Source organism: Tympanuchus pallidicinctus, unplaced genomic scaffold (assembly GCF_026119805.1).
Source record: "Tympanuchus pallidicinctus isolate F22 unplaced genomic scaffold, pur_lepc_1.0 scaffold32, whole genome shotgun sequence".
NCBI lineage: Eukaryota > Metazoa > Chordata > Aves > Galliformes > Phasianidae > Tympanuchus > Tympanuchus pallidicinctus.
The window spans coordinates 1,836,636-1,952,541 of NW_026294750.1; the positions used below are offsets into that span (position 1 = coordinate 1,836,636).

At 51.5% G+C, this 115,906-nt stretch overlaps 7 protein-coding genes across 10 annotated transcripts; 3 read left to right on the plus strand and 4 right to left on the minus strand.

Moving 5' to 3' along the window:
* Positions 1–21,555: 21,555 nt before the first annotated feature.
* TAFA3 (TAFA chemokine like family member 3) lies at positions 21,556–33,313 on the minus strand. Of its 2 annotated transcripts, none has more exons than XM_052698117.1 (6): positions 33,170–33,313; positions 29,911–29,987; positions 29,604–29,719; positions 25,565–25,714; positions 24,863–24,987; positions 21,556–24,290 (listed from the first exon to the last, which is right to left on the minus strand). In XM_052698117.1, the coding sequence occupies exons 3-6, from the start codon at positions 29,716–29,718 to the stop codon at positions 24,279–24,281; spliced, it is 402 nt and encodes a 133-aa protein (XP_052554077.1). In that variant the 5' UTR covers position 29,719; positions 29,911–29,987; positions 33,170–33,313; the 3' UTR covers positions 21,556–24,278. The 2 variants fall into 2 exon arrangements, with proteins under 2 accessions (XP_052554077.1, XP_052554075.1); XM_052698115.1 differs by having other exon boundaries at positions 29,904–29,987; positions 33,170–33,312.
* A 3,801-nt stretch (positions 33,314–37,114) lies between these two features.
* PPM1J (protein phosphatase, Mg2+/Mn2+ dependent 1J) lies at positions 37,115–44,916 on the plus strand. Its single transcript, XM_052698101.1, has 10 exons — positions 37,115–37,411; positions 38,704–38,830; positions 38,922–39,221; positions 39,602–39,714; positions 40,897–40,981; positions 42,201–42,319; positions 42,435–42,498; positions 42,744–42,851; positions 42,982–43,133; positions 43,367–44,916. Exons 1-10 carry the CDS (start codon positions 37,140–37,142, stop codon positions 43,512–43,514), a joined length of 1,488 nt encoding a protein of 495 aa, XP_052554061.1. The 5' UTR covers positions 37,115–37,139; the 3' UTR covers positions 43,515–44,916.
* A 409-nt stretch (positions 44,917–45,325) lies between these two features.
* Positions 45,326–50,817, plus strand: RHOC (ras homolog family member C). Of its 2 annotated transcripts, none has more exons than XM_052698112.1 (5): positions 45,326–45,455; positions 49,057–49,214; positions 49,414–49,534; positions 49,881–50,011; positions 50,199–50,817. In XM_052698112.1, the coding sequence occupies exons 2-5, from the start codon at positions 49,059–49,061 to the stop codon at positions 50,370–50,372; spliced, it is 582 nt and encodes a 193-aa protein (XP_052554072.1). In that variant the 5' UTR covers positions 45,326–45,455; positions 49,057–49,058; the 3' UTR covers positions 50,373–50,817. The 2 variants fall into 2 exon arrangements, with proteins under 2 accessions (XP_052554072.1, XP_052554073.1); XM_052698113.1 differs by lacking the exon at positions 45,326–45,455 and adding an exon at positions 45,824–45,974.
* An 82-nt stretch (positions 50,818–50,899) lies between these two features.
* Positions 50,900–56,869, minus strand: MOV10 (Mov10 RISC complex RNA helicase). Of its 2 annotated transcripts, none has more exons than XM_052698093.1 (22): positions 56,660–56,869; positions 55,802–55,898; positions 55,535–55,662; positions 55,220–55,455; positions 54,908–55,148; positions 54,611–54,733; positions 54,347–54,500; positions 54,121–54,275; positions 53,873–54,049; positions 53,646–53,793; positions 53,410–53,571; positions 53,229–53,332; positions 52,976–53,073; positions 52,776–52,895; positions 52,598–52,700; positions 52,313–52,436; positions 52,046–52,237; positions 51,885–51,959; positions 51,683–51,808; positions 51,495–51,583; positions 51,310–51,425; positions 50,900–51,185 (listed from the first exon to the last, which is right to left on the minus strand). In XM_052698093.1, the coding sequence occupies exons 1-21, from the start codon at positions 56,791–56,793 to the stop codon at positions 51,317–51,319; spliced, it is 2,895 nt and encodes a 964-aa protein (XP_052554053.1). In that variant the 5' UTR covers positions 56,794–56,869; the 3' UTR covers positions 50,900–51,185; positions 51,310–51,316. The 2 variants fall into 2 exon arrangements, with proteins under 2 accessions (XP_052554053.1, XP_052554052.1); XM_052698092.1 differs by having other exon boundaries at positions 50,900–51,241; positions 56,660–56,868.
* ST7L (suppression of tumorigenicity 7 like) lies at positions 56,792–89,168 on the plus strand. The gene is made up of 17 exons (XM_052698019.1): positions 56,792–56,963; positions 57,212–57,244; positions 69,347–69,429; positions 70,141–70,300; positions 71,054–71,108; positions 71,706–71,821; positions 73,427–73,505; positions 73,795–73,949; positions 74,346–74,443; positions 74,894–75,008; positions 76,614–76,686; positions 77,331–77,433; positions 80,123–80,273; positions 80,424–80,516; positions 82,580–82,719; positions 88,284–88,351; positions 88,634–89,168. The coding sequence occupies exons 1-16, from the start codon at positions 56,792–56,794 to the stop codon at positions 88,335–88,337; spliced, it is 1,680 nt and encodes a 559-aa protein (XP_052553979.1). The 3' UTR covers positions 88,338–88,351; positions 88,634–89,168.
* Positions 58,985–68,400, minus strand: CAPZA1 (capping actin protein of muscle Z-line subunit alpha 1). Its single transcript, XM_052698110.1, has 10 exons — positions 68,279–68,400; positions 64,448–64,511; positions 64,167–64,218; positions 63,326–63,389; positions 62,687–62,893; positions 62,209–62,288; positions 61,709–61,787; positions 61,145–61,216; positions 60,485–60,547; positions 58,985–59,977 (listed from the first exon to the last, which is right to left on the minus strand). The coding sequence occupies exons 1-10, from the start codon at positions 68,315–68,317 to the stop codon at positions 59,837–59,839; spliced, it is 861 nt and encodes a 286-aa protein (XP_052554070.1). The 5' UTR covers positions 68,318–68,400; the 3' UTR covers positions 58,985–59,836.
* Positions 89,169–95,759: 6,591 nt separating the features above from the next.
* WNT2B (Wnt family member 2B) lies at positions 95,760–107,123 on the minus strand. Its single transcript, XM_052698102.1, has 5 exons — positions 106,834–107,123; positions 99,488–99,708; positions 97,842–98,119; positions 97,279–97,543; positions 95,760–96,851 (listed from the first exon to the last, which is right to left on the minus strand). The coding sequence occupies exons 1-5, from the start codon at positions 106,995–106,997 to the stop codon at positions 96,622–96,624; spliced, it is 1,158 nt and encodes a 385-aa protein (XP_052554062.1). The 5' UTR covers positions 106,998–107,123; the 3' UTR covers positions 95,760–96,621.
* Between the last annotated feature and the right edge of the window lie 8,783 nt (positions 107,124–115,906).

Here is a 115,906-nt window from a genome sequence, read left to right on the forward strand (position 1 = left end):
ACGAGGAATGGCTCTGCAGCCTGGCTCCCTTGGGTGCCGTAGATAAGAAAACAGCCATCCTACACAGCATGGCCAGGACACTCTGAGCCCCCATGGGCAGCCCCTGCCTGGGAATGCTGCTCAGTGCCCTGGGCTGCACCGTGCCCTGCAGTTATGCACGTGGCTTTTACAGGGAGCTGGGTTTGGATCAGATGTGCTATAAATGCTGAGCACCCAGAGTCAATTTGTTTTAATCTGCTAATACTGCGGAGGCTGAAATGTGTGATTATTTTTGCATATTTTACTTTGAAATGCAAATTCTGACAACAGCTTCAATATCTGCACAATCTCCTGGGGTCAGAGGACAGAGGGCAGCTAATCTCTTGAAATAAATCTATTTCCCAGTAATTCTTTGTGCTATCAGGCCCCATCTAGCTCTCATTTCCCCACCTGGCTGGTCTCAGGAAGTCTCCTGTCTTTCGGTGCATTGCTCTACTGTCACCCCAAACCAGCACCAACGTGGGATGAAACACTGATGGTAACAAACAGCCACCCAACAATGATACACATGAAGTTGGGAAGTATGAAGCTGAGATCAAAACTATTTTCTTTCTATAATTACACGGAGCATACTTTTATTTTGCTTGGGAAGCAACAGTCCTGCAGGGAAGGAGGTGACCCTTCAGGGCAGGGTCTCACTGCATTCTTTGCTCCCAGCCCTGAGCCCATTGCCACCCCACTGCTGGACAGGAGCAGTGCTGCCACGGCTCTGGAATGAGCTTTGTTAAGCTGTAATAAGGTTTGTAACTCTGCTAATGTGCCATATAAAAAAGAGATGAAAATTGACAGCGAGGTGCAACGACCTGCACTTCCATCCCAGCCCTCCTCCTTTCTGTAGCACGGAGCAGGAGCTGTGAGCACTGATTGCTCTCCAAGCAACACCAGGGAGCTTTGCAGGGAGCAGGGATGGCCCAGGACTCAGCATTATCACAGCCCCCAGCAGTGCCCTGAAGCTGCTCCATCGCTGGCACTGGGGGGCTCTCCCACAGCCCCAGCCCCAGGTTTGGCTGCAGGACTTCCCATCACACCGGGAGAGGATTTTCACTCCTTCAAATCAGCTTTGGTGAATTTTCTTCTTCTTTTGAATCAGAGCTTCCCACCAATTAATCGCTGCCCAGCTCCTGCCGTCGCATTTAAAGGCTCAGCTGGAGACCGAGATCAGTGGCAGAAATTAATCTTTGTGTAACGAGGGTTGCACAGCAGTGACCACTGCCTGCATGGAGGGACCGTCCTGCTTCAGCGCCCAGAGCTGCTGCTCAGCCCCTACCCTGCATGTCCTCGCCCAGAGGGATGCTGCCCAGGGCAGGGCACGCTCCCAGCTCCCATCAGTAGCACAAGGATGCCTGTAATGAGTGCTGGTATCATTTCTGATTTAAATCCAGGGGTAAGCACTTACGGTGAGAGAGTGCTTTTATGACCTTGTCTTTCCATCATCTTTCAAAAAGACAATTTGGCCCCTACAGTATTTTCTGTTTATCGAGATGTGTGCATTTGTTACTTCAGTGCTATCACCTTCCATTCGGTGAGATTTATTTTTTTCCTATTAGCCTCCGAAATTGCTTCCATCCCTCCGGCTGCTGTGGTGGGCGACTGGGTGGTGTGCATTTATGGCCTGATGCTAAGTGCCCCTAAAGCCCATTACAATCTGCAGGGGCAGGGGGAGGGATGCCCAGAGCAGGAACCCCCAGCGCTCCCATTTGGGGCCTTTGTGGTGCCCACGTGCCGGGTTCAGCTCCTCCAGCCAGGATGCAATTAGCCGAGATGCAGCAGCAGACTGCATAAATGAAATATATATAACATCTGCAATTGCCGAGCTATTTTCAGCAGGGAGTGCTCCTATTTCCTGATTCTATTTCCTACTTCTGTCCTTAATTCTGTCACTGCTGCTCAGAGCAGGAGCTGGCAGGAGCTGCCCCTGCTCCACGCTGCCCCTGGGGACCCCCAGAGATGGAGGCCCATGTGGTCCCCTGGGATGTGACACCCCCACGAGATGAGAGCTGCTCTGCTCTGCCATCAGGACTGCAGGTAGAGATCAAAGCTCCATCCCAAGAGGGCTTTTTATTTCTTTCCCCCCCCCCGTCATCTTTTTTAGAACACGTTAATTGGCTCTTATTCTGGGAAATACAAAGGAGGACAGAGCCATCCGTGTCGGACCTATTTCCGACTCTCCCAGCAGTGTCAGCACTGAGGCAGGCAAGGAGGAGGAGTGCAGTGGCCCTGCACACAGCGATGCCATTCTATAGAGCATGGAGACAAGAGGTTTATATAAGGCCCACAGAACCTCTCCATTCTGTTCCTGCCACCCTGGACACCCTCCCTGTTCTGTCGTAGAATCACAGAATGTCCTGGGTTGGGAGGGACCTCAAGGATCACGAAGCTCCAACCCCCTGCCACACGCAGGGCCACCAACCTCCACATTTCGTAGCAGCCCAGGCTGCCCAGGGCCCCATCCAACCTGGCCTTGAACACCTCCAGGGATGGACGGGGCATCACAGCCTCTCTGGGCAGCTGTTCCAGCACCTCACTGCTCTCATAGCAAAGAACTTCCCTCTGACATCCAACCTCAATCTTCCCTCCCTCAACTTCAAACCATTTCCCCTTGTCCTGCTGTTATCTCCCCTTTCCAAGAGTTGATTCCCCTCCTGTTTGTAGGCTCCCTTTAGGTACTGCAGGCTGCAATGAGGTCACCCCGCAGCCTTCTTTTCTCCAGGCTGAACAAACCCAGCTCCCTCAGCCTGTCTTTGTAGGGAGGTGCTGCAGCCCCCTGATCATCTTTGTGGCTCCTCTGGACCCTCTCCAACAGCTCCCTGTCTTTCTTGTACTGGGGGCTCCAGACCTGGACACAGCACTGCAGGTGGGGCCTCACAAGAGCAGAGCAGAGGGGGACGATCACCTCCCTGTCCCTGCTGGCCACCCCTCTGCTGATGGAGCCCAGGATCCCATTTGCTTTACAAGCTGTAATCACACACTGCTGGCTCATGTTCAGTTTTTCATCCATCAGGACCCCCAGGTCCTTTTCAAGGACTCAAGGACTGCCCCTCCCAGTCTGTATAAATGCCTGGGATTCCTCCAGCCCGCTCACAAAGGAGAAACACAACTGACCATCACATCCCCCAACTTCCTCCACTGGCTTCCACTGCCAGACAGCAACACGGACATGGGGAGCACAAGGGAACTGCAGAGCTGGCATAATGATATCTTCAAAACGAAATAATTTGGAAGCAGCTTTTCCATTTCCACTTTATTGTTATTTTTAGTCGAGCAGCTGTTCTTCCTGGTTGATATAAAACCCGCTCCTTTCATTGCTAAAGAGAAAAGTTCTTTATCCTCGCGGCCGTGGAATCCAACTTTAGAGGTCACCGCTTGTTTCCAAGTTCAATGTACTCTGGAAGGAATCTATATTCTTCTCATATGGTTCCTGGGCATGAAAGCAATCTCTAAATACTCGGAGGATAAAATGAGGTCAAACCCGCAATTCCGTGAGGCCGCTGCCTAGCAAGGCAGCCCTCCAACCGCCCGCTTTGTTTCTGTCAGAGCAGTTTAGAAAACAGCAGTGGGAAATTATTTCACAATAAATAGGAGCCTACAAGCACAGATGGCTCTGCAGCCTTGAGTTCTCTTTCAAGATATTCCCCTAAGCAGGAGCTGGGAATTTCAATCGGCCGGGCCAGGCTCGGAGCTGAGCAAAGGGCCGTTTCACATGGAGAACTCTCAAAAGATGACTTCTACAAACATCTCCTGTGGAGCAAACGCTGCCCGCTTACTTCACAGCAGTGCAGGGCTAATGCTGCACATCCCCTTTGTGTAGGGATGCAGCACAGCCCATCGTGGCTGGAGCCGAGCAGAAACATTCATCACACCGCGCTCATCTCCAAGGAGGATATTACAGCTCCTTTCCCGCTGCAGCTGGAGCCGGGGGAATTTACAAACACATTAATCCTCCATTTGGGAGGAAATAAAGCACTGTAAACGTCCCTCAAAATGCTCTTCAAATTTTCACACCATTCAGCATTTGCCGGAGTCGCAATTAGCTGAGGCAGCGCCGCGCCTCCCCAAATATCCGCCTCTTTCACTTCGGAGGCTGTCAGACATCAGACATCACCTCACTGCAGGATGGGTCGGATTCGGGTTTGTGTACCGAAGAATTTAAAGACAGGTTCTTGTTCATCCTCGTCCTACAGAACTGCTCTGCTCCTCCGTGGCTCAGAGCAGCCGCTGCTCAGCGCTGCAGCTCCACTTTGTATGCCTGCAAGTGCAAGAAGTCCACGGGAAGTCCTCAGTTATGGATGTGTCTGTATGCACGCTCTATCTCGCATCCTATATTTTCTATTTCATACGTTGGCAACTTTATACGGGAAAATATTGCACGTATAAAGAATCATTACTCCGAGTGTAAAAATGCAGGTTTCCCCGGGTGAAAAACATTATCTGCTTAACTGTGCATAGCAGCACTACAAATCCGTGCAGAACGTGAGGAGATTTGGATGCATTGCCATTTCCAGGGCAGCACTCTGCATGGCAGCAGATCTGGATCCATCCCCCACCTGCAGTGCACTGCACAGCAGCGTCATCAGCTGCCAAGGGAGAGTGGCAGCACTCTGTGCACGGAGCAAAAAAATGGCACCCTGCAACTTTAAGGTCTTTGTAATTAATAGACACGGGTGATTGATTGGCCTCAAAACTCGGTGGCAGGAAATCTATCCCCTTGTCAATCAATCCCAAAGAGCTGCCATTTACGGAGGACTAAGACAGATGGCACCAATGAATGGCGCTGCAGTAAAACGAAGCCAGGGACATGTCAATTTTTCACTTTAATCTGCACCAAAACATCGCTGTGTTCATTATGGTGCTCGTATGCATCACCACGTACCGTACGCACGGCGGCTGCCTGTGGCAGAGGGCTGTGTGAGAGGTGGGGAACACATTGCAGCAGGGGGTGTGAAGGCAGCGTGCGGCTGCCAAACCCTGTGCAGTGCAGAGCTGCTGGGGTGCACAGAGCTGCACCAGTGTGCCAGGCCCAGGTTGGGTTTTCTGGTGCCACGTGGATGGGTGGTGTGAGCCTGAGCTGGATTTCCTGCTTGCCATCAACCTGCTGCCGTCCAGCAGCCACCCGGCCTCAAGGACCAAAAGTGAGACTGCACAACGCTGCCTTCTCTTGCAGTTTCTACCCCCACTGAAGTCCTTTTGCCCATCTGTGACATTTGCTACCACCTGCACGGCGGTTTGGAAGCAGCTGTGCAGCTCTGTGGTGCTGTGCTAAATGACCTCACACCCCTGCACCAGAGCAGGCAGTGCTGCTTCGGGTCCTCAGCACTTCCAGCAAGCAAAGTCCCACTGTGCGACTCCATCCTCACCCAACATCTGTGATATACATGGATGCTTTTTGACTAACAATACTTTATCCCATGGAAGCAAGACGTGCTTTGGACACACAGACAACATAACAGGAGAGGTATGGATCAGCAATGAGCTTTGATGTGTTTCAAAGGTTCACACTGCTGGGCATGGCTGCTTTGTGAAGCAATCTCTTCCTTCTCGTTGAAGACCTTTCTTTCGAAATGAAAGTGAGCTGCTTTAATTTATCTTGATTCAGTGGAACCTCTGCTCTGTTTACACTGACTCAACATTTCCTCATTTAAACCCAAGGCACTTGTAATTTCAGGTTTATCTGCCGCTGTTAAGATCTTAATATGTTGGCCTGAATACTTTTGCAGAATTATGCTGAGCGTTATCCTCATTATAATTAACGCTGCAAAACAGTTTTTGTTCCCGTCGGCTTCACCTTGAATATTTTATAACCAGCAGCAACGTAAAGCTGCAGGGCTCTGCTCTGCCATCTCAGTGCTTGATGTGGATAATGGGTGCTGAGCAGTGTGGGCATCCTGAGCCCTGCCCAGTTTTAAGCATTAAGCAGGCAGGATGTTAACACGACATGTTAAGAAAGCAGAGGAGCACGGTTCAGAAAGCAAAACGGGCTTCTTCCAGTAGTGGGTACCTGGGATGCACTGTGCTCAGCAGCAGCCATGAGGCTTTCCAGGCTCCCTCAGCATTAGGTTCATGTTTCAGTAGAGGAATGTCAATATTTACTGCCAAAGAGAAAGCTTCATTTACAAACAGACTTCTGTTTAGCAAAACGGGACCAAACCAACCCCTCAAACACTGACAAGTGCTCCATAAAGCAGCATGTGCTCGGGGAGGCTGGGTGCTGCCAGTGGCCTGAATTCCTGGTTCTGTGGAAAGGATGCTAAGGAGCTGTAGGAAGGATGCCCCACACCTATGGGAAGTATGCCCCACATCTATGGGAGGGATGTCCCACACCTATGGGAAGGATGCTCCAGCTCTACAGGCAGCCATAGCACTCCTCAGGGCAGCAGAGCTGTGTGCCCCAGCAAAGCCTGTTGCTTTGCCCTGTCCCTTTGTGGGGAGCCTTCTGCAGGGCAGCTTCTCTTCTCCCGGAGCCAGTGTTTATTAAAGCAGATGCAAACTTTTTAGGGAGAGAGGTTCTGGGTGATGGATGGGATAAACAGGAGATGGAGAGAGGCAGCAGCATGCAGTGGGCACTGAATTCAGTGGAGCTGCTGCAATTTACAGCAGCTGAGGTCCCCCGTTGAGTCATAAACCATGACTCTGCAACAGCACGTATAATTAAAATACTCATCTCTACAGAAAGAGAGTGTGTTTAGGAAGTCCATAATTGTGGCTGAACAGAAATTCAGCAGTTCCCAGGGACATCAGCTTCCTGCAGGTCACGGCTGCTGTGCAGTGATGCTCTCCTCCTCCCACTCCCCATAGCCCGGGCTGCCCCTGGGTGGTTGGAATTAAGCAGACAGCTGCACGTGGAGATAAATGCATTCATTAGCAGTGGGATCTGATACATCTTCATTCATTCATGGCATTTAAAACCCAAATGTAGAGTTATTGTCTATTCCTGGTAGGATCTGACTCCCATTGCTGTGATTCAAACCCTTTGGAAGTTGTGTTCACAGTACAAGTGCCCCACAGTCCCCAGTCAGCACCGTAGCTCAGATGTCTGTGTGTGTCCCACAGCCACAGCGATCTCTGAGACTTTTTCACCATTAAGGAAGTTGGTGTATGAAAATCCATGAGAATTGGCTGGGCTCTGTCCTCACGGCACCAACTCCAATAATTCAGCGTCAGAAATGGAAGAAGCAACTCTGCTCATGGAGCAGCACCCAGGAAGGAAATCCTCAGCACCTCAAGGATGCAAAGCTGTGCACCAAGAGCTGAGCCCCACGGACACAACATTCACAACACAACTGCACTGTGGGTTGCTGTACTCCAGAATAAAGCGTGGCTGTTTGTGCTCTTCATCAGATGCCCTCGAGAAGCAGAGGGATAAAACCAAAGGGAGCTGAAAGGGGAAAAAAGTAAGTGAAAAATGAGAGAGGTAATGGAAGAAAAGCAGAGATAAAGTGCTGTCTGGAGAAAAGCGTGCGGAAATGTGTCCCACAAAATAAATTGAGAAACATGAGGAGACGATGAGATCTCATTTATCTCCCCTGTGCTGCTCCTTCAGTGATTGAGTAATAACTGAGGAATAAAAGGGCTCTCTGCAACCCGCTCTTGTTTGGGATCCGCGGGAAGAACATCCAGAGAGCTTTCAGCACAGCTGTGAATATTTTTAAAGATTTTCCTCAATAAGAAAGAAAGATAATGGGTGCCATTCGCTCTGCATTCTCTCTCATGGCTGTGCAGGGAAATGTGCTGCAGAGGGGAAGCCCTGCTGCCCTGGCACACAGGTACCACATTGCCCTGGCACATGGGTGCTTTTCTGCCCTGGCACGTGGGTGCCATGCAGGTTTAGTTGGAGGATTAACCTCTGAAGCAAATAGAACGGACCCAGCTGGCTGCAGACTCAACGCACAGCTTAACTGTGCTGTATGGACTGGCTGCCTCTGCAGCCTGAGGTCTGAGGGCACAGTGAAGCTTGTTGGCCCCTGGCGCTGCGCCCTGTGAGGCTCTGGATGTGCGTGGGCTCAGGGGTGGCTGTTGCCAGCTGCACTGTGAACGTCTGCACAGCAAGACGGGGGGCTGAGGGAGCACAGAGGTGAAGGTGAGGTCAGCAGCGCCTTTAAGGGGCTGACGTTGAGATCCGAGAAGCAATTTGCTGCGTGGCTGCAGGGCAAAATGTAACAGACAGTGCCAACAGAGCACAGCCTCTGCAGGTGGGGGTGAATCCCCTGCACGGGCTCTTTAGAGGCCACTGGTGTGCACTGCTGAGGCACCTTGCTACCTGCTGCTCAGGAATTCCATGCCCATCCACGTCGTAGTGCAGCTCCCACACTTTGCAGTTTTGCTACATTTACATGTTGTTCCCCAGGGCTGTTTTCTGAGTTCAGCAGGAAAAATCCCAGCCAAACGGCCTCACCTCCTGCTCCTCGTTAGCAGTCAGGGATGCGTCTGCAGGGTGATGTCTTCAAGGTTAAAAAATTCTGATGGCAAGGAAGATTTTGGTCTGAAGTTTTCCTTTGAAGCCTCTTTACACTCCGCCCGGGGGGGTTTAGGAGTCACTGAGCTGAATACTGACACTGAGCTCAGCTCCTGAACCCGAGCCCAGAGACGGAGTGTGGGGAGTCCTGCTGGGGGTGGGCAGGGCTGCCATGCTCATGGGGAGCAAAAGCAGAACCGTGGAGCAATAGGAAAATGAATCATTCAGACTCGTGTTTTCAAAACTGTCGTGGCTCGTCCCGTTAATATTCATGGAAGGTGACTTAATTCATCAAGTACAATAAATTAAAGCCATTATTTTCAGCATCCTTCTGCTCTTCCAGCAGAGTGCACGACACACACTGTGAAACCGTATGAACTGTTAGAATTCAGGTCTGGGAAGGAAAGCCAGGTCACCAGCCTTAACAAACCCTCCTCCCATTCCCTATCAAGCAAGCAATTCAGGAGGGGTACCACCAACAAACAGCCACATCCCTTAGTAACAGCGATGGGAAATCAGCGTGAGGCACATGAAGGACTCAAGGCTGTGCCCATCTCTCTTCGGTGGGCTGGGATGACGGCGTGGTGCTGCTCCCACCAGCACAGCCGAAAGAATGAGGAGAAGAAAGCATCGCTGCACCTCCTGCTGCTGTTTGTGACCATCCTGGGCTGGGGAGGTTGGTGCCTGGCCAGGATTCTGATCAATTCTTTTCTCAACCGTTATTTGCTGAAATGAAGTGAGTTTTGATTGGAAAATGAGCCTAACCAACTGCTTTATTAGTCAGCGGAAATTGCTTTGGCTAATTGACAGGAAACGTCAGGAGGGAAATCATGGCCTGGAAAATGTTACTTAATAGAGAGGTTCAGCTCCTCTAAATCACGGTGGGGATGGAGAACGCTGGACGATGCGAGCTGTTCTTCAAGGAGAAGAAGTTGGGGAGTTTCACAGAATCATGGAATCACTCAGGTCGGAAAAGACCTTACAGATCATCGGGTCCAACCACAAAGCAGTGGTTTGATTTCCAAGCAGCGGCTGCTAATTGCGATTTATTGAAACGAAGGTGATGTAACCAACTCTGTGATTGGGAATGAGCTCTGGAGGGGAAAGCCAGCCCTGCCCAGCAGTGCTCAGTGCAGTGCCTGCAGATGCTGGGAAGGGAGCTGCACTCACGCTCCAGATTATTTATCCAGTAGGAGAAATGAAGCATTAGAAGTCCGTGTTTGCGCCCAATCTTGAGTTTAATCGTATTTTTCCCCTCGGAACTAATGAAGATGTTCTCCATCACGATGCAAGCTGCTACCTTCTTACAACGTGCACCCATCTGTGCAGGCACGGTGTTACATCCCTGCAGCTCAGGCACTGAACCCCTGGGTGGTGGGAAGCAGAACTCAGCCCTGAGCTCCTGTTTCTATTCAGCAGCCACCTGTAACTCAGAGGGAGGTCTCTGGAGCCCTGGTTTAACATCAGCACAACTCACAGAGCTCCGAGAGGCTGATGGCCAATGTCTGTTCCTAACGAGAGAGGCATTACCAGTGAGGAGCTTTGTCTAATTAGCACATTGCCTAATGCCACGAAGCTCTGTGAGTCGTGTTGAGCATCATTTCAATTCACATTGCATGGCTTGGCCTTAAGATTCCTCTGCAGTGAGTTATTAGCTTGGTGATAAACACCTTTTGTCATTCCTTACATCATAAACATTTATTTCTAGTGCTAATTAGCACAGATTCATTGTTGCAGAAGTGATCCAGATCTCCAAGACTTGCCACTGCTGCAGAACACACTTTGTGTGCAGCTGCGCCCCCACAGATCTGGAATCCCACAGCAGATGGAAGGTGTTACTGTGCCATTAGGTGGGCTTACCTGCATCATGCCTGGGCTTGGAGAGACGCGTTCACCCAGGGAAGAAGTGCTGGTGTTGTACTGTGCTGCTCTGCTGTCTCACTGTGGGGCAACCAGGGTTCTGCTGCTGGAATGAGGGAATGTCCTGAGCTGGAAGGGCTGTGATATTCCAGGTGGAGTGATGAACTCAGAACAGTAATGGGGCCATTTCTTCTTGGGATCTCATTTGAGCTCAACATGACAAATGCCACTGCTAATTTAATTGTCTATTGAATTGCCTTTCTCAGAGCTGGCCTAAAGATCAATGCATGGGAATGTGTCAGCTGCACGTCCCTGGCACTATATATAACCCAAAATAAACCCAGGTCTGCTTTTAGTCAATCACAAAACAGCATAAGACGACAATAAAGGCTGAACACAGCGGGCTGAGAGAGCTGCAATTCAAACTGTGAACATTCCTGCTCTGCCAGAGCTGCGATGAAAGGTTGCACCTCAACTGCTGTAGTGTCCACCCCAACAACAACAATAGGGGTGGGGGGGTGAGGAATCCCCTCCAGGCTGTGGTGCTGGGAGTGGGAATGCCCCAACCTCATCCCAGCTCAGCAGCAGAGAGGTGGGGACTGAGGGCAGCGTTGGACTTCAGGTGTCATTTCCCATCACCTGTGGTTTGCTTCTTGGGCTATTTAAATCGCTTAATTTTTTCTGGACTAATTACTACTTTGTTATGGTGATATGCCTACTGAGAGCACGATTTCAGAGAGTTTTCAAGAGTCCCCAAGCATTGGGCCAGATTCTTGCTTAGTTTTGCTTTGGAATTCATGCAAACTGCCTCAGAATCGCTGCCCCCTCTGGAAGCACAACTGCATTTCTCCCTGAGCACCACTGGCTTCCCTTCAGCACTCAGCACAACACGCTGCAACATCAGAATCATTCCTACTTCTGTAAGGTGCTCAGCTAAACGCTGGGTCACACTGGGTGCCCCATCACAGCCAGAGCATTTTGGATCCCATTGCACACAAGCACAGGGAAGAACCCTGAGTTTGTATTGCTTTCCTATTAGGATGAATTCCCCAGGACTGAGCAGGGGTGCATCCAGCCCCGGAGAAGTGGTGCCCAGGGATCCCTGTGGGCTCTGTGCCTCAGCCTGCCCCTATGAGCACCGGGTGGCACTCATTGCCTCCCTTATGCACTGTGTTCCACTGAATTAGGCTTTAAGATTAAAGCAATAAGAAAATAAAATTGAGTCACGCTGATAAGAAGGCAAATAATGTCATTTGTAATTAGATCTTTTGTCTTCCCATTTCATTCTCTGCTCTTTTATTGTCTCTCCCAGCTTTTATGTCATCCCTCCTCTGAATTCTCCCAGCCCTGCTGAGCTCTGGGTTGCATGGCTGCTCTCATCCCCCCTTTCCAGCCCTGCAGACCCAGCAGTGGTAAGCACCGATTTCCCAGTTATTCTCCATAAAGAAACAAAACCTTCTTAAAACTCCTAATAGCTTTCCTAAAGCCGTAACCCGCTTTGTCTGTTTTTTAATAGGAAATCAATACCGTTGTAATACAATGAAATTAGCATTGATTTATCTCATCTCACTGGCAGCTGAACCAGTGCAGTATCAGACTGTGGGATGGAGGGAGTGCTGCCCTGGGATGGGAATGCCCAAAGCTGTGGCTTACATGGGATCTACAGCAATTCTGTTGTATTTGTATCAGTACCAGGCAATCAATGTCAGTAACACGCTCACAACACACATTTCACTCCTCAATTGCTGTTCTGGTTGGAACAGTTTCTGAGCCACAACCTCCTCACAAACCCAACACTGAGGTGGTTTGGAGAAGAGGACAATGCAATGATGACTCCCAACACATCAAGCCAGTCACAGAATCACAGAACGGCCCAGGTTGGAAGGGACCTCAAGGATCACGAAGCTCCAACCCCCTGCCACACACAGGACCACCAACCTCCACATTTCATAGCAGCCCAGGCTGCCCAGGCTCCCATCCAACCTGGCCTTGAACACCTCCAGGGATGGACGGGGCATCACAGCCTCTCTGGGCAGCTGTTCCAGCACCTCACCACTCTCATAGTGAAGAACTTCCCCCTGACATCCAACCTCAATCTTCCCTCTTTAAATTAGCCCTATGGAAATGAATCACATTTCTTATTGGGGCATAGCAGCAGCAGAAAATGTTCCAGCAGCACGAGTCCCTCTGAAGAGACCTTTAAAACCCTCCAAAGAGTGACTTGCAGAGGGAAGCCCTTCTCAGCACCTGAACTACAGCTGGAGTCGACTGTTCACTGCACGGCAGAAGTTCCAAACGCTGTGTATTGCACACAGTCATGTTATACACTTCAGTTTTGCTCCGCGCTCCTTTGAGGCTGTAGTGAATAAAATCCTGACAGCGTTCTCTCCTGCATTAATCATTTGAAGCTGATCTTACAGGATACAAGGGCAAATTAAATTCTATTTGCAATTTCATGCATGGCGCGCGGCGCGAGCGAGCCCTGAGCCAGCAGTTTTTCAGTAAGACAAGCGTGTAAGTTGCAATTATGCAGCTACTTTCCCCCATGAGCCAACACTTTTATTACTGACAAATTTATAAATGAAAATGTATGAATGGTATTAAATTCACCTTCAAGGATGTCTCGAATTAAAATGAATAACCCGTAAGACCGTATTCGAAGAAAAGCACTACTTTAAGTGTTCCAGGTGATAAATGGGAGCCCTGTGCCATTCTGGGGCTGCTGCACGGACTGAGCAGCCTCAGCCCCAGCCTGAAGGCACCTCTGTGTTCCTCATAGCAAGAGAACACTGATGCACAGCCCCTGCCCACCTTCCCTCACCGAGTGTAACCATGTTCTGAGCACAGCTGGCTGCAGAGGGGGCCTTCTGAAAGCTCCATCCCCCTCTGTTATGCAGTGCACGCTGATTGTGCTCCATGCAGAAGTTCAAAGCCCTTTGCAGATGCGTTTGCAAGGAGTCCTGTGCTAATCAGGTTATCACATCACGTGCTGCTCAGTCCTCTGGAGGGAAGCTCAGGCTGATCTTCAAAGCAGAGCTCTGTGCTAACTCACAGCCCTCTGCCCCCTCAGCCATTCTCTCTCAGCCCTATTTCTCCACTGGGAGGAAGCAACTTTTGTGAAGTTATCACATGTAGTACCACCCACCTGACACTGTGCTTGGGTTTCTCCCAGTGCGTGTGCTGCAGAAGAGCCCTCAGAGCAACAGGGAACAGAGCAGTGCAGCCACTCTGCTCAGGTCCCATACTTCCTTCCTAGTCCCACTCAGACACCACCTGCCTGCACCCACAGGCCCTGGCAGATGTCACCAAGCTCTCACAGCCTGCACAGTGAGGCCCAGCACCACTGGGAATGGCATTGCAGGAGCACAGCACCGTGCAGGGGCTGCCAGAGACCAGCATCACCACCTGCATCTCATCCCTCTGGGTACTCACTGCATCTCCTGCCCATTGACCTGCCTGGGAGTTGGAGCACAACACCCCAAAATGCAGACACAACAGTGCAGCCCTTGCTTAGCTCTGAGCCCTTGAACACCTTTCCCAGGTGTGCACACAGCTGTATGTCCCTTGTGGCCACAGCTGCTCCTACAGAGTCCTGAGTGCTGTGGCTCACCTGGCTCAGAAGCACAGCCTTAATGCTAATACTGGCATGAGGATTGAAAGCAGTAAGCTGGCACATCAGGGCACTCTCTGAGCTAAGTAGCACACAGCAGACCTGCTGCCAGCAGTGAACTCCTTGGCCAGCACAGCAGCACAACTGTGGCACACAGCGGTGCCATGGGGAGCTCACCGGTGCCACCTCCCCATCACTGCACCAGAGCTGCAGCTGTGTGAGTGATGCTCCAGGAAACATCAAAGCACAGTGAACTCACAGCAGAGATGGAGGCCTGGGCAGGCAGCCTGGCAGGGGTAACGCAAATCACTTCAGGGAGATCAAAAGGAAAGAAATAAGGAGATGTGCAGTACGGCTCTGCCAGCCTGAGAGATAGCAGCTAACGGAGCTTCAAAGGCAGCGCCTTTTCGGATAAATAAGTAAAGGAGGCAGCAGCTCGGAGCCTGGCAGCTGGGGGGGCAGGGAATGAGCGGCCCCAGCAGGCAGAAGGGGCACCCAGAGCTCTGGGCATCCCCACCACCAAAATGTGAAACTCCTTGTCTGCATGCAGCCTCTGTCTTCCTCCCGAAGCGTGTCTGTAAGCCAGCACGACGAGCAATTTCTTCCATCCCACGAGCTGTGCTGCATCGGCTGTGCATTTTGGCTGAGCACCACTGATTTGATTCCTTGGGGGATGCTTTGTTTGCCCTTAGCAGGTGCAGGGGGCTCAACCACGGGGTGCTTGCTCCCTTTGCTCCTGGTTGTGCAGCAGCAGTGCCATGGGCACGCAGCACGGTGGTGGCTGCAGTGCTGGCAGCTCGGCGTGCCAGCTGGTGCTGCTGCAGTTCACCTTGGTTGAAGGGCCCCATTTTGGATCATTTTCTGTTTTTTTGGTCTCCCTGTCAAGAGCTGAGGCAGGCAGGAAGCCCGCAGTCACTGCTGAACAAAGCAGGCAGCTCTTGAATCCGAGTGGCAGATTCAGGTAATAAGCAGGGAAACAGCTTGGCTTAAAAACTCCAAAGAAACTGCAAATTATTCTGTTTGAAAGGAATGAGCTCGTTCTGAAGCTTCAGTTGGACTGGAACAGACAGTGGCTGCTTCAACTCCCTCCATCTGCTTAACCATGCACCGTGCAAAGGCCATCACATCCTGACCACAGAGCTGGAGCTGAGGGTGAGGGGGAATGCCAAGGGTGAATTTCCATTTCCACTGCTGGGTGGAAGCACTCAGCCTGGTGTGAGAGCCAGCTGGTTTGCCAGGCGTGCACTCACACAACAAAGGATGAGATCCAGGTGTAAACTGCACACCTTGTTTCAATCTCACCTCCAAAAACGAGGGGAAATTGCCTCTTGAAGAAGGGATCTCTGTGATGGAGGGCTGCAGAGGGAGCAGGGCTGTGGGGCAGAGCTGAGCAGCACAGGCAGGGAGCTCCACCTGAGCTGTGCCCACCGTGCCCGGCTCCAGCTGCAGGAGCAGAGCCATTCTTTGCCAGCACTGCGTTCCTAAAGGCAGCTTTTCTCTCTCTGCGAGCCTGGGAAGATGAAGAGGTGGTTTGCATCCCGGGAAGCCATAATCCGCAGTGTGACTTACAGATTTTTGTTGTCTTCTCCAAATGTATTTAGAGGATTAGGGAAAGCTCGCGTCGTACAAGGGATACAGATGTTATTAAGGGAGAAATGTGTTTTTCAGCACAGGCTCCTGAAAAGCATGCAGCCAATAGTGCTCTGAATGCCCCAGTGCTGTTATTCATAGAAAACAGTTCTCTTCTTTTTTTTTCCTCCCAAATATAACCGTAGTCATTATTCAGCTTTATATCTCTAATGGATGGTTGTTAGACGCCTTCCAAACAAGCCAGTACAATAAGATACAGACGGTTAACCCACATCAGCTCTCCAAGGAAATCTCATGTTGGGCACTTTAATACATTCCTTTTGAAATTATTCAGATAAATTAGTGCATGGGGCACTGCTGCAGGGGAAAGACTGAGCCTGGAACAAAGTGGAATGAGATGTGAAATAATAAAAATAAAGAAAAAAACACAGGCACCAGCTTCAGGTACACCTCCAAAATTCAAATGAGCTCATTTGCAGAAGTAAAAATTTCCCAGGGACTTGAGTTGATTCAAAGAGAAATGTATTTAATTTAAAACAACTCACTTCAGGGAGCTCTGAGCTGGGATGAAACACGTTAAATAATTGATCAGCCGGGGAGAGAGGAAGAGAGAAAGGGGAAGGGAGAGGGGAAGGGAAAAGGGAAAAGGGAAAGGAGAAAGGGAAGAGGAAGGAGGAGGGGAAAGGGGGAGGAAGGGGCAAGGGGGGGAAAAGGGAAAGGGGGAGGAAGGGGAAAGGGACGGGTAACAGGAAGGAAAAGGGAAGTGGAAGAGGAAGGGAAGGGGAAGGAATAATGGAAAGGGAAGGGGAAGTGGAAAGAGAAGGAAAATAGGAAGAAAAAGGAAAAAGAAGGGGAAGAGGAAAGGAAAGGGAAGGGAATAGGAAGGGAAAGTGGAAAGGGAAGGAGTGTAAGAAGGAAAAGAAAAAGGGAAGGGAAAAAGGAAGGGAAAGGAAAAGGGAAAGGAAAAGGAAAAGGAAAAGGGAGAGGAAGGGGAAAGCGAAGGGGAGGGGGAAAAGGAAATGGAAAAGGAAGGGAAAGTGGAAAGAGGAGAAGAATGGGAAGGAAAAGGAAAAGGGAAAGGGAGAGGAAGGGAAAGGGAAGGGGAAGGGGAAGAGGAAAGAGAAGGAGAAGGAGAAGGAGAAGGAGAAGGAGAAGGAGAAGGAGAAGGAGAAGGAGAAGGAGAAGGAGAAGGAGAAGGAGAAGGAGAAGAGAAAGAAGATGGGGAAAGGAAAGGGAAGGGGAAGGGGAAGAGGGAGGGGAAAGGGAAGGGGAAGAAAGGCAGTGAGGCACCTCAGATATGTGCAGTCCTCTCCCCTCAGCCACTCTAAGGGCAGATCAAAATGGAGCTGGAACCAAACCACACATCCTGACTGTTTTTCTGCTGTGGTTCAGATTAGGATGCAATACAGAAATACATTTTTAGTCCCTGGATGTGACAGTGCGTGTGCGTAAACGACAATTAAAATGTGCAGCCCAACTGCATAAGTCCACCAGCAACAGAATGACTGCAGCTGGAGGGGAAAACGAAAAGGAACTGCAGCTCATTTGCATTCTCTCAGTGTAATTTTGCTCAGGCTACACTTGTTCTGAATGCAATGTAACTCCCAAGCAGTGCTGTGCCATCCCAGGGCTGTGCTGCTCGGGATGGAGATGGGCACAGCGCAGTGCTGGCAGTGCTCGTGGCAGCGGTGCTCCTATGGCTTCCAATAAATGAATTTAATTACCAGCATTAACATAATTGCTAACCAGCTCATGCAGCCCTGCCTGCAGCGTTCTCCTGCCTGTGACCCTGTGATGTCAATCCTGGAAATTCCCAGCAACATTCGTGGTGGTTTTATTCTGACACAAACTCTGGAACACAAGCTGTGCTCCCCAAGAACATAAAGGCATTTTAGATTAAAGTCACAAGCACTTTGTTCTGCTTGTTTTGCTTTCCTGACCTCAAATCACCAGAAGCATCCTTCCCTCTCCCTGCTGCCCCCCAGCTCTGCTCCCCACAGCCACTGGGCAGAGCACAGTGCTGGAGATCAGCCTGACAGAGCCCCCTCTGCCCCAGGGACCCAGCAAATCCCTTTTAATCCTTTTCTTAAACTCTTTCTTACAAGTGCTTACAGCAGAGTTTATCTTTCTGCTTCGGGTCTAATTTTGGTTTCCAGATGAGTTTTTGTTTCACAATGACACCACAGCTGTGCTTATTATTTCCAAGCAGGGGAGGGGAGCTCAGAGCCCACACCTGCAGCAGCCTCTCCTGAGTGCTTTGCTCAGAGCCCACAGCCTGGGGCGTGGGGATGGGAGCAGAGATGGCAGCGGGGATGGGAACAGGGCTGGGAGCTGGGATGGTAATGGGGATGGCAGCTGGGATGGCAGCAGAGATGGCAGTGGGGATGGGGATGGGGCTGGGAGTGGGAATGGCATCAGGGATGGTCTGGTAAGGGAGCTGGGAGCTGGGATGGCAGCAGGGCTGGCAGCTCAATGGCACTGCCAGGGCATTGATACAGAAACCAACAGACATAAATAAATCACTCCTTTCTTTTAAGGCAGGGGCTCAATTGCTGCTACAAGTGATTAGATTGTTCTGCTGCCAACGTCTCCTTACATCCATACAAGAGGTGGCTTTGGGGCTGCTGCAGGTTACATAAAGGCACAGCCTGACTCACACCAATTAATCCCCACATCAGCAGCACCGTTCGGTTCTTTTCCTGCCTCTTCCACACGAGGTTCTCTCATCAGCTCAGCCTGTTCCCATAGAAACTGAGCATCACCACCGAGTCTCAGCACCTCTGTTTTTAGGAGTTATCACTCGGGCTCATTTCTGCCTAGGTGAGCATCCTTAGCTGAAGCCCTGCTGCTACCAGTGCTTGGGGTTCATGGAGCAGTGCTCAGAGCAGCAGCAGCATGGAGATGTGCATTCTGTTGAGCACCAGATCCTCATGTCCCCACGGCAGCCCTGGCACACAGCTGGGTTCAGGTGGCAGCATCATTTCCCCCTCTGCTGAACCTTCACGGCTGCAAAGAGCTCCAGCAGCAGCAGATCATCAACCCAAAGCCTTTTTCCCCCTATTTCCCCCCTTGTTTTTCCATCAGGCCTCTAATGTCAGTGTTTGCTGGCACCTCTCCCACTCTGCTGGTGGTGCAGCTCTGTGCAGGCTGTGCTCTCGGAGAAGTTCTTTAAAAGTCTCCTTGATGCATTCAAATCATCTCCCATGTATTCATTGGATTTGCTGGGTTTTGCAGGAGTGAAACTCCTGCCCATATGGCTCTGCTGATGCAACCAGTTGATTAGATTTTACATTTCCATGTGTGATTTATGGTAAATTGCCCACAGACTCATTAAAACTCCGCATCTTTAAAAATGCCCCCAATACTCCTCCATGCATTTCATACAGGACAAAAACAGGGCGGTTCTGTATTCCAGAGGGAGTCCTGCTGATAAGAACACACCGCAGTTACAGCAGTTTCCATGTGAGATACAGAAAACGTTTCCCTCACCGTGACTTTAAAATCCCCCTAAAATGCATTGCAAGGAATCCACCAGCGCCAGCTCAACGCACGAGAACTGCTTTAATAAATCTGAACAGATGTGTCAGGCCCTAAGTGAACTGCACATCAAATAAAACCCAATTCTCCACTGGATGCATTGATTGTTATCAGGAAGGTGTACCTGTTGCAGTTTCAGAGCAGGGACCGATCAGCCCAGCATGCTCAGCACTGCCCCTCACCCACCTCATGTTTTCTTTAGCCCCACTAAGCAGCTTGAGACAGACATCCCATAAGTATATCTTCTGTATCTTCTCCCCAAAAGCTGTTTTCTAAGCACGGGTTTGATGTGCAATGAGCTGTTCAGATATCTGATTTATAGGGCATATGAAGTTTCTGACCGAAAGAAATATGATGGATCTCTCAGGTGTCTCTCTGATTTATTGGCCGTAGGGCAATTTATAAGTCATGTCAGTAACTTCATCAGTAACACAATTAATCCTGAAGTTACCCCTGAGTTATCCCAGCTCGGTGTCACTGACAAAGACGTGATGTGTTGAGTTATGGGTTGGCTCTGAACTATGACTGACTTTGGAATAAGTCACAGAGCTGAGCCATCAGTCAGGTGATGGATGGATGTGGGCGCACAGCCACACGTTGCCACATCAGATGCCCCGTGCTGTGCTCTGACTGCTGGGATGTCCACCTGGTGTGCTCTTTTGGGAGAGCAGGCACTGAATCACCCAGCTGGACACACAGATCACAGCCTCAGTGCTGATTTAAGGCTGCACTGGGGAGCAGCATGCAGCCAGCAGCGCTGCGGGGCTGCTGGGCGCTGGCATGTATCAGGGCCATTAATTAAGATGTCATTTACAGCCCCGCTGAGTGACCCTGATTAAACTGTGTGATGGCAAACACTAATAAGAGAGATGATATCCCTGCAGGTGGGGAGTGCAGTGCATTGAGCTCCTGGTGAGGAGCTTCCCTGGGTCACAGGGGCAGCAGCATCCCTACCTGCTGCCTGCAGCCCTGCTGTCGCTGCTGCTGTCACTGCCATTACAGAGGGGCATGGAGCAGTGCTGTGTGTTTTCTCACTGTGCACAACTCACAGCTCTTGCTGTGTATTCCTGGGAGGTGAGGAAGACATCATGGGAGATGCGTTTACATCTGTAAACTGCAATCTGAACTCCCCAAACACAAATACAGATGAACAGAGGAGGAAAGCTGACTCCAAGTCCCACGGCTCCTCCCCACATCACAGCAGGAAGGTTTCTGCTCCCCTTTCTCTCCTGCACTCCTGCTGCTGCCAGGACACGGTAGGCCTGGGTGAGCTCCAGAGAATCCTGCTCTGGAATCGACCACTGCTTTCAGTTTGTTTCCTTGCTGTGAATCCATTACCAGCCTCACCAAAGCTCTCCTTACCTGCACACGGCCAACAGCTACGTGCTGCAGACAGGGGCTCCAGTGCTCAACCCAGAGCTCTTTAGAAGAAAATGTAGAACTACTGAACGAATCCCAGGCCGATCCCAAGCAAATGCCATCAGTTCCTCTCAGCACCACTGCTGCTCACAGCTCAGCACCTCGCAGCCCCTCCTGACAGCAGCCTCGGGGCACTGCTCCAACTGCACACCCGTCACAGAAATTGAGCAGCGATTCATCAAAGCCAGGGCTGTGCTCAATAACCACCAGGAGATGAGTAAGTAATTACTCCATAATGCATCCCCGCCTTCCCACTTCTCAGGCTGCCTGACCTCGGCTGCACAGCCCCAATGCTGTGGGTCACTGTGGGGCACAGTGTGAGCTCAGCCTCCCCCTGGGTCAGAACTGTGCTGCGATGTCAGCACTCACAGGATGGCCCGGGTTGGAAGAGACCTGAAGGATCATGAATCTCCAACCCCATACCACAGGCAGGGCCACCAACCTCCACGTTTCATAGCAGCCCAGGCTGCCCAGGCTGCACACCCCGTCCCCTCAGAACTCATCACTCACACTGCCAATGTGCTCCAACTTCTGCCTTCATGTTCTTGACACAATGCTCCCTCCTGCAATCTGACAATAACCATCCGTGCAAGGAAAAAAGTCCCCCTGCAAGACTGCGCTGCTACTCCTCGAAAGGCCTGAAAGTGATAATTTGATTAATTAAATGGTCGGATCTACAGCCCCAAGGGGCCTTTCAACTCAGAATCAATCACTTTATATCTATTACTCAACGCCAAATTCACTGAACTGTTGAAGTCACTGCAAACTGTGTTAGCGATATTAAATAATTAGTAAGATTAATGCTATATAGCCTGGGCAGAATCCAGATTGATTAGTGCTAATTATCTTCTGCCCATTTAAATAATTCATTCCTGCTTTCCCATTTTGGAAGAGCGGGCAGCGCCCCATCCCTGCGCTCAGGGCTGGAGGGGACAGTGCCTATTTGACCCATTAACTAACTACAGAATTTCTCAGTAATCCCCAACAGATGAGCATCAAAGAGGAGACCTATGGTCCAGGATAATCCCTTTATCATGAAGTAATGCTACAGAAATCAAATACCGGCAGTAAGTCGGGAGATTAACGACAAGCTGGGAAAGGCACAAATTAAATTGCAATCTCCCTCATTGCTTTGCACAATGCCAACAGTGCCAGCAGGAAAACAAGGTTAGAAATCACTTTATAAAAATGAAAATCTCTTTTAATCCCTGATTTGGTCGGTAAATAGCGCGTGCAGAGTGGGCTGTGCCCCATCCCCACCGCCTTCAACTGCGAGATGGGCAGAGAGGAAAGCAAAGGAAAGGGTCGGTAGGGCTGGAGCGGTGGGTGGCACCCCGCTTCTGCTTTTATAGCTCAGAAACACCCAAGTGAATAATTGATTCCCTTCCTTAGAACATCCCTACAAATGCATGCTTCATAAAACACCAGGCTGCGTGATCCTGCAGCGCTGCTTTGCTGCCTGGAGCAAACATGGGGCAGCAGCTTTGGCCGCGACCCCCAGCTCAGCTCCTCACGCACGGCCCAGCCGTCCCGCTGCTCCTGCCCCAGTGATGCTCCGTGTTCCTAAATGGGGCACTGCAGCTGCACGGTGCACCTTCCCCTTGTGGCTTCTGGAAGAGACAAACCTTTTCCTTGCTCATCGTCAAAGCAGCGCTAAACCAAACGGGCTGACAGGAGCAAACCGAGTGACAGCAGCAGGGCGAAGGTGGCAGGGGTTACTTCTCTTATCCTGCTGCAGGGGAAAGAAATCCAATTAAGCCTGAAAGGCAGAAATTTCAAGCCACCAAACCAAAAATGTCCCTCCTGCTCTAACCCGGGCTGCGGCACTCATCACCGTGAGGGATCACAGCAGGAGGGCACGCAGCAGTGGGAGGAGCAAAACTCAGGGATCGGAGCCAGGCTGGGGCAGAGCAGCGCCCACCGGGATGGGTTTCCCCCATCCGAGCTGCAGGCGATGCCCGGTAGGGGCAGCCCACCCTGCAGTGCCACCCGGCTGCGCTCTGCGCCGGCAGCATCGCCCCGAGCAGCTCAGCCCTGCTGACAGGTAATGCTGATTTATACCACGGAAATAAATGAGTCTGCTCTGCAATTTCACCTAATTTTGTCTCCCATTTCAATTTTCCATCTCTCAGCGTAACGCCGGATGGTTAATTATGTTTCCATCTTACTTCTCAGATAATACACCCCCTCGTACCGCACGTCGTCGCTTCTCAAAGGGTCTCATTTTACCTTTCATTTCACCACCTAGCACAGCTCTAAATTTAATCAGCTCGTAATTTTTGGATATTTTATCCATTAGGCCTTTGTTATTGTGAAGTAAAATGAAATCCTTGTCTTTTAATTCGCTCTCTAATAATTCTCCACCAAACCTTAACACAAAGGGTTTTTTTTTTCTCTCTTCCCTCCTCCCCCAAAGACTAATTGAACGAGGTGTAATTACAATACCCAGGAGATGATATGGAAGCATCTGAACTGTGACAGCCCCCAGGGGCTGAGCCTTTTGAAGGGACCATGCCCAGTGGGGATGGGGCCACCTTGCAGCTCCTGGACCCCCCCTGAGAGCAGGAGGTGCAGCATCACTGCCAGGAGGAGCCAATGGCCCCCCTGTGGATCCTCCCATGGAGGAGGCAAGCAATGCAGGGAATCAGTGCTCAGCACACAGGCACACAGAGGGGATATTTGCTCCCCCAAACCATGGTGTGTCCTGTATGCAAACCTCTGCTGGACAACGGGATGCAGACCACAACCTGAGGGATCCTCCGCTCGCCCTTGAAGTGTAAATCAGCCTTCCCTGAATTAAAACCCCCGCTCTCCTTCAGAACACCTCCCATTAAAGGAACTGATGGAAAGCCCAAATCCTGCGTGCTTCAAACCACAAAGGACTCAACAAATCAGCAAAGCAATTTCATGTGTAGGGGAACCGATGCAGAAATGTCTCTCTCTGTGGTCCGATGGCACTAAAAATCAGTTGTGAGCATCGGAGCCTGTGAGGGTCCCTCAGCCCCATCACCAGCACTGCCCCTCAGCTTCGCAATGAAGAGATCTTCAGCAGAGATTAAATTGGATTTAATATTTCACAGTCTGCTATGTACATCAGTCTGCAGCAGCATTGCATACCCCAGAACGGGAGCACCTCCACGCCGGGTCCTTGGGCCCCCACCTCCCCTCCAGCTGCAGAGAGGGGACAGAGCACATTCGGGGGCACGGTGCCTGTTTCCTTAATGCCACATTCAGCCCAGGGCTGCAGAACCTGCACGTGTCCAGCACTGGAATCCTCCTCTTTATTCTGAAATTCGATGCAAACACGAGCTGCAATGTGGTGCCTGGGACTGGCTCTGTAGGAACAGGCATTAAACTCGCCGCCTCGTTAATGCAATTACACAGGAAGGAAGAACCAACAGTGTGCTCTGTGGAAATGTTTTGCCATCTCCGGAGCCCGAGGAGGTGTTGGACCGCCCCGGTACCGCCACTGCGGGCAGTGCTGAGCAGGGTCTGCTTCCAGGTCAGGGAGAGAGAGGCAGCAAGGCTATCTGTGCAACTCCCACAGCACTGACCTTCGCTGCTTTAGCAGGGAATAAAGCTCTGCTGTCTGTCTGTCTCCATAACTGTCAACAATCGGAGCATTTTATTTCAGAGGATGGGAAAACGAGCCCGTTTCTTGGCTGCAGGGTGCATCACGGGGCTGTGGAGCTGTGAGGCATTGCAGCAGTGCTGGCACCCTCCCATCCCATCCAGCACTGCGATGTCATCAGGGCTGACTCCAGGCTGCAGGAGCTACCGGGTGACCTGCAGGAGAGGAGATGATGAGCACCCAGCAGATGCAGACATAACAGACATAACCTGCTCCTTGCATCCCACGGTTGTTCCAGGGTTATTTGTGACCTCCCTCTGGGTTCTGTCTGCACTGGGAGACTGAGGGCTCAGTTGGGGGTAGGGAACCAAGTAATGCACACCAAGAGCCCAAGGCAGGGACGGGTGCCCAGAGCAAAGAGACCTTCTCAGACATCCACACACACACTTGAGCAGGAAAGTCCTTTTGGTGATCCAAAATGATGGCAATAATGAAAAAAAATAAATCCCCCCCCAGCATTTTTTTAATACGATAATTTTATAGCAGGGGATGCGGGGTGAGAAGAGCTCCAGCACAAGGAACAATTACCCTCGACTGCATGAACAATGATTACAAAATTATGCAACTGATTAACCGTGACATATATGTAATTACTAATGTGTTTGATAAAATTTTAATTACACCTTGTTCTTCGGGGCGTTCAGCAAGCCATGAAAATAACAATCATGCAGTGCTCTGCCACTGGTGGCCCCGGGTGGGGGGTGGAGGGGGCTGGGGGCTGACGTACCTTGGTGGTCTTCACTTTGTTGCCACTGCTGCAACTCCAGCCTGAGAGGTCGGGCAGCACTTTGCACTCCTCCCCAGCGAGGCAGGGCTCCATCTGGCACCACCACTTCTGCAGCACGATGGAGGCTGGGGGAGAGCAGCCGTTCAGTGAGAGGAAGGGACCCGCTGCTCCCAGTGCCCCCAAAGCATCCCATCGCCTATCATTGCCCCCATCATCAGCCCCATCCCTGTAGGGCAGGGGAGGCATCTCTGCTCTGGGCCCCATTGCTGATGGAGAGCAACTGTTCTGTGCTGCCCAGCTTTGTGAGTAACCAACGCCAACGGTGTGGATAATTAGAGGGGGCTTCCTTATCCTTGGGAAGGGCGGCACAAAAGCTGTGTGAGACAGCTTGAGAATTAACCTGGGTATTTCCTGGCACTGTGCACAAATGCACTGCAGGATCAGAATCAATAATGCACCGGCAGAGGCTCCCAGCTGATCCTGGTGGCCCTATGGTAATGGCATGTGACGTCAATCGATGAAATATATATAGGCTGAGCTGTGCTTTGTGCTCCTAAGTGCACCGGTGATGGCACTGCGTGGCCGGAGTCACGTCCCTGCCCCGGCTGCAGGCACACAGGGACCAATGCTGGGAAGCTCTGGGGTGGGGGCAGTGACCACAGGGCATCCCCAGCACAGCTCCCCTGCCCCGCAGATACTCACCATCCACACAGGAGGGGGCTGCCCGTGTGGTGCCTGCCACCTGCCCTGGGAAGCAGGAGCACTTCACGGTCTGGGAGCGCTCCTCTATCTTGTTCTTATTGCAGCACCTGTGTGCTGCGATGACCTCGCAGGTGCCGGGCTCCACGTGTGCTGCAGGAGAGAAGGAGCTGTGTGATGTGGGGACAGAAGGAAGCTCAGCATGGGCCCCATCCAACCTGGCCTTGAACACCTCCAGGGATGGACGGGGCATCACAGCCTCTCTGGGCAGCTGTTCCAGCACCTCACTGCTCTCATAGTAAAGAATTTCCTCCTGACATCCAACCTCAATCTTCCCTCCCTCAACTTCAAACCATTTCCCCTTGTCCTGCTGTCATCTCCCCTTCCCAAGAGTTGATTCCCCTCCTGTTTGTAGGCTCCCTTTAGGTACTGCAGGCTGCAATGAGGTCACCCCACAGCCTTCTTTTCTCCAGGCTGAACAAGCCCAGCTTCCTCAGCCTGTCTCCATAGGGGAGGTGCTGCAGCCCCCTGATCATCTCTGTGGCTCCTCTGGACCCTCTCCAACAGCCCTCTGTCTTTCTTGTCCTGGGGGCTCCAGACCTGGACACAGCACTGCAGGTGGGGCCTCACAAGAGCAGAGGGGGACGATCACCTCCCTGTCCCTGCTGGCCACCCCTCTGCTGATGGGAAGCGCTGGTCCTGCTCCAGACCCCCCGGCGTCCAGCCCTGAAAGCTCTCACATCCATCACTGAGCACAATGAACAGCTTTTGCCACAGCAAAGCCAAGAGCCTTGCAGAAACAAATGAGCACAATGGCTAACCAGAGCTGATAATGAGAGGTGTGCTTTGCTGCAGGAGGGCATGTTGCATCGTTCTGCCTTCAGCTCCCAGCACAGCAGCACCATCCCGGCCCCCAGCCCTGCAGTGCAATGCAGTGCTCCCACTGCACCGTCCTCGGGATGGAGGAGGCAGAGCCAGGAGAGTGCTCCCAGCCTGCAGAAACATCACAGTGAGCAGCAAGAACCCCAGCTGCTCTGCTGCTCCCTCTCCCAGTGCCATTAAAATATTAAGGCAGAAAGAAAACTGATGTGCTGGCTTATCACCTCTGGGATCTGGGTTCAGAAGCTGGTTAGCATCGCAAATCAATGCATTTCTCTGGGTAACGGCCCACGCAGGCACAATACAAATTAGCCAAACATGGCTGGATAGACTTGATTCCCATGACCTGAGCACCACTGATCCCTGCAGGTCCCGTTTAATGAGCACCAGAGGAGCGGGCACGGAGCTGTGTGTTGGCATCACTGCCTCGCTGGGTATGGGCTGCAGTCATGCAGCTGCTGGGCAGAGAGGGGAGAGGGGAAGAAAGGAGCTCCGTTCCTGCGACGTGCACACAGATCCGTGCACGGGAAAGGCAGCTTGTGCCATTTCTTGCTGTTATTTATTGTTATTTCACGGTCATTTTCTTTTAATGAACCATCGCTTTCATTTCTGCCCATAATAATTACACAATTACCTATCCTGGAAGTATTTTGTAATAGCATCTCTGGCCATAAATTTAATCCTTCCTTTTAAACGCCATCATAATTCAGTTTTAATGACAGCCTCCACTGTTTCTGTATGCAGAAATTAAACACTTTGGTGAAAGGGAAAAGGAAAGCATCATTACAGGACAAACGTGACCACGACTCGCTTTGCTTTTATGGGATTTTCACAGGACAAGCAAGGATCCCGGGGTTTGGTTGGCTGTAAGAGGGCACCTGGGGGGCACACAGAGCCCCAGGGTAGCTGCAGCAAGCTGGAGGAGAGCAGAGAGTGAGCACAGCAAACCCTGCAAGCCTGGGATAGCTGCAGCACTGCTGGCACACAGCTGCCTCCAGCAGAGCCCTTTTAAGAAACTCCTATCTGACAGAACCATAAAGGCGCCATGAAAGCACGAGGCTTTTGAATCCCGTGGGTAAAAAAATAAAGCAAAAATACCATCCTACTCTGGCTGACCTTTAAGTGAGTGGCACAACGGGGCCGCTGATGGCACAACCTGAAACGACAGCTTTGTCCTGAGGAGGAGCAGGCAATGCCCTGTGTGCTCAGCCTGAGATCTCCGTGCACTGAAGTGCAGTGTAACCACAGGCAATGCCAACACCTGCAGCACCAAGTGGGGCAGGAGGGCAGGGGGGACCACGCTGCCCACCCAGCAACAGCCCCACTGCTACCACGGCTTGAATAATTCACGCCTTAAAATCACTACTGCCTCGGGTGCATGCATAATTTAAAAGGGGTTTGGAGAGAAGTGCTTCTGTTTTTATTGCTCGTTATCACTGCGCGCCGGCTGGAGCTTTTTAGTAGCTTGTCATATCAGAACTCAGCTCATCCCGTCCCCCTCTGCAGCACAGAGGGAAGCACGTCTGTACAAGTGCACGCACACAACTGCTCACCCAGCTCCCAGCACCTGATGCTCACGAGCAAGAAAAACAAATCCAGGGATTGCATTGAGAAGTGCTGATAATGTGCCGCTGTGGAAACCCCCACTGCTGGCAGGATGTCCTGCTCAGCTGGCCAGGTCTCCCTCCTGTGCCCACTCAGCTGAGCGATGGCTGTGGGTGATGGCAGAGATGGCACTGGTGGCTCTCACGTTTATCAGAAGGTGCTGGGGCTCCATCCAGAGCTGCTCACATAGCAAGGTGCACGTGGGTCATTCTGCTCTGAGGAGTCTCTTTCTCCATCCCCAGATGACTCCATCCCTGCACGGGGTCCATGTGGCTGCTTAAATCCAATTGCACACACCAGGATGCACTGCTCTGCTTTGACATCAGCGTTCTCCAGGTGTGAAGTGAACACGAGCAATTGGACTGTACTCCAAAGCCAGATGTTAAAATGCATTGTGTTCCTGGAAGGCCAACAGAGGATCTGCACGTTCCTTCCTTTCATTCCTGAGTTCACAGGTCATGAAATCCTGTGCTGTGTTGTCACAATTGCACCCTTCCTCCTGCAGTTTTTCATTGGTAGGTGACTGCAAGCAGTGCACAGGCAAAAGCACTGCTTGTGTCTGTCCCTCTGTGTATGCCATCTGTCAGCAGCAGAGGTGCAGCAATCCCAGCCCACACCTCCCTCTCATTTCTGTGTGCAGCAGCATAACTGCAGGCTTTCCAGGGGAAAATGTCATCGCCACAGAGAACACAACCTTATAAAAGGGCATTCCCAGCATAACCTTTACTAAAAGATGCCCTCAATGAAGCAAAAGCACGGGGCAGACAAGTGGAAAATGAATGCTACGAACCGCCACAAAACAGGGAAAGCAAGAAACAGTGTAAGCAGCAAAACTCCTACAGCAACCATAAAGGATGTGCTGCAAGAAACCTCGACAACACAGAGACACAGAGCAGGGTTGGACTTCTCAACGTGTGCTCCCATTATGCCCTCTTTGCTGTGGATCAGCATTTGCCTGAATAAGAAGCACAGCTCTGGTCCTCTATGGGTAAATCTTTGCAAGTGAGAACCTCCAGCTCTGCCTGTGAGCATAGGAACGTATCAGTGCTTCTTGCATACAGAGTCAGAGTTGTGCATGTAACTCCCAACCCCACACACATGCGTGGGGCACCTTCCACAACTCACTGAGTCACAGCTGTGTCACCTCAGGGTCTGGCCATGCCTCGGGGCAGTGGTTTTGGCTTTGCTTGGAGCCAGAGCAGATCCCAGCAGCCAGGGCCATCCTTGAGGTGGTAGAAGAGGAGTTCTTTCCCCTGCACCCTCCAGGTTGGAAGGGGAAGCAGGTAGCCCTGAGTAGCTGGCTGATAGAGCCCCTCGGGAAGATACGCTTCAGTTTTAAGCAATGAGGATTGGGATTACAGGATTAGAGGTGCTTTAACTGCCAGGGAAAAACAGAAATAGGACGGGGTTAGGTGTGGGGTCAGGCTGTCGCATGGTATTTTCAGATTAACCCTTGCCTGCCTGCTGTCCTAGAGAGCCCCAAGGCACTGAGTGCATCCAGGTCACACCGTGCCATGAGCCCCTGGTGGCGTAGGGACATGAAGCATCACTTCCCTACCTGAATGGCTTCTGTGGTGGGTGGAGGCCAGCGTCAGTCTTCCCCATAGTGTGGTAAGGCAGAGAGTGAGCACTAAAACCCATCTGCTCAAGCTTTGTACGTCCCTTTCACTCATTCTGCCAAGAACGAGAAGAGAGAAGCACAGATGGAGAGGGGCTGAGGGCGTCCCAAGCACACAGCCATGGGGTCAAGCCTTCCCCCAGGGCAGTGGGGGCACGGTGGGGATGCACCCGCCTCCCCTGGGCTTCATCTGCAGCAGGACAGCAAGAAACCACAGCAGCAAAGAGGAGCACAGTTTACCTCTTACCGGGGCTTCCCGCTAACAGCCGTGCATCCGCCAAGCACAGGTGTTGGGAGCTTCACACACAGCAGACATCAGAGCATCTGAAAGGGGAGACACAGACAGCCCCGTGGGCACGCTGCTGGCAGAGCAAACCAGGAGAAATCCATTGCCAGGTGTTTCCAAGTGCAGTTAAGTGCTCTCCCATCACCTCCTCGGGGGTGAGGCCAGCCCCGTGCCCACTGGGGTCTGGTGAGCAAAGCCACACAGCGCTTCAGTACCAGCCTGTAAGTTACTGATGGAGGTCAGGGATGAGCAGGAACGACACCAGGGCTCTCACCTGCACCCCACAGTGCTGCCCAGCACAGTGCTGGGAGGAGAGAGCTCCAATGTCCAACAGTCCTCTAAATGAGGATCCTGCTCTGGGCCAGGCTGGGGCAGCGAAAGGCGCTCATCTCACGGTGTGCCAGCACAGAAAACACTGACATTTTTAACAAAAAACAAGGTGATGTGAGGAGGTAAAGGGCACTACTTGCTCTGAAACATTCCAAAATGAATCGGGCTGCTTCAAACTGACATTTCAGAACAGAAAGCGTTGCGTTCCAAAATGCTGATGTAAAGCGATGCTTTCCGTTTTGATTTTCTGAGCTGGGGGGAAAAAAAACCAACAGAAAATGTCACCAAAAACGTTGATATTCTCCCAGAGGAAAACGATCTCAACACGAACGTGTTTTATGCTAGAAAACAATTCAGAGGCACAAAGATATTCCCTATGGGTACGGCAGGACAGCAATGCATGCAATGGGACTGAGTGGATGTGCAGGTGATGCGGCCCCATTGCTGGATCTGTCCCTGCAGATCCTGTGCCCACAGCCTGGTGCCTGGAACTGCTCTGCAAAGGGACTGCACAGGCTGGCAGACGTGCACGATGCTCACACACAAAGTCCCCCCAGGATAGAAAAACACAGCTTAGCAGAAATTGCTGTTTTGACAGTTGCCAGCCTCCAACACCGTGAGACACCAACTGCAGATGTTCAGTCTGACAAAGTTTCTCATCCTGGGATGTCACTGTGAAATGAAGAGTGAGTGATGTGGCGGCACATCAAAGCACTTCATTTTGATGGAAAATATCGGTGTTTTCTGTTCTGTTCTGTTTGGGATTTGGTTATATTTTCTGTTAAAGTTCTGTTAGCTGCTTTCTGCCCACCCAGGACCTGCAGGGCTCAACCTTCTCTGCAGGCAGCTCTCAGCACAGCCACGGTGCCAGAAGTGAGCGTGGCTCTCCTGCACACCACGTTGCTGCTCTCCCAGCCCTCTGCACAACAATTTTAATTCTTTAGCACATTTGTTAACCCCAGAATGGAGCTGTGCAGGACAAAGCATGGGTGGACTTTGCAGCAGTCCCTCACATGCAGCCTCAGGGACCTCAACGCTGATGCAGAGGGTAAGAAGTCCCAGATGTGAACCTGGAGGTTCCTCCTGCACTTGCAGAGGTGGTCCTGCAGCCAGGGATGCTGGAGCACAGCCCGGTGCTCACAGTGCTAATGAGGAGTTCTGTTGTGCCAAATGATGCACCGAGCTCTGGAAGTCGGGAGTGCTCCTTGCAAAGGTCCTCATGAGCTGAATAATTACAGGCAGCAAAATTCTACCCAAAAAAAGAAACAAAGAGACAGGGGAGGCTGGATGTGAACTGGCTGTCTGTGCTAATGAACGCTCCAATGCAGCTCCAGCATCACCAACCTTTGTGCACACCTGGCCCAAGAGATTTGCCATTTGTTTGAAAGCTATTTTAGCACTCCTGCTATTTTAGCACAGCCTGGAACTGCGCCGTTTTTGCTGAACGTAAGAAGAGAGTGTCCTGGTTCCCCAGGGCTCTGCAGTGGTGGGCAGCCCCATGCCCAGCCCCAGAGTGGGGAGGAGACCCCAGAAGAGCCCAGCAGGCACAGAAACCTCTCTGTGATCACTGCAGATGTTACACTGCCTATTGGAGGAGCAATTTGATATTAAAGCTTCCCTGAAGCACCAAGTCAGGCATCTCAGCATGGAGCACAACAGCAACACTCTTTGTACACACAATTTTGGGTTCATGCTGGCCAGCAGCTGGCTACACCCCGGCTCCCTGAGCAGCACTGATGGTGCTTAATTAAAGGCAAGGCTGGGGAGTCATAGCTATGAGGTTGCAGCTGCAGAGCTAGGGATGCACACAGGGAGTTGCTGTGCACACCTGGATGGACACCATCAGGAGCTCTGTGCAGCAACTCCCACCCTGCATGTCCTGAGCTGCACCACTGCTCTCCAGAGCCAAACTGCAGAGCTCTGGGCTGAGCTGAGCCCTCTCATACCCTTCAGTTTAGCTCCAGCTCTGAGTGCACTTGCAGCACTGCAGCTCATTACGTCCCACAGCCCCAGCACGGAGGGCAGCATAAGGCATGAGCTCGGCAACCTGGCAGGGGGCACAGGAACACAGAGTGCTGCTTCCCATGGAAGTGTTCTCTCCTGTGTGCTGGTTGGTTTTCAGCTCCTTCCTCACTCCTTCTGTGTGTGCAGCTTTCTTTTCCCAGCTCAATTGAGCAGGAGTTTTTAACTTAAATTCAGCCCAAGCACGGCCCTGACTGCTGCCCCCTCATCTCGGTGAATCCCACCTTCCTGCTGCTGCTGGCACGCTGAAGGTCAGCATCGACCTCACCCTCCCCATGTGCCAGGAAAACAGTCACATACCAGGGGTGTGAGACCCAACCACGCTCAGCAGAAGCCAAGGGAGCCTCGGCACCACCGTGGAGGCAGCTCGAGGTCTCCAGGAGATGCCACATTCCCCCGCGTGGGCTCTTCCCCTAGTGCAGAGAGCATCTCGCAGAGCACGGGCACCCTGCGTGCCCACGGGCTTCCCCAGCCCCGGCGGCCCCAAGCCCCGCACCGCACGGACGGGAAGGGACTAACAGCAGCAGGGCACTGCCGCTGCCTTCGGGGCCGCTTGGCTCGAGCGGATGGCAGCGCATCACCCTGCACGCTGCGCACCGGGCCCCGTGCGGGTCACCGGCACCGACCCGGGACACCGCGCACAGAGACCCGCTGCCCGCAAAGGAAGCGCTTCTCGCGCCCCGCCGGAATTCCCCGGTTCCCCCGCAGCGCTCCCCGCACGGACAAGCCGGGCACAGCGGCTCCGCCACCGGCCCCCGCGACGGCCCCGACCCCGACGGCACCGCAACTCCGCCGCGCTCGGCTTCGTCCCGAGGTCCGCTCCCGTCCCGCCCCAACTTCGCAGCCGGCCGGGCCGGACCGCAGGTACCTGCCGGTGCCGTCCGTGCGGGCCGGGGCAGCCTCTGCCCATGGCCGCCGTCCGTGCGCTCCGCAGGATCAGCGCCTGCTCCGCGGCCCCCTGCGGCCGTGGGCCGGCTGGCATCGCCGGGCGGCGGCGCCGGCAGCGCTGGGCTCGGTCCGCTCCGCTCGGCGGGGCTGGGCGGCGGCGGGGGCGGCGGGGCGCGGAGCCGGGCGGCCCCGGTGCCCGCGCCGGCGCGAAGGGGCGCAGCGCCGCCTGCCGCCGCCTCCCCGGTACCGGTGGAGCGCTCCCGGCCGCCCCCCGGGCTCAGCCCCGGCTGCGCGCCCCGATGGCCCCGCACGGCTCTGCGGGAACGGCGCGGCCCCGTCCCAGTTATCCCCGCTGCTCATCACCGGGCTGTTAGGAGTGGTCAGTCAGAGAGCGAATTGATCTCCCCGACGTATCCCCCTTCCTCCCCCCACAAAAGAAGAACAAAGCCAAACCCGTGGGACGGCCCCGGGGTTGCCCTACAGAGCGCTGGGCTGCGCCGTGCAGCCGCTCGGAACAAATCGCAGCCCCTGAGCGCCTCCGCAGCACCGCATCTGGTCCAACACCGCAAGCTTTTTTTCCTAGGAAAGGCTGCAGGACAGCATCCTCACCGGGGAGCGTTTCTTTCTTCCGCATGGACCCATCGCACGAGCTCAGGCGCACCCTTCTATAATCTCGGCTTGATTTATAGCATCTCCAGTTCGGATCAGTGACAGCACAGCACAGAGGCGCTGCCCGGCCCCACTGCGTCCCATCAGCTCCAGGGGCAGTGGGGATCCGGGCATCTTCCCTGAGCCGAGAGGAGCCCTGCAACCAGGGGACGACTCCTGGCCTTAAACCCTTCATAAGAATACATTCCCTCTGCTATTTCACTAAGCTGAACTTTCTTGTCCTCTTTTTGAAAGGGAAAAATCACATCGCCACGTTAAATTGGTTAGATGTGGCTGCTCAAAAGAAAGGGGGAAAAAAAGCTCTACAAGATTAACCCACACTCCAGTAATAAGATATTAAGAAATATGAGCATCGTGCTCTTCAGATCAGAGAGTAATGGGGAAATTACTGGGAAAAGAAATTAATACAACATGAAATTAAGTCTGCTCTTTGTATTCATTAGATAGTTTGTCAGAGAGTCACAAATGGCTGTGATAAGTAAATACAAACATATTACTTTCCAGATCGCAAAGTTTTAATGGAAATCATCAAGCACAAAGGCAAACAAAACCACCTTTCACATCAGCCAAACTCCAATTAAATTAGGCCAGATTATTCAATAAGGAAGCCTACAAAATCAAGCTCTTTATTGATGCAATGGCATAGAAATACAAACTGCTTTTCCAGATCACAGCATTTCAATACAGGGGAAGAATTAACATTTCAGCAGAACTGATTTCATTGGAATTCCGGTGAAGAGAGCAGCAATTTCCCTTCTCTCCACTCCTCGATATACTCAGACTCTCTGCATTGTCCTCATTCCTGGCTCTGACTCTTCCAGGAGTCCTTTGCATTGCTGTAGAGGAAGAGAAGGGGAGGAACAAAGCTGAGTGCTCATAACAAGGCTGGCAGGGAAAGGAACTGCATAAGAAAACCTTGCAGACTTTACATGGAAAAAATCGTTTCCCTTCAGCTGCGTTCATGTGGGGAAGGTCCCCAGGGCAGTGCAAGGAGGGGAGGTGGGTTTGCAGCAGCAGAGCCCAGCAGCAGACCTCCATCCACCCGCAGCAGAGGCGATGGGGGCAGCCCACAGCACCGCACACTGCCAGGCTGTGCACAGAGCTGAGCTCCGGGTGCAGCGCCCTGCAGAAGAGCAGAGCAGCCACACAGCGAAGATCAAATCACCCCTTAAAAGAAATAACAGTAAATTCTGAACTCCCCAATTACGGGGGACAGGCAAAGCTTGGAAACCATTAAGAGCTGCTTCTTCTGTTGATGAATTATCCGGAGCGCGCAGAGCTATTTGTGGGGCTTCACTGTATTACACTAATTATAAATTAATATATTGCTCATTACACGGTAAAGCTGTGCAGCCAACTAATGCACTGCTGCAAAGGGCTTATTTTAAAACATCCTTCACTACTTTTATGATCTAGATGTTTAATTTGCTTACATACTGCCTTAAATGCCACCAACATATTCTTTCACATTTTCTCACCAGAAAGTGCATTACAGTTCATGGCAATTTCCCTGCTGTGCCCTAAGCAATCACCCTCTTGGGGGGAGCAGCAGCAATTTTGTTGTGCTGAAAGGAGCTCATTACAGCTGGGGGTTGGAGAGGCCTCCAAGAACAGGGAGAAGGGAGCTGAGGTCACGGCAGGGATCACACAGACAGCGTTCCCAAAGGGACACCCAAACTGGTTCCATGCAGGGTGAGCACCCAGTGCAGCACCCAGGCAGGGCAGCCCCGGCAGGATCATGAAGGGTGGGAAGGAAACATGAGGATGGAGTAGGTGACGTCCAGAGTGGACTCAGGGGACACAGCTGGGCCTCCCTGCGTCACTCAGCCGTGTGCCTGGCACCAGCAGTGCCCGGAAAGGAGCGCAGGGGCAGCACGCAGGGAGGAAGCTTGCATTGAGCTTGCAGGGAGGATGAATGGGAGGAAATGTCGCTCTCTTTCTTGGAAAACAGCTATTAGCATTGCATTGTTTCGGGGAACGTTTTGCTGCGTGTTTTTATGTTTTCTTTCTGCGCGGCGCGTAGCAGAACGGAAACACAAAGAGCACGAAACGAGGTGGGATTTGCACAGCAGTCAATCCGGACGCTGCAGTTTCCCCCTTTCCAAGGTGACTCAGCCGTGCTGGGCAGTGGGGGATGCCGCTAAGGACCCCCCGAGGAAACTGCGCTGGTGGGGAGGGGTCGGGGATGGGGTCGAGCGGAGGGAAGGGGTCGCGTTCTCCAGCGCTGCGCGCAGTCTGTGCCGCCCCCTGGTGCCCGCTCCGCCTCGCTGAGAAGATAGAGGTGAGCTCTGAGCAGGGAACGAAGGAGTGGGAGCCGAGCAGCGGCAGGCAAAGGGCAGGAGGAGGCAGCAGCGGCCGGCAGGGACGTGAAGGCAGCTCCAAAAAGCAGCCTGGAAAGGGTGCGTGCGTTCTGACCTCACCGAGACGCGCTGCTGAGCGGCTTGCAGCTCGGGAGAAAAAAAGAGTAATACAATACCCGTAGGATGGCCTCAATAGTTTGCTTAGGGGACAAGGTTTAGCCAAGGACGTGATGAATGCACTCGGAGCTGTGCAGGGCGAGCAGTGAGGGTTGTGTTTCTGCACAGACCTGAAAGTACAGATCTGTGCGGGAAGGATGAAAGCAGCTCCCTGGGGAGCGCAGTGCACCGGGACACGGAGAGCCCAGCAGATGGACTCAGTTCTACTTTACACAGACAAATATTGTATTTTTTTCAGCAGAATGCTTGTTGCCATAGGAATACCGAGGCAGGAGGTGCTGAGGTCAGTCCCTGTGAGCTGTGCTCTCCGAACTGTCAGTTCTCCCAGCCGGCAGAGGCGCATCGCCTTGGGGCGGCTGAGTCTGCATCCCGAGCAGCGCTGCCGCAGCTCCGGTGGAAGAAGGAGGTTCTGCTCTCAGTCCCGTCAGCTCCCCGTTCCTCTGCAGCACAGCTGCTTATTAATAGCTCGGCGTGACCGCGGGGGGCTGGGTCTCACCGCTGAGCGTGACGAAGCACTGCCAAGAGCGGCAGATGCCGGGTCGGAGCAGGAGGCTCTGCGGGAGCTGGGGAGCATCCAGCAGCCGGAGAGGATCAGGGCCTGCTGAGCTTCAGGTGACCGCTGCCAGGACCACGGCTGCCATCCCTCACAACCCAGAGGCTCAGAGTTCCATCACCGTAGCGGTCCCATCTCGTACCCGGGGACCGCAGCCGCTTTCCGTCCCGGTGCGCGTCTCCCCCGGGGGGGCGGCCCTGGGGCGGAGCCGGAGGCGGGGCTCGGCGCGGCTCGGCCCGGCTCGGCCCGGCATGCTGCTGCGGGTGCGTTCAGCGGTCTCGCACCTGGTGGCGGGGCTGGGCCCCGGGCCGGGCACGCAAACCCCGGCCGAGCCCCGGCACGGCGGTGGCGGCGGTAGCGGGGCCGGGGGCGAGGAGGGGTCGCGGGTGACGGCGTTCTGCCGGCCGGCCTTCCTGCAGCTGACGTCCGAGGAACTGCGCCGTGCCGACGACCACACGGGGCGGGCGGTGCAAAGCCCCCGCGACGGCCGCCGCCGCCTGCCCTGGAGCACGGGCTACGCTGAGTGAGCGGGGCCGGGCCGGGCGGGGGGAAGCGCCGTGCCCGTTGGGGGCTGCGGGGCGGGCGTTCGGGACACGCAGCTCCGTTCTGCCGCTCCCGAAGGCGGCCGCGTCCCTCCGCGCTGCTCCGCGGCTGTCACCGCTCGGCGGCATCGGCGCGGCGCTGCGGTGCGGGGCGGTGAGCGCTGCGGGGGCTCCCGGCGCTGCCCGGCCACGGAGAACGCGCTGCGGCCTCACCGAGCCGGGAGAAGCGGGCGGAGCGGGGCCACGAGAAACGAAAGTGGGTCGAGGCGGTGCTGAGCTGTGCGTTCCTACACGGGAGGATTGCCTGCCGGCTCTCTGCCCGTCTGCCGGCGGCTCAGCTGTTTACGCTGTTCCCCATCCCCTCAGAGCTCGAAGCTCTTCCATTTTCTGAGCTTATCTGCCCGATGCCCGGTGCTACGCAGGGAACTGATACTGAGAGCTGAAGGAACCGCTCCGGTTCTCGCAGGACATGGGAGAAGGGAATTGAAGCTGCGATGGGAACAGGACCTGACCCTGATTTCCCCTTTGGGAGCTCACTCTCTTCTTCTTTTGCTGGTTTTGAATTCCACCCGTAGCTGAATGCAGGTTGGGAAGGTCAGGAGCTGAAGGCCACCTCTGTGCTCTGCTCCTGCAACTTTGCACGAGTTGAGCTTCCCTGGAACCTCCTGAGATGTGTTTCCTTCGGGAAGTGCTGGGGTAGGGGCAGCCTGCACTCATTCTTGCAGGAGCAGAAACCCTGCAGATGCTGTGGGGAAAGGAAGGAAAACCGCCCTGTGCTCAGCAGTGGGACTTCTCCTCTCTGTCCCAGGACTTCTTTCTGCAAACCACTTGGGAAGTCCTTGCCCAAATAGCTCACTCACTTGTGCACATTTACAGCTTCCCCTCGTGAGCAGGTTTTGCAGTCCAGACCTGACATCTGCTTTGTCAGCACAAGCTGCAAAAAGTTCATGTGAATCTTTTTGCAAAAGTCCTGTTGGTTCCATTTTTCATCTCCTTCTGTGAGCTGCCTGCTCCCTCTGCAAGGTGCTGGATTGGGATGGAGGCTGTGCATCCAGTGCAGTGTCCATGTGCCCAGGCTGGGTGCCCTGAGGCTGGGGTGGGTTTGGGGCAGCGGTGGGGATGGAGGAATTTGGTGCTGCCGGGGTCACCTCTGCCACATTGCTTCCAACCCATCCCTATGAGCTGAGGCTGGTGTTCTGCAGTGTCTCCGGACAAAGCCTGATATTTCAAATGCAAAATGGAGACCCCTAATGTTTTTTTTTCCTCCCGACAGGGTGATAAATGCAGGAAAGAGTCAGCACAACGAGGACCAGGCATGCTGTGAGGTGGTGTTTGTGGAGAGGAGGCCCAGCCCCAGGGGCCACCAGCCCTGCAGGGATGGCAGCGGGGAGCCTGACAGGGTGAGGGCACGGTGGGAGGCTGCTCCCTTAACAGCTCTAAGCCCACCTGCTCCCTTGCAGGCGTCGCTGAGTCTCCCATCTCTCCCCACAGGGCAGGAGGGGGTTTTATTTCCACTACTGGGCCCTGTTTGATGGACACGCGGGCAGCGGTGCTGCTGTCATGGCATCCAAGAGGCTGCACCTGCACATCTGCGAGCAGCTGCGGGACCTGGTGGACATCCTGCAGGACCCCTCCCCACCTCCCATCTGCCTGCAGCACAATGCTGAGCTGAGCCAGGCAGAGGACAGCCGGGAGGTCCCCAGTGATGCTCTGCCACGCTTTCACCTGGAGAAGGCAGTTTCCCACGAGAGCCTGGTGATCGGCGCCATTGAGAACGCCTTCAAACACATGGTGAGCTGCAGCTGCTGACTGCCAGTGTTTGTTTTGCTCCTGTCTCCTCTGGCAGCACGGAGGTCTGCAGGGACAGCTGCTGGGCAGCTCCTGCCCTATTGCTCTGCTTCATTTTGGGGGCACCAAACACACAGGCTTTGGGTTCTGTGGGTGAAGAGGGTTTCACTGGGCGTTGTTCCAGCTGCTGCCTGCTCCGCAGCGCTGAGGAGGCTGTGTCCTGGGCTGCACACAGGACCTTGGGGTGAGCAGGGCGATGTGCCCAGCCTCAGCTGGCAGCCAGGGTGCTGACGGGGCAGCTCAGAGCTATTTCGGACTGCTTGGAGCTCTGCTTGCTGGCAAGGGCTGCTTCCTGCTCTGCCCACAGCTCTCCATCTCTCCAGGACGAGCAGATCGAGCAGGAGCGGGCGTCCCAGCACATCTCTGGGGGCTGCTGTGCCCTGGCCGCTGTGTACCTTATGGGCAAGTTCTATGTAGCCAACGCTGGTGACAGCAGGTATGTATGATCCCAGCCAGGCTGAGGTGCACCCCGATTTCCTCCCTGTGCTGTGTGTGCCTGCAGCACTGAGGTAGCTGCAGAATTCCTTCTCCACCTCTGGCACGTGATCCTTGCCTTCCCAGCTGTGTCTGTGCTTTGCAGGTGGTCCTGAACTGCACCTTAGTGCTGGCTTGGGCTACATGTTGGGGAATGAAAATTGGCTTCAACAAAGCTGCTGAAAATGTGCAAGCATCAATCTGGGGGCACGTTTTGTACCAGCAAACATTTGCAGCAGAAGGATGTGCAAATCTTTGTGCAGACAGGGCCTGAGGGAGCTCAGAATCCAAGGACTTTGCCTGACATGCATTTCCTTGGTTGTATTACTGCAGTTATGCATAGGTGTGCTGATAGCCCACAGTGTTTGATGCTGAGCGTGAATGTGCTCTGAATGTGCTTCCATACCTGGTGTGGAAGAAGTCCTGGCCCCTTTCTGCTGAGGATTTGCAGAGTGGCATGGCAGGGACCATGAACAGAGGTTGGGGTGATGGGCAGAGACTGCTGGGTGTTACGGATCTGCTGGAGTGTCACAGGGCTGCAGGTGCCATGGAACTGAGTGCTGTGACACGGTGAGAGCAGCAGGCGGTGGCCTGGGGTGAGAGGGACAGACTGGGGCAAAGGGTGCTGCTCATCCAGGCAGTTCCTGGCTGGAACCAAATGAGACTCTGCACTCCCTCCCTGCCATCGGTCCCCACCAGAATTGGGCACACCTGGGCCCTGCATCACTGCAGGGGATTTGCAGCCCTCTGCCGGACAGCAAGTGGGACAGGGGGGTCAGAAGTGTCAGAGATCCCTGATCCCCTGGGACTTCCAGGAACATCTCATAAGCAGCCGTTGTTTAAGCCATCAAAAAACTCAGCCCTCCTGCAGGGAGCTCACCCCCAGTGCTGGGCACTTGCACCTCTGTCCTGCTGCTGGCGACTTCTGCCTGCGCTGCGTGAGATGGAGGCTTAATAACCTTTGTGCTGCTTCTCTTCTCATCGTAGTTTGCTCTCCATCTGTCCCACGCTTCTCTTCCATTTCCCTGTCCTCCCTCCCCTGCCCTGTGCGCTGGGCTGCAGGGCTTGGCTGATGTCCCTGCAGCTGATGGGCAGCGGAGAGAGGACCTCTCCTCTAACCTCATCCTTCCATGTTTCATTGCAGGGCCATTATCATCCGTAACGGGGAAATCATTCCAATGTCCAGGGAGTTTACTCCAGAGACAGAGAGGCAGAGGCTGCAATTCTTAGTAAGGAAGACCTTTCTTCTAACCCCATTCCTGCTCACCCACCTCCTGAGCCTTGCCTGGGGCTGCCCCTCTTGCTGCCTTCACCCTCAGCGTCCCATCGTGCATTCAGGGGTCCCTGTGCTCAGTGCTGGTTTCTTGCCTGGTGCTCCCAGGGGGAGCTGCAGAGTGCTGGCAGATTTCTGGCTTTCTTCCTGAGAGCTCCCTGTCCTGGGCAGACCTTCTGTGCTGTGCAATGAAACTTGTTAAGGTTATAAAGACCTCTCTGATGGCAGCACGGAGGAGGAGGTGTTTGTGTTAAGGGAGGTCTTGCTGGATGGGATTTTCTGCCTCGCAGAATATCTGAGAGAGCACTGTGGTACTTTTTCTCATGTTTGTGTTTGAATGACTGAGGGGAAGAAGTTGCTGTAAGCAAGATCCTCCCCAGCTGTGATGCGTGTATGGGCAGAGGGCCAGGCGTGTGCTTGCTCCAGTGCGCAGCGGCTGGGCTGTGGCCAGGGCTCTCCGTGCCTCGGCACCAACTCTGCCATAATCAAAGGCTCCTCTCCTTCCTCTCAGCTTCTCTCCCTCTCCACCTGCACTTTGAAGCACTGTCTCAATCTTGGCTGCAGTTGGGGAAGCACTGGGGCTGCTGGGGGGGATGTGGGGCATCGGTCCCTGGGGTTCCAGCTCCAGGCCAGGCTCCAGCAGCGTGCTGGCAGCTCTGCATGAGGTGGTGATGCCTGTGGGGATGCTGGCAACCACCCAGCAATGTCCTGGAGCCCTGTGCTCTGTGCTGCTGCTTGCCCCTGGTCACAGACAGGATGCATGCTTGGGAAGGAGACAGCAACTGGTGTCCCTGTGTGAGCATCGTGCTCTGTGCTGAGCTGCAGCCCTGGAGCTCTGTGGCTCTGGCTGCTCCTGGGCCAGGAGCAATTTGTTCTTCTGCAATTTGCCTTTTTTGTTATCCCTTTTGGGCTTCTTATGTGCCCAAACTCCTTCTGGCTCTGTGTCCTGAACTGCTTCTCCCTCTGAGCACTGTGCTGGAGGGCAGCTTTGAAGCTGCATTGTTATCACTCCCACCTGAGCTTCAGCTGATGCTGTCCTCACCCTGAGGCCCCACAACTGATGTCCCACGGGTGCACCTGGCTGTCCTGAGCCGTGCTGGGGTGCTCTATGGGTGGTGCTGGGCAGGACCCTGCTCTCATGGCACTGCAGCTGAATGCTCTGCCCCTTCCTGCAGGCCTTCTTGAGACCTGAGCTGCTGGGAAAGGAGTTCACACACCTCGAGTTCCCCCGCAGGATCCAGCCCAAGGAGCTGGGGAAGAAGATGCTGTACAGAGACCAGAGCATGAACGGCTGGTACTGCGCTGTCTGGGGCTGCTGCTGCATGTGGCCACAGCTCCAGCCCCATCCCCATGTACCAAAGGGGCCTCATCCCATGGCACTGGCCAACAGGTTGCCTTGTTTCAATCAGGGCTTACAAAAAGATTGAAGAGGATGATCTGAAGTTTCCACTAATCTACGGGGAAGGCAAAAAGGTAATATGCTGGGATGTGAGGGGAGGGGGTCCCTGCTGCCCTGGGAGGTGGGGGTCTGGTGGCATCACAGCTAGGGCTCTGGCGCCATGCAGGGGTTGTTCCCTATCTGCCCTTGCTGAACTGGGGGTCCCAGCCCATTTTTTCCAATGCTGTCACGGTGCCAATGCCATGTGTATCATTTCTCCTAGGAGAAGAGGTGAAGGTGAGGCAGCTTAAAGCTTGCTTTTGTTTTTGCCTTTCTCCAGGCTCGGGTGATGGCCACTATTGGGGTGACACGGGGCCTGGGAGACCACGACCTCAAGGTGTTCAGCTCCAACATCCACATTAAACCTTTCTTGTCCTGCTTCCCAGAGGTGAGCCCGAGGGCTCTTTCAGTAGGTGGAGCTGATTGGGGTGATCTCAGAGAGTGCTCAGAGCACCTGGTGGTGTTGGGGTGTCCATGAGCCCTCTATCACCCTTGCATCCTGCCCCACTGTTTCCCAGGTCAGGGTGTATGACCTCACACAGTATGAGCACTGCCCCGATGACGTCCTGGTCCTGGGCACCGATGGGCTCTGGGATGTCACCAATGACAAGGAGGTGGCCAGCGTGGTGATGGAGGTGCTGACAAGCTATGAGCCCAATGACCCTTGCAGGTGAGGGGGAGACACAGACAGGTGTGTCCTGCGCCATAACATCTTGCTTGGAGCAGCGTTGTGGCCACGTATCCCTCTGTGCACAGTGCCCCTCTGTATGCATGTATCTGAGCTTTCCTAGAGCCCCTTCCCTGCCCCTTTGGCTGCATCAGCTTCCCCCCTCCTCCTGGGGACAGCAGTGTGGTGTAGCACGATTCCTGCTGGGCTTGGGCTGACCGCTGTGCTCTGCCCAGGTACACCATGGTGGCCCAGGAGCTGGTGGTGCGCTCCAGGGGTGTCCTGAAGGAACGAGGCTGGCGGCTGCCCAACGACAAGCTGGGCTCTGGCGATGACATCTCCGTGTTTGTGATCCCCTTGGGTGGCCCTGGCAACTACATGTGATAATCTGAGAGCACTGGGCAGAGGAGTCGCGCTGCCTGGATGGCCAGAAGCAGGATGCTGGCACTGCCCAGGGCACCCCTCACTCCAGCACTCATTTCCTGAGCTGACCACAAGAAGAATGAGGATCTCGGAGCCTCCTGCCCGAAGCACCCCCTCACCTACTGCATCGCTGCCCTCTGGAGAGATGGAAGGACAGAGCAGAGACTGGGCTCAAGGGCTGGTTTTCTTGGTTGCTGTGAAAAGCCTCAGTGCTCTCTGGCTTCTTGGTGCACACTCAGCACCTCGCCCTGGCCCAGGTGTGCTGGCTACAGCCCTGTGACTGGGCTCTGAGTGCCTGTACCCGGTGAAGCCTGTGCTTGCTGCTGCAATCACCTCCTTTTCCTGCCCTGTGACATTTGCACCACGGACGCTGAAGCTTCTGCACTGGGATGGGTGTGGAGTGGGGTCCTGCTGGCAGCGGGGCAGCGCCCATCCCAGCTGCAGGTGCTGTGAGCCCTAAGGATGTCCCAGTCTTGTGCTGGCCTTCTTTGGCTCCTGGGCCCCATCCCCAGCCGGGCACACTGCCTTGGTCTCAGGTTTCGGTGGACGTGACAGGGCTCAGTCACAGAGCACCTGGGAGGAAATGAGCTGCTGCACTCTCATGGTGTTTGCCAGCCCCAGGCTGTGCCATGGGCTCTGCCCACCACCTCTCTTCATGCCTTGGATCACCGCTGTGTTTCTAGAGCCAATTATTTATTATTAACTGGAGAGCTGAGCTGGAAAGTGTCTAAATTCCTTCTTGGTGTGAGGTGGCAGTCAGTATGAATATAGGTCTGTTATTTCTGAGCCGTTCTAATTTGGCAACTGCTGAGCAGCAGTTACAGAGGAGCCCCGTTCAGCCAAGCTTAACAGCTTAAAGTGCTGCATGGATCTGCTTAGCTGGGGGCTAAAAGCCCACAATAGAAGCAGCTTGGTCGTGGCTGGGAAATGGAGTGGGCTGGCTTTTCCCCAGACTCCGAGCTGGTCCTGAGCAGGTCTGTAGCTGCAGTTGTTTTCTCTGCAGTATTGCATTCTGCATCTGGCATACCTCTGACCTGGGGGATGATGAGTTTCCTGCACCTCGGCAGCGTTGCACCCTGCCAAAGCACAGAGGCAGGGTGGCCGTGGGGACAGCTGAGCCCTGTGCTGTGCTTTGGTGATGCACGGTAGCGTCTGCCCCTCGTCACTGAGTGTCACCTTCGGGGCGTGTTCCTCTCTGTAATCAGCGAGATGTAAATAAACTGGGTGCACTTAGTGGGGAGTGAAAGTTACCCAGTGAGATTTGCACCTGTGTGCATCTCTGTGCCGCAGGGAGCAGGGGATGATGATGCTGGGCTTGGAGGAGCTGCCCTTGCGTGGTTAAATAAAGGTCGTGCCACCCGCAGTCCCACCTCGGCGCCTTTCTTGCTGAGCTCCTGCAAAGACGACTAACTTAAAAGCTAATTAGGGCTGATTAATTCGTGCAGGCAGGTTGGGGGCCACGTGAGCCGCTGTCCTTCCTCCCTTACGTTGCTCCCTGAGCCGCCCGATGCCTCCGCTGCTGCCGGCCGAGGCGGGGCAGCGCGGGCAGAGGCTGCATTTAGAGCTTCCTCTGCGCTTCCCTTCTTCACTAAAGAAACGTTTCCTTTGGAGCCGGCTGCTGGCCGGGGGAGGGACAAATTAAGGAGAAATTGTCTCCGAAATCTGAAAATAGAAACGACTCATAGGGCACGGCCTGGGTTCCGATAGAGCCCGGTGCCAGGGCGGGGCAGCAGCAGCGGGGCTGGGAGCGGAGCCCCCGTCGGGAATCGGCCCGGTTCGGCACAGCTCCGCCCTTCCGAGGGCGGCCCCACAACGGGGCGGTGCCGTCCGATCCGCGCTCCGGAGTTGGGGTTGGAGCCGGCACCGGGACCGGGGAAGGGAGTCGTGCCGTGCCGGAGAGAGGTACGGGCCGTGCTCGGGATGCGGGCGCTGCGGGGAGCTCAGCGGTGCGGGGATCGCTGCTGGGGGCGGGCGGGGCCGGGGCTGCGGTGGGACCGAGCGCATAGCGGTGCGCCGTGGGGCGGTGCTGAGTGCGGTACCGCGTGCGGTATCGGCCGGGCCGGGTCCTGGGGGCGAAGATGGGTTGGAGCCATCCGGAACGGAGCCGCCCCCGGCACAGCAGCGTTGTATTTTCTTCGGGGGAAAAAGATGAAAAAAAGAAAAAAAAGGACAAAAGTTTGCTTTGCTTAGCGCTGAGCTCATTTGTAAACATTTATACAAGGGGGGCAGGCGGCGGAGCAGAAACAATTGTGCAATGTCTCAGAGCAGAGAAGCATTCCAGAACCATGACCAACAGCGGCGCTCCAGCACCAAATCGGGCAGCGGCCGCCCGATCCCCCCCGGCACCACGAGGCCGTCTGCGCTCCGTTTTCCTCCTTCCCGGTGCCGTTCCGTGAATCTTTGCTCCTCTCTTCCTTCCAGGTAGCATAGTTACGGCTGCGTGTGATTTTATGTGCCTTAAATTGACTCCTGACAGCTTCAGCTTTTCCAGGGAAGCGTTTTATAGGTGGATATAGGGATATATCTGTGGATATTGGGAGTGCTTAACCCGGCTTGCTTGGTAACTTGATGTGTGTGCCGGGATGGGGATGTGTATGGGCATGGGGAATGTGGAATGTGTGTGCAAACAGCAATCAGCTGCGAGGCACTGCACAAATACAGCCACCTGCCCGGGCTGGGAGTGTCATCTGAGGCATTCAGCAGATACTGGTGCTGTTGGGGAAGGTGCTTCTGTGGGATGTAAGGTAAGAACATGATGGATGTCCTATGGGGGAGGAGATGAGGGCAGCACGGGGCTCCTGAGGGGCAGTAGTTGCTGCAGCAGGCTGAGTTTTCAATGTGTCCAACTGAAATACAGCACTTGAGGAGCCTTGCAGGTTTGGTGACTGTGTACAAAATGTTGGCTTCTCTTCTTTGGCCCCGTGATGTATGAAAGGGGGAGGCTGTGGCTGTAGTCCCAAAGCCAGAGCTGGGAGTTTCAGTTTAAGAGGTTTTGTGCACATGTGATGTTTTTGCTTCCTTGGATGTCATCCTGAAACAGAAGACATTTAAATGGGTTGCAGTCAGACTCCAAGCGCAGGTCAGGGTTGGTATCATGTGTTGGTTTCATAGTATCTGCCCAGAGAGCACCGACCCTGCAGGGTGTGCAGCGCCGGGTTTGCTGGGCAGCAATCCCACATGTTTTCCCACAAAGTGCTCACAGCTCAAGCCCAGTTTGGGTTTTAACATTCTTCTGCTCCAAATCCCTTTCTTTGCTTTGCTTGTGGATGTTTTTGTGGGATTTGGCAATGAAAACTGCCTGCTCTGCCCCTTGTCTGCAGAGCAGCCCTGCTCTGCTGCTGTGCTGGAGCCCAGTGTAACACAGTGTGTCTGGTCAGACCTTAGGAACAGCTCCAAACTTTCGCAACCAGGACCCCAGAGCCCGAGCTTTGTTGCTGCTGTGCTGTGAGTTGGTGTCACTCCTCCCTCCCAGCTGGTTTTGGAATCTTGTTCTGCTTCTGTATAAGACTCCATTCCTGAGCCTTGCCAGGAAGTCATCCCGCGCCGTGGGACTTTCTGCTGGAGTCGTGACCATTTCAGTGTACCGCTGTCACTGTCCCCAAATCCTTTCCCCTGAACTCTGGGCTCAGCTGCAGCCCCGAAGCTCTCCAGGGATGCTCTGTGCCCACCCTGGCCTTGTGCTTGCCGTGCTGCACCTCCCCCAGGGCCTGTCCTGATGTGCTCCTGCCTGGCGTGCGTCGGGGTGCGGCTGCAGCCCTTTGAACACACAAAGCCATGTTTAGAAGCAGAGACTGCTGTCCTTGGCTGCACTGGTTGGGAAGTGATGTTTGTGTTCCCCGCTGGGGTTTCGTGCTCTTTGGGTGCTGCAGGCTTCCTTAGGTGTCCTCTGTGTCACAGGCTGTGCTGCCTGAGCACCTGGGGGAGTGAAACCCAGCGAACTGCATGGTGATGTTCTAACCTTGAGCCTGGTTTGTGTTGCGATTAGCCCAGCTCCTTCCAACCAGAAGTAAATCCAAACAGTCTGAGTGCTCAGGACACTTGTTTGTTAAACACTGAGGTTCAGCAGAGGCTGCAGACACAGCAGTGAGGGACAGACTGAGCCGGCTGCTCTCCTTGGAGATCTGTGTCCCCCCCACCCATGGCTGCAAAGTGCTGTGAGCTCAGGGCTGGGTGTGATGGGGGTGGGATCTCAGGATGAGAGGCCAGTGGAAAGGTTTCTGTTTCTGGTCCGACCCCTTCTTCAAAGTGGTGACGTCTTTCTGTGCTGTTTCCCGAGGTTCAGAAACAGAAACTGGGTGAAAGATGCATCCTACCAGGAATTCCCCATTTCCTGCTCAGCAGGAATTTCAGTTTTTGAAGCACGGAGCTCAGCAGCGGCTCGCCTTGAAGCAGCTGTGCCAGAGCCCTTGCTGTGTTGGTGCTGGTGACCTTAGAATAGCTGCTTGGTGCCATGCGAGGTCCCCACAGGGATGGGGCAGCCCGAGGGGCACCGTGGCTGCAATGCTCCCTGCCTCCTCCCGTGCTGCTCTGTGGAGGCTGGCCGTGTGTTAGCAATGGGCTATTTCTGGGCTGCTGGGTGAGTAATGGAATGAATTGTGCTGAGATTTTGGGCGGGGACAGGGCCTCTGCCCCGTGAGTCACCGCAGCCTTGGGCAGGGCTCAGGGTGCTGCTGACCCCTCCGTGGGTCAGGATGGATGCAGCCCCACAGCCCCAGTGGTTTGCAGTGGGTTACAGCCTCCTCTGCACAGAGCAGTGTGCCTGCATGGGGACTGAAGCTGTCATCGTGTGCCTTGTCTGGGGTTTCTGCATGGATGGGGAACTGATGGGATCATCCGTGGGGCCTTTGAAATGGGTCAGGCTCTGCACTGAGGTTTCTGAGGAGTTGCAGATGCCAAAGAACTGTTGGACCCCAGTGCGATCTCACCCTGCTGCCTTCCTCCCTCGGACCCCAGGGCAGGCACTGCTGGGCCATTCCCAGTATTCCCAGACTGCGGGATGAGAGGTGTGGTTTGACTTGCAGGAATGTGTCTGTTGTGCAAGGGGCAGAATGCAGCCCGTTTGGCCTGTGCTCACTGAGCAGAGCCTGGCAGCAGCCCTGGTGCAGCTGCAGCAGTGGCACAGACTCCTTGGGACAGGGCTGGGATGGGGCCAGCCCCAGCACCGGGTGCCAGGCACAAGTTGGGATTGCTCACAAGTGTGGCGCGTTGCTGCCACCGAGCTGATGACAGAGGAGCCAACGTGTGCAACCCAGGGTGCAGATTCTGCCCAAAGAATGCATAATCTGAACACAAATCCCAAAGGAGGGCGCGTGGCTGATGTTGCTGCGTGTTGGTGACAGCAGAGAGAGGAAACCCCGCAGGGTCTGGTGGGCAGGGCTGGGTGCTCTGCAGCATTACAGGTGACAGATGCTGTCTCAGTGTCAGGTGGAGGAGTCGGTGGCTTTGCACGGGGTTCCCTGCGTGCAGCCTGCAGCTCCACTCACCCTCATCCTCGTTCCTGCAGTGATGGCAGCCATAAGGAAGAAGCTGGTGATCGTGGGGGATGGTGCCTGCGGGAAGACGTGCCTGCTGATCGTCTTCAGCAAGGACCAGTTCCCTGAGGTCTACGTGCCAACCGTGTTTGAGAACTACATCGCCGACATCGAGGTGGATGGCAAGCAGGTAAAGACCCCACTCTGTGCAGGTGGTGATGGGATGCTGCGGTGGAGAGTGAGCCCTGCAGCACCCCTGATTTTACCCCAACCGTGCCCCGGTTTGCAAAGGACCCTCATCACTGCAGCTGAGGAAGGCCAAGTATCCCTCCTGGCCCCACGGGCTGCCTGTAGGGTCTGTGAGGTGCTGAGTGTCCCTTTGCCCATAGGTGGAGCTGGCGCTGTGGGACACAGCTGGGCAGGAGGACTATGACCGGCTGCGGCCTCTCTCATACCCGGACACGGATGTCATCCTCATGTGCTTTTCTATCGACAGCCCAGACAGCCTCGGTAGGGAGCAGGGGGTGCATCATGGGGTCCTGCTGGCTGAGATCCTGCTGGCATACTGGGTTCTGGGAAGTCCCTGTGCCACTTTGGGGGTGTTGTGTCTCCCTGCTCCACCCTCAGCTTTTTTGCACGCTCCGGAAGATGCCGGGAGCTGGTGCATGGTGGAGGTGCTGGGAGAGGCTGTTGTGCCCAGCTGGGTGGCCCTGGGGCTCTGTGGGGCATTTCCATGCTCCCCTGCACGGTGCAGGGTTGCAGCTCATCGTGCTCCCCTTCTGCCCTGCACGGAGCAGCAGCACAGCTGTGTGTCCCCACGCACCATAGCTCAGCAGCTGCGCTCTGCTCCTCGCAGAGAACATCCCTGAGAAATGGACCCCGGAGGTGAAGCACTTCTGCCCCAATGTGCCCATCATCCTGGTGGGGAACAAGAAGGACCTGCGCAACGATGAGCACACACGGCGGGAATTGGCAAAGATGAAGCAGGTGGGGATGTGCTGGGGTTGGGCGTGCGCTCAGTGGAGCGCCAGTGCTGGGATCCCCTCACCCTGGGCTATTTTGCTGGGACTTCCTTCTTGCAGCCCTGATCTGGGCACGGGGGATGCCCTGCAGGCAGCTGCTGTGCTTCTTGCTTCTGGTGGCATTCCCAACCCTCCTTTTTAATGCTGCCCAGGAGCCTGTGAAGCCAGAGGAGGGGAGAGACATGGCCAACCGGATCAACGCCTTCGGCTACCTCGAGTGCTCGGCCAAGACCAAGGAGGGCGTGAGGGAGGTCTTTGAGATGGCCACACGTGCAGGCCTGCAGGTCCGCAAGAACAAGAAGCGCCGGGGCTGCCCGCTGCTGTGAGCAGGAAGGGCTCTGCTCCATGCCTGTCCCCGACCCTCTGCCCCAGAGCTGTCCCCAGGCACTGGGGCATCCCTGTGCCACGCTGTGGGGCGATGCCTTCGTTCCCCATCGCTCTCTATGGGCTGTGAGGTCTCTCTGCCTTGAGCAGGGCTGGCAGAAGCAGGGGCTGCTGGCTGTTCCCCGCACTGTGCTGGCCCCAGCTGCCCCCTGGCCTTTATGGACTCACCAGGGCTGTGCTCAGCCCTGCCCTGCAGAGATGTGCTGCGAGGAGTGCCAGCAGTGCCCTGCACCCTGGGTCTGCCCCGGGGCAGTGCCTTGTCCCCACATCCAGCATTAGAATGACGGTGCCTTCTTCGAGTCCGAGTTCCTCATAGACTCTTAGCACCAGTATGCTCAGCTGAGTAACTGGGAGAATAAATGCTAACTGGTATTTGAGTAATTGTAATTCTGCATGTGTGGCATCCCTTCGGCTGCCCCTGCAGACCCCGTGCTGTGCCCACACTGCACCCAGGACCCAACACAGAGCGTTTTTCTCTGAACATTTATTCCAAGGACACGAAGGTAGGTGTGCTGCACGTGGCTCAGCATGTGGGCTGGGGCCAGCAGTCACAGCACAGTTGGTTTTCCACAGTTGTATAAAAAAAAAAATCACTTAAGATTTAAAAGAAAACAAAAAATAAGACGTTGATGATCCCGGGGCTCAGCCCCACGGTCTGGGTTGGGCTCTCAGCCGCAGCTGCAGCCCTCTGTGTGACAGCCGGTGGGTTCCATCCAGCGCACAGCTCAGCTCCAGGGGGGCAGAGCAGGAGGTGGCTGCAGGATGGGGCCAGGTTGGGGGTGCCAGAGCTCTGCAGGGCTGCGCTGGGCTCCTGCAGGGACAGCACAGGGTTCGGGAGCAGCACAGAGAGAGCAGCTCCTGCCCTGAGCCGTGCGTTACCTGGCTGTTAATTGCCGAGGTGGAGGGAGTCGAGGTGGTTGGCAAGGTTGTCCTCCTCGGGGGGCTCCTCATAGTACCCCCTGCAGGCGCCCTCATCCTGGCAGTATCTGAGGAACCTGGGGACGCAGTGGGGTGTGGGCAAAGGGTGTGGGGCTGGGGGGAGTCTGGGGGGCTGCAGGACTCACCTGTGCCAGTGTTGGTCCTTGCTGAGCACGGCTGGGTTACCCACCACGATCAGCAGCGCCTTCGCCCGGGTGAGTGCCACATTGAGCCTCTGAGCAAGGGAGAAGAGTTGGGGTTTCCCTTGTGTTCACCTGCTGGCTGTGGGGTGCCTGTGCCCATAGCAGCTCTGCCAGGGAGCTGGGGGCCTCACCTTGGGGTTCTTGAGGAAGCCAAGGCAGAAGGTCTGGTCCAGCTGCAGGTATTCACTGCAGCTGCGCACAGTGGAGATGAGGATGACGCGGCGCTCCTGACCCTGAAACTCCTCCACGGAGCCCACCTGGGGTGTGGGAGTTGTGTGGTGAGAGGGGCTGGGGCTCCATCACTTCCCCAGTGATGTGTGGGGCCCAGCGTACCTTCAGCTGCTCAATTTCTGGCAGAGCCTTCAGCACGCGGTCCTTAGAGGTGATGGCCAGGCGGATCTTCTCCACCTGGGGAGGACGGGATGTGCTGCAGTGAAGCTGCTGGGGAGGCTGAGCCACCCCAATTCCCCCATCCCGCTTCCCTCAGCCTGCACCTGCTTCCTGTAGGGAGAGATGATGCCAATCTCCTTGGGTGAGATGGTGGGGCAGCCGCGCCGGCCCTGGTTCTGCAGCAGCTTCTGCAGGTACTGAACCACCACCTCAATCTCGGCCGTGTTGAAGAAGGAGGGGCTCTTGGCCTCCCGCTCGTCCTCCCCGCACACCCCATGGAAGATGATGGGGAAGTCCTGGAGCAAAGAATTGGGATCAGCTCAGCTGCAGTGCAGGGGCTCCTCCCCCCCCCATCCCCCGTGCCCTCCTACTCTTTTGGGGAGCTCCTCCCAGGTGCAGTAGGAGTTGCGCACGTCAAGCTCGCTGCCCTCATACGCCTTCAGCTCGCTGTCATAGAAGAGCTCATTGGGCACCTTGAGGATGGCCTTGTGGGACCTGGTGGGGGCAAGATAGTGCAGTGCAGGAGAGACCTGATGCTCTCCTCGGGCACCAGGCACCCAGGACTGCAGGTCTCCCCCATCCCCAGGGCCATGGCACCCATCAGGAGTGGGACGACACCACGTGCCCTGCACTGAGCTGCGTGGCCCTGTCCCTACCTGTAGTTCCAGAGCAGCTTGGTGACGAACTGTGGGTTGTAGCCCTCATTTGACTTAGCATACAGTGCATTGTGCGTCATCAGGCGCTCCAGCAGTGAGGTGCCTGCATGCAGTCAGACCCATGGCTCCCGTGATGCTATGCAGGCATTGTGCCACCCCCAGCCCTGCCCTCACTCACCCAAGCCATGCTTAGCAGCCAGTGGTGACCTCAGGACAGGGCCCAGCTGCTGGGGATCCCCTGCCAGCACCAGCTGTCCCCCATCAGGGTTGGTGTTTGGGTCCATGACATTCAGCAGCCCTGGGCAGAGGGAGTTCAGCGGGGAGCAGGGAGCAGCGGGCAGCAATGCTGACCCAAGGAGGCAGCCAGAGGCCACTCACCAGCGATTGCCACGACACTTTCTGGCTCTACTGCGTGGCCACACTCATCGATGAAGACGTGGGAGAAATATCCCGGGTGAAAGTTGGCTGACACCAACCTGAGGAGAGGTGGAGTGAGGTGGCATGAGCAGCTCTGCCTGCACAATCTTCCCTCGTCATCACCCTCCCCACGTGCCCCCCACATCCCCTCTTATTGCACTCTGCTGAGGCTGTTCCTGCAGCCGGGCACAAAGGCAGCCCCAGGGGCCCTGACCTTCCTGCTGTCACCAGTGTAGTGATGAGGATCCGGTAGGGCTTCAGCAGCTCCTTGCTGGGATACACGTAGCACTTCTCGGTGTCGTCCCAATTGCAACAGGGCTGGAGCAGAACATTAGGTGGGGGCCCTTCTCCTCAGGGTTATTCTGCAGGGGCTGGGGAGGGGGGCACAGACCTACCCTGACATCTATAGGCACCTCCCTGTAGTTGGCAGAGCTGGCCATGATCCTGTAGATGTAACGGGGCGGGATGTCGGTGAGGAGGCGCTGGCACAGCAAGTCAGCAGCACTGTTGGATGGGGCACAGGCCAGGATCCGGGCACTCTTGCAGCATGACCACACCTGAGGGGAGGGAAGGCTGAGCCCCATGGGCTGGGCAGCGATGCCCTGTGCTGGCCCTGGGCCCCACCACCCACCTGCTTAATGGCCTCCACCAGGGTGACTGTTTTGCCTGTCCCAGGAGGCCCAAAGATGAGGTACGGTGCAGGTCGGGACATCCCGGTGACGATGTGCTTCACAGCCTGGCATTGCTCCTCGTTCGCCTCCAGCCTGCGGTCGAACCACCTGCAAATGCAGAGGCTGAGCTGAGCAGCCCCCACTCAATTCCACCCGATGCACAGAGCTGCTATTCACCCTGACTCACCGGGGCTGGAAGATGCCCTTGAAGAGCGAGCGCTGACAGGAGGCTGAGGGGAAGAGCATGCTGTCCAGGCCCTTCTGCATGGCCATGGCGGCGGCGCGATGCTGCACCTGCAGCGGCAGGCGGCTGAAGGTGAAGGTCACGTCGAACTTCAGATTGTTCACAAACTTCTTCATGAGCCTGGAAGGAGTTGGGGTGAGAGGGGATGCTGCCCCACGGCCGCCTCCAGCCCAGGGGAAGGGCCGACTCACTTGGGGGAGAAGCCAAGCTGGACCTTCTCCAGCTCCACGCTGTGCACGTAGCCCTTGTACAGGATGCGTGGGGAGCTATCCCGCTCGCTGCTCAGGCTGGCAAAGAGGTGGTCGCCCCGCAGCACCGACGGGCGATTCTCAGCCACGCCAGGCACCTGCAGTGAGCTGTCACATCGGGTGCTCGGAGCTGCCCCCACCCCTGTGCCCCACAGCAGTCCCCACTCACGTTAAGGAGCAGCAGCGTCCCGTTCTGCACCATGGGCACCTCCTGCAGGTCGTAGCGGCGGATGTCCACTTCCAGCTGGATCTCCTCCAGGTGCAGCAGCAGCTGGAACTTCTGCCTGTAGTTCTCAGGCTGCAACGGGGCCTCCAGCAGTGACCTGGAGATGTGAGGCTGGATGTCACCATGCCCAGCACAGCCCTTGGGACACGGGGCAGCAATGGGATGTGCACGGTGCAAGGAGGCATCCCCCTCCCCATCAGCACTCACTGCATCTTCATCCAGCTCGAGTCAGGGCTGGTCTTGGGCCCGAGCATGATGGTCTCCTTGAGGCTCTTGGGGTACGGGTAGGTGCCCAGGGGGATCTCCTTCTCCAGCTCATTCTTCAAGGAGCTGGGTGAGGGAACAGTGATGCTGCAGGGGTTGTGTCCCAAAGCCTGCTGCCACTGACCCCCCCCCAGGATGAAGCAGCCATAAGCCAGCACAAGAGCAGAGAGCTGCATCCCTGCTAGCAGAGCCATGCCCAGAGCCCTCAACGTGGAACAGCAGTGGGTGATGGCCCTGTACCTGATGGGGGGCACTCCGTCCTCGGTGATGACAGTGATGGGGCGCTGCAGACTGGCCTGGTAGGGCTTGTAGGGCGCCGAGGGTCCCAGCTCCTTGGCCAGCTGGCTCTGAGCAATGGCAGCAATGGAGCGCCCGATGCAGAAGGGCCCATCCAGCTCCTTGCTGAATTCAAACACCACCACGGCACGGAAGAACCCATTTTGTGTGGTCTCACAGTGGACCTGGATGGGGTACGCACCGCCTGCGAGGGGGGGGAGAGCTGGGGCTGCATCCTGCGTCCCTGGGGCAGCAGGGAGTGGGACCAGGCAGTACCTGGGTGCAGCAGCAGCGCTTGGTTTTGTGTCACCCCTTGCTCGTCCATGAAGGAGAGCTCCCGCACGCGGTGCAGGGGACGGCAGTGGTGCATGGTCACGGCTTCGGCGCCGTGGTTCTGCACCTGCACGGTGAATGTCTTCTTCTCGCTGAGAGCAGGGAAGCGGATCTGCCCATTTCCCTGGTCGTACTCTGAGACGATCTCTACCCCATGCTTCCCACGGATGAACTCGGCCCTGCAGGAAGGGGGCACTGAGGTCTCCCCAGCTGTGGTGGAGATATCAGGAGCCCCCGTGCAGGATATGGGAGTATTACCACTTCTTGGCACGGCTCTGTGGCACTGCTGGTCCGGAGCTGGGCTGCTGGCCTGGAGTGGGTGCAGACACCTCAACATCTGTCCTGGGTCTGCGGTACTGATCTGCCACCACAACCCGCCTCCTCTCCTGCCAGGAGCAGCCAGCATCAGTGTGGGCACAGCCCCTCAGTGTGTGCCGGGGTCTTGTTGGGAGCTGGGACCCCACCGGAGCCCATCCCTGGGGGTGAAGGAGCTGCTGCACTGCCCCAGCTCAGGGCCTCCATTACCTTCTTGAAGCGCACGGTCTGCCCATGTACCTGCGCCCGCTGGGACGCTCTCAGGGCATACAGGATGGAGGAGAAACTGGGCGTTCTTGTGTCAGTCCTACATATAAAGAGAGACCTTCCGGGTGAGGAGGAGAATGCTGGGCAAGGGTGGAAGGGGGTAAAGCACAACCCCTCACACCAGCCATTCCCTCTACTTCAGAGGAGGGAAAAGGACGGGGGCTTTCTCGCTAGCTCCACTCAGACCTTACAGCCCTGCAGGCTGCTCCAGCACGGTTGTGCTGTGCCACGGTCTCTCCAGCTGTGCCCTGCCAACTCTGCAGTCCTGTCCCTGCCAGAACTTGGGTGGTAGGGTGGAGGCTGCACAGAGGTGCACAGTGCCCTGCACCCAAAGGCTGACCCACCTCCTTCTGTGCTGGGGCACGTCCCGTGATGGATGAACTCTGTCTTTGCCAATGATTAACAGGGGTGACGCTGCACGGGGCCAGAGTGACCAGTGTCAGCAGGGCGAGGCGGGGAGTGGGTGGACAGTGATGCCCAAGGCTGCGCCCAGGCTGCTGCCTGGGGTCCCTGCAGCCAGGAATGTCCCCGTGAAGCGGGCGGCACAGAAGGCATAGGGCAACGTCTGAAGAAGTCACTCGCCGTGCTGCGAGTCAAGTCACACCTCCGTGCTGCAGGAGTCAAGCTGCCCAGCAGCACCGCTCTACGTTCCCCAGGAGCAGGGCCCCGTGCTCGGAGTTCCACGGGTCCGGGCGTCTCCTCGGAAGCGCTCAGCCCTCATCCCATCCCAGCGGGTGACAGAGGAGAGCCCCGAGGGTCACGGCTGCCCGGCACTCGGCTCCGCGGCAATGCAGTTCTCACCTGGCCCGGAACTCCTGGCTGTAGATGTCCCTCAGCACGTCCCTCCGGCTTTCCTGCTCCCGGTCCGTGTCCCGCAAGAACTGCACGAACTGATCCCCGTACCGCCTCGCCTCCGCCACGCTGAACCGCGGCATGGCCGTGCCGAGCAGCGCCGTGCCGAGCCGGTGTGGCTCCGCAAGGGAAACGAAAGCGAAAGGGGCCGAACGCCCCACGGAACCGCCCGTCCGGGGATGGGGCCGCCCCTACGGCGCTCCACCGCCCCCACGAGCCCTACCCGGCCCCCAGCCTCAAAGCCCGGATCCCGGTAGGGGGTCAGGGCCGGGCCCAGTCCTGTGCTGCCGTCAGGGCTGCGTGGTCCACGAGGTGTGGACGTACAGCAGGTGTGCTGGAGGCAATGATGAGGGGTGTGGGTTCGCAGCTGGCACTGCTGCTCCGTAAATAGGGCGGCGACAGCGCTGGCCGCGTTTCTACCGCTAGTTTTCTAGGCTTTAACTCTACAGCCTGCCTAGGAGGGATGGGGATTCTCAACTTGCTCCTGTAAAGCAGCTTGAGGCCCCGGGACTGCCTGCAGCACGAGGAACTGGGGTAAGGCTGCTGTCGGTGCAGCTGGGTGACTCCTGGCTGTGCTTTGGGGTCCTGGGCAGGTTGTGGGAGGGCTGTGAGGCTTGGAAAATGCAGGTGTTGCTCTTGGAAAAAGTCACTTCAGAGCATTTTTGTCATATTCTACGTCTAGGATGTTGGGAATTTAAAGTCTGATATTGTAAGTAAGTAGGAAAACCGTCTGAGTTTTCCTGGTTTAGTCGAGCTGCACTGCTGTGAGTGGCTCAGTGTTTGGTGGCTGCATGCTGTACCAATGCATCAGCTTCAAGCTAGTTTCATCTGAAACCTCTGGCTGAGAACAGCTGACAGCTTTACAGATAGAGCAGCTTTCAGAATGTGTCATCACTGGCACTTCAGTGCCTCAGATGCAGTTGTTATGCTGAATCTTGTTCATTTTTCCAAGAGCTGGGCCAAGGGTAAGGATAGGTGAGTGCTGCAGAGGAAGCTGATGGAGCAAGAAGGTGAGGAGGTCGGTGAGGGGGTGAACTGGCCCTAAAAGAAGGCTTTCTGAAGGTAGAAACACTCTGTCCTCTCAATCTTAAAGCCAGGACAAGCAGTGAACTACTTGCAAAGTAACCCAGAGCAGGAAGACTGGCCTTGAGGTCGAGGCTGTGCTGGTAGATAAAAGCTCTGTTGTGTGCAGCGTTATCTCGGGCCTCTGTTTCAGCTTCACATTCTTGGAATTGCTGCAGTGTTTGTCTGGATGGGCCCACAGCCACAGCATCTCTGCACTGTGCTTCACCTCCTCCGGCAGCACAGGGAGGAAACCTTCCTGCTAACAGTGCTGGCACAAGGTGCACTCTGTCCTTCAGCAGCACCCAGCACAGCTGTGTGCAAGCAGGGCAGAGCACAAACACTGCTAGCACTCAGGCAGTGTTGCTTTGTCTGATTGCCTGACCCTGTTGATTTGGAAGGTCCCTTCCAGAGGAGCCGTTCTGAGCATGGTGTGTTTGTATCCAGTGCTGTTACACGAGTTGAGCATAGGAGATGTTGCAGCAGTAGTGATGAGCAGAACCCCCTGATCTGTTGTTTCACCAGGGTGAAGCTCTCTGTTAAAGCCATACGGCTGCTTTTCTCTTTGAACCTGGAAGGCTTCAATTCCAGTTCCCTGGGCTGCGTGTGGGGCTGGTGGATGTTTGCAGCGTTCAGTTTGTCACCTGCAGTTCTGCTTGCAGTCATCAGGAAAGAACAGGCGTGAATGGCTTTAAAACAAGGACTGGTGTATTTCTACCAGACTACACAGAGGGTGCCTGCGCTACGAACGGTTTCAACAGCAAATACAAATATATTTTATTTAGACAAAATATCTCACAAAGGGTACATGATATTACTGTGCAAAACCAGAGCTGCAATGCACAGGCAGTCCTGTCCCTATCTTCTGGAGCTCTTTGTGTAATTAAAAATTAGGAAGATGCTAGCCAGTTTAAAAAAACAGAACCTGCAAAAAAAGGCCCTTTGATAACCAAGTGTAAACAAGGCAAAGTGGGTGAACCAAAGGGGTTTCATGTTGTGATGGATCTAGTTGCAAGTTTTGACTGAGGAGAAAGCATGCACGTCTCTTCTGGCAGAGAAACTGATAGCACTGCTGTTCTTGATTTTACAGAAAGACAAATCAACACGGAGCAAGCAGTTAAGAGCAATGAAGATCTTAATTCCAGAATTCCCCTTAGCTATGACAAGAAACTGGCCACAACAGAGACAAAATGGAAAAGTTGTTCCTCCCACTTTGGTTCAAGTTTATTTATTTTGTATGCTATCCATCCATACACCTGTGATACAAATGTTATGAACCTGCCACAAAGCATTAAAGCACAACATCCCTATTTTGCAGACATTTGCATTTTTCATCTAATCCAGTCTCCACAGATCAGCAGCGACCCGACTCAGAGTTCTCTAAAAATGCAGATGTCTGATAACTGTACATACGTAAGGGAGAGCAAAAATGTTCACTTCTAAGGGAACGTGGCTCAAATCTTCAGGTTGGAGGGGAACAAAAAGCCCCTGGAAGAGCTAGCTGTGCAGGAATTTCTGTAATGCTTACTGTAAACTCGTTATGTGTAGTAAAATCCAGGCCTACAGGCTTTTGCTTTGTGGAGGTCAGTAGTAAGGATGCTTGGGGGCACTTACTGTGTCTGCATTATTACAACTTGCAGCACAGTGCCTTGAGCTGTTGGCAGATTTGATGAACTTACTGCAGTACCTGGAGTGCTGTGTACACAGGTGAAGGAAATGCCCTGCACCCTCAGATGTATTTATAATAGGGCTTTTGCAGCTAGGCAGTTTTCCAACCATTACAATTAGTGATTGAAAACAGCTACACTTCTGAACCATGAATGTGGTTTAATTAAAATGACCTATCAGTAAATGCAATCACAAGAGGAAGCTTACGTGGCAGGAAACACAAAACACAAAGACAATGCTATTTGTTCCACAGTTCTCTCTGAGGCTAGAAAACCTGTCAACTTTGAAAGCCCTAGAAATATGCTGCACTGGTTTAGAAACCATCTACTTGGCATAGGACCACATTTGTTTTGTTTTCTGTTTCGCACACATTTCATACAGCTCCTTGTTTCCACCTTAAGCGTTCTGCATCTCTTTGCCAATCTTGTAGCTGAGGATTTTGTTCCAGTCGATCTTGGTGCGGGTGACAGGCAGCTGCCGGCGTAAGGCTTTGAAGGTGGTGTCTGACATTGTCTGGTAGTTCTCACTGATTGCTGTCTGCAATGGCAAGCAGATTCAGTTAGAGCAGTGCTAAGATACCCTGAAAAAGCACGACTGTTAAAGCCACGAAGCCTTTTTCTATGAGAGGAATGCATGCTACAACCAAATGAATAATGCAGTGTGGGTGCAAGTAAAGGGATTCTCCTGAGCCCTCCTGCACAAAGCAGGTCCACCCCAGGTGCCTCGCTGGCTTATCTGCATCAAGCCTCCTTCTAGCACACTTCTGGGACAATATAACAAGCCCTCAGACAGAGGAAAACATTGAGACCCACCCACTCCCTTTCCATGCTTGTTCCAGGCATCATTTGCCACCCTTTGAAATTGCTATACAGCAAACTGAACAATTACACGTACCTTTATAATTAGATTCTAATTCAACTAATGCCCTTTTCTAATTAATTCTTAGAGTCAATGCTAGATTACGTCAGGAGCAAAATTTGAGGCCAGTTTTCATAAATGGAGATTGAGATGATTCCACCACGTTTAACCACCACTGATTTTTACCTGGTACTCATTTTCTGCATTTTCTATTATCTTAATAAATTCCTTAGCTGTCTGAACGTCGCTCTGCAAAGAGGGGAAAAAAAACAATTTGCATGTTTAAAAATAACATTTTTAATGGATGTCTTCCCAAACGAGAGGCTGAGCACAGACACAGTGGATGACATGAGATGGAAGCTGCTGGGATTTGTAGCTTCTGCCCACTGCAGATATCTCAGTGGAGTTCAAGATAGCAGGCTGAGCTTCAAACTGAAACAGGATTCACCCTTGTGAGCAAAAGGCAAGTAAGCCTTCATGGGATGGAGTATGGACTTGGGATTTTGACTACTGCTCCCCCTGCTGTGCTACAGGGCTTCTTACTTTGCCCTGAGAATACTGCCTTGGTTTCCATAGCCTTTATATAGAAAGGTGTTTTCTGCCCTCTTAATGAGACTCTTAAGCTGTCCAATGGAGATTGTACTTCCTAATACTGTCTTATTTTAAGCAATTAAGAGTCTGTGTATTTAATACAATCAAGGAAAAAAAAAACCCTAAAATGACACTGATTAGTCACCCTTAAACTAAAACTCAATGGAATGTAGTCATACAAGCAAATCCCTCATGAGATGTTTAAGAAATAAAATAGCTGCTTTATCTTTGAAAAAAGTGTTCTGGCACACTTACTGAAACCTGTACAGAGTCCTGGATGTCTTTGTGACTAACCAGCTGAACGTTACCATCTTCATAATAATGAACCTAAACAGAGACAGAACACAGGTTATCATTAATACTCGTTTCATAATCCCTAGAGCCCCCAAATGCTACCAGAATGGCACAGCAGCTTTGTTGTGCCAATCTTCTCTGCTTACGTGGAGACTAAAAGCAGGATGGATTTTCTAAAAGGTTTCATTCTTTGTCAAGACTGTTCAAGATTATGTTAATGCAGTAAACGCCTAGAGTTGAAATAAGAGCAATTATATATATAAGTATATGAAATCAGAATGGGTTTTGGCCTGAAAAGTCAAACACTTGGAGGCACGCAGGATGATACTATACAATAAATCACAGGCCAGGCTGCAGACAATGTTCAAAACAATGAAGCTTTAAGAATGAATTTCTTGAATTGAATAGCTTAGTAATATCTTGACTCCAGAAGGACATTTGCTGAATTTCAGCATCTCGTTTTGGGCAAATGCAGTGGTGTCTGGCAAGCAGTTTTTCCTGTTATTGCCAGACAATGCAGCTCACCTGGATCTTGAGCACTGCAGCCACCTGAGCTGTTGGTGGTGTGATGGTAAACTTCCATTCTGATCTCCAGCGACCATTCCTAAAAACAGGTGAAGCATGAAAACTGTATTTGCAGCAAGTGCTGAAACAAAAAAGCTAAATGAACGTGAACAACGAGGTCCTGCTGCTCTGAGATCGGTGCTGAAGTGCTTTATATGCCAATGAACTCAATTTCTGAAGCACAGTTCCAACACCATGCATCTGTTACAGGTTGGCTCCAACACACTCATGCTCTGGAATATCTAAGGGGGATCTTCTTAGCCCTGCTAGCTGCTTTTTCTCTGGGCAAGTCATTGAGTTATGACTTAGGGAAGCATCAGGGGCTGGCAAAGAGAAGTAGACTAAAGAATGAGAAACTGAACCCCTTGAGGAGCCAAAGGCATCTTAACTTTCAGGGCAAGAAGAAGAAGGGTTTATTTGAAGTGTAGTAAAGGAAGAAAATAATGATTAAGTAGTCTTACCAGAAATTTTTGGGCTGGAACTGATGGCTCTCAATACAGGCAATAATTGTCTGCTGTCCATCTATAGATTTACCATAAACCTGTATTCAGGAAAAAAGAGTTAAAACAGCACAAGAGCTGAGGAAAACCACTTGCAATTTCTGTTCTTGGCAGCGCTGTGGAGGCTTCCCATTGTGGAATGTGTGCCTAGTTATGCTGTCCAGTACTTCCACTTGTAGTTACGTGCAAACAATGCCTCCTATTCTTTTATTGCAGGTGTTAGGGCACTTGGCAGTCATGAATATGAACAATAGGGTCTAATAAATCTTTACCATTATGTGCATACCAAGATTATTCACACCCTTTTTGAATTTATTCCAAAATTAGCCAGAACACCAGTGAAGACAGAACTCAGGCAGCACTGCCCAGCACAGCATGCACTCAAAGTCCTGAGTGACACAGAGCCAAGATTTTCCATCAGACAAGATGGATACTCAACAGTGCAGAAGCCATTGGGGTAATGATCTTTCACATAAGCTCTCAGTGCACTGTCACAGGCATCTCTCCATTGTTTTAAAGCTGATTCTGTGTCCTCAGGCTGGGGGTCGCTGGCTTCCTTCCTTAAGTGATCAAACTTGAAAGAGATTTTGTTTCTTGGGTCTAAAAATCTGCCGTTGCCCAGATCGCCGTGTTCTGTGATTAAGACCTGAAAAATAAGAAACAGAAATCAAAATGCTCTTCTGCTGCTATAAATGTGAGACCACAGGAGAAAACAACACTGAGGATTTGCTCCTATCAGTAGGAACTGTGAGCGTGCAGTAAAGTGTTTAAGCAATCTTTAAATAAACAGCAATCTTTAATCATTCATACGTGAAGTGGAATTGCAATGACTTCAGTGTGCAGCTTTACCTAACATGCATTGGTCACCAGGTAGTAACAGACAATGCTCTAAAGATTTCACCTCTGCCTCTTACACAAGAACAACAATTTGGTAATGCAAGGATGACGTGGGGGAAGAAGGAAAGATGATAACTTGCAGGTAGAAAGAAAATCATCATAAAGATCCTGATAAAACAAAATACTTCTTGCTTCTGTGTGGGGCAGTAACACAAACCTTGGGAGTAAAGTTTTTCCTTACCTGATCATCATAGCCTTCTATCTTCACCGGAGTGAACTGATCCATGTTATACTGTGCAAATGCACTGTTAAGAATTAAGAGCATGAAATTTAGCTGTATGTACACGTTCACATTCTCTTAGTGATAAGTACATGGTGTGACTCACACTACAGGGAAAATTGCCATTGCAAATAATCCACACATTGATAGCTGTAATCATCTGGGTCTAAAGCCAGGCTTATTTAGTAATCATGAAAGTATAGAGTTCAAAAGTAGAACAGAAGGCAGCCTGGGGGAAAATGAGCAAGCTGATGCAAAACAGGCAGCAAGGTAAACAAATACGAGTAGACTAATATTTATAACAATTTTCTTCTGCCAAGACCTGCTGACAGATGTGTCACCCAGACCTAAATAAAACATCAGAAGCCCTGTATGCATAACATGTAGACACCTTCTGCTGAGCTGCACAAGTAAACAAGATGCTCTGACAGCATTTTTTGAAGGCAGCTTTTCTTTTTTTTTAAGCTCTGGCTGAGGACTACTCAGAATTTCAGGCTTCACTTGCTCACCAAATCACATTCCAACAAGATCAGCCATTCTTGCTGCTGCAGAATTACCCTTTTTGGCAGACTGCCTTCCTGTCAGTTACTCAGGGCCTCTACACCACAAATTCCAATTTAAGCCTTTTAAAAAGAACCAGCCATGCCTTTCATTATATATTTTGGTGGGGGGATAAGGAACGACAGCAGCCTGTTCTCAATAGAACAAACGGCTTCCTTTGTTCCAGCATGATGGGTGTAAGTCAAACTACCACCACAGAGAGGCACACTCTTTCTGGCATGCTTGAAACAGGAATACTCACTGTGCTGCTCCTTCCCTGAGAAGATTGTCGTTGTTAAGCAATAACCGGACATCTGGAGGAGGGAGTGCTCGTGTAAGTTATTGGCTTTTTGATCAAAGTTTCTCCAATTTTCAACTGTACAAACATAAACGTTGCTGATTTGAATCATTTTATTAAGGTAAGTAGTCACAGAATGGCAGCATGCTTTTCCCCACTCTGACCTCAGAGCAGTGTATCGTGACACAGTCTGTCATAGTGGATGAATGTGAATAAAATGCTACTGATGGCTTTTCTTTACTTACCATTGAATACTTCATTAAATTCTCCAGGAGGGGCATGAGTGATGAATTTTGCAGCTATACGCACCTGTAAAGACAAAACCACTGACTGACTTCATACAGACTGCAACCCACTCCGAAGCAATTAAACAAAAACACTAACTATCAGATTTGGGGAGAAATCCAGGTGTGTGTTTTCAAAGTGGAAACCATCAGTCCTGTAAGACTACGTATTTTTTTCAGATGCTCAGCAAGAAGAGCCAACTCCACCCGGGTAACTGTAAAAAATGGGAACTGTTCAACCTTCACAGTACAGTTTCACTCTCTGTAAGAGTTGCAATATTGTATTGCAAATGTGTATCTGTGCATCCATCACACCCACATTTAGCTTTTCGTCCATGCAGCCCTGTGCAGGAACACTGAGTGTGTACTCAAAGTCTTAGACCCTAAACCTATCTGGAAACAGTGTAGGAAACCTGTCTGACCTCACCCTGACTTATGGATTTGTTGCTGACTTTGTCAGGAGCTGAGCAGGGCTTCGTTACAGGACGTCCTGGTTCCTTGTTATCGATGTCACGCTATGCTTTCAGGAGTTATTGTCTCTTTGAAGTCTGTGGTTAACAAAAAGAACTGGAACCACTCCATGCACTGTACCAGCTTTTCTGGCGTGTGTTTTCGCAAGGGTTACTTGCCTCCCTTGCCTGGCTCCCTTACTCCTTCCCTTATCCTGCAGCAGTCTTTTACTGGAAACTGCAGCACAGTCCAGCCATGAGCTGTCATTGTAGGAAAGAATTAAGGCATCTGGAACTGATACAATAAGAGAAAAGGCCAAGTGGAAGGAAAAGACCCAAATATCTGTAAACTGAGGCTGTAAAAACAAAAGCAGTTCCCTTCTGAAAAATAATAAAGCTGTACTGTAACCAAAAATCCCATATACAAGTCTGGGATTATTAGAATTTTGGAGTATTCACCTATTTCAGCTGAATTACTGCCACAGCTGGAAAAACACTGCTTCTCTCCTGTCTGCTATGTTTTAATTAGAAATAGTTGTTTGCATCAATTGTCACATAATGATTTAAAGCAAGCCGTGAAAGAAAACTCACACCTTTGCAAACAAAGGGTAAACTGCCTTATTCCAACAGTATCAAGTAACAACCCTGCATTAATTGGGCAGAGCTTCAGATAAAAAGAGACTGCTTTCCAAATTGGAGTCTATTTTGCAAAAAACATGTGTTCTTTATGCATGAAATAATTATGTAGCATGAGTGAAAAACTTACGTTGAAGATTGTTGGTGTAAGTTGGTAACTTGTATAGTTCATACTAGTAAAAATGTAAAGCCTTTTTCTCATCGTTTCCTGCTTTTAAATAAGGCTGATAAGAATGTTAGGATTGTAATAATATCGTTCTTGTTGTGTGAAACTTCTCACTGTCCAAAGAACTGTAATTAGGATGTCCTGCTTCACAATCCTGTTAGACTTCGCTGCTGGAAGCTCGGATGGTGACGAAGATAATCCTGCAGTAATTAAGAGGGATGCTTCTGTTTTGTATCCTCTGTGGATTTCTCTGACAGACAGCCCTGAAGGGCTGAAACACTCTGGAAATTATAGCATGTGCTTTTCTAAGAAAGTGCAAGTGTAAGCATCAGTACAGCTGGATCAGACTGCTCTAAAGCATCAGGAGATACAGTACTCGGAGCTCATGTACCACTGCACACCAAGATCCATTTCAGTGGCTGGAATGTGCACTGCAAATTAATTCTCCAGAGGAACAGATTACTTTTTACAAGGTGCTCAACATATGGAAAAGCCCCTCTAAAAGCCATAAAAATTACTCTGTGTACACATAAGGAACAATGCTGTGGCTGCAGAACTGTGCTCTGTATGGTAGAAAAGGACCACGGTTGTAGGAGGTGGACTTATAGGTCTATAGTTTCTGATAAAACACATGGGGGTGGGGGGGATAAATACTACAGGAGGGATTTTTAGTCTTATACATTCCTCTGCCTTGGAAGGATGTGTAAAATTCAATCAACACAGGAAGGATGTGTAAAATTAAGTCAACACAGAAAGGACTTTGCACTTCCATTCTGTGTCCCCACAAAACCAGACACAAAGCAAACTCTGCCACAGAAAACCACTCACTGTTTTAAAGCAGCCCTCGCATTGATTCTGTCGTGGAGCAATGAAATAAAAAGCATTTAAATCAAACCACTGAAATCAGGAGCGGAGTGCAAGAAGTTGACAGTAGAGAACTTAATCCTAAATGCCAAGCATTTGAATCACCATTACTGGTTGTTTTTAGGGCTGGTTTGTTTCGGAGCAGTGTCAGCACAGTGGAAGGAAGTTCTTTTGCAGAAGCACGAAAATAAGGCTTTCTGCAAGCTGCCCCACTTCCTGCCCATCGCTGCCATTTCAGGTAGCAGCAAGCTAACTACACTGACTTCCTTTTTCCAAAATGGGGAGAGTTGCTGATAGAGAAGCTGCCCAGCAATTTGGTAAAGCTGGCAAAACAGCAGCAGAATAACGTTAGAAAACACACTGCAGCAGGTGTGGTTCCTGAGCCCTGGCTTTCTTCAAGTAAGGCTTATAAGGATGGGAGCTCTGAGGGAATAAATGAATTTTACCATTTGTTTGATCGTTGGGTTTCTTTGTTTATTACATGGATGCTGTAATAAAGCTCTGCTGCATGTTTCTTAGAACTCATTTCCATCTTCTACTAGCGCTGGACATGGAGCTACTTGGACTGATTCAAACCTGTCCGTGCTGGGACATGAAGTTGAACAAGGGCTCCTATTTCAAGTGAAATCCTATCTGCCTGGACAAATGAAATGCTGGGGCACACGCAGTGCAGGATGAACGTGCTGTGAAGGAACCACAGACTCCAGGGAATGCAGTGGAAAAAGAGCCCAGCTGACTCTAGATCCTGATTCTTGCTCCCAGACTGAGTGATAACTTTAGCTATAGCCTACAACAGGGATCTGGTTCTACTTTCCAGTTCTGTTAATGACCTGTGAGGTTACCAAAGGCAATTCACTTCATTTCCTTTGCTAAAAACTTGCTAAAGCTTTGTTTTTCATTTTCATTTCAAACAAGCTTTCTGTTGCAGCAGCCAAGCAGGTCAAAGATTTGATACAACACTGGAGTGATTTCAGTTCCACGTGAATTCTGCTCTGAAATATTCATTTCGATGCTGCTGTGATCTAAAACTGTATCAAAGGCCACATCAATCATAAGGCCCTGCCAGCCTCCTTCACCATGTGGCCACTGTCATTAAGCACAAGCAGGCAGCTGGAGAGGAAAATAAAAGCTCACAGGATCCCTGAGGATCTACGAATGTTGGCATCCCAAAGCAGAATTTCAAGGAAAAAAAAAACAACAAAACCAAACCACCAACAAAAAAACCCCACATGCAATAGTTTTACTATGCAAGGAAGAGTAGCTGTGGGTGCTGATTTTAGCTGTGGGTGCTGATTTTAGCTGTGGTATGTGGGTAAGAAATGGCCATAGGCTGCCAGCTTTTCCTTTCTAGCAACTCAGCGCTGCTTTTAAGACAGCAGTTTTTCCGCATCCCCACATCAGAGGAACGATTTTTCTGCACCTCTCAATACGAGCCTTTCTCTCCACGCCCCGTCCCCTCAGCTCCTCGATCCGCACCGAAGCAATGCGGGCGGAGAGCCGGGGCTGCATGCGTGGGAACGAAACAGGGCTACGAACTGAATGGGCCCGGGGAAAGGGAGGAGCCGACGGGCAGCCCTTGCCCGCTGTAGGGCTCCCGGCGCCCCGCAGCGCTGGGCTGGGCTGGGCTGGCCCGTGAGGCAGCAGGGGGCCCGTGGGGCGGGGGCGGCCGCTCCCTACCTTCTCCTCGTCCGACACCCGGTCCTCGAAGTCGGCCATTTTGGCAGCTCTGGGTCCGGCCCGGCCCCGCGCGGAGCACGCCGGGAGTCCCACACCGGGCGCCGTAGCCGGGGCTGAACCGGAAGCGCGTTCCGCGCCATCTTGGCTGTGGGCAGACGCCACGCGGCCGCCATCTTAGAGATGGGTGCGGTCGAAAGAGCCGAGCCCGCTGGTTCGAGAGGCTGGAGGCGGAGCGGAAGCTCGGGGCTGCGGTCTGGTTGATGAGCCTGGGGAAGAGGGGGAAACTTAGCCGGACCGAGGCCGCTTCTGAGCACCGAGCACCGCGGGGAGACCCCGCCCGGCTCCGCCCGTCCACCCCGCCCCTTCCCGGCATCCTCCGCGCTGGCCATGGCGGACGGCTGCGGGACCGGCAGGGAACCGCCGTGCCTCGGGGCGGCGGCGGCGCTGAGGCGCTGGGAGCAGCTGAGGCGGCGGGCGGCGGCACCGTGGGCCCGCGGGCTGCTGGCTGTGGCCGCCGGGCTCGGGCTTTTCTACGCTGCGCTGCGGGTGCCGCTACGGCTCCGGGACGGCCTGGCGGCCGGTGAGGCGGGCGGGGAGTGGGGCGGTGGAGCCCGGCGGGGCTTCCGGGCCGGGTTTTGTGCTCTCCTAACCGGGCTTTGTACCCCCCAGGCGCTGCACTGAGCCCGGGCTGTGGTCAACCCTCGGTCTGTGTAAGGGAGAGAGAACCGCGTTTCCTCTCCTGTGCCGTGAGGGCGATGAGGGCAGCACCGTGCATAACGCGACGCGTTTCGGGTATAAGTTAAGATGAAATAATGCCCTGAAAGGACCGGTGCCACGAGGCTGTTGTTCAGTGACGTTTGTATTTTGGGACGTTCGCGTAAGCAGCGAGCTGTCACAGAGATACATTCGGACCAAAAGAGCTCTAATAAAGCAGTTTTAGCCACGAGGTCCCAAGGGTGATCTTATACCACACTTGTGTGTAATTTTTCATGCTGTGTTGTTCAATAAAAACCTCTCTGCGTGTTTCAGTTCTGCTCGTTAAGTCTTGGTTTTTCTGTCTCCCAACAGTGACTGTGTTCTTAAGCACTTTGACTCCAAAATTCTACTTTGCCCTCACAGTGACCTCATCCTTTATATCCGGACTGATATTTGTAAGTAGGCAGCTCTTCTTTTTTCCTTTTCTTTCCCTGCATTTTCAGCTCCTCTGAGGTAGTTTCATTGAAGGTGAATGCCATAGACTTCTGTGCTCAGACTCTAGAGGGTGCCTTTGCACTAGCAAGGAGCTTGTTACTTAGCATCCTTCCATACCTATTCTACATACTTTTTAATTACGTGTCTTGTGTGTCACTTGAGCCTAGGGAAAGTAGATTGTATCTGTTTTAAGGGACTCAGGCTTGTTTTGAGGAGGTGTGTGCATAAATTATATGCATAAACATATAAACATTTCAAAATATACATGCAAATACTGCGGACGTCTGTGGAAATAAACTTCTGAGATGTTTATCTCTTGGAAGGTCGGGAGTTTAGTTTCCAACAGTAGTAGCTTGGCGGTTTGCGCATGTATTAAGGTATAAATACCTCATTGTCCATAGTGTAACAATAAGACCTGGGGAGAGAGGAACATAATGAGAGTAAAACTTTCCTTTTTTCAAACTTTCCCATGTTGTGTTGTTAATCCTGTGTAACAAGACAATCCTGAAGTAGGTAATTACCATTAATTTGTAGGTAAATATATTCTGTCTGTAAACATTTGCAAGGGGATGTCCTCGCTCTGTGCAGTTTTCTCTTCATCCCTGGTGTTTATGTCGGACGGGTGTTGCCTAAGGAAATGCAGGGTGCTTTTTTCTTTCCTCCCATAACAGGTATTTGAGTGGTGGCATTTCCGAAAATATGGCACGTCCTTCATTGAGCAGGTATCTGTGAGTCACCTGAGGCCGCTCATCGGCGGCGTGGAAAACAGCCCTCCAGCACCAGCAGCGTTCTCAGCTGGGGAGAATGAGGCCAACAGACAGAACGTGCCAGGTGATTGCTAACACATCCCAACAGTTTTCATTCCGCTTGAAGGTGATGCTTTCAAATGAGTTGACTTTTAAAGGGAATTTACTCTGCGCTATTGCTTGTAATAATTGGAGAAAACTGAGACGGGGGAGGTTTAGGTTGGATATTAGGAGGAAGTTTTTCACCCAGAGGGTGGTGAGGCACTGGAACAGGTTGCCCAAGGAGGCTGTGGGTGCCCCATCCCTGCAGGCATTCAGGGCCAGGCTGGATGTGGCTCTGGGCAGCCTGGGCTGCTGGTTGGTGACCTGCACACAGTAGGGGGTTGGAACTGGATGAGTGTTGTGGTCCTTTGCAACCCAGGCCATTCTATGATCCTATCATTCTATGAAAGGCCTACATCTTATGGTGTGTGTTGTTAATAAGGATACAATGAGGTAATTGATCTAAAACATTAATTATTTATTCCCTTAGTAAATAGGTGACACATTCAGCTAAAACTGTTTCAGTAACTTTAGATATTTGCTATTCTAAATACGTGCAAGGTACAAGTTGCTTGGATATAAGTGGCACTTTTTAATATTTAATACTAATGAGCAGCCAAAACACGTATATGACAGCAGAAGTTTATGGAGATGGGAAAGATTGTATGATTGTGATCAAGCTGAATCAAATTAAACAGGCTTCTAAAATTAAAATTGCGTTTTCACAACTGCATTTTAAACTCAAAGTAGGATTGTTTGTGCTCTTAATTCAAAAAGTGCTTATTTTTTTTTTCAGAATGCAAGATGTGGCGAAATCCTCTTAATCTTTTCAGAGGGGCAGAATACAGCAGGTATTGACCATCTCACTTTCCATTGCATGTATTTAAAATTGATTGGGAGCCTATGCATGACTTCACTGCAGAGCTTTTGCTGGTTGTACTGGGAAATGGCCGAACCCTACAGGGGTGATTGATGCCAGTCCTGTGTTTAAAAGGCACCTATCCAAGCTTTGACAGTTTCAATGTTAAGAATGCAAATATTATTGTAAATAATCCTTTTTTTTTTTTTGAGAGTAAAGTAGGAGAAAAATATTCCCGGAATTATTTTCCCTCTTCTTGAAAATGAAAGTCCTGGTCTTACAGCTGTTACTGTTTTATTCAGAGATTGAGACAGTGATTCTGAATCTTAAGTCTCTCTTCTGAGAAGATGCAGCTGTAAGTCTCTGTGATTTTGTTTCTTGAGAAGAAAGTTGATTAGGACTGCAGGATCAAAAAGATTTTTTTTCCTTGTGCATCCTGTTAAGATTATGGAACAGTAATACTAGAAAACTCCTGATTAGTAGCACCTGATTTTTATTAATAACAAATTTTCTGCACTACTTGTAAAACGCATCAGATACCTTCTTTGGCATCAGCATTACCATTTTACTGACGTTTCTCCCATTTAAGATACATGTGGGTGACTGGGAAAGAGCCTCTTACCTACTATGACATGAATTTATCCGCTCAAGATCATCAGAACTTTTTCACATGTGATACAGATGCCCTTCGGCCTTCAGATACAGGTACCTGTACCGTATGCATAAGATACACAACAGCTGGGGTGTGTGAACTGGAGATATTTCATGTACTTCCAGGTGGCACGAGCCATCCTGCCAAATATTTTGTGAATTAACCTTTCCGTCCCACTTTGGAGGTTTAACGTGTGGATTTTGGAAGATTTTTTTTCACCTCGTGCTTTAATAAAGGCTCTCAGGATCTTGGCATATTATAATAACTCACTTAAAAAATAATGAACAACGCAATATTGAAAACATGGACTGTGATCTCATGTAAACTTTACGAGCAGACAGTGCCATCTCCGTTATTTTGCCGTCGTGTTCCAAATGTTGAGTGAAGAAACTGTTCTCTACCTGGCTATTGTCAGACTGGCTCCTAGCTGTTACCAATTTCTCACGTTCCAGAAGCGTTGCTTGTCAGCTCGTTGTGACATTTTTGATATGAATTACGTATTTCTGTTTCACAAGTGCAGTGTACTGTCTCTCTTGCTAAGCCAAGACTAATATTTTGTTTCCAAAAGAAAACTCAAACATTTTTCCACGTTATTCTTGCTGGACAGCAGAAAGTTTTGTTCCAAAAGAAACATGTATGGATTCTTCAGTTCTCTTATCGTGCTTTGAGATAGGCCAGATATGTGATTCCATGAACGTAAAGTTTTGGAGTGATTTCAGAACTGTTATTTAGTGTGAAAGCTGTTACTTCAGCACAGATAATGGCAGCTCTAAGTATGCTGTCTGTCTTCTGCTAGAAGCTGACTTCCAGTTTGGGATTCTGGGATTCCCATTTTTCCCTGATGGAGGCATTCCATCAGAATTTCACTTCTATTTCCAACTAAGAGAAAGACTTAGAGATGCTGCATTCCATTTGTTTGCTCTTCATCTGACTGTAATTTTGAATTCAAATTGAGATTCAGATTACCCTTCTGAGTGGGAAGAACTCACTGTTTTTGTTTCTTACAACACTTTCTAATAAGGTGGTAACTGTAGTATATACTGAATTGGCTTTGTCGTGTGGCTTTGCCACTGGAAGATACTTTGCAAATTTAAAAGGACCTTGTTTAACCCTTTATGATCTCATCTGAACACTGAAGCATTTCGTAGATATGTGCAACAGATCTTAACTCTATCACTGTTTTCTTGGAGGTTCTGTTTGAAAGCATAAATTAAAATTCTGTGCAGGTCTGTGCAAGAGCCTGTGTTTAACAATTACTCCTGCCAAGCTTTCAAGAAGTCTTGGGAAATGTTTCCAAAAGCTGTAGTAATTTAGAAATTGTACATCTGTCTGGTTATGTAAGCTGTCTTTGCTTCTCAGTGTAGGAGTTTTTAAATGGTCAGTGAATAATCTTCCTGATGGCACTGCTATCTTAAATCAAATCTGTGACACAGTGAGAAGTTGCAAGATTCTGCTGCTTTCGATAGAAACTCTTGCTGACATGAAAACATTCATTTCCTTGGAACAGTTACACAGCAAAGAGGCATTTGCAAACGCAAGTGGATGTTAACACAGAACTGAGGCATGGGCAGCCTCTGTTGCCTCACTTTTTCTGCTTTGCTAGCAGGTGTTTGCCAGCTTCTCTGTATCTCACCAGCCTTTACGTGTTTTTACAACAGTTATGCAGAAAGCATGGCGAGAGAGAAACCCTCAAGCCCGGATTAAAGCAGCGTATCAAGCCTTAGAGTTGAACAATGAGTAAGTTTAGACTGTGGACTCCTTTGCTTTGTTTCTAGTCTGAAAGATTAAATGGAGTAAAGCTGAGTGCGCTGTTAGTTTCTCCTTCCAGGAATAATCAGCAAATTTTCTCAAAGTTTGTGTTTTTCTCTAAAACTGCAAAGTTTTGTTTTCCTGATGCTATTTGAGCAGTCAATGTTATTGTAGGTTCACGTGAGTGAAAACTCCTTGTTTCTGGTTCTTCTGTACTTATTCAAAAATAGGCTCCTGTGTCCCTCACAGTGACGTGTGGCTTTTTGCCTTGTCACAGTTGTGCCACTGCATACGTTCTTCTCGCAGAGGAAGAAGCAACAACCATTGTAGATGCTGAGAGGTATTTCAAGCAGGCTTTGAAAGCAGGAGAGATGATTTACAGGAAGTCTCAGAACTGCCATTCCCAAAGTCCCCAGCATGAAGCACAGCTACGTAAGCACTTTTCAATCAAAGAAACACTTATTTTTATGTGAGCAGAAGTGTGAAACCAAAGTTAGAATTAGTGATTCTAGTTTGATTTACAGTGTATTGAGGCACTTCTTACTTATGCATCGTCTGCTGTATGACCTGTTGTAGTACCTGAATGAATCTAGGAAGTGGCAGCTTGCTGTGTATTCACCACAGGTTGTGAAAAGAGGGTTTTTTGTAATTTAACCTGTTTAAAAGTTGCTGGCATTGGGCTACATGGGCTTTTGCTGGGATAGCAATAGTAACTATTTTATGCTATTATGCGTGGCTAGGATAAAGGCTGTAGGATTTCTGGTGTGTTTTGAAGAGAGAGAAAGAATTGGAACTGATTAGTCTGTTGTTTTTGTTTCTTTTAATCAGGAAGAGACACTAATGTGCTGGTCTATGTGAAAAGAAGGCTGGCTATGTGTGCAAGAAAACTTGGAAGAATTCGAGAATCGGTAAAAATGATGAGAGATGTAAGTAATCAGAAAAAAACTGAGTCTCTTGACCAGTTTGCTTTGTGCCTGGCTTATCAACTGCTCTGTTGAAATAGCTGGCCTTTATACCTCATCCTTTTCTCAACATCAACTTTTCTCTCCCTTGCCCAACATGTATAACAGGCTGCTTTTGTATGGGAAAATGCTACTAACCAAATCAGTTCACTATGGGAGATGTGCAGATCTGGGCTGAGGGCATGACTGAGCCTCAGTGTGCTTATTTTCTAGTAGGTGTATTGAGGGGAAAAAAAGTGATGACTTTAAGGTAGGAATGCTGCAGTTCTTCCTGTGTTTCTTGTCATTTTGTAACACTGGGAAAGAAAAGAACATTAAAAAGCTTAAATTATCATGCTGCCTTTTATTAAATATTCAGGGATTCAAATGAATTTCTGTATGTGCTTAATTTATTTCTCTTTACTGATTTTTCAGTTAATGAAAGAGTTTCCACTTCTCAGCATGCTGAATATTCATGAAAACCTCCTGGAGGCATTACTGGAGTTACAGGCTTATGCAGATGTCCAGGCAGTTTTAGCAAAGTATGATGGTAAGTGACACCTGTTGGGAAATATTGGTGGCTTTGTATAAGCATACAGGTGATCTGGACAAGGTGTGCCTGTCTGAAAGCAGGTATCTGCCCAGTATCTCATCTCTTTGAATAGATTCTTGTAATCACCAGTGAATAGGTTCTTCCATACTGTGGGCTGTATATTTTTTTTTCAATGGTGAGCTCTAATTTAGTCAAGCTGTAAGCCAGTACACACGTCCTAAGTTAACTCTAATTCATAAAGAGGTCTTGGAGCTCACTTTGCTCCAGCTCAAGGATTATTTTAATTTTTTAATCTTTTCTGCATCCTTGGTTATGCCTAATTTCATCAGCCTTTCTCAGTTAGTGCATGGCCCCCTATGTAATTGATGTAAATGGCTGAACAAGTTAGTCTGCCCTTCTGCTGTGCTGCAGGCTTGGCTTCATAACTCTGTAATGCTGAGGTTGCTTGTCAGGGATTATTAGTGACATACAAGCATACTTCTTGCCAGAGATTAGTGGTGTGCAAGCTTTTGTCCATTAATTGGCAGCAGTTTGCTTTCACTTTCCATCTGAACTAATACATTTCAGGTGTTGTACAAGTCTAGATAAAAGCTAATAAAATGTAAACTTCCTTCATAGCTTCAGGGAATTAAAAATATGTTCTTGCCAAAATCCTGTGCCTGTTGTATGTGGCCACCCCAAATGCAAGCTCCTTTTATTTCATCATCTATGTTCTTCTGTGTGGATTCTTATTAATTTCACACAGTCATTTGCTTTTTTTTCCTGGTGCTTCATTGTTAACATCAGAGTTTGTGACACTTCCTTAAGAAAAGGTTTCTGATTTTTTCCTAAGCATCTGGAAAAATGAGCATGAGCTTCAAACTCTCTGTAGCCTCCCTGTGTTTTGCTTGGTACGACAGCCAGACTTCTAGTAAGTGATGGACAAGCCTAGGATGGGATTTACAAAAAAAAAGCAAGAGCCATCTGACTATACACAACATGGTATTTGGGAATTAGACCCCAGACTTTGTCTGCTTCTAAAGTAAACTTGTACTGTGGAGTGCTATCCTTCCAATCTATAATTGTCAGCTCAAACGTAGCCTTGCATGTTCTACAAAACCTATAACTAATAGATTTTTTTTTTCCTGGGTAACTGGAAAAGAATGGAAGTTGCATGTTCTATAAAATTTGTCTACCTGTCTGTAATGCAATTTTTTGGTCAGCTTTTAGATTCTGTCCATTTTTTGTAAAACTGTGTTAATGTTACAAAATTAGGCAAAGATCAGAAGCTTGTTTTAAATCTTCTTGAGTTAATACAGGAAAAGCACGCTGTTCCTAAGTGTGCATTTATATCTGCACTTCTCTTTGAGTTCAGTTTCAGTGTTCTGTTATGTTTTAGTCACTTTGCTGCCTAACTGCAGCTCCGAGTTTTTAATCTGATGCTGATGAGCGATCAGAAAGACGACTGCAAAGGGAATCAACATTTCTAAATGGAGGTGGAATGTTCTGGATGTTACGTTTATTGTATGGTGTACCAGTACCAAAAATCTGTAAGCTCAAAGGAAGTTGATTGAAAAAGTTTGTCTTGCCTTAAAATCTTACGGCTTGATTATTTTATCACAGATATCAGTCTTCCAAAATCAGCAGCAATTTGTTACACAGCAGCCCTGTTAAAAGCCAGAGCTGTTTCAGAAAGGTAAGCAAGCACATCTGTGAAAGCAATGGTTGATTGCTAATTTCTAGTTAAGCTTTAAAATATGAATTTAAAAGGTCAAGACCCAATGTGTAATATATGTCGACGAGCAAGCTATGCATATTTATGTATGTGTTTAGTTATGTATAATTAAATGTAGTTATAGCGAGACATAATTTAAAGTTTCTTTTAAGAATCCACAGCGTTAACACAGGTGAAGATGTTTCTGGAAAGCCCAGGCACACGTGCACCTCTGTATAATCTTGTTTCAACCTTGCCCGTGGCGTTCGGCAGCTCTTTGCTTTGTGGGTTGGGTGATGGTGGTGGTTTATTGGCACTGTGCTGGGATTCTGGTCTGTTTCCGTGGCTGATTCCAACTTTACCTCCCCCTAGCTGGTGTCCTATCAATCTCATGAAAGATACGGGTGCTCAGTCACCCTGGGAGGTCGACATGAAGTTTTCAAAAAGTTTAACATATCTTTGCCCTGTGGGCTTGGATGACAGTCAAGATACTTAAACTAGCAGGAACGTTTGCCTCCGTGAAACAAATCAGTCAATTTTAATGAACTTCAAGCTTAAAAGCCAATAAACACCTGGTTAGTGTTTATTATTTATTAGTTCTGTTCAGCATGAATTTTCCCCTTCAGGTTCTCCCCAGAAACTGCCTTCAAAAGAGGGCTTAGTACAGCAGAAATAAATGCTGTGGAAGCAATTCACAGAGCTGTGGAATTTAACCCTCATGTTCCAAAGGTAAGAGGGTTTTATTTTCTATTGGATTGCTTTATTACTTCCTTAAAGTAGTCATTTTGTATTATCAGATTGTTTGAGCCCCAGATTTTCTTGAAGTTGATGTTAACTGTGGCCCTTGACTTATAAAACAGTCAAGTATTTATACTGTAAAGGTTTGGGGTTTTTTTTTTGTAATAGGTTATGTTTGAATGGTTTTGATTTAAAACAAAACAAAACATCCCTCAAAATTATCTAACTTGTTGGAAACTCCACTAATGCATTTCTACAGGCCTGTTTCGGATGAGGATAGATATTAGCAAATGAAAAATTAAACACTTAAAATCCCTGTAGCCAAATGAAGTTTCCAAACCATAGCTACTCAGAATTTCATAATGCTTCTTCATGTTATGCTTAGAAGCCAGGCTCTGGAGCTCTGGTTGGTGGCAGATGTGCCAGCATTGATTTTCTTCTTTTTTAAATGAGAGGAAGAATCATTACTGCCATATGATGTAACTTCATATCTCATTGCTTAAGTGTCCAAGGTAAGGATTCCACCGAGCACTGTGTGGAAATAAAATTCTGTACTGCATTTTACTGTCCTGGTATTGGTGATGCATTCAGTTTGAAACCTTGAATGCAAAGGGTTTGCTTAGGTCTGGACCTAATCCTCTGCAAATGATCATGGAGTCCGAGTGACTATTGCTATGAAGGCTCAAATTATCCAACCCCTCTATTCTGTCTGCCTGTCCAATCTAATAGAATGTGCACTGGGGAAGCTAATTGCTGGGAGAAATTGCTGCTTGTTTGCATGACTGATCAAGAGCGTAGCAAGTTCATTTCAGACAGTCTCAGACAGACTTTTCTTTTGCCTCTGCCTCTAGGGGAAGAAGATTATAACGCATTATCGTTATCTACAAGTTTGTTTAATTTTGTTTGTCCTTCAGTTGTTTCAGGAGTCCCATATACCTTGGTGAGACAGCATGTCAAAAGTCTGTTTGCAGACAGTAGTTCTGCAGACATGCATGGAAAAGGAGGCCAGGTTTCAGTAATCTGATCATCTCTCCCAATTGTGTGCTTATCCATGTTTTTGTTGTGACTTTTTAAAATTAAAATGTTGCCTTCAAGCAGTGCTTTATTGGACTGCATGGCAGCATTTCAGTGGTTGCAGTGGTCTAATGGGGAAGAAAATCTGTTTTTTGAATTTGCAGTTTGTTCTGTCCCATAGACTAACAATAAATAAATGTCTAACACAGAAATCTCTTCTGGGATCCAATGAAAGTGGTTTTCTTTACACGTAACATCATTTTGTGTAAGGAGAAGTGTCTGTTTCTCTCTGCTCTGAGCTTTACTTTTATGTTTTTGTTTGTTTGGAAGGCGAGGAGATGTTTCACAGTGCTAGGAGAAGGCTGCTGTGGGGTATTGTGGCAATGCTGGTAGCAGGGCTCCATCACAACTGCTGGGTTTGCAATCGAAGCAGTTCCTACAGCTTGAAAACTGGGCACGGGAGAGAGCATGAGGAGTCAGGTCAGAGGTCAGATATCTGAGACCATTTTCCCACAGCAGCCCTGTGTGAGTGATCCTTTACTGTGTTAAAAAAAAATAAAAAATAAAAAAAATTGAAGAGGATTAGAGAGGATTAGCAAGAATATTACCCTCCAGAGTGTGGGCCCAAGGCACTAAGGGAAGAACCTAGCCAGGCAGTAAATGTGCTTTATTTGGCCGGGGCACAACCCCTACTACATTCCTTCAAGAATCTGAATGGGAAAAGTTAAGTCCTCAAACTAGATTAGTAAATAATCTCATAGTTTGTGGCATCTGCTGAAATAAATCGGTGAGCAAGCTGCATTCTTACACTTTGGGAGACAGTCAAAGGAATGGCTAGCTACAGTGATCAAAGATGTGGATTAGCTTTGGCTGTTATTGAATGAGGTGCTATATGCTGGGGGAGAACAACTCAAGTAAATAATAGAGCTGGAACTATCACTTAATTCTTTTAAAAAGACTCATCTGTTTTGAAAGCAAAATTCCAAAGCAATACCTCTCTTTGGGTTTTTAGTATACAGTGAAGAAGCAAAACTGTGTGTGCCGTGTTGTCGAGGAAAGTCTTCAGTTATTCAGTCTTGTGTTATTTGACTCTTCTGCACATCACACATTCTGCTGATGTATGGGGAAAGTTCAAATTGGAGATACTTGATGCTAGCTCCACAAAACCAGATGAAATTAAGGTTTTCCTGGGTTTGGTGGGTTATTCTTTGTTTGATTAGCATACCGATGCTTCCTGACTCACTCCTTATACTTGGGAGTTAATACCTATTTAGTGTTCTATGCTGAAACTTACAGGGCTGAAATGATGAGCCAAAATACCATTTTTTTTTATTAGCCTAATCCTGTAGTTCCTGTGGCATTGATTATTTTTTCTTAATGTTTGTTTTACTGAAGATGTTTTCTTTTCTTCTTTCTGTCTTGGTACTTTGTGTGTGAGAACCCCAAACTGGGTCTTACACACTGATGGGTGACTCAGTGCTTTTCACTTCCCCTGCCAGTGGGTGCTGCCTTGCTACCTGCACTGTGTGAGGACTGGGCTGTTCTATCAGCACATGGAGGGTGGTCTCTGTGGTGCTCTGCTGCCCCAAAAGAGATCCTCTTCATCATCAGTAAAGATTTTTGGAATATTCTGTTTAAGCAGTGTGCTTTCCCTTTTTGCTTTCAGTATCTACTGGAGATGAAAAGCTTAGTCCTACCTCCAGAGCATATCCTGAAACGAGGGGACAGTGAGGCAGTAGCATATGCTTTTTTCCACCTCCAGCACTGGAAGAGAATAGAAGGGGCTCTACATCTGCTGCACTGCACATGGGAAGGCAGTAAGTATCTCTTTTCATTCTCTTTCAGTAGACTAACCTTTTTGCCTTTGTTAAATCAGTCTTCTTTATTCACCTGTTCTCTCTTGCAGAGAAAACCTTGGTAAAGCTCGGTTTAGGTTCAGATCTAATGTCACTTCCTCTTTTTGTCAGCATTTAGGATGATCCCATACCCGTTAGAAAAAGGTCACCTTTTCTATCCTTATCCAAGTTGCACGGAAACAGCAGACAGAGAACTGTTGCCAAGTAAGTGGTTTGCAAGCAGTAATAATAAAACATAACCTGAGGACACGTTCAATTTGTGGTGTTCTGTATTTATCTTACTATGTTTTTGAGTTAGAGCTTCTCATGAGGGGGTTTCAGCTATTTGTTGATGTCCGTCCCCAAATAATCCTAAAATATCTCACAGGTGCACAGGGTAAACATGAGCTTGATTCTTTAAATTACATTTTTGAAGGAGCAGTGGATTTGATAGCTATTGTGGAAGAGTTGTTTTCTTTTTGCAAAGAAGTCTTCCCCAAATGCTCAGTACTTTGAGTTTAATTATGGAAGTATGAGCCTACAAGCTTCATTCTCTTGGTAAGGCGACTTGAAAATAAACCATTAATGCCTGTGCTCATCATTCTTGGGACAATAACATCAATTTAGATTAGAATTGTGCTCTTAATTGTATGTTTAATAGAATTCCTCTGAGGGTAAGTGTCTACATTGTGGATGAACACAAGTCCCACAGAAAGAGGAAAGAGCTACTGCAAAAGCAGCAGCAGACCCACGGAGACCACAGCTGTGGAAAGCAAATCTACACATACGTGTTTCTATTTAAAAACCTGAAGTTATATTTAAAATGTGTAATTTAAATTTGCCCCCAGACTGCTTTAAATTACTCATTTCTCACTTATGCAGGATATTGCAGAAGGAATTCCTCAGTTAGTGACTAACCCTAAATTGTAGACTTCCCAGCATAATTAAACACCAACACATGCAGATATTTCAACACAATCATTCACGCATTCCTGTTATGTTTAAAGTATAAAACTACCCATAAATAAAACCATCTTAACACTTTTATTGCAGTACTTCCTCAAGAAACCTTGATACTTCATTTTAAATAGATAAATTTTAAAAAATTATGTTGACCAAATTAATGATTCAAAACTCCTGGATTGAGCTCTGACTGTTAACAGACCCCAAATGGCTGTGAACATACAGAAGTGTCTTTCATTGTCCTTATATATTCTGGATTTGATTCCAGTGTACCAATGAAGGAAAAAATACTGCAAAAAGGATTCTTTCCATTTTTTTTACCCTTTCCTAAGTTAGCCTCTGGCTTTTTCTACCTTATGTATCTCCATGTTTTAAAATGCAGATGAGTTTCTGCATTGTATGAGAGTGTAATGGTTTTCCATAGATAAATGATTTCTTTGGTTTCTCAGCAGAGTGAGTAAGTTTTGAACCTTTTTTTTTTATTTATTTTAGATTTTAAAAATCAACTCTTGAAGAAACATGCAGCCATTTCAGAATTACTTATGTCTATAGAAACTGCTTTTTCTCATTTAAAGCACCTTTCAGAATCATTGGATAGAAGTCAGAGCTGCAGGTATTCAGGGCCAGAAGTAATTGCACATTCACCAAACAGATCCTCAGCTAGTAACCAGTTGTAGTGTCTTGAGTGCTGAAAGCTCCATATGCCAGCCCCTCAGCCTTGCTAATCACCTTCTTTTGATTTTGTTACCATAGATTGGAAATTGCAAGGAACTGCTATGTGCAGAATTTATAACCTCGTCCTGGTGCTGTTTTCTTTGAGGTCTACTCTGTCAGCTGCTCTGAAAAATTTACTGTAGTCTGCCAACCAGAAATCTTTGAAAACCATTGAGGACCTACTTTGCATGTTTATATGGCATGGTGGTTGTTTTGTGCACACCAAGCTGCTTAATCTTACAGGAAGGGCAGCTCTGCTCCTCTCTCCAGATAACAGAATTAGGTTGAGAACGCCTGGATGGTTGAAATAGACCTAATAGTCAAAATTACTGCTTGTGAGTTGTGTAACTCTTCCCTCTGTACAATTAAGAGTATCAAAAGTTAAGCCTGATGAAGTGCTTCAGAAGTAAGTCTCATGCAAGTGGAAAAGAAGGTTGGGAAGGAAAATTTCTGACAAGTTTGGATAAAGCACTTTATTTACTACGTTGTGCTGCACAATAGTCTTAGACTGCATTTATACCTTCTGTAAGTTGCAGTGGAGCGTAAGGCTATGCAAATAAGTCAGAAAATTGCCCTTGATTATCAAGTGCCAATATTCTTTCTCTTTTCAGCATTTCACGAAGTCTCCGTTTACCCGCAGAAGGAGCTCCCCTTTTTCATCCATTTCACAGCAGGCCTGTGTTCCTTTTCGGCAATGCTTGCACTCCTCACACACCAGTTCCCTGAGCTGATGGTCGTTTTTGCTAAAGCTGTAAGTATGGCCTCTGTCATTTCCATTTTAACAATGCTTCCCACACCTTCATCTTTTAAAAAATCAGAGACTGCAGATGTTTGCTGTGCTTCGTTACTGCATAAGGCTCAGTACAGGAGGCTTTAAAGCTTCCTGAGGAATGAATGCAAGGTAGGATGGGCTCCACAAAAAAAAAAAAGATCTCTTGCTGAGCATTGGAAACTAGTGGCATTCTGTGAATGGAACTGATGAAAAGGTAGGTTGATTACTTCTGTTCTTTGCTACTTTAAATCTGTTTGCTGTCGAGCTGCTTGTTCCTATGGATGGCTTCTGTGTCCCTCCTCTCTCCCTCTTTCTGCCCTGTTCTATCTGAGTTTTCCTTGCTTACACGTTAATATTGCTGCTGATGGTAACTTTATGATCTTCTCCTGTGCTCTGGAAGCAGCAGTATCTCACTTCAGCAGAGAGGAACAAACCGGATAGGCAGCTTCCCTTATGCACAGGCCCAACCTTAGTATATATTATTAAGCCTTTATTGAACTGTGAAACTCGTGTATATATGTATATGAATGTGTGTAACAAGTGATGCACAAGTAGTTGTTCACCACCCCCTGACTGATGCCCAGTTAGCCCCCATGAGCTGTGGAAAAGAGAGATGAATTCCCACCCCCTTCAGAACTCCCTCTGCACAATGTCCCTTTGGCCAGTTTAAGTCAACTGTCCTAATTCTGTTCCCTCCCAGCTCCTTGGGTTCTTCTCTGGTAATGGCCTCAGCTCTGAACAGCACTGCTTAGCAGCAGCTATAAACATTGGTGTGTTATCAACATTGTATTTCTCCTGGAACCAAAACATGGCATCATACCACTCTAAAGAAAATAATTTCAGCCCAGCTGAAGCTGAGACACACCAAACTCTCGATTAATTGTTATTTTCAATGTTTGTTAGTCAAAATAGAGCATGAAAGAGGTTCTGCTTTCTTGCTGTTTTAATACAGCAGGTAATGGGAACCTAGGAGATAATATTCCTAAGAATACATTGCTCCTAAAAATGTTGGATTTACTTCATTTATTCCAGTCCACAATGCCCAAATCATGCAGGTCTGAGAATGGGGCCTCATTTCCACACAGTTCTGTTGATCTTTATGTTGGAAAATGTAGTTGGACATGCCAGTGACAAATTTCAGTGCTGTTCATAATTGGCTGGGTTCATAGTAACCAGGGTCTAACTATCTGCTTGATTAATTCTGTAAGGACTGCATTAGCAAAGTTGTATGATTTCCAAAGAGATACAAGGTCAAATGTTATGCTAACAAAGAATTGCTTGGTGAAGTTCTCTCTGTTGGGTTTCTTGAACCAAAAAAAGACTTTGTATGAGTTAGTTGGCTTTGTATAATGGCATTCTGAATGTCAAGTGACGTGTCCAAGTGTGGGGGAAAGAACCAGTGTTCGGCCATTTGGCACTGTATTTATTTCACTGTCTTTAGGAAAGGGCAGATGGTGTCTGCTCAGCAGAAAAGATGATCAAGGAGCTTGCATATCACCACATAATTCCTTCCACCAATTGACAGCGATTGCTGGCACTGACAAAGGGCTTCTTGCCACTCACTCTTCTAGTTGAATACTGCAAAAAGTGGAAACTACGTTGTTAGATAAACAGACAAGAAGTGAATTCTGTATTTATCTCTTGAGATGGACAGCTGAGAAGGAAATTTTGTCTTCCAGAACAATTTGGTCTTTGACAGAATTAATGTTCAATTCCATTCAGACTCCAATATTCTTATGTTATTAGATTATTGTACTCTTGATCCTATTCCTGATGTTTTCAGGACCATCCAGAAAGCCTGTAAGAAAAAATGATATTTCAATACCAAACTCAAACTTGCAGTTGTATTCCTGGATTGCTTCAGATCCTTTGTAAGTTATCTCTGTATTTAATAGAAGTAATGTGATGAATGCCATGATTCCGTGAAACGTTCTCATAGAATCATCTCTCTTGTGCTTTGGAGGAATGTGGCATTAGCATGTAGGTGAATTTTCATAGCTTGGTGGTACCATTTAGGTTGGAAAAGACCTTCAGGATCTTCAGGATCCCCTGGAGGGGAGCTCTGCGGAGAGGGACCTGGGTGTCCTGGTGGATGACAGGTTGGCCATGAGGCAGCAGTGTGCTTTTGTGGCCAAAAAGGCCAATGGCTTACTGGGGTGCATTGCAAGGAGTGTGGCCAGCAGGTCGAGGGAGGTGATCCTCCCCCTCTGCTCTGCCCTGGTGAGGCCTCATCTGGAGCACTGCGTCCAGTTCTGGGCTCCCCAGTACAAAAAAGACAAGGATCTCTTGGAAAGAGTCCAGTGGAGGGCCACGAAGATGGTGAAGGGCCTGGAGCATCTCTGCTATGAGGAAAGACTGAGTGTATTGGGTCTGTTCAGCCTTGAGAAAAGAAGACTGAGAGGGGACCTGATCCAGATCTTTAAGTATCTAAGGTGTGGGGGGGCAGAATGGCAAGGCTAGACTCTTTTCAGTGGTGAATGGAGACAGGACAAGGGGAAACAACCAGAAACTGCAGCATAGGAAGTTCTGTACCAATGCATGAAGGAACTTCTGTACAGTGAGGTGACGGAGCACTGGAACAGGCTGCCCAGGGAGGTGGTGGAGTCTCCTTCTCTGGAGATGTTCAAGACCTGCCTGGATGCCGACCTGTGCAACCTGCTGTAGGGAACTGCTTTGGCAGGGGGTTGGACTCGATGAGCTCTGGAGGTCCCTTCCAACCCCTGCAGTTCTGTGATTCTGTGATCATGGAGTCCAACCATCAGCCTGACCCCATCACTAAACCATGTCCCCTCGTGCCACGTCCACACATCTCTTAAATACCACCTCCCTGCGCAGCCCTTGGTGATGCTTGAGCACCCTCTCTGTGAAGAAATTCTTCGTAAAAAGAAGAATTTTGTACTGAAAATGGAAGCTTACCTTCTATTTAATTACCTGCAGGTAATTCCAGGGCTTTTAAGTTTTCTAAGTGAAAAGACAAATCCTGTATGTTTCATGATTTTGAGTATTGTTTCACGATACAATGCTTTAACTTATTAAATCTAACAATTAGAGATAATTAAGTTCCAGGTGGTAGACACTTGGAGTGCCTCAGCCTTAGTGAGGAAGTGGCCCCAAAGTGGCAGAACTGTTGAATTTCCAGCAAATCTAAAGCACAGATTTGGGAATGGCAATTGAAAAGAATTGTTTGCATGGATTTTTTTTTACTGTAATTCTCCAAGTGAGTTATAAATACGACTACTTAAATTGCATTTCTGTTACTTCTTGTACTGCTGTTTCCTGCAGTTGAACCTCATACGCCTCTGTATGAACTGTTTGCCTCTAAACAGCATTAAGGAGTCGAATACCTTTCTATTGACTTTAGAAGTTGGAGTTTACATATTTTCATTTGTTAGTGCTTGAGTTTGTTTCCTCCATAATAAATCACAGGGTAAACCTTGGCAAATTGCTAAAAATGTTCCAAGTGGCCAAAAATCACAGTGAAGCATTTACTAGTTCCAATGTATACAGTCTAATACACCATCAACAAAAGGCTTTAGCTCTGGCACCTACTCTGGTTCAGCTCCCTTTGAAACTGATGGCAGTCTTTCCATTGTATTCCCTGGCCCTGGATCAGGCACCCAAGGGAACTTGGTTGTGTTTTATACAGGTGGAAGGGCTTGCAGAGAAGTGCTTAGCATTTACTAATCTAGTCAGAGGCGAGCCTGGCTTCATTTGTTCTCTTGCAGCTCTAGCTTTTAATACCCTTCAACTAGAGAAAGAGGATAAGATGCAGTGTGTGAGTCATTGTGGGTGATGCCAGTAGAACATGCATGGGCAGAGAGCTCTTAGGTGTGCAGAAAGAGTGCAGGGGCTTTGGGTGGTGCTGTGGGTTAAGGGTCACTGAGCCCTGCTCTTTGTTTCAGTGAGATTTCTGATCTCTTGGAGAATTGCTCTCTTGGTGACAGTTTGAGACAGCTCTGTGTCGTAAGATGGTGTTCAAACTGGGTTGGTAAGTGACAGAATGAAGGAGGTACAGAAGATGGAGGGCAGTGGTACATACAGCTGAGCACGCTGAAGAATATTTCCTACCAAATCAGCAGGCAGGAAGATCTGATTATTTTTTCCATTCAGTATGAATTTTTAGTTTGTATTAATTACATAGGTGGAGGATTGGGTGATTGTGTATCGTTCTGCAGAAGTGATGCCACACAACAGTCCGTACAAAGTCTTACAAAGATGCTGGGAAATCTGCTTTCAGGAAAACTGCAGATGCAGTGGCAGCAGATGCTGCAGGCACTCATGGCAGAAGTTCCTTGCCATGTCTGACGTGCTTACCTTCAAAACAGATCAGTCCCAGGCTTTAAGTCCTAACCTTCTTTCCCAGTATATGCTGGGAAATGCTTTAACTAGCACTGGAATAGAGCAGTGCTAGTTAAAGTACTGAAAAATACTGCAGCAGCGTTCCAGAATCCTACTGAAAGCACGTTTTTGCTCAGGGAGTTGGACAAAATCCGAAGACAATCCATGTTCCAAAGTATTTTGATATGGTTTGCTTGATATTTTCGCAACAAAGAAAGAATTCATGGGACTTAAATTAAAAAATTGGCTAATTTTTATGATAGCAAGATAAGGAGAAAACATTTTTCATTCTGCGTGGCTCCCCCTTAGAGGATTCCTCTCTGTTCTGCTGATAGCAGCCATCTCAAGGCAGAATACAGGACTAAGCAGAGCCCAGTCTGGCAAGTCCTGCTTTCTGTGACACTCTGCTTTACTTTCTGAACAAATCCCCCTACCACTTTCCCCAAAGCTCATTAAGTGAGACTGGAGAATTAACTTTTTAGCCAGCTGCTGAACTTTTCATATTTATAAACACTTGAGTCTTTTGCTTATCTAAGAGAAAATGTGTATAGTTTGGAGATGTGCACTTCCCTGCCAATGTGCAATGAGTGGTTCTACACTTCATAGAAAAAAAAGCCTGAAGTTTCCTGTCACGGCCGAGTGTCGATGCCAAGGGCAAAGGTTCCTTGCCTCACTAATCTACATCTTAACTCATGCACTTAATGTGAAGGTGCCACACGCACACAGGCACTGAAGAAGCTAGCTGCAATGAAAAGCTCCTGCTCTGTTGTCAATGTTATGTTTTAAAAGCCTTTTTAATGTAATATTTGAGGTTATGATAGAAGCCAGGAGGGCCGAAGTAAAAGTCTCAAAGTAAATGAGTCCTGTCACTGCTGCCTCATGGAAAGAGGGTTTGTGTGAGGATAACGCAGGTCCTGGTTAGGAGGGGGCTGGGTGTGGGGATGTTGAGAAGGTGCAGGGGGGTTTGCATCATTTGTTTTAACTTAATCTCTGTTTCTGGAACTGTTTAGATGGCATCTGTGGATCCTGTCTGAAGAATGGGCTGCTCTTGCTGGGTTGTCTGTTTTTTACACATTCGAATCAGTGACCTATAAATAATCCGTGTCTGAATCTCCCCAACAGAATGCACCACCCCCCTCCCCAATGTGCTTCACACTGGCCTAGCGTGGAGAAAGGCTGTTCTAACACGTGCTGCTTGTGCCTAGGTGCTGCGAGTGCTGTGGCCTGTGAGTGCCCCCAGTGTGCTGGCATCTGGCTGAGCCCCTCATCCCCGGTGAGTCACGCTGAGCACTGCTCACACAGCACAAGTGTGAGGCTCTGTTTGGTGTATTTTTGTCCCCCATCCTTGTTACTGCCCCATCAGCTTGAAGAAGGCTCAGCCTTTCTCCCTCCACTTACTGATGTCACAGTGTCACAGGTGTTGAGTGCTCAAATGCAGCTTGATTCTCTGATTTCTTTGTTCATATCTTAAAGCTATCAAATGAAGTTGATTTTTAAACTAGAGCTCACTTGTTGTCATTGCTGTGTTGTTGTTTTGTTTGGTTTTTTTTTCCAGTTCTTTGGGACTCTCCTTTTATCCATTGCTGTGGAAACATTAAGATCCTCACGTTTTCCAGTCTTTGGCACCAGCTGAGTGCAGCATGCCTCCCAGGGGCTTCGACTGCGTTGTTCTCAGTGTGTCCTGGCAGCACCCTGGGCATGGTTGGCTGACACCTGGCTGTGGGAGGCAGAGAAGAAAGCTGTGCTGCTCAGACAGCTGCCCTTTGTAGGCTGCCGTGTTGGTAATGCTGCTTCATGTTTGAGTTCCTTCTTTGGCCGTAGGGTCTGTAATCATCTAAGAAAATAGTTTTCGTTGAGTGGTAACCTCATTGCTCCCTTAATCACTTGTACAACTGGAAGGTAATAAGGTAATACTTCTGTAAGAACTGTGAGAATGTAAGTAGGGCGGATGTTTTGAGTCTTGACGCTTCCTTCTCAGCTGCAGATGCACCGGATAACTGGCTTTGGTTTTAATTTTGTAAGCCTTTTTCAAAATATTTGTTAGGAGCAAAGTATGGTTTTGCTTGCTTTATTAAAAGGTTGCTTCTTAACGTGTGGAGTTTGTTGAATTCTTAAGCGCCTGTTTTAATATAGATGGTAGTGTGCAGAGATTTATTTCTTCTGTATCCTGTAAGTTTGCATTACAGAAGGAAATTGTAGTGTAAACTCCTCTACTTTGTGTTTTTATTTCTTTAGAGTTAATTGTGTGTGTTTTGTCTGTCAAACCCCTTTGCCTTGAAGAATGGGCTGTTTTCTGAAACTACTAAGAGCGATTGTGGTATCTGCATGGGAGTCTCCTTGGGAGACCTGAACTTTCAAGTGTTAGTCCAAAGAAAAGTGCTATCATTGTTGATATCAAGATCTGAAGAGACCTGAGGTGTGGAGCACTCTTAAAAGGAATTACTTCAGATATGGACCAGCCACGAGGGTCTGTTTACCGGAAAGGTGAACAGATAGCTGTGGCAGCCAAGTGCTTGGAGGTAATTGGTGTGACCTCCATTTCCACCCTTCTCCCATTAGAGAATATGTCAACTTCTCAACACTCAGATCTGCTGCTCTGTACTGGGGAAGCAGGCTCGTGTTAGGCAAAAAGCTTCCTAAAATGTGGAAATTGCAAAAATAGCACAGGCTTGCAGGTAAACATTAATTCTGTGCATATTAAAAGTCGTCCATCATCCTGTGTTTCTGAGATACGTGTAGTTATCTGTAATAACTGGGGAGATTTTGCATGCTTTATCTTCAGTGATCTTTGTGAAAGATTGATGTGAGCTGTGACCTTGACAGCTTCTGTGAAAGGTGTCATAAATTACTCTGGTTTTTGAATCCTGAGTGGAAGAAGCTTGCCGTGGCCTGTACTATTCTCTGAAGCAGAACCTAAATCAACCAGCAAGAGTGTTTTTTATTTGGTTCTTTATTGTAGGCAGGCCTCTTATGATATTTTAATTAGTACAGGTGAAATGTTCCATAATTGTGATTCTCTAAAGGTCTTTCAGTGCAGGCACAGCTTCTGGTACCTCTGCAGAGCATCCAGCCTAAGGACCAGTGGGCAGCTGTGAGTAGTGGAATGGTTGCTCCAGCTTTTGGCAGAATGCAAAGTGAAAACATGCAACGTAAAAACAGAAGGAGTTTTTCCAATCTAGTTTAAAAAAAAAAAAAAAAAAGACTATGAAGCAGACCTGTGCACCTCCTGATTGTGAATGGCTGAGATGGAGCACCCACGTTTAGGTAGGAATGCCATTGTTACTCTTACATACGTTGGTTGGGCTTTAATCCAAGTTGAATACTTGAATTCATCAGGGAATCAAGAGGGGAGCCCTATAGAAAGGCAATACCGATTTATTTTTTGAGTTGCCCACCCTCTAGTAGGTGCCTTTCTCAGCTTCCCTTCCAGTTGAATTGCAGCCATCGGTGGTGTTTCTCACTGTGGAATCACTGTGGTGATTAATAGGCATGTTGTGTTCATGTAATTTCACATCTTGGTCCACAGGGGCCCATAAGGTAACCAACCTAATGCTTTTTAAAGTTGAACATTTTCCAGCATTTGTGTGAGGTTATAAATGAAGCAGTGCCTCCCATGTATCATCCCAAGAGCTGCTTTCTTTCACTGTCCTCCCCTGACATAACAGTAACAGAAAGGGGATGGGCTTGTGCTGAAAGTATAGCTGGCAGCAGCCTATGTAATGAAAATGTTCCTGTCTACCTTGAAGTGCCAGTAATTCTTGAGGAAGGAGGAGCTCCCTGCATGATTTCCTAGCAGGATTGTTCATGCTTTATAGCAACATTCCTTTGCCACCTTGGAGCAGGGGCTTAGCACCTGATGCATACCACAGTGCTACCATATCAGTCCACATGCAATTAAGTTGCATAATGTATATGTAACAAGACAATTATGACTGGGGACAGATAAGCATTGATTGTTGCCATTTCCCTGAAACATGCACTTTGCAAAATGTGCCTCATAGCCACTGGAATAGCAGGAGCCTTTTTAAGGCTCTATGTCATGTAGCAGACTTCTCAAGTCTTCATTTTATTTGGAGGAGCCAATGAAAGGCAAAGAACTTGAAAATCAACATTTATTTATATACATGCTGCTAATATGTGAATAATTACAGTCTCTTTGATTCATACTGACAGGATTTGAATTTTGTTGTTGTTGTTGTTGCTCGTGGTGCCTTAAAGCACCTCAGAACAGCTCAGTTTTTGCTCGGCTCCCTCCAGACTTTTGTGTCCTGCAGAGGTAGTGACTGTGCTGAGCAGCTTTCCATTTGCAAAACTTTCCTCTGGAGTATAATTAACTCTTAAAGCAGCAGTGTGACAGCGTAGGCTTATACACTCTTCTGGTTGACAGAGGCAGCACGAAGCATCTCTAGTTTCTTTGGGCTCCTAAGCCACGTCAGAATGAGCCTCTAGGTGACTAGCTCCCTTACAGCTGTGTACCATGGTGTCAGCCTCTGTTCTTGAAACATGCATTACTGCTGCTTGTGCACACACGTGGCTGTAGGACTTTCCACCCTGTCACAAACCACAGTCACCATTTGTCACTGCGTTGACAAGCTCGTGCTGGAGGTGCTCACCTCTTAGCCCAGGCTGCTGCATTGGAGCTGATGGCTGAGGCTCGGGGCACTCCAGCCATCCCATGCCACGTCTGTGGTGTGAGCCAGGCCAGGTTATTTCCTGCCTCCTTGTCCTGGAATTGTTGTGAAGGTGCCAAGGTGTAGATCCATGGCTCTGAGCAAGGCAGTGTTTAAAGGTCATAGTCAAGATCATTAATAACAAGGTGCAAACGGCTGGTTTATATGTAACGTGAAGCTTTTTACTTATTTCATTTTTGCACTTTGGGGGCTCTGTTTGCTTATGGAGCACTTGGTGTCTGGTACCTATTTAGGCTGAGAGCAGGCAATTGGGTTCCTTCAGGCCTTCAGAGGAATGCAGAAAATTGTTCTCTGGTGTTGTAATTCTGCTGGGATAACTGGAGCTTATTTGTCTCACTGCTTATTAAATGCATACTTGTCTTGAGGTCCTCTATTTTTTTTTTTCTCTAAAAAGCGTTGGGTGAATCCCAAGGACCACAAGTGAGAGGAAGATTCCAGGGGGAGGGGGAGGGGGAGAGAGAAGAGCCTGCACCTCTCTTTGAACTGCATCATTGGCCTCCTGTGCCAGCAGGCTAAGGAGGTTAAACACGAGAGCAAACTCCCAGAGAGAAAAGGAGATGTACATATGGGGGTCTTATGGACATAAATTAATCTGCCCTTCCCCCCTGCCCAGAGATGACAGGCTGAGGGGAGATGCACCTCCCAAACTACTAATATATGGGGTGTGTGGTTGGGAGCCACATGGAACTGCATTGAGATTTCAGAGCAGTAACAGCTGTGGAAGCAGAGAGCAGATGTGTGCTGGTGCTGTGTTCTGAGCAGAGGATGGTATTGGTAGCAAGGGCAGCGAGCACAGATGGGATTCAGATTCTGCCAGCCTCCCAGCAATACCCACGTTCCCATGCTTTGCTGTTAACAAGGACAAGCAGACTCCTTGCTTTCCTTTCTGCAGTTCAAGGATGTGTGGCTGCGTAAGTGCTGGGCTGTCTGTTCTGATCTTCTACTTATGGTTCAGAAATGTCCCTTAACCATCAGGTCACGCTGGCAGCAGCAGTAACAGTGGGCTTCTGTGTTCAGCCTGCTGTGATCTGAACTCACCCACATGTCAATAAAGACAGGGAGAATGTCAGCTTTTGAACTCTGGCTCCCTCCTCCCTTCCTTGCACCTCCCAGCTGAGGCGTGCTCTGCATGCCCCAGCCCTAAGCACTGCAGGAAGAGGACGGTGATCAGGGATGCTGATCATCAGCTTGGAATTTTCCTCTTTATTTCCAGCTTCGATTGTTGTGTCTTGCTTTTTGGTGGGCCCTTAGGTGAGTCTAATCATTGGGGAATGCTGGATAACACGCCCGCGTTCATTGCATCACTAAGGGTGCTTCCATTAAAATGAATACGTCTCTCCATTGGGGAATCTTCTTGCTTTGGTTATTTCTGGTCAGTGACATTTTCTTCTACTCTGGATGCCTTGAATTGTGCAATCACACCATAGCCTCATCAGTTTGGATCCTTCTCTTAACAAACTCTTGATTTCTTTTCCTATCTGGCTATAGGCTATCATCAGTTATAAAACAGTGTGACAGAGTATGTGACTATTGCATTCTCCCATACTGACTCACCAGCTGTGATTTCAGAGCAGTAATTCCCTGCTGCTAGTTGGAGCAGCCCTTCGTGACTCGTGTTCAGTAAGAAGGGGTAGGAAGGCTCCCACACAGACCTTGTCAGGTTGTGCAGATGTTAGTCAGAATACCCCGCTTCATCTGTCCCTGAAACTTGGACCTGTCACAGGAGTGTGGCTGCTGGAACAGCCCTCATTCAGATACTGGCACAGGTGCACGAGCACTGCCTTCTGCAGAGGCAGGAGTATGGTGGTGAGCAGAGGCATCTACAGCTGTGGCAAGGCTTTTTAGGACTGGGGTGTAACCGAGTGTTGCGTGCATTCTGGATTGTTGTAGGTCAACATCTGATCCATCTGTTCAGTACACCCATCCAGAAATACGGCCTGCTAAGGCCCTCTCTCACTTGCATGTGGCTTGGTGGAGAGAATGCCCTATGTTTGTCCAGGTCCCATGTTTTGGATGTCTTCTCCTGTGCATCCAGCCCAGCTTCTTCACAGAAGGTAATTTATTCAGAAGCTCGTCTAGCAATTAATTCTGCTCCTTGTTTGTGAGTTCAGCCATGCTTTTGACTGGAGGATAATTAGAACACGATCTTCCATAAAAGGCTCCCCGTACACTTTAGATTACTTAAGAGGGGCTTGTGAGTGGAACCGAGTATTCCCTGACAAGACTGCAGCCTTCATAAACTTTTATAGATGGAAAACATCTGCTTTCTGAAGATGAGTGCACTGAAGGGGAGTTTCGGGAGGCCTCATCTGTGAGAAGACACACAGCACTGATTTCCATTCAGCCTGCAGTGGGACGTCCTCCTGTGTGAGCACTGGGGTTAGTTCTGTTAACCAGCACTGCTGGCTCCCGGGCATCGTGCTTTTCATGCTTCTGCTAATCACTTGTTAATAAACAAGAGGGGAGCACAGCCTCACATAGCCCTCTGCAGAAGGACCTCCTGCCTCGTGGGCTCGAGCTGTTGGGCTGCCTCCATACTCGCTGCTCCGGGTCCTTCTGCAGTGCTGAGGACAGGCAGTGGGGCCCTCGTGTGCTGTCTGTGTGGGATTGCAAAGGGAGGTGGTGCTGGGTGGGTTGGTGCTGCAGGGAACACAGCTGGGCAGGGGGATCCTCACACTGCTTTAATATCACATGGGTCACTTTGGGGCTCGTCCTGCAGGACCTCTGTCCCTCACAGCCTGCCTGGGGTGAGGTGCCCCCAGCTGCCCCTCTGGGGGCTGTGCGAAGTCTTTGAGCCCTTCCCATCAAAGCAGTCCTCCAAGGGCCTTTCTCTCCCTGTTCACGACAGCATTTCCTAGGGCCATTGGGTAGAACCCTCATTCAGAGGTGACTCTTTTTGTGATGGCCAGCGAATGGCTCAGAAACGGAACAATCTGTTCTAATCCCATCCTGCTGCTGTGACCCTTTGAACATTGCAGTTGCATAGAGGGAACCAGGAATGCTGACAGGAGGGACCTGTTAGTGCTGGGAGAGGTCGGGCACCTTGCTGGGACAGCAGTGGTGTGAAATCAGACTCAAGTTAAACGTGTTTACAATTGGGTATCACTGCAGGCTCCTCCTCCTTGTTGTTGGAAGCTTGTAACATACATAAAAGCACACACTGTGCATTTCCTGACATGCACAGAATTTCATTATGTGCCCTTCCGCACAATGATGAACAATATGAGGAAAACAGGTAACGTTTCACTTGCTCACAGTGCTTGGCAGTGGGCAGCTGAGTTGTGGTCACTTTGCTGCGGTCAGGCTGTGCCATCAGCTCTGGCTGTGCAGTCATCCTGGGGCTTCTGCAGTCCCAAACCTGGCCACCATGAGCTCCTTGCAGCTTTGGTTCAGGATGCTGAGCATGTGAAGCTTCAGTACATGTTCAGGAATTGCAGTGGTTTGGGTAATTCTTTGTTATTTTGGGGGGGGGATCAGTTTAGTCAATGGGTTCAGTGCCCTTACTTGTGCATTAAGGCTGCCTGTGTGGGTTGGTCAGTCTGGATGCTTCTTTGATCAGTATCTGTGTACTGCATAAAGCATCTATCAGTGCTTGTGCAAGTTGGGGGGAAAAAATAGAATTTCTGGAGATGAGAGGGGTTAATCCCCATAACATATCCACCTACTGCCTGGCTGCTCCCTGCCCTGCTCTCACCAGCTGCAATTGTAGCTGATAGCCGGAGTTTGGCTGTTGTAAGGGAAAGATGTGGGAGCAGATCTGGTGCCTCCTGCCTGACCCAGCGTTCTGCCAGTCCTGGAGCACAATGCTGCTGGGAGGATTCCCTGTGGGATTCGGACACCGAGGCGCTGCTGTGAGGGATGAGGGGTGAACACAGGGGGTGGCTGTGCCCTGGGATGGGGGACCTGGGGCAGGAGGGACTGCTGCAGTCACGTCCCACGGGGTTGGAAGCACAAAGCAGAATGCAGAAATTCAAAAAGCAAAGAACATCATTTTCTGATATAGGTTTATAATGAATTTTGACTTAAAATAATAAGCAGTATACACCACATACAAGTGAGTTTTACAGAGAGATGCTCTTGTATCCGTCAACTTCCAAACCTACCAGTAAGTTCACAGATCTCGTTTGCTTTCTCTAACGCTTTGTCTGCAAACTTCTACGGCCTTCTTCTGTAGCCTTTGTCTTTTTGCAGTCGTTCAGGCTTCAGCTGACAGTTCACAACTCTGCTTGTCATCTTCGCTGGGACACAGGGAAAAGACTCTGCAGAAGTTGCTCAGCGAGTGTCAGTAGTGCAGTGGGGACAGCGTGCCAGGGCTGCTCGAGGGAAGCACGGAGATACGGAGCTTTCTGAAGACTTTGCAACACCCTTCCTCTGGCCTTGCAGAAAGGTAAAAGCAAGAATGCTGTCTGCGAGAGTTTATTATTCAGAAACAGTTGTTTTTTTGGGTTGTTTTTTTGTTTTTCTTTTTGCTGGTGAAACTTCAATGTAAAGTTGGGAAGAGGCAGCGTTGCTCCATCACTGCATCCCAATGTCAGTCCTCTCAGTCTGTGTCAGTTGCACTGTCCCTCCGCGAAGGGAACGACGGCAGCAGAAGTTTCACAGTTGAAGCGAGGTTGGCTGCCTCCTGGGAACGGGGTTCTGTTTTGCTGAGCAAATAGAAGGGTCCACAGCACCTCCTGGGAAATGTAGTCCTTTCGTAGTGCTTTGCAGAGTTAATTAATTAAATAAAAGCCATGCAGTCAAACTACAGCTCCCAGAAAGCGGCGGCCCACAGGGCACAGGTGTTTAAAACTGGAAAAGGTTCGGGGGGGGGGGGGGGGGGTTTTACAGCCAGGTTCTGCCACTCGTCTCCTCAGGTCTGGTCCAACCACTCGGCCCTTTTGGGCGCTTTACACGTGTGCACATCCACAGTGTCCTCGCACTCCTTGCAGCGCACAGCGCAGCACCAGTGGAACTTGCACTCGCACTTGGTGACGCGGGTGACACGGGTGGTGTCGTAGCCCCTCCCGCAGCACATCACCTCGCAGCCATCGGTGCCACGGGAGATCTTGTTGCACACGCGCCCTGCGGTGCCCAGTGAGCCTGGAGGGGAGGAAACAACTGGGTCAGGATGATCCCCCCCTACACCGTGCTCCCTGCGGCCCCCCCCCCACCCGTGTGTCCACCACCTGGAGCCTCAGGCGGGGCTGTTTTATCATTGTTTCTGATGCCGTGTGCCCAGATGTGCTGTTACGACACGAGGGCTGTGAGCAGGCTGCTCTGCACGTGCTTACTCTGCTTTGTTGCAGGTGAGCCTTGCAACAGCAGGAGTCTCCGTGCTGCCCTCAGTGCCTGGCCTCAACTGAGGAAGCAGTGATCCCTCTGGACTGAGGCTGTTGGGGGCTCCTTCCCCACTCACAGAGCATCTTGGCTCCAAGAGTCATAGAGCTGCACCCCTGGGGGTTGCAAGCCATTGGGGGGGGGGGCAGGGAGAGCTGCTGTAGGTGCCTATGGGAGATTTTGGCTGTACCTGCTGACTTGTCCATCACGCAGTAGTCGGGTGAGTTCTCAAAATACACAAGGTCTGTCTTTGTGGGCTTCCTGAAGTTCTTGTTGGCCACGGTGAAGCCGGTACCATCCTGGTTCATGATCACCTGGATGGCCCCATTGTATTTCTTCCGCAGGTAATCCCCTGTTTTCCGGAAATCCGACATAGCCAGCCAACAAGTCCTTAGCGTGCAGGAGCCACTGACCCCATGGCATTTGCACTCCAGCTTCAGGAAGCGCTTCACAGCCTGCAGGAGGGAGAGCACATCAGGACTGGGAAATGGTGGCCACAGCTATCAGGACCATCTAGATGCATTGGCTGGATGTGGCTCTGGGCAGCCTGGTCTAGCGACTGGCAACCCTGCACATAGCAGGGGGGTTGAAACGAGATGATCTTTGAGATCCTTTTCAACCCAGGCCATGCTATGATTCTATGAAAGGAGCCCTAGGGACGTGTTTCTCCTCGGGTTTGTGGAGCTCTGGACCCTGCCCTGACCCCACAGACGCACCCCCAGCAGCCCTGGGAGGTGTCCCAGCCTCACTCACCATCCTGCCGCAGCGGTTGTTGTGCAGGTTCATCAGCGCCCGCGCGTCCTTCACTTTCTTCTCCTTGGCATCCACGAAGGCTTTGGCGAAACGGATGCCATAGTTGATGTTGTCACTGCAGCCACCCCAGTCGAACTCCCCGCGCTCATCCTTGGCACGACCGCGCTTCAGCGGGTCACAGCCGCAGGCCTTCAGCTCCCCTTGGCTGCAGGCACGTGTGATGGCATAAACCACCCCTGCCGAGGAGATGGCGTAGACAAAGGCGGCCTCCCTGCTGCCTGCGGGCACAGAGCACGTGGTGAGGAATGGGCTGGGAAGGGGCGCAGAGCTGCCAGCTCAGCCTGGGGGTGCGGGGTGGGGGGAGCCGGGTTTTGGGAGCTGTGCTGGCCCCCGGGCTCCCCACGCAGCCCAGCGTGCCCTCCAGCTCTCTGTATCTCTGGTTTGAGTTCGCAGCTGGTTTTATAACGCTGTAAAAGATGCTGCAAATCAAAACCATGTTCGTCTTCTTTTGGAGAGCCTTTGAAAGCAACTTCAAAGGGAACTGAGCTCTCTCTAGGCCTGGCAGGATGGGGTATGGCGAGGAGCTTTCATCAGCCCCTGTGCTCATCGGCTGGGACGGGACGTGGGGCCGCAGTGATGCTGGGATGCAGGGGGATGCTGGGGCTGAGCGCTGTGCCCCAGTGCTTGCAGCCTCCTGTGCTCCTCCTGGGCTGCCCTGAGTCTGCCCAGCATCCACAAAGCCCATCCCACACATGCCCACGTGCCCTGCAGATGGGCTGCTCCTACCACTCCCAGCAGGTCTCATCATGGCTGACGTGCCCTGAGCTCCCTGCAGTACCAGGAAGGACCCCCCCATGGTGCAGCCCCAGCTTGGAGCCTGCAGCAGCAATGCCACCCCAGCCCGGCCTTGCCTCCCTTGCCATGCGAGGAACAGGGAGTTCCCACGTGAACTGCTGATTCCTGGCCAACCCTGCTCTCCAAATATTTATATATCCCATTACTGTTTACATACGAGCCTGTTCTCTGGAGGTGTCTCCTCCTTCTCCCTTCTCCCCCAGTGCTCCCCCCGCTCCATCTCCTCTGGTGCAGCTATTACAAAAGCAGTGGTGTGCGCCCATTACTCCTTGATTAATTTACAGGGAAGGCAAATCTCTCCCAAGCAGTAACCAAAGGCAGGGGGCACAGCAGCAGGGATGCTCCTAGCAGAGTAGTGGGGCACAGTGGGAGCTGGGACTCCCCCAGGGACACTGTGAGCTGGGCGCAGATTCCTCTTGGGTCCCTTTTCTCCCCACGCTCAATGTTCAGGTTTCCTTCTGCCATAGTATCCAGAGCACAGCTAATCAGTTTTTGTTGTTTTGTTTTTTTTTTCCCCATCAAAATGTAATTTTAAAGGAGAAAAGATTGTTTTTCTCCATTTTATATTTTTCCACAAAGAATGCATGCACCTCACCTGCAGCTCTTTCTGCAAGCAAAAGCCACGCTCTCTAACTACAACAATTTCTCAGGACTCAGGGCATCTTCCCAGCTCTCTTGTTGTTGTTTTCTTGTTCATGCAGGTGAAGGATGTGAAGCACCGTTCCCTTCCTCCCCCATCCCAACTCACACCCTGCAATGGGGACACGGCATGGGCACACAGCAGCACCTACTTCGCAGCATCACCCTCCCGAAGACGGTGTGGTCCCGGTCCAGGGTGCTGCAGTTCCAGCGGTGGTGACGGAACTGATACTGGCACTCACGGATCCACTCCTTGGCTCCCTCCCCGACGGACTGCATGATGTCGGGGTACCTCTGGCACAGCTGCCTCTGCTTGTTCACCAGCCCTGGGATGTTGTCACAGATCACCCTCGCCCCCAGCGCCCCGATGTACCTGCAGGGAGAAGGGAAAGGTGTGGAGGTGCCTGGAGGTGCGGGCTTTGCGCCCCATCCCTGCTGCTGCGTGGCACAGGCGCCAATGCAGCGCTCAGGTGGAAGAAGAGATGTGAGCTTCACTTGTTGCTGCAGGCCTTGCTCGTGCTGCTAGCACCAAGCCACGTTTAAGATCATGTCCTGAAGATGGACAGCTGGGGCTGTGCTGTGCTGTGTGCACGCTGCCTGCATCTCCATGCATTGCTGGGAGCGGGCAGCAGCTCCATGCAGCAGCACGATGCACAACTGTGCTCGGTGTGCAGTGGGCAGCTTTCCTCACTCACCAGGGGGATCCTGGCTCTTCCTGCACCCAGCAGCCCTCAGGCCTGCATGGACAATGGAGACATGGTGGAATTTTCCATCCCCATCCCGTGCATGCTCTGCCAGCAGCAGGCTGCTCTGTGCCGGGGAGTGATTTTTGCCACATACCACGAAGCTGTGATTCTGGCTGCAAGGGAAGAGGTTTGGGTGGGATTCAAATGTTTCAAACCCCCAGACTGGAAATAAGACCCTCCCTTTAATCACACTAAAAAGCAATAAACTCGGGCAATATGTCATTGTCTTTCTCTCTGGCCATGCTCTATCACTTCCATCAGCTTCAGAGATAGCTCCCAGGCTCAGGAAAGCCCAGCGAGCAAAGAAAGCAATGGGATCTTCCCCCACCCCTCCTTTTTTTTTTAACAATATTTTGTTTAAATGCTGGCAGAAGCACGAGGTCATCTCAGGCTGGAGCTGAGGACAACAGATGTGGCTCCCCATGGCTCTGCTGCTGCACTGGGACCCACGGGCACTGTGTCCTTGTGGTGGCACAGAGCAGGAGGGCAGCAACACCCCCCAGACCCAGAGCAAAGAAAATCTCTGGGCAGGATGAACACTGCGTGCTCTCATTGTCACATGGAGCTAATTACTTCTCCTTAATGCTCCTGCTAAATGTCAGCACAGAGAAAAATGGAGAAGATGGAGCAGGGCAGGATGCCTGCCTGCAGGAGCACCGTGCTGCTGTGCCTGGCGAGAGCATTCCCAGTGCTGCTGCTGAGCTCTGGTACCCGCAGCCCTACGCTGTGATGATGCACTGCCACTGCACCTGGAACTGCCATGGCACAATGGGACAAAATCCACTCTGTGCATGGGAAAACCTCGGCAGCAGCCCGTGCCTCTGCTGCCCGAGAGCAGCTCCAGGGGGTCTGGTTCTATGAAATGGGGCGAGATGGAGAACACTGGGAAATCTCCTGCCAAGCAGAATTTTGGGAAGGGAAAAAAACAAACATTTGTTTTGGATTGGTGAAAGCATCCCTTCTGATCTTACTGCTAAAACGCTGTGATGTTTTGAAAGCACTGAAATAGGAAATAGAAGGGTGCTGTGAGAAGCTCCCAGTTGCTTTAGCAGAACAAGCTGCTCCATTTTTTAGAAATGAAGTCATGCCAGACATGGCAAATTCTGTGAAGCGCTTTGCTTCTGGGGCACCCGCGTTTATACAGCAGGAAAAAAACACCACAGTGTCAGAAACACCCGTGAGAGTGCAGTGCCCATCCATCCCTGGGGACAACGCAGTCCTGGACCCCCAGTGCCACGGACACTGGTGATGGAGGGGTACCTGCAGCCAGGAGGGTGAGACTGCCAATTGCATGCAGGTGGGTAACGAGCTTTGCTCTGCCTGCTGAGAGCTGCAGGTGTGCCTCTGGGTCTTCTGAGCAGCGTCTGCAGAGCTCTGTGCTGCTGGGGATCCCTCTGATTCCTGTTTCCTTTTGGGGTTCAGATGGCAGCGCTGTTGGGAGATAGCTGAGCCGCACCTCCACCTTCTCCTCTTCCCACGAGGAAGACCTCATGCAGCACCATCACAGAGCAGGGGCTTCGTGTTCTGCAGGTAAGTGCTTCCAGAGCCTGTGTGTAAGGGAGGGGAAGCAGTCCTAGCTTGCTGCTGGCTGCTCTCTGCTGCTTGGGGCCGTGTGGCCGATGCTCTTTCCCAACAGGCTGCGCGCGCCGGCTGCGCCATGCGTGGGGAACAGGAGACAACTGTCACATGTTGGCTCCCAGTTGTTTTTCTTGCTCTAAGAGTCTGCTGACTTCTCCTCTTGTAAACAAGGAGAAACCTAAATTGCTTCTAAGATAAACATGCAAATCAGAGGCAGACGCATCCATGTACTTGGCAGCATGCAGTTGTGCTAACCCCCTCCCCATGCACGCCCTGCGCTGAGCTGTGCTCCTGGGACTGCACACCCAGCTGCCCCATTGCTCCCAGCTCCTCCGGGGCTCTTGCAGAGCCGTGTGGCTCACGTTGCATCTCTGCCCCCAGTTGAGGCTGCTCAGCAGCTTGGGGTTCTGCCCACTTCTTCTCTCCTCTGTGAGTTCAGGGGGTGTCTGTGTCGCCGTGCGTTGTGCCACGCGATGTCCCCAGCAGCAGCTCTGGCTCTTGTGGTGTTCCAGAGTCCCTTTCCTGATTGCTAACTGTGCTTTTGGCAGCAGCCCCCTGCTGCTGAGCTATTTAGCAAGAAATGCAAGCTCCCGCTGTGGGGAAAGCAGGGATGCACCAATACCGTTGAAGGTGCAATTCTAAATCAGATTGATAGCAGCTGAGTTCAGCACCAGAGGTTAAAGTGGGGTGCCTGTGTTTAGGGCTGCAGTAGAACAGGGTTGATCCCACCTGGAGCTGGGGGCAGCTCTGAGCACATCCCTGCAGCTTCTGTTCTCTTCCTTCCCACTGAGAGGATACGGAATCTGCATTTTGGTGGGAGGCCGAGAGCCCCCGGCGGCTATTGGAGACACCTCTTCCCGATAGGATCGGATCCAGCATCCCTGCCTCTTTATCTGATAAAGAGCAAATTCCAGAGGGCCTGGCAGCATCTCGCTCCTCGAGTGCTTTGCATAGTTCCTGCAGAGGCTGCTCTCCTTCCTCAACTCTGCACGGTGCTGGGGGGGACAATTTATAGCCAACGGCACCTCGCTTTGGGTTGCAAGTTGCTATCGACATTTGAGATATTATTTTATTATTATAAACCCTGAGTATTTTATTAAGCCCCACTGGGAACGGGGCCATCCTGGCCTGCTGGAATTGTTAGCGCCTCGGAGTGATTAATAGTCCTAATTTCCTCACTTAGAGCCACTGCTCTGTGTGCTGAGAGCGTTAGTCTCACTTGAATAATTTCTAATATCATAATGCTGGGTGAGGCTGCTCTGAGCGACCCGGCCAATGAGCTTGGGAGAGCAGAAGGATTTTTTCTGTTGTCTCTCTTTTTTAAGAGACACTTCCTATAGGTGAAAGTGACCCTAATGAAAAATGAACTACAAAACACAATTAGGGTTATTATAACTAAGCGGAGCGACTGAGAGAACCCATCTGTTCCCAAACGCTGCCAGGACTGCCTCGAGGGCGCAGTTTGTTCTCCATCCCTCTGATGCTGCTCTAGGACTGATGTTTCAATGAAAGGGCTCCATGGATGGCCAGGGCTGGAGCACGTGAGGACAGGGGATGTCCTGATCACTGCCCTATTCTTGCTGTGCGCGTCGTGGGGAGCAGCATGGGGTCCCTGAGCCCCCAGCACTGCCTTGCCTGCAGTGCACTGGGCTGCTGGGGTCTGACTGGCAGCAGCAGCATGCACTCCTCAATGGGTTCCGCACCGCGGAGGCTCGTGCAGCTCTCCTTCCCTTGGTTTAATTTCAGACATTCCTATTGATGCTATTTCCCCTCCCACACACCTCCATGCGATGCCTGCTCAAGTGAGCCCCTCTCTGATATCCCAGAACCACGTGTGCAAGCATCTCGACTTCTCCATCGCTCCCTGTGCACATCCACCCAAACCAGGACTCAGCATTGGCGTGGGATGGAGGCAGCAGCAACCACTGTGGTGTCCCTGTGAGCAATGCCCCAAAAGGTTGAGCAGGTGCCCAGGCCGTGCTCCTGCTCCATGATGTACCCTCACGCTGTGTTTCCCTCCTCGTGAGCCCTTCCCAGTGCGTGCACAGAGCTGAAGGGTGGCAGTGGCCACCCAGTGGGATGGAGCATCCCAGTGTGCCGCAGGTCCCAGCCTGGGGACACCGCGTGCAGTCAGACCCCGCGCATTGCTTGACCCCAGCACGAGCCCACACTGCTCTGCTTTCCCCAGATTTGCTTTATCTCGTTGGGAGCCTGATGCCTCCCATCTGCTCCAGTGCCAGATGAAATCGAGTATTTGTAGTTTCCAAGGGCTGTGGTTAGCAATAAACAAGTTAGCTGACGAGGACTTGGCGCGTCGCGGCAGCGGGGGATGCGCGTGGGGCTGCGGGTATGTGTGAGGGTGGGGTGTGCACGAGGCCTGTGTACATTCGCCTTTAAGCAAACCTTCCATCCACAGCAGCTTTCCACAGCAGTGCGCTCGGCGGAGCTCTCAGCCGCGAACGAACCCGGCTCGGTTATTTACACGGCGTTTGTTTACTGCGCGGTTCGTGTTTATAAGCAACGTTGGCCCTAATCTTCCCAATCTTTACAAGGAATTTTGGAGGCCGTTCTCAGGGCTTTGCAGCACTGCTGGGCTCATGGCACCGTCCCTCCTGCGCCGCAGGCGCTGCGCTCGCCCTGCCCGGGTGCACTTGAGTGTAAACGGGATTTAGGGATTTTCCCATCGCATTCCTTTTTAATTTCTGTCTGTGTTTCAGGCGGTATTTTGTTGCTAAGTGACGTGTCATAGTTTGGGAGCTTTACAGTTTGGGTGCTGCTGCCCAGCCTGCGCCATCCCACACCCGCCGGTGGTCCTGGCAGCACCCGCTGCTCCTCCCCAGCACCCACAGCCCATCACCACGCACCCCCAGACCCCTCACCCAGAGCTCCCCGGTTCCTGGAGCTCTGCACGGCAGTGGCACCGCGCCTGACGTCACCCAAAATTAATAATTTGCAGTTGTTTAGAAGAAACATTTGGTTGATATTTCCTTTCCATGTACTCCAATCAGAAGCGGCCCAGTTTTTTCTATTAATCTACTTTAAAAGTTGACTCCGAAAATGAGAAGCATTTCCTCTATTTCCACAAGTTTATTGTGTGTGAATCCCTAGAAGAATTTGGCAATAATAATAAAAATAAGGAACGATGATGCACCACCAAATGTATTTACCGTAATATCAGTAGTGCTAGAGATGTGCTTGGAAGCCCATGGAAATCACTGCATAACTTTTTCCCAAACCACAGCTGCTTGAACCCGCTTTCAGTAAAGCACAATCTCAGCTAAAGGCGCTGCTTTATCAGAGCTGACACGAAGAGCGGAGCAGCGTTTGTGCTGGTGAAGGTTTTTCTTAGGCATGTTCTGCTCGACGGAAGAGAAAGTGCAATCAGCAGTGAACTTCTGAGTTTAACGTATTTGGTTTAGGGTTCCTTTCTTTTTTTTTTTTTAAGGTATGTTACGTTGGACCCTGGGGCCAATTCTGCTTTGTGAGAGAGGCTGAAAGCGCCGTGGCACAGCGTGTGGGGGGCAGTGCCTGCTCAGCCCTGCCCGTTTCCCAGCACTTCTCCTGCTCCTCTCTGCCTCGGAGCCGAGGGCACAAAATGCTGTGAGAGCGGATCCAGTGCCACCCAGAGAACGCAGCCACTGAGGCTCAGAGCATGGCTGGTTTTGCTCCCATTGGATGGGAAAAGCATTTGGAATTCGGGCCACCGCTGCGGTGCAGTCGCTTTGGGGAGAAGCGGGGTGTGAAAGTAAGGAAAACTGATGTTTTTCACGTTGTTCCTCAGGATTCTGAGTCATCGGGGGTATCTGAGTGCGTTAACAGAACTGCTCAGCTCTGGGAGATGCTGTGAGCCACAGCCTGTCCCCTTCCAGCAGCATTACCCCGTGCGCCCACCCCCGGCTCCAGCAAACCTTCCCCCCTCCCCTGCCTCCTTGGTAAGGACACGGAATTCTCCGACTTCTCTGCGATCTTGAGACTGCCTCGGCTTTTAGCATAGCAGCACCATCACCTTCTGCACAGATGTTGTCCTGTCTTCGCCTGCTGTGATGGGTGGGGGCCGATCAGGCGGCCGGGAGCCAAGCTGTGCGCGCATCGACCTGAGCCCCACCACTGCAGGCTCCCTTCCTCACCCGGGCTTTCAGACCCCTCTGGGCTCATCGAGCTGCAGGTCTCCTCTGGGCATTGCAGGCATTGTGTCCCCTGGGATCCTGTCCCCAGGATCACCGCTCCCTTCCCTTTTCCCCTCCCGTCCCGGAGCGCTCAGAGCCGCCGCTGTGACACACAGCGCTGTGCCGGAGCACCAGGAGGACCGGAGCTGCGCGGTGCTCCCAGCGCTGCACAACCTCAGGAGTGCCACCCATCCCCATCAATGTCAGATGGATTAAGTTAGATTAAAGACAGCTTCAGTTTGCTAATGGTGATGGTGCGTAAATTGGGGTTCTCCGTAAGGTTAATGAGCGCTGTTACAGGACGGGACGCTGAGAACTCTTGTGCAGCAATCAGTTTTCCTCGGGCGTTTCTGAGCTCCTGAAGCTGTGTGGGCTCACTTGAAAACTTCACCTTCCCTGTCTTCCTACCGACTCTCGTGTTGCATGCACGAATTTTAATTGTTATGAGGACAGGAGATTAATTGTGGAGAGGCCGGCTGGCTCCGCCGCAGCTCCGTGCGTTTTCTATGGCATCACCTCTGGCTGCGGCAGAGCCGTATCTTACTCAAACAGGGAGAGCGGTAATTTGGGAGCGGCTGAGAAGCCATCGCGGAGCATGGGGGATAACAGAGCAGTCCAGAGGCGTTTGGGAGATGGATCGCGACCCCAGAATTGCAGAGGGTTAATAGCGGGGCTCCGGCTTTGCCTGCCACTCGGCCCCAGCCCATACCGAGGGCTCATCGTTCTCTTTCCCCGCAGAAGGCCGGGTTCGGGGCTCAGCTCCCGGCGAGTCCCGGCCCGAGCGGCCCCGGTTGTGTCCGTCCCCGATCCGCAGGAGGTGCGGAGCGGCTCTGCGAGGGGCTCCGCTCGGAGTCGGTGCGCGCCCGCAGGAACCGGGACCCGCGGGGCCGCTCTGCCCGATCGTCCGATCCCCGACCGTTCCGCAACCCAGACGCGTTCTCTCTCCCCCCCCCCGCGTTCCCCGGCTGGGAATCGCCGCCGCGGAGCCGTCGAGGCGCGGGCACTCACCACCACGAGGAGTCGGCGCGGGGCGTCAGGGCGAGCAGGATGAGCACGAAGGGCAGGCAAATCCGCGGGGCCGCACCCGCCGTCCGAGGGAACGCTCCGCACTCCGCACGCCCGGGGGCCACGGCAATCCCAGGAGACGCTTCCAGGCGGTTTGGACTGAGCATATCTCTCCGGGGCGCGGTCCAGACGGAGAAATGAGCGGGGACGGGGTCCTGCCCGCGCTTCCCTCGGGCGAGGGCGGTGCGGGCGCCGAGCCGTGCCCGTCACTGCCCTCCTTCGCGGCTCCCGGCTCCGCGCGGCTGAGCGAGCCCCCGCTGGGCCCCCGCTCCCAGGCGCATGCTGCCGCGCGGGGGGCGGCGGAGAGGCTCCGGGGGTCCCGGGCGCTCAGCGTGGCCGGCGCACCCCGAGCGGAGCACGGCGTGCGCCGGGGCCGGGCCGGGCCATAGAGGTCCGTGTGCGGAGGGCGAGGACACACTGGGGATAGCGGCGCGGGGGCTGTGGCCAAATATTGACAGCTCCCTCCGTGCTCCGGGCTCTCATTGGGCAGAGTCAGAAGCGCGGAGCCGCGGCTCTGGCCGGACCGACCCCCATTTCCCCAAGGGCACGTCAGACGGCCCCCTCCGGGCTCCTGCCCGCCGCCCCGCGGGGCAGCTCCGGCCGCCTCGCCCTCCGCCGCGGTCCCGCAGCGATGGATCCGCCGTTCCGCGGCCGCCCCGTCGGGGTCCGCCGGCGAAGGGGCGCAGCTCGGGACGCTCGGGGCCGCTGCCGGCTCCTCCGCGCTCGCCCCCGCCAGGTGTCACTGCAGGGTGCCAAACCGCCGCGCTCCGCCCGCGCCTTTCCGCGGTTCGGGCTGCGGGCTGCGCTCCTCCGGGCCGGGCCGGGTCGGGCTGCGGGCGCCCGACGGAGCTCTGCTCGGCACCCACCGCGCGGGGGAGGCGTGCGGAGCGGCTGCCTCACCTTGGAGCTCCCTTTTCCCTGTGAGCCCGGCCCGCCAGCCCTCCCACGCCCTGACGGTGAAGGCATCGGCCTTAAGTGGGTCGCCTCTCTCCCATTGTTGGCTCTTCACAATACGCCTAATTATTATTTGCCGGGACCGCAAATCTCGGTATCTGCCGAAGGGGGCTTTCAGCGGTGCGAGAGCCCTCAGCCTCCCCTCCCCTCTGCCCAGTGAGCTTTCTGCTCCTTCCTTCCGACTCCCGTTGTTAGAGATCAGACAGCGACTTCGCTGGCCTGGGAGAAACTGGGGCTAGAGCCTCGCGCCTGGTTATAATCCAATTATACTTCTGAAAACTGCAGCAGCAGAAAGCGAGTGCCGGTGGGGTGCCGTCCTTTTGTCTGAGAGCCTCAGTGAAATATTGCATTACAGCTTGTTCACGAAGCTATTGCGCTGAAAAGGCCGATATTTATAGGCTATTGTGGGAGGTTGGGCGTTCGTGCGGGAGCCCCATCAGCAGGCAGCTCGTTGGGGCTCGGAGCCGGGACGGGGCTGCAGCAGGACCGCGTCTGCCCCTGTCCTGCAGAGCCAGGCTGAGTTGTCGGTGCTGCTGCCGTTCCGTGGATTGTTCTCGTTCAAAGAGAAGAGATGCAGCTCCCTGCACCCTGCTGCTGTGGGAAAGGCAGAACAGGGTGCAGCCCTGGGGTTGGTTTGGCTGCGCTTTGGCGCTGGGCAGAGCTCAGGGCTGGGCAGGAGATGCAGGCAAGGGGGGGTGCTGGGTGTCTGCTGCTGGCTCGGGGCTGAATGTAGGTGCTGGGCCGTGCCTTTGGGTCCTGATTCACAGCGCTTAACATCTGACGTGCAAAACATCTCCATCAGCCTGATCCCTTCTGCTGATGCTTTCCTTGGCAGGATCTGGTTGGCAGCCCCGGGTGTCGCTTCAGCTGCCCCGGCTGTGTGTTGGGCTCTCTCCTGTCAGTGACCCATGGAGGGGCAGAGGCTGCTCTCGCTGTCCCAGCGGCTGCAGGAGCCTCGTATTTGATCTTTCACTCAAATTAGCAGAGCGCTGGGGATGTGTGTGTGCCTCATCGGCATGAGATGCCGGGAGTAAATAAACAAAGCTCTGCTTTCAAAGGCTTTCACGATTCATTAACTTCAAAGGAGCGGGGTGCTCAGTTTCCCTAGCAGGTTGCTGTATTTCCCTAGCAGGTCGCTGTATTTATTTCCCTAGCAGGTCGCTCGCTGCAGCTCATTCAGGCTGCTGGAGGTGCCCGGCTGCTCTCTGGCCTAGTGCAAACACTTTGCGTTGGCCACAAGCTTTGCAGAAGCCTCCCCACCCCTTCCCAAGGCACAGCCCTGCTGGTGAGCGTGGCTGTGCTCTGTCCCACGCTCAGGGCTCAGACTTGCTGCCCAGCTGTCCCTCCTTGGCACTGGTTCCTGCCTTCACTGTGCAGGCACAGGTGCTGGGGCAGTGCCAGGCACTGGGGCTTTGCAGAGGAATGGCTGCACCTCCACCCACCCATGCTGGGCGCAGCTCGCAGCTCGCCTTACATGCAGCCACCCCAGGAATAACTCTCAGCCTTGCATAATCTGCCACCTGGAACCTCAGTGGGGAAAATCACTGTCCCGGGGTAACCCTGAGTGCCAGGCCTGATGATCTTGGGTGAAAGCTATTTTCTGATGCAACAAAGCCCCTCTGTAGGTGCACACATGGAGAGCAGCAGTCCCAGGCTGGGCTGGGGCAGTTGGGGCCCTCAGGCTGTGCGTGCTATGGGTGAGCTCTGCAGACAGCACCGCTTCGGTGCAGCGATGGAGGCTGTGCTGTCAGTGCTGAGCTGCAGCCCTGTGTGGCTTCTGCACTTGGTCGTGAAAGGATGTTCTGCTCCCCCAGAGAATGGCCATCCTGAACCCCCAGCCCCAGGCTGTCTCCCTGATGCCCACGATGCTAAGAACACATCTTGGAGAGCTACAAATTCCCAAAGCGATGAATCGACCCTTCACGACAGCCTCCACCACCACAGAAGCAGGAGTCAAACAAACAGGCACAGCCAGCCCTTGGAGGAGAGCAATGGTTTGGTGCTGGTGGTGCGTCCTTCTCTTCCATAGCTAATTGCTTTGCCATCTCAGGCTAATTGAGGAGCAGCTGCGTGGCCACGCAGTGCCTGGCTTCGTGGTCAGCCCTTGGTGACGCCTGGGCTCTGTTCCTCGCTCCATAGCCACCCCTCACCCTGCTGAGCCTGAGCTCCACGTGCACAAAGCGAGCAGGTTCTGATGGATGGCTGCACACCCGGCTGCGTTCATCATAAAGCCACCAAAGGCCAGAAATGGTGCAATATGCCTAAAAATACCCCGACCGCGCCGCGCAGCCCCGGTTTTCCGTCATCTCGCAGAGGCATCTGTGTATTGTGTGCAGAGTGAAGCAGAGCGTGCGGGAGGAAGGCAGCCATAAATCCTCCCCCCTCCTGCGTCCCAGGGCTGTCTGGCAGGCTCGAGCCCCGTCTGTCATCGGCGGATCAGACGGGCTGAAATTCGACAGGCCTGTGGAAAAACGCGGGGTGACATCACGCAGAGACACCAAGCCACTGATTAATCTCCAGGGTCAGTGGCTGCTTTATTTATAACCAGGCGAGTGGTGGAGGTGGGTTTTTTTGTTTTCTTTTTTGGCAGGGAGGAGTGCTGGAGGTGAGCAGAGCGTGGGCTCGTCCTGCACCACTGGGTGCTGCTGTGTTCCCAATGGCTGCGGGCAGCCCCAGAGAGGACATCCCCAGCGTGGCCACGAAGTTGCCTTGGCACTGCAGTGCCCCAGCCTGGTTTCATGGCCCCGTGGCTCCCAGTGGCTCTTTTCCCAGATAACCCAGGCAGTTTTGGGGTGGGTGACTGAATTGGAACAGACACACGTTTGGAAATGTTTTGCAAATCCAGGACTGCACCTCTGCTGCCAAGTGGGAAATGGCCAAGGGAAAATAATAAAAAAAAAGCCTATCAGATGTGCTCCAGCGTTGTTTCTAAACGGAGAAAGTAAAAGGAGTAAGTTTCTGAGTGTGAAGTATAACCATTTCATTAGCACCAGGTGAATGTCTTGTCTTGGCTGCAGAGGTGATGCTGCAGAGCTGTGGGTTTGCACGTGCCAGTGAAGACATTTACTGGTTTTTGTCCTTAACCTGTGCTCAGGCTGATGCTGGTGCAGGTGGGAACCACCAGGTTTCACCTCGCCCACAGGTGTGCAGCACATACAGCGTGAGCTTTGGTTTGGGCATGATGTGAGCTGGTGCTGAGCCCCCATAGCTCACAGGAGAGCTGGGGTGGGGTGGGAAGGTGGAATATGAGGAAGTGTGGATGGCACAAGCGTAGCTCCAAAGTAGGGCAGGACACGTCCTGCATATAGTTTCAACTTTATCATCAAGGATGGATGCTTGATGTGCTTCTTCAAGTGCTTCTTCAGTGACTCATAGATCCTGGATGGGCTCAGAGGACGGTCCTCCAAAATGGAAGGACGGGAACCAGGATCAGATAACAGCAGTTCCCGAGCTCTGTGCCTGCTGTGCAGTGCCCTGCCAGGCGGTGGGGCAGTCCTGGAGCTGAGCCCAGCCCGTCCTGCACTGCAGCAATGCCCAGGGCTCAGGGCATGGCTGCTCCTCACCTGCTGTGTGTGCCATAGGCAGTGCCTCCCTCATGCCCCAGCTGGCTGGGATGAGGGCAATCAGAAACCATCCAGGATGCTCGTTAGGGATCCAGGCTCCGTATGGTGCCACACATGAAAGATGCTGCATAGTTCAGAGGTTAACTTTTATCTCGAGCTCAGCACGGAGCTGAAGAGTTTCAGCACTTTTTAAAATACTAGAAAAAAAAAATATATATATAAAAAAAAAAGGAGAGCAGAAATTCCAATCTCTGTTACATCGGTGTTAATGGAGAGAAATTGAATGGAGGTGTGTAGAAGCTTCTGATTTCCTCCCGTGTGCGATTGGACAGAAATAGCCCAGAGCATCTCAGTGCTGCTGCCCAGCAGGAGCTATTAGTGTTTCCTTCCCTTTGGTCGGTGCCTGTAGCACAGCAGGAGGAAAACAGGTTATGTCTGTGAGCGTCTCCATGGTGTGCTGTGCTGGATAACGAACTGTGGCTAAATTGGGGGAGCCTTTCAGGTGCCAGCCCCTCTGAGGAGGCAGGCAGCAAGCTGTGCTGGCAGCCCTGGTGCCAGGAGCAGAGACACTGCAGTGATAACCGTGTGCTGATGTGCTGGAAGCACCAGCCCTTCTCATTCCTGGGTTTTAACAGTGTGAAAGCAAAGACACCGACACTGCTGTACCGGGGAGCTGTGAGTGAGAACATGTGGTCTTGTTGCTGATTTTATTTGGTGAACGCAAGGCTTAAGGACAGCAGCAGTCAGAGCACAGCTGGGCTTTATTTTAGGCGAGCAATGTGTGAGCAAGGTGAGGAAGCAGTGCTGTAGTGCTGTGATGTCGAGATCGTCCCGAGCCAGGAGCAGTGTGACAGCAGTGCTGCGGGCAGAGGGAGTGAGGAGAGGGTGCTGCCCATGGGAAGCTGCTCCTTCTGCCCGGCAGATGAGGTCCGGCCGTGCTGCAGGAGCGGATCGGCGCCGTCAGCCGCTGCTTTGATCCCTGGGCAGCGTGGGGCTGTGCGGGGCCGGGGCTGTGCTCAGCAGATGGAAGAGGCTTTCCGCGTCCTGTCTGTCTTCTGTTTGATGTCTAATCCGCCCTCGAGCGCCAGAATCCTGCCGGCTGGTGCTGGGCTGCTTTGCTGCAGGCGATGCTGGTGCTTACAGGACCTCAGCCACCGAGGGGCTGTGAGGACAGGGGATGCCCACAGCGCTTCTGCCGGGCTGTGTGTGCATTCACACCCCCCCTGAACATCCTTGTGCTGTGCCCTCCACGAGGTGGGTTGTGCAGGTTTGGATGCTGCCGGGCTGAGCTGAGCTCCCGAGCGACCCCAGGGAGTGCATCACTGCTGGGCCCCGGCCCTTGGCTCCCCACCAGCACACCTCTGGGGGGGATTGTGCCTCAGTGCTTTGCAAATCACCCAGCAACCAATTCATCCCTGAAGTATTTTGGAGATGTCACTCTGAGAATGTTAATGGTGCGTGATCCACGGGGTCCGGCGTGCTGAGAAACGTGCGGCCTGGAGCAGCCCACGTGGGAGGGCTGCAGGGTGGGATTTATTGGCAGTGGGTCACACTGCCTTTCAGAGCCCACTTCCCTCTAGCACAGCACAGAGACCTGAGAGAGATACAGAGCCATTTAGCTGGCACGGATATCGTGCTGAAACTCGGTGTTTTCAGATAGTTTCCGAGCTCCTTCTCCCCCCGCAGTTCTGAACACAGTTGTTTATTGGAGCTGACAGCAGAAACACAAGCAGTTGTCGGTCGCTCCTGCAAAAGCAGCATCTATAAGTGATGGAATGGATGTAACCAAGCCAGCGAGTACTGCAGCACAGAGCTTCACGTGCATGCAGCTAATGGTCCCCAGCTCCATGCAGCCACAGCCCGAGGGCACAGCTCCAAGTGCAGGACAGCCCAGGACCCCAGGAGCAGCACCTGCAGAGGTGGGAGGGCAGCAGCACCCATGGTGAGCGGGTGCCCAGCTGCGTGCAGAACCCGCTGGTGTCTGCAGCCATTCCCCATCTGTTATTGCGCTCACTTGATTTATCTGCTGAAGAAATTCCTGGTATAAACACAGCATTATCAGAATTTTACTCCAGACTTGCCCCCTGGATTCCCTGCCAGCTTTTGCTGGTATTGCACTTCCGCTACAGCAACTCTTCAGTAAAAACAAACGCCGGTGGAAAGTTACTGGGGCCATGGGCCGAACTGGGAGGCTGTGCTTGGAGCCAGCCCGTGGGAAGGCCCTGGTGTGAGAGTACAGGGATCAGCTGGTGCAGCACAGTGGGAGGCGCAGGGACAGCTCGGCGCCTGCAGAACTGCATCCCAGTGTCAGCCCTGGGCAGAGTCCGGAGCGCCCAGCAAGGACTGAGCACAGCTTGCAGGCAAACCTGCATCTGCCTATGGGTGCCAATTCTGTTAACAGCTGGTCCAGGGCTGCTCAGCAGCATGGAGCTGCATTCAGTCATACTCCTCATGAGCACAAGGGCAGAGGCTCATCCTTGCAGGGCTAAAGGTCACTGGGTTGCCTTCAGCCTTATGGCTGCAGGATGGCCCAGGCCAGGACTGTGCAAATCACAGCCGTGGAAATGCTCCATTCCTGGCTTGGTTTCGGAAGCAGCACTCATTGGTTCTCCCTTCCATGCGTTGTGTCCCCACTGCCTCCTCTGGGGCTGAGGGCTCTGGGCTGGGCAGTGCAGCAGGATGGAGTGCAGCTGCTGATGAGCCCTGCAGTGGGCACTGCACACGGGAGCAGTGCTGACAGCGGGCACTGCGTGATGGCTGTGGTTTGGTTTTGTTTCCCCCTACCTCTGCTCCTTTCCTTTGGAACCAATGAAAATCAAAGCCATCCATCAGGAGGAGGAATCTGATCCCACAACTGAGGAAAGATCTCTTCTTGGGCTGTTCCCTGCTCATGGACTTGTGTCAGAGGCAGACCGTGTTCTTGCAACCCGCCTGGCACCCTGCAGCTCTCCTCAGATTCTGCGCTGCAGTGCTGCAGTGTGAGCCAGCATCCCTGGGATCGCTTCATTCCATGCAGAGAAGAACTGAGCAGCGCACGGAGGAAGGGTTTCCCTTGCGCCTCTCTGTTAATGTCGCCGACTAATCGCTGTCGTAGCACCGCGGTGGCCTGCGAGGGGCCGTGCGGTCAAACACCGACAGCACAGAGGAGGACAGGAGCTGCGCGGTGCGGTGACACGCGGGATGTCCCGTCCCGCAGACGGCCGCGCAGCGCGCTCTGCCGGCGCCTCCGAGCACGGGCGGTGCGGGGTTCTGTGCCCGCTGCCCAGCGCCGTCCCGCATCGCCCCGCACCGCCCGTCAGAGCCCTCCTGCAGCCTCGCGGTGCTGCGGGTCCGGCGGGAGCCAATTCCCTATCCGAACCGTTGTGTTCGGGGTGTTTTGGGGAAGAAATGGCATTCGAGGAGCGGGAGGTGCCGGCGGTGCCACCGCATGCGGGCTGGAGGACAATTCCCCCGCAGATCGGCAGCGCGCGGTGCTTTTCAGAACAGGAGTTGATTTTATTTTATTTTAGCTAAAGCAGCTGCGGGACATTTCATTGCATCAAAGATTCCCCCACCCTCCCTCCCCTCAGGTATTCTGGCACAGCAGGGCAGCTTTCCGCACAGATTCCCTTCGCGCAGCTCTACCCTTCTCCCCTCCCCGAGCAGCTCTCCAGCTGGGACGGCTCTCCCGCACCCCGCCCGGCCCGCTGTCAGCGCACTGTCCTCCGCTTGATCTTCCCGGAGCCTCTCGGCCCCGCTCTGTGTTTACTCGGCGATCCGACGGCCGTAGGAGATGGACGCGTGGCACACGTGGGAGCGCCGGGCCCCGTCTCTTGCAAAGCCCCCGTGTGTCGGGGGGGGTCGCGGGGCGCTGCGGGATGGCGCAGGCGCGGCTGAGACCCGCAACAGTCCGCAGCCATCAGTCGCGGGCGCGAGGGTTGTGTTTGTTTTTGTAATCCCCCCTTTTTTTTAATTGTGATTTTAGCGGTGGTGAAAGGTGCTGGATTGACAAGGCACGGAGACGGAAAGGCCTCTGGGATCCGCTGAAGTTTACATTTACAAAGGACACAGAGAATAAATAGAAGACAGTGTTTAGAGTCCTCTGTAGACACTTCAGACTTGCTTATAATTCTGCAGCAATTCCATCACCTCTGAAGTGATTGATGCTCTCTATAAAGTCGTGCCTTAAAACATTTTCCTACGTGTCAGGGAGAGAAGTTTATGACGCTGTACTGAGGGCAGGCTGGAGCTGTGTGTCAGGGCTGCCTACCTGGGGCAGCTACAATGGAGCTGCTTTCACACACCTTCATCCAACCGTTGTGTTTTTCTTCCTTTTTTTTTCCCCTGGAAGCTTTCATTTGTGTTCTGTGGAACAACAAAATGCGCCTGATTCAACAGAAAGGAAATTCTATTTTCCTTTCCATCTCTGCATTTATTAAGAGGCTGCTTTGGGGTGGAGCTGCTTGCGTTGGTTTGGGTGTGAGGAATTCTTTTTGTTGACGTGAGTGGAGACTGCAGTG

What these genes read in the sequence shown, in the direction of transcription:
- ST7L (XM_052698019.1), top strand. Translation starts at nt 56,792, where the DNA reads ATGGCCGTGCCGAGCAGCGCCGTGCCGAGCCGGTGTGGCTCCGCAAGG. An exon ending in AGAGGGGCAGAATACAGCAG is followed by an intron (nt 71,109 to 71,705) that starts GTATTGACCATC and finishes CTCCCATTTAAG; the next exon opens with ATACATGTGGGTGACTGGGA. An exon ending in CGGTAAAAATGATGAGAGAT is followed by an intron (nt 74,444 to 74,893) that starts GTAAGTAATCAG and finishes CTGATTTTTCAG; the next exon opens with TTAATGAAAGAGTTTCCACT.
- WNT2B (XM_052698102.1), bottom strand. Translation starts at nt 106,997, where the DNA reads ATGCTCAGTCCAAACCGCCTGGAAGCGTCTCCTGGGATTGCCGTGGCC. An exon ending in CGCGCCGACTCCTCGTGGTG is followed by an intron (nt 99,709 to 106,833) that starts GTGAGTGCCCGC and finishes TTCTCCCTGCAG; the next exon opens with GTACATCGGGGCGCTGGGGG. An exon ending in CGTGATGGACAAGTCAGCAG is followed by an intron (nt 96,852 to 97,278) that starts GTACAGCCAAAA and finishes CCTCCCCTCCAG; the next exon opens with GCTCACTGGGCACCGCAGGG.
- PPM1J (XM_052698101.1), top strand. Translation starts at nt 37,140, where the DNA reads ATGCTGCTGCGGGTGCGTTCAGCGGTCTCGCACCTGGTGGCGGGGCTG. An exon ending in AGAACGCCTTCAAACACATG is followed by an intron (nt 39,222 to 39,601) that starts GTGAGCTGCAGC and finishes CCATCTCTCCAG; the next exon opens with GACGAGCAGATCGAGCAGGA. An exon ending in TCTACGGGGAAGGCAAAAAG is followed by an intron (nt 42,499 to 42,743) that starts GTAATATGCTGG and finishes GCCTTTCTCCAG; the next exon opens with GCTCGGGTGATGGCCACTAT.
- RHOC (XM_052698112.1), top strand. Translation starts at nt 49,059, where the DNA reads ATGGCAGCCATAAGGAAGAAGCTGGTGATCGTGGGGGATGGTGCCTGC. An exon ending in TCGAGGTGGATGGCAAGCAG is followed by an intron (nt 49,215 to 49,413) that starts GTAAAGACCCCA and finishes CTTTGCCCATAG; the next exon opens with GTGGAGCTGGCGCTGTGGGA. An exon ending in AATTGGCAAAGATGAAGCAG is followed by an intron (nt 50,012 to 50,198) that starts GTGGGGATGTGC and finishes AATGCTGCCCAG; the next exon opens with GAGCCTGTGAAGCCAGAGGA.
- CAPZA1 (XM_052698110.1), bottom strand. Translation starts at nt 68,317, where the DNA reads ATGGCCGACTTCGAGGACCGGGTGTCGGACGAGGAGAAG. An exon ending in GGGTGTCGGACGAGGAGAAG is followed by an intron (nt 64,512 to 68,278) that starts GTAGGGAGCGGC and finishes TTGTCTTTACAG; the next exon opens with GTGCGTATAGCTGCAAAATT. An exon ending in ATTTAATGAAGTATTCAATG is followed by an intron (nt 64,219 to 64,447) that starts GTAAGTAAAGAA and finishes TCCCTCCTCCAG; the next exon opens with ATGTCCGGTTATTGCTTAAC.
- MOV10 (XM_052698093.1), bottom strand. Translation starts at nt 56,793, where the DNA reads ATGCCGCGGTTCAGCGTGGCGGAGGCGAGGCGGTACGGGGATCAGTTC. An exon ending in GGACGCTGCTGCTCCTTAAC is followed by an intron (nt 54,276 to 54,346) that starts GTGAGTGGGGAC and finishes AGCTCACTGCAG; the next exon opens with GTGCCTGGCGTGGCTGAGAA. An exon ending in AAGGGCATCTTCCAGCCCCG is followed by an intron (nt 53,794 to 53,872) that starts GTGAGTCAGGGT and finishes CTGCATTTGCAG; the next exon opens with GTGGTTCGACCGCAGGCTGG.
- TAFA3 (XM_052698117.1), bottom strand. Translation starts at nt 29,718, where the DNA reads ATGAGTGAAAGGGACGTACAAAGCTTGAGCAGATGGGTTTTAGTGCTC. An exon ending in CCACCACAGAAGCCATTCAG is followed by an intron (nt 25,715 to 29,603) that starts GTAGGGAAGTGA and finishes TCTCTCCTGCAG; the next exon opens with CACACGTGGAGCCCGGCACC. An exon ending in AGCCCCCTCCTGTGTGGATG is followed by an intron (nt 24,988 to 25,564) that starts GTGAGTATCTGC and finishes GCTCTCCCCCAG; the next exon opens with CCTCCATCGTGCTGCAGAAG.